We start from the raw sequence: 144,179 nt of genomic DNA on the forward strand, positions 1-144,179 counted from the left end.
GGTGTATGCAAGAGATGCTGGGGGCTTCCTTGGGATCCCCACAGGATGGTCCCCTGAGACTTGTGCTTCATGTGCCTGGGGTTGAGTGCAGGCTGCTGGTGGGAGGTGAGAAACAAGTTCTGGCTGCTGTCAGGCCCACTTCCCATTGCAGTGCCATGGGGGATGGGGGCACCACCCACAGGCAGATAGATGGAGTGTCCTGCAACTCTTCTTGCAGGCAGTCCTACAAGTTTATTAAGCCTTAGAGATTTCTGAAATCAGTCTCAGATAGCATCTGCACTGAAATGCTAATTCTCAGTAAGTGGCTGGAAATGTTTGGAAACAAAGTATCTGAAGAGGATGTTGTATGGTTTCAGCAGGTTATGCTTAGAAGGTATGTGGGACTCCAGTACTTGAGAAGCTGACATACTTTTTGCCATCTATCATAGATAGTCCCTTTCTTTGAATACAATCCTGGGGAACTTTCTCTTACTTCCCTTTAATTCCTGGGAAGTCATCCTCACTGTTGTGCCTGCTGGAAGCATATGATAAAAATGGTTGAAGAGCAGCGTTGTAGGTAAGAGCAGAGCCGGGCTGGTGTGTAGGAGAGGGAAAACAAGTGTGTGTGGCTTGGGTTCTAGGGGAATGCTGCAGCTCTGTCCCTGTTTGATATTGGGCCTTTCAGAAAAGAGTGTTTTTGCAAGATCCCACTAAACACAATAATAGTTTATGTTCAGAAAGTTCTAGACTATCAAGGGCACTGCAAAACAGGGCTTACTGAAGCTAGGTATCTAATTTCTTTCTTGGTGTCTATAACTTTAGAGGAATGTATCTGATCTGAAAGGAATCAGATGACTCTAATTTAGCAACAAGAAACCAAGGACTATACAACCAAACATCACTTGGCCACATACTCCAAATATGGGTGTAAGCAAGCCTTGTCCACAAGGGACCAGCCTCCATGAGGTGCTCTGCACCATGGTAAGCATTGCTGTACAGTCAATAGCATCAATAGCAACCCAGTTCTTAGAGATTGCAGTTTGCAATCCTAACTGTAAGAGAAAACACATGGGTTGACTAGAATAGATGAGGGAGTGAGGCGTGGTTCCTCCCTCTCTGGGTTACAGTCTAAGGACAGCATGCACTGAATATTATCCTACCACTTTCTCCACAGGCTGTTCTTGGATGTGAAACCCACAGAAGGTACCCAGGAATTCAAAGCTAGATGGGAATACTAGTAACTGATGTTTGATCAATTTACCCTTATACTAAAGGCCCCCCAAAAATGCTAACTAATGGGATGCAATGATGATTGACCTCCCCTTGGTTGACTGTGGATTGTGCAGGTCTAGTAACATGATGAAGAAAACTCAGTACATCCATGAGATTCTAAACAACTTAACACTTGCCAGGATAGGGGATGTGGCATGTCTGTGGTCAATTTTCTGAATTTTAAGACATTTTTTTGCAATCACTTATGAACCACAACCCAGGTAGCCTCCTGAATCTTGTTCTTCCCATTGTACAACACAGGCAGGCAGCAACTGACACACCAGGTAGAAGGTGAGGCTTCCACATCAGATCCTAACTTGGAGGAGAGGGAAGAGCTCATGTACCTAAGGTTGGTGCTACTACTCATCCCGGCATCTCTGCATACTATTCCACATGTACCCAAACCCTCATACCAACAAGACAAAAGAAATAGGAACAACAGACTGCCTCAATGTACCTGGGCCTGAATGCTGCTATTACAGTGGTCCCTTTGTAAAGGAGAGTTAGCTCAGGGACATGTGCCCATCCTCCACCCCCCAAGGAGGGGGTGTTGGCAGGTTTATGAAATGCTAAGTATCCCAAAGGATTGTCAGCTAACTGTATTCAAATTTAATGTCCTTCTGCCAATCATCTTAATCCTAGGAAGAATACTTTCATGTTGTAAAAGACGTGCACACATGTTTATACATGTGCACAGGAGCACACATTGATTTGAACTAAGTGTGGCCCCGAGAGTAATACTTTATTGCTGTTTTTCAAGCTACTGAATAGATCTGGTATGCGTGGAACACAGTGGATTAAAACAGTAAGAAAACTTAAAAATCCAAATGTCTTAGTCATTACATAATGACCTGTTGATTAGATAATCTGTTTAGTGACAGAATGTAGAACTTGAAGTTGGATCTGAAGTATTTATGAAATGGACCAGAATGACAAATCTCATACCCTGTTATTGGACCTGCCTTTACTAGGAGTGAACACACAGGACAAGGCTGGAGACCCAGATATATTCTAGAGGGTGTGGACACAGACCCAGTGTGTCTGTGAGGTTGTGCTCACTGTATACCTGACCCTGCAAGAAGAAACAGCCATTAGAGCCTATTGCATCCTCCTTGCCTCCAGTCCATAGAACATCATAGATGGGCTTCAGGCAGGAGAAGTATCCTGTGCAGCTCCATCAGCCAGCAGCAGGACTAGGCCATCCCAGATCATCTAGATGGGGTGATCAAACTCTGCAGAATTCTCCTTCCAGTTCTGGCCCCTCTCTACCTCCAGGTGGAGATCCTCCGACCAGGCCTCACAACCTCTGCCTTCCCCGAGGAAGGCTCCTGGATTTTAGGCCTTGTGCCTCTGGATCCAAACTGGTTTCATGTGGTACCGGGTGACCACACAGGCACCAGGAGTTACTGAGGGCCAAAGAGCCTCTACCAAATTCGTCCTGCGAGCTGTGAACATCCCAACACATTTCCTCTCTGGTGCCCGAGAGCTCAGAATGATTTATGTGCAAGACACTAAGGTGTCTTAGTTCCTGGATGGAGGACTCTTTCTGACCAAAACAAAGGTTAGTTTCCCATCCCCAGGCCAGCTGAAGGCAGCTCCGATTTTGCCTGTTGAATGCTGGGTCCCATCACATCAGCAAGCAGATCCCTGAATCTAAGTCCACCCCATGCAACTCCTCTAACCCCGAGCCTAAGGAGCCAGGAATTACAAACCAACTCCAGTATTCCCTATGAAAACACACACACACACACACACACACACACACACACACACACACACACACACACACACACACAGTTTAGCCATCAACCTACCTCAAGCCTACCTCCAACCAATGAGGAGCTATTGGTTCAGACCCAAAATGAAAACATTCAAAGCCAATCACATCTGGAGAAGCAAGATGCTTCAGGGCCCACATAACATCCAAACTGCCAATCTTGTTCTCTATTAATTTTACCAAACAAACACCTTGGAGGAGAAGGGTTTTGTTTTTTGTTTGGTTTGGTTTTTATGTGCATGTGAGAGCACACTTTAAAAACTGAAACCACTGAAGAGCATGAGTAAGTCAGTTTCTGGGGGTTATGTATAGACAGCCATTTAAGAAAGTAATATATGAGCATGATTTCTGCAGCCTGTCATGGTGCCAAGGTGGGAGCAGTATATGTAGGAATGTTCTTTCCCTGCCAGTAATGCTTGCTGTGAAAGGTACACACTTGCTCTGTAACGCCCCCACTCCCATCCAACATACAAACGGAAGCTCTGCACAGGCTGTGAACAAGACCCCTGGGACTCCAAGAGTCCTAGAACTTACCTTGTTGAGAGTGGTGATGGCAGCGAAAATCAAATGAAAACTTCCCAGATTCCACAATCCAAACTGCTCCCCTCTTACCCAGTCCATTAAATCAAGTCATTTACACAGCCTCTGCAGGTTGTTCTTAGGATGTGTTATGTCACAGAGTCCTTTGGATTGCACCAAAATAAATGTGAACTCTCTGAATGCTAGTCACATCTGGCAGCTGAATCCTCTGTTAGTCAGAGCTCCATTACTAGCCCTTTCCTGTTATACCCTCAGGAATTGCCCTCTCCAACAAAGAGCTCCTCTCTACCAGGATGGCACTGATAGAGATGGGCAACCTTGAATGTGGAATCATTTTTTTTAAATGGCATTCCATAAGTGCCTTGAAATGTTACCTTCTGATGCTCAAACCACTGAAAAAAAGCCATTACTATTTGATGCTCACATCACTGAAGCAAACCATTACTATCCTTGGTCACATAAAGCATCATGATTCAAGGATAGGCATGGATACAGGATTGGATGTCTGCCCTAAGCTTTATTCTTTAGTGAGCAATAGTGTGGGGTCTAGGATTGGTGGCTGGTTCAGTCTGCTCAGCTATCTGGGGATACCAATCCTGGCTCTAGGAGCCAAGAAGCTAGAGCTGGACCTTCTGGGAGAGGTGGGGACCTGGAATGTCAGTCCTTTGTAGCAAACTCACATGTGTGGGTAGTTTCCAAAGTATCAACCTGCTTGGGCCAGACTTGTCTCTCCAGCATAGAGTTATGGTTATTGCTTCTATGACAGAAGGGGTCCGGAAGCCCTGATGGCTTTGGAGTCTGAGAAACAACTGGGTTGCTGGGTCTGTGGGGACATACACCTGCAGGTATAGACTGTCCCAGGTTGGCATAGCCCGTGGAAGCATTTGGAAGCATTCTGGGGCTGTGTTCTATTCTACAACGTCAGGCACGGGAGGCATGCTAGGGTTGAGAAGGGAACACAAAGGGGTCATTTCCCAAGGGCCACAGCATCACAAGCAGGGGCTGACGTGGGTGCCAGGCTTTGCCTCATTTTTGGTACAAGTGAACAGGAAGCACCTGTAACTGGTGCAGTATTTACAGAGCATCTTAAAATAAATAATTTGGAGAGAATCCTACCCAAATGGCTCTAACATTTGTACATGAATATTGTACAAGATTAAAAATAAATAAGGCAATATAATACATTTTTATCACAAATAAAAAGAAAGTCGTTTATCACCAAACCCAGTGGAACATTATGGCTGCACGTGTGGTTCCTGACCTCACAAGAAGTAGGCGGGTTTGGAATTGCTGATGATGGAGGTGTCGCCCCTGAAGAAGAGACCCAGCCAAGGCTCCTCTGTGGTCCACTTCAGAACAGTTCTGTGCCCAGAGAAGGCAATGTTATTCTATCTGACCACACGATGGGTGGTTCTGCCTGTGTGCTCTCCATTATGCACACTCTGGGTGAGTGCAGTGCTACAGGCCTTGGCTGGCTCTGCTCAAAGTCTGATAGGTCAGATCCATGTGTCACTGGGCTCTTCCCTGATGGTTCTGGTGGTCTTCCTGCTGCTTACTCAAGCTAGGGCCAATTTCAGTTCCCTGTGGTTGTGGGAGTGACATCCTGGCTTCTTTGTTGGCCGGAGCTGTGTTGTCCTCATAGGTCTCTTCAGTGGGTGCTTCACACCCCTCCCAGTCTGTCCATCCTTCTGTTGACCCCGAGAGTCCATGTGTCTGCACCAACCCCATTGGCACAGTCTAGGATCCTTTCTCATCCTTCAATGGCTAACCTAAGTCCCGTTATGGAGCTCCTTGGCTGACAGAAAAGGACACACACACACAGAGTCTGAGGTTATTCTGTGGACATCTTTGAGACCCACTCCTCTGTCCCTAACCTGGACAGCTTAGGGAGCCCAGAAGCCACTCTGAGGAAACCCAGGCTGTGCTAGTAGTTTTCTGCCATCCTTAATGACCTAGAAGGCCAGGGAAGCACTACAGAGCCAGGGCCACAATGTACTCACTTGCTCTTGGTGCTCCTGTCTGAGCTGACTGCTTCAAATCTGGCTAGACAGACAGACAGACAGACAGACAGACAGACAGACAGACAGGTGAGGAAGTCCTAGTGAAAAAGGCCCATGAGGAAAAGCCATTTGCCCCAAGGATGGGAAAATTTGGGAGTAGGCAGGAGGCAGGAGCCACAAAGAGTATCTGCATGCCCTAGCCTGCTTCTGGCTCATGATTTTGCCTGTCCTTGGAGGCCCCCCTCCCCCAACAGCCTGAAGCTTTCCTATAAATGCAATCTCGATGGAATTCTGGACCATGGAAGAAACCCAAAAGCTCTCCCTGTCCTCAGATCTACTGGAGTCAGCATTCCCCAAGCACTGCTACCAAAATACCAAGCCACAGGACATGACCCCCTGAAGAAGGTGAAGCCATTTGCTCTCCAGCCCAGGAGGCTGCAGTGGAGTGCTGAGGTCAGTCTGGCCCTGGTTCTGGGTTCAAGCCAGAGTAGGATGACAGAAAGGCAACAAGGGGGCCATTCCACACTGCCTGATAGTATCAGAAAGGCAACAAAGCAGAGTGGGCACGGGTGGGTCAGAGTACCTCTGCAAACACTGTCAGAGGCTACCTTTACCATCAACCACAAGCTGCAGCCCATACAGAATATGCGATCTTCACAGCTGCCCCACAACCACCCTAGGACACCTGCAGTGCAGTCTACAGTCTCAGGTACTTGCAGACTTCGCATGCAGCCTCTAGAACTCCCTCATTTGGCACTTGCTTCCTACCAACATGTGACCTGAGTCTAGTCTCGGCTGAGTCTCCCAGGATAGGCGCTGGATGACCTGTAAAACTACCCAAGCCCTGGCATAGCCACACACTTGAGCCAGAGCTGAGTTGGGGACTTAGGGACCCCACATATGCACCCTGCCAGGGAAGGCTGGGCTTTGCTCTGCCCTAGTAGTCTAAGAAGACAGAACCTCAGGAAGGGGGAACGCCCTTGGGGAACAGTGAGAAGATGGGCCTCACAGCCATGTTGCAAGCTGCCTGCTTTCCTATGAGTGAGGCTGAATATCTCCAGAAGCCAGGTTTCATCCAGCTATTTCCAGCCTGTTGCTTCCTAGCAGCTCTTCCAGACTCCCGTCCCCCGCACTTGTGGGTTTCATCTCAGCTGTAGTCAAGGAGAAGCGCAGATGGGAGACCCCCCCCCCAACATCAACAGGATCACTCTTTCCCTTCACTCTGGAGCAGGGACACCATACCTAAGACTCAGGAACACACACTGCCAACTCTGAAACCCCCAAGAGGAGGAACGGTTACTCCAGAGAAAAATGTCTTCCAGCAAGGAAAGTGATCATGGGTGTAGTAGGTCAATCACTCTTAGCATAAAGGAAGGCTTGATTCTTGTTACAGTGTCCAAGACACCACAGAGAAGGCAAGTCAGCACACACCCTCTTCTCTGAATGCACAGCGATGGCACAGGAAGAGGAGGGCCCACTGCCATGGGAGTCAGAAACCAACAGGCAGGTGGAGTTGGAAGAGAATGCACAGGCCAAGAGGATAGAAGTAGGGCTGTAGGGCCGCCTGAGGATTCCAGAAGACCTGCCTCTGGCTGTTAGCAAAAGCCTACTCTTGAGGAAAGCTAGCAACATCACTCTTCATGCAGTAAGAGGTGGCTTTTCAATTCATTCTGCACTGTCCTGTCCAAGACCTGACCAGCTCTAAGCTGTGCCCATGGTATGAACAGCTCAACTGTCGTGGCCCTGCCCAGCGGGGCCAACTTCCCAGTCTGGCACACGAAGCTGCTACCCAGGATTGGAGCCACCCATAAGCCAGGGCTTACCAGAGCTGGAGCCACCCATAAGCCAGGCTGACTTGGGGCTCAGTCATGGTGGGCTCCTCTGCCATCTGAACCTCCAAAGCTTTTGCTATGACCGTGGAAGATATTCCCAAGGTCCCACCACCAATGCCAACATTAGCCAGGCATGACCAGGTCACTAGGAAGAGACAGGGCTCCGTATGCCCCAAGTGGGTGGCTTGGGCACATCTCCCATCGGCCTCAGGCCACACACCTAGACGATGCTTCTTCTCCAGCTCAGCCACTTGGCAACTGCTCCTCCGGCTGATCTTGGCTGGAGCCATGATGGCCTGTGTCACCCTGAAGCACTCTTCTTTGCATGCATCTCCAGTGGCCCATGGGGTCCACTAGGCTTCCTTCCCCCCTGCTGTGGATGGCAGGTACTGGCTAGTTGGGGCTGGGGGGAGCCCCGGCCTGATCGGGGGTCCAGCTGCAGGACATAGTGGGGGACGTCGGGCCTGGCCTCCACCTCTCCCATAAGGACACATTCTCCGCTCCAATCGAAAGGACCTGCCATGGGAACTGTTTCCATCAGTCCTGCCTTCTAGAAAGTATGTTAGCATCTCTCCCTTGCCCTTGACGCTGACTTTGCCTCTGCACACAAACTGGTATGAGCACCTCTTCAGCAGCCGATGGACCTCCTCAGTTACCTGCCAGTGGAAAGAAGTCAACAGTCTTAATCATGCACAATGAGGGGTTCCCCTGGAGGGCAGGTGCTCCCCAGGTACCATCTACCCTGCACCCCACTCCCCATCCCAGCTGCCCAACTATGGAAGAACTTAGACAAAGCTACTCTGTATCTGGCCAAGTGGGGGCAACAGAGGCTAGGGACCCAGCAGGGCTTGGGTGAGCCACTGTGGTTACTTTGTGTGCCAGTGAGGGGCTATGTGGGACTAGCCCCAGTGTTAAGGATAGAGGGGCAGGGGCAGGCTCTCTGGCTAGGGGCTCCACATAACTCAGTAAAATAGAATCTGGTACTTTTATGCCACCCAGGACTGGTAGCCTTAGTTTTTGGGATTTGGGGTGCAGCTACTAAATGGGGCTGTCAGTAGGAGTCATAATCATACAGAGGGCAAAGAAAAGTGGAAGAAAATGGCCATCTCTTAGCTCCTCTTTTCTCGGGCTTCAGACCAGTGTCCCAGCTCCAAGAATCCCTGCCTCCCCAAGCCAGAGAAAAGATGAAGGATGAAATCTCCTTGATCCCTGGCATTGCTCTAAGCCAGCAGAAGAGGCCTTTCTACCTCCTCATCTCCTGCCTTTACCTCTCCTCCTATTTTATGTTCAAACAATGAAATTGTCTCAAGCTACCTTTTCACACTCTGGCAGAGCTGGGGAGGGTGGCCCTCCCCATTGAATTGAGCACTAGTGTAAGAGCTATTAAATATCAGCCTTTCCTATCCAATTCTAGAAAACACGTGTTTGGGATAAAGAATTCAATTTTTTGTCTCCTCCTTGTCGTCAGAGTTTTATCCAAACATTTTAATCTTTGAGTCCTGCAAACCATTTGTCTACACAAAGACTGGCTGCTGTATCCAGGAATTTGATGGCCTAGAGTAGTGAACTCTTTCCCTTCCTCCCTTATGTCCTGTTAACCAATTTTTCTTTTCAGACTAACTAATACAATCAGACTGTGAGGTTAGGCCCCAACCAATGGGAAAAAGACACCATTACTACCTGAGCAGAATAAAACCCAAATGCACTTCCTGTCTCTGTGTGTTTGCTCTTCTGAGTGCATTCTATTGATCAAGAGTAAAACTTGCCTTGTCCAGACACTTCAGTTGGAGTGGTGGCCTCTTTCTTTGCAACCCTGACCTTACTTCTGACTGAGGATGTCTAGAAAATGGAAGGAAGACAGAGGCATTGGGTGTAGCAGGGAGTCCTATGGAGAATGCCATGTGGGAAGCCATGCCTGGGGCAGAGCAGCTGGGCCACAGTCAAGCTCAGAGCAGATTCTAGTAACAGATGTAATGTTGGCTTCAGGCAACAGCCCAACTGGATACAGAATGGGCTCTGTGATAGTTGATATTGTTTTCAACTGGAATCAACTAAGAGGCAAGCTAGGAGGAACCCTTATACAGGATTTCAGTTCCTTGACCAGGTTATGTGGAGGGGGAAGACCTGCCCTCAATGTGGGTGACATTGTCCTATGCCAGACAGATAGAAGATGGTCTGAGGAGAAGAGCTTTGCTTTTGCTGCTTACTTTTGTGTTGCCCATGTCATCAAAAGGGTCATCTATACTGATTGCATCTTGCTGTGAGTCCATCTGCCCTATTGCTGCTGCTACTAATCTTTGCTGACATTAGGATGCAGCTTCTTTGACCTTCCAATGTGGAATGAAGGGTATTAGCTCTCTAGGAACCTTCCAGGCCACCAGCAGCAGACTAGGACTACTGAGAAATCCAGCCTCGTGGACTGAGCAGCTACCAGGCTCCTAGCTTCTCCAATGTAATGGCAGACATTATTGGACTACCAAGACCCATATAGTATTTTAAAAATTTAATAAAACATATATATATATATATATATATATATATATATTATAATTAGTTCTGTTCCTCTAGAGAACCCTGACTAATAAATTGCTTTTATCCAGATATTTTACCACAGCAGCAGGAAAAGAAACTAAGACAGAAGTCCACATTAAAAAATGGGTTGTTGCTGTGATAAATCTAACCCTGTGGTTCTTAAGCTGTTGGGATCTTACACACAGCTGGAATGTAGAAGAGTTTGAAACTCTGGGCTAGGAAAGCCATTTTCTGTTTCTGCTTCTATTGGAAGCAGAGCTTAATGGTCCATTTCATTGGAACTTGGAAAACATGAATGCTGAGAGAAATGTGGACTATGGTGGCCCAGTGCATGAGGTTTCAGAGGGTATCAAGGACTCCATCAGGCAGTGGGCTAACAGCGATCTGTGTGGTATGTTGGCCAACTATCTACCTTTATTCTGCTGCATTCTGAGAACTTGAGTGAAAAGAATTTAAAGATAATGGACTGAAATTTAAGGAGATGAAGGCAATCAGCTTGGTGTTGAGAAAGCTGTGTGATTATTAAAGAGATCAGCAGGATTGAAGAGAAGTAGTCTACAAGGCACTGGAATGAGAGCCATTATCTTGTAAAAATCCCAATTTATTTAAAGGGAAAGGAAGCCTAAGCTAGTCATTCTCTGTTCCTTGAACACAATTGCCTAAAAGAATGCTTCTTTATGGTCAGGCAAAAACAGGTATAGTTATGGTCCAAGGAGTCTGGACTCCATCTTGAGAGAGTGGCAGAGAGAGCTTGGCAGTGTCATCCATGTGGTGCTGGTTTTGAAGGCATAGGGGACATAAGACTGATGGGATCAGGAGTACAGTCAAAGTTAGTCAATATGAGGCAGGGTCAGAGTCCCTGCTTAGAGGTCCCAAGAGGCCACTGTGAACTTTGGGAAGCCGTTAAGGTGACACCTTAATTGCAATGAGGACCCACTTATTAGATATTAGACAGTAGAAAAGCCAGGATGGGACATCCAGCAAGGAGGGCTGAGGGCAAGGAGAGCTGTGGCTAACCCAGTGAACTACGTGCAAAGGTAGAGGGGGAGTTCTACCCAAGGTTTTAGGGGCCCAGCTGATTACATTACTAGCCCTAAATTCTCAATACAGAATTTAGCGCTTGCCCTGCTGGATTTCAATTTTGCTTTGGTACAATCATTTCTTGCTATGCCCTGGTTCTTCCATTTTAGAAAAGACATGTTTAGCCAGGCGGTGGTGGCACACGCATTTAATCCCAGCACTCGGGAGGCAGAGGCAGGCGGATCTCTGTGAGTTCGAGGCCAGCCTGGTCTACAAGAGCTAGTTCCAGGACAGCCTCCAAAGCCACAGAGAAACCCTGTCTTGAAAAACCAAAAAAAAAAAAAAAAAAAAAGAAAGAAAAGAAAAAAAGAAAAGAAAAGGCATGTTTAACTCCGTGTCGTATAAACTCATTTTACTCTGTATGCTGGAAGAATGTAAAAACTCTTTAAATTTGATATTTGGACTGTACAGAGAAGTTGCTATTAATGACTAGGTAGGATTTTTATTTTGGTTGGAATATACTTTAAGATGGTCTTGAGCCTATGGGACCAAAGAGTGTCTTAAAAGGGATTTGTGTATGAGCCTTGAGTTGACAAGGGATACAGGTGATGTTTAGTTAGTGTTGTCAACCGGACAGAGTCTAGAATCCCTTGGGAGGAGAGTCTCTGGAATTTCCTGGGGGGTATTTTGATGATGCCAATTGATACGGGAAGATCTATCTTAATTGTGGGTGGAGCCTGGGCCATGTAGGTAGAGAAATCGAGCCTAGCACCAGCACCCATACATCATTGCTCTTCTGACTGCAGCACATAATGCCATCAAGTTCCCACTGGCCTGACTTCTGTCACAATGGACTGTACGTAGAACAACTGTTGAGCAAAAATAAACCCTTTCTCCACTGAGTTGTTTTTGCCAGGACATTTTACTACAGTAACTAAAGGGGGAAAGCCTTTCTTGGGAATGACTGGTCCAGGGAAGGCGGTAGGGGAGTGTAAGCATATTCTCCAGGGTGACAACAGACAACATGTCATAAACAGGACAGCAGTGGTAGCTGCACCACTATGAGGATGCTTGGCACACAAGGTTATGCATGTCAATGGTGAAGACAGTGCATTCTGTATACATTTTACCACAATAAAATAAATGTCATCAGTGCAAAAACAAAGAGCTGCTAAGGAATGTTGGAACTTGGTGCTGGAACTGGAAACTGGGACACATGCTTGAACCTCAGAGTGCTGTGAGGTGATGGAGACTTCACGGTAAGTAGAAGGATCAATGCCCAGTAGGACACAACTCCATATAGTCAGAAACCCCTCCTGTAACAGTGGCCTAACCACAGCAGGGGACCTGCACGACCTCTCAAGTGCCCTGTGTTCACTGCCCTGTTTCTACATGTCCTGAAACCAGGGAGAATGCACCAGAATAATAAGGATGTCCCTCCAAAACCCTGGAAGGCTGCAGTTCTCTAGTGAGTGGCAGGAGGCCAGGGCACCCTTTATAGGCTCCATGCAACCCATAGGGCTACATCTAAATGGTAGGTCTTGCGTGATTCTAGGAGGAAATACTAAAAGCTGGACCATTCCCCAACACTGATGAGGATCAGAAGCCCACCTTTCAGTGGTTCCGAGAAGATATCCCAGCCACCGAGTCTCGTCCTGTCTGAGTGAAGCTCCTCAGAAGCAGTGGGTGTGTCCACCATCCTGCTCTTCAAACACATGAGAAACATCTTTCCCCCCATATGCTGCTATGACAGCTGAACCATGGTTTTTGTTTGGTTGGTTTTTGCTTTTAAGACAGCATCTCACTAAATAGCTCTGGCTGTCCAGGAACATCCTCTGGAGACCAGGCTGGCCTCAAACACAGAGATCCACCTGCCTCTGCCTCCCAAGTGCTGGGATTAAAGGAGTGTGCCACCAAGCCCAGCTGTGACCATGGTTTGGAAACAAGGGAGAACACTGAGAAGCCAGACTGTCAGGCTACTTAGTGATTCCTGATTCATTGTGATCCTCAAGTTTACTTCTGCTCACTCAGGAGTGGCCCCAAGGATGCATGGAAAAACCAAATAGCTAAAGCAATCTGTCAGGCTTAACAGTGTTGTCCAGGTCCCCAGCAGACGCCAAGACACTCAGCTTAATCTGCCCTGCCACTTATTGACCACAGACCCAAGGATCCCTGATGCTTCAATTTCCTCCCCAGCTGAATGGGTACCTGTGTCTTTGGGATTTCTGGGTGATTTACCTGAATTCTGCCCTGGACCCCTGTGCTGTCCATTCGACTGGCCACATTGACTGTGTTTCCCCAGATGTCGTACTGGGGCCTGCGAGCTCCGATCACTCCAGCCACCACAGGGCCAACGTTGATGCCTGGAAAACAGCCACAGAATGGCCTGTGTGCAGCTGGAAAAATGTGACTAGCAAGCCTGTGTACTAACGCTGTTACTGGTGAAAAGGCATGTCCTTCAGTCTCCATTTGAGAGCCACATAGAACCTACCATAGGTGGCAGCAATCCAAACCAGTCCAAACCAGCCCAGGCCTCCCCAGGTGGGCCAGTCGGAAGCCCACTCAGCAGCACTGGCCATCAGAGGAGTTTCTAATCCCAAGGAAAAGCCCCGGTTCCTGCTAATGCAGGAGAAACCTGAGGAGGTAAAATCTAAAAAGGCTTTACTAACAAACTTGCTTAGGTGAGTAGTGTGCAAACCGGCTTGATAGAAACTTAGGAAGGAAATGTTTATACCTCAGCTGAAGCTTAGGGTTCCTCATGTTTGTTCACCAAGATTGACCTCTAATTATGCTCCATCCCCATAACAAAAGGAGAGAAACCTAATTAGGCTCATCCCCATATCATAGAGCAAGCCTCTAAGGGCAGCTCAAGGGTACAGAGCCTGGAGTCACAACCACCATTAAGCCCTGGTCTGCCATTAAATCCTCTATGCTCTTATCAGGAAAAGCCTAATTCTGCCCCAAGTGGACAAGATAAACCAGGGTGACTATTTGAAAGAATAGAACAAAAAAAGAATTCCAGCAGTATCTTTGCTGTGTAAATCTCCCATCTGCCCAAGTGGCCAGACTTGCTATCTCCTGTTTGAATTGTTCAGTGTAACCCGGGGCCAGGATCTGGAAGAGATTGAGGGATGACAGCACATAAAGACTGCATAAGCCTAAAGTCTATAAAGTTAGGGGAAAAACTTCCATTCATCACTTGCTCTTCTTTGGGCATTAGCCAGAGCTGGACACGTGTAATCATTATTTTTCCAGAGTGTGTGGAGTGGATTCACACTAGAAGGGCATATTTCTGCATCACTGTCACTTTGTCCCTTGTGCAGAGACATGCTCTGGAGCTACCAGGAAGTCTATCTCTATAGCCTTTATGACCACAGTGCACCTTACCTCCAGGTACACCTCCTCTGCCCTCCAAAGTAGCAGTAGCTTCCTAAGATATTGCTCAGAGTGGGAGTCCTAGCTCCAAGTACAAATTTAGATGTCCAGAGAGGAGGGCATGAACCCCCTATCCTTCCACAGGGCAGGGTCTCATTGGACTCAAGGACCTGCACAGCTTCACAGCATCCCCTCCTGTCTAGGTACACTCAAGTCTGAGTTACCATTTGTGAGAACTTTGGCAAAGTACTTACCCTCTCTGGGTGGGTTTCTTTGCCTGTAAGTTCCCTGTGTCATCCATTCCTGGTCTGGCCTTAGTGGGATATCTGTTGCACTCTCATGATGGCCTACAGGTAGCTACCCCTACAAATGGGGCTGCCTGGTCTGCACAGATGCCACTTCCTGCCTGTCTGATGTATCTGGGCATGGGAAACAATGTTTCTGAACTTCCTCTGAAGTCACAGGCATTAGAAACAATTCTGGAGGCTCATGGGTGACCCAGGGAGGACACCTGAGGGCCACTTCTCAAATAGCTGATAGGATTCTAGGAGCTACCTTTGTGAATCTCTCCACCTATATCCAGGCAGGGGAACCTGGGCAGGGGCTGATCAGCTGAGAAGTAGAGCCATAAGGGACTATCTCCAATTTCACTGTGGGACCAACACAGGGGCCAGGTGCAGGGGAAGAGGGATTTCCAACATATCCAGTCTGTACCTTATCACATTAGCACTTGCATTGATCAGAGCATGGGGCCCAGAAGGAGATTGGTTACTAGGAAAGAGGTCAGGGCTGCTCTGCCCCTGTCCTCAGGGAACACCATGTTGAAACAGCTTGCTTCTAGGGACACTGACACACCACCTGCTGTGAAGCCATCACCTCCCATCACCCTTGTACCTAAGCACAAACAAGGGCCATTTTAAGGCTCCTGGACATTTGCATTGTAAGGTGGCCATAAACCTCCAGTTAACTGTATTCCAACTAAGACAGGAAGATGGGAGGTATAGGATAGGAAGAGATAGAGAGGGAAGAAGGCAAATCATCTAACTCTAACTCAACTAGATTCTAGATGAATAAGAATTTTTGGGATAGTCTACATCTCAGGTGAAAGTTAAATTTCTTCCTTTTTTCTTTTTAGTTTTTTTTTTTAAGATTTATTTTATGTATATAAGTACTCTGTCTGTATGTATGACTTTATGCCAGAAGAGGACATCAGATCTCATTACAGATGGTTGTGAGTTACCATGTGGGTTCTGGGAAGTAAACTCAGGACCTCTGGAAAAACAGCCAGTGCTCTTAATCACTGAGCCATCTCTCCAGCCCCCAAAGCGTATTTTCTAATAGGGTTTTGTAAACATAAGAAAAGGTCCTGGGCATCAACCAGCTTCCCCTCTCAAGTCACAGCCAAGGAAGGAGCTGCCTGGGCCCTGCTGCTGGCCTCCTTTCAAAACTTCTTTTCAAAGGGACCAGCATGCCTTAGCTGTCCATCAGGGTGGTGATGAAGAAGACTGTCCCCAAGTGACCAAGGATGCAGAATGAAGGACACAGACCCACACCCAGCACCCTGCTTTGTCAGCCATGATAGGCTGCAGAAAAGAACCAGCAAGACATAGGCCACTGACTCAGCAACATGTGCTGAGTCCCCTGACTTTGCCCTAATCACTAGGAAGCAACCTCCAGATATCCTCCATGTGGCCAGAAACCAATCAGAAGTTATCTGGCAGGCTCTAGATGTACTTTACTGATAATAGTGGAATGCAGGGTATAGCAATTGCCCTGGGATGGCCTCTAGGCACAGCAACCTTTCTGTAGCTGTAGCTGACCAATCAACTCAGGACAGGTTGCCCAAACCCAGAGGTGCACCAATCCTGAGACTGTATGTATGCAACCAGTGAACCCCCAGACACTCCTCTTGCTCTACCCTAATATATGCCCTGTCCCACTGCTGTGTTGGATGGATGGAGGACACAAGTTAAGTCAAGTTAACTCATAAATTAAAACGACTTTTTGCTTTTGCATCAGATCTGGTCTCTTGGTGGTTTTGGGGGTTCAGCGTCTGGGCACAACACAGAGGTGCCTCTGAACAACTGCATCAGTGAGTGAAGAGGCTCACTGTGTCCCTTGAGCTGCATAACAAATCCTTACTCCTAAGTTTCTGTCTGCAGGAGTGCACTGCCACAAGGCACCTTCAGAGTCAATGCTGTCCCCATGTGCTGCTGACAAGCAAGACCCATCTGTTGTGATACCACAGGCCTACACAGACTCTGCTCCCAGCATCTTCCATCAGTGACAGGGATGAATCCAGAGTCACCTACCAACTCGGAGAACAAAGTCGTTGTAGGATTGGTAGTTGATTTCATCCAGGACTTCAAACATATCGATGGCAAAGTCTGCTAATGTGCAAAGGTGGGAAGAGATTGACTTCTTAGCCTAGATGTGAAAAGAGAAAAGTCGTGTGTGGAGTGCCCAAACAGGAGGGGGTCAGGGACCACCTTGACAGGTCCTGGCCCTGGGATTTAACTCCTAAAAACATAGCAACCCTAGAAACAGCAGGTGTTCTTGGTGCCTGGCTGGGGACACATTAATCCTCTTACTCTACAGTTTGAAAACTTGGGGTATTTCCCAAACTATGGCTTCTGAGGGACACAGGCAGAAACCACCCAAAGCCATGCTACTCCAGACCACGCCCCTGTGGAGATAGAGGGAACAGCTCCTGGGACGGGGGAGTCAGGTGCCCAGATGCCTACTTGGACAGTGCTGTCAATACATGTTGCCAGGGACATATGTCATAGAGGCGCGACAGCTCCCTTCTTAGAGACTGAAGCTGCATCTGTGTGGATGTAACTGGGGAACAAAGTCCTTTCATTTCTAAAACAGTGATGGGCAGAAGGTTTCTAACTTGTATTTATCCAGACTTACTGTCCTCAACATCAGGGAACTAATGTTCTTAAAACAACACGGAACAGGCTTTATTTTTTGAAGAACTTTAATTTGTATGCAACAGAGCAGACGATAGAGTCTCCATGAAGTGATCTCCTCTGTGTACAACTGACTACTACTAAGTTCTTGCATCCCAGTAGCACTTTTGTTACAGTCAGCGAGCCAATACTGACATGTTATCACCAACCTCCAGCTGCAGTTAACATTGGCGCTCACCCTTGATATTGTATATTCTGCAGCTTTGATGAAGTATAATGCCATGCCTCCCCCAGTACAGCGTCACCCAATGGCTTCCTCTGTGTTCTGCTGAGCCATTCTTTACCTATTCTCTTAATGAAGGGAATTTTGTTTGCTTTCAGTTTTTTTTAGTGATTATAGGTAAAGCTGCCATGACTATGTACAGGTGTTGGTGTGGCTGTGAGCTTGCGACTCATTTTAAAAGTACCAAGGACTGTAACTGTGAGTGTGTATGGGCAGTGGTAACGGTCTAATTGGCTTTTAAGAAGCTGCCAAACTGTCTCCACAGTGGCTAGAATATTTTGCATTTCTACCAGTAAGGAACAAGAGTTCCTGCTGCCCCTCATCCTTACCAGCACTTGGCAGTATCAGTGTTCTGGATTGTGGCTGTTCTAATAGGTCAGTGTAGTTCTATGCCAGTGTTTTGACCTCCTCCCTAAGACTCAGGACATGGGCCGTCTTTACACGTGTTCCCCTGTCTCTGTGGATCTTCATTGATGAGACACCTCTCCACTTTGCCCACTTTTTAACTAGGTTGGCATTTTTATTTCTCAATCTTAGGGTTTTTATTTCAATTTTAAATATAAGTCCTTTATCAGATAGGTGCCTTGCAAATCTCCCAGCCTGCAAAGTGACTGGTCATTCTCAACAACACTGCTTACAGAGTAGGGGCTTTTCATTTAATGAAGTCCAAATTACTGATATTCTCTTCCAGGGCCATGCTTTGGCTGTTATATATAAAAAGAACCATCCCAAATTCAAGACCATCTAGATTTTCTCCCATTCTGTTGTCCAGAAATTTTTATAGATTTTTTTAAAAGGTTTTTACATTTAGGTTGACTCAAATTAATCTTATGAAAAGTAGAACATCTTTATCTTAGTTGTAGTTTTGCATGTGAATATGCAATTATTATATTAAAAGTAGAAATTAGCTGACCACAGATTGTATGTGTCTCTTTCTGGGCACTCTATCCTGTTTCACTGATCAATTTGAAATATCCCTCAGGACACTGTCATGCCTGCTGTAGCTTTCTAGTTATTTCTCCAACATTGTCTTGACTCTTCTGGGTCCTTTGTTTCTCAGTATAAAGTTCAGTTTTTCAATGTTATGAACTATCCTGATACAGTTTTGATTGAGACTGAATTAATTCCATTGATCAAATTTATAAGCACTGATATCTTGACAGCAGTCATCCTTCCCATGCAGGAAGGCAGAACAGTTTTCCTTATAAAGATCTTGTACATACCATGTTATATTTGTACCCAGTATTATATTTTAATGCTAATATAAATGGAGTCATGTTTGTAATTTCAAATACCAAATGTCCATTTCTACTACACAGGACTGATTTTTTCATATGACCCCTCCCTGTATCCTGCAACCTTCCTATGCCCATTTATGGGTTCATTAGTTACCAAGTGTCATTCATCCATCCCCTACGCCACCCAACAGGGGTTCTTTCAGGTAATCTATATATATAAAATCATGTCATTTGCAAACAAAAATAATTTTCTTTCTTCCTTCCAAGTCCATATGTGCTTTATCTCCTTTTCTTGTCTTATGACCTCATTTAGGACTTCTAGAATGCTGCTAAATATTAGTGGTGGGATAGTTGGGTATGGTGGCGCACATTAAAATCCTGGAAGTCAGAAGCTGGTGCAAAGAGGATTGGGATTCTTTGCTGACTTGGGCTACATAGTGGTTCAAGTCAGGACTAGACTAGTTAGCAAAATCTCAACTTTAATAATTAATGATAGTACTAATATCAATGCTAGGAGAAGGGATATCCTTGCAAGGCTCCTAATCTTGGGCTGGGGAGCTTTTCTCCATCCTATATAATGTTAAGCTGTAGGGTTTTATGTATGTTCTTTGTCCAGCTAGAATTTTCCTTTTTTTTTTCCCTGAGTTTAATAATTATTAAACGGATTTTTTTTGCATCAGTTTCTAAGATCATATGTTGATAGGGCAAATTTTAGACATTCACTTCTGGAATGTTAAACCAGTCTTATATACCTGGAATAAATCCATGGCCCTCATGTAGCATTCATTTTACTTACTATTTGATTCACTTTGCTAATGTTTGATAAGGAATTTATGCTTTTACATTTATGAGGAATAAATACCGATCTGTGGTTTTCCTTTCTTGTGATGTCTTTGTGTAGCTTTGGTATGAGGGTATGACCTGGGATGAGTGTTGGGAAGCCTTCCCTCTGCTTCTGTCTTCTGAAAGAGGCTAGAGGTGACTGGCATCCTTCATTTCTTAAATGTTGGGCCAAATAACCTGCTGACTCCTGATCTGGGAGACTGTTTATTACTGGATTAATCTCTTTAGTAGCTGCAGACTCATTCATTTTCACAATTCCACACAATTCCACAATTTCACAATTTTCAGCATTCCAAGGCCGGGAGCAAAAGGAGGTAGCTGGAGAGGAGGGCTAAAGATTGAGGGATTTCTTAAGGTTGGGTATCTAGAGGGAACTAGCCAATGGCAAGATAGCCAAGGATCTTCTCCTCTAATCTAACACAGAGAAACCAACCCCAGTATGGGGACCTGCCCAGGGTCCCAGAAACATCTGCAAGAGAGCCAGTCTGAGCAAGTGGCCTGGGAACTACTTACCCTGGTTCCTGCTGTGGGTGCCAGTCCCACGGCAGCCATATAGGTACTACCAATGGTCTTAATCTTCTCCAGGTCCTTGTAAAAGTCCTTGTCCATGAGCTTTGTTTAAAAAACAAAACTGTTAAACATCACAGAACACTGGAGCGATGTCATATAGCCATCACCCACTAGGCGGCAACGGAGGAGGAGGCCATTAATTGTGCACAGCAGTTCCTCTGGTCTGTTTTTGTATCTGGCTGTATGTATGAAAGAGGCACCATGGAGGTACAGCATAGGACACATCCATGTCCCTGAAGCCAAGCCCACAGTCACTGTGGAGAAGAGAATCCCCAGTGCTGGGGCAGGCACAGTGCCTGGTCTGGGAAGGGCCTAGAGGTTCCAACCTGCACACCTGGAGTGGGAGCTGCCCGGCCCTGGTCCCTACCTTAGAGTCATTATGCTCTGTCTCAACTGTCACAGCTGCCCTGGACCCTAATGGAGACACAGTGGACACAAGCAGGATTTGCTACCCTGCAAGTAGATGCTGTTGCAAGGCCTCACTCACCTCATCGAAGTCAGCAATGATCTCATTGAGGAGTCGCAGACACTCAACCCCCATGTTGTTGCCATCCAGCTCGATGTAGAAGTCATTGAAGTTGGGGATGGAGGCAAACATGACGCCCACCTGGGAGTAGGACTGGTAATAGAGGTCCTGCAAAGACAAACGGGGTCAGCTCCACCATGCCACGCCAGGTATGGCTAACCAATAGGAACAGCATTTGGAAGGGGGACGAGGCAGGCCATAGGACCCCAGTTGGTTCTAGAGAGAAGGGAGAAACACTGGGGGCTCCAGATGGTGCACTGCACTGCATGGGCAAATCCTGGGTGGTCAGTTTTATCCTTGGGCCTAATGAGGTGAGGGAATCGCAGGGAAGGGGGATCACTGAGAGCCACACATTCTATGGCTCTAAACCTCAGCTGAGTGCACAGACACACCAGCAGCTGCTTCCGGCCGGGCAGATTAAGGCTGAACCTCCAGGTTGCTCCTGCCCCTAGGACCTTAAAAGCCACCCTGGATTTCTTTACTTTTGAACTTGGCCTTTGTAAGCATCTCCCTCGTGCAGGAACTACAGCAGGCAAGGCTGTGAGGAGCTCTGACCAAACATTCCATGCAGAGGAGGGAAAGAAAATCTCCACGTGTTTCAAGCAGACGTGACAGATAGTTACACATAAGCGTGTTCTGCTTTTTCTGTTCACATTGTCCCCAAATGAGGGAAGCTATTGGAAACATCCAAATTTGAAAAAGAGGGTTTCCTCTCTAAATTTAGTTCGTTAAAGCCCACGCTCCTCCTCTTGTGTGTTATGAATATTAACACCCAGGCCATGATCAAAGCCGAAGTAAGTGAAAGAAATGCACACCTGTCAACCTAGAGTCCCCAGAGTTCCCTGGTGGCCAAGAACTTACCCATTTCTGGGAGACTGGCAGGAAGACCAGGCAGGGAGCTAAGCAACTAAATCAGGGATTTCTGAAGGTCACAGAGGCCCCCAGTTGCAGATGAAGCAGAGTGGGCCATGCTGAGCTGGCACTCCAGCTGCACACCAGGAAGTCCTGTCACCCAGCAGGAGTCCCTTACACTCACCATGTTCCGGGGATTGGACATGAGGAAGTGCTGTGCGACATGGGCTGGCAGGAGGTTGAAGAGGATCCTCTTGTTGTCCAGCTTCACTCTCTCCATGTCATCCCGCTCCTCTTCCGCCTGGAGGGCACGCGTCATGAATCACAACCATGCACGCTGCCCTCACCCTCCCACCATGACACCTTGATATAGGAAAGACTGGGGGTGATCAAATGATGTGATAATCGGCTCACCACTAAGCTTGCTTAGGAAATATTAAGTTACACAAAGTGGAGTTTAGCTGAAGGAGCACTGTCTCTAATTTACCCAGAAGATAAGCAGCACACTAAAACAGGCTTGTTAGGAACCACAGGAGAGGCTTGCTGGGAATATGCTCCTGCTAAGATCTGTTCACCAGGATTGCCACCAATTAGGCCCTATTTCCATCAAAGAACATGCCTCTATCTTGGTTCTCACCAAGAAGAACACAGTTCTGTCAGATAGGACGATCCAGGTAACAACTACTGGAAAAGAACAATGTTGATCTACATTAAAAGTAACTGTGACAATATCATTGTGTAAAAATCTCCAACTTGTCCTAACTGGCCAGACTTGAAGTTTTCTGTCTCTGTTTAGTTGCTCAAAGTGTAGCTTTCTATGTGGAATATTGAAGCCTGTGACCTATATAAACCTTATGTTAAGTTTCCGTTCATGGCTGGTTTCTCTTTGTGTGTCAGTTGAAGGGACCAGCTTCCCTTTCGGCAGCCATAACAGCCGAACATGTGCTTGCCATAACTTGCCTTGGTCACTTAGAGGTCAGAAGCTGGCCTTGTGACAAGGAGCCAATTAGAAGTTATTTAGTCACTAGAAAGTCAGATGCCTGCCTTGTGACAAGGAACCAATCAGAAGTTAGCTGGTGGCGCTATGCTTTACAACCCTGGGTGTGCTTTACGGACAAGTGCACAGCAATGATGCACAAAGCATAGCAACCACCCTGGGAGGGCCTATGGGCCATAACAACCAGTTGGCCAATCAACACAGGGCAAGCCCTCCAAGCCTGGAGGCACACCAATCGTGAGCTTGTTAGTACCCCTAGACACTCCCCTTACACTGTCCTATAAGATCTCTTGGGAGGCCCTAGGAGCTGTCTTTTGCTAGCCATCCGCCATGGTGGGTGGGTGAAAGACCCGAGCTAACATGGGATTAGCTCGTTAAATTACAATAAAGCCTCGTGCAGTTTACATCAAGCTCTCGAATCCGCCTGGTGATTGGGGTGACCGCAGTCATGGCCTGGGACCCCGGATACCTGAGTTTTCCGGGGGTCTAACATAGCCAGAAGGGGATACATGCTATTAAAGGACTTTTTCCTTGTTCCCCAAGTGTCTAGAGTAAATTCTCTTGGAAGGGGGTAGACTCCAACCTCACTAATCACCCATTCAGGGCTCTAGCTGCATGGGTGGTCCACATGAATACTCTTCATCTTTCATACCTGACACAGGACCAGAGCCTTAATGCAGGGTTGAAGGATTCTCCACCCCAAATTGTAACTTTCAGTGGTTGATAATGGCTCTCCCATTTTCAGGGTCTACTCCCCAGATCCCGTTCCTGTCCCTTGAACACCTCTTCGGAACCTATGCGCCCACTCTAGACTGCACCAGCCCCAGGTAAGCCTTATCCAGAAGACTCAGGACCAGGTGGCTGAAACCTCCCCAGGACACCACCCACTAAGAACATCTGTTGCCTCCATAAGAACCTATATCCTGCTGGCACTACAAGAATGCTATGAGAACCAGGCTGGGGTGGATCCAGCTTATCCCAGTGAATGCATATTCTCTGAACCAGAAGCAGGGAATGAAGAACTAAGGACTGCATAGGGGGCTGGCAGGAGCAGTCTCTTAGTTAGGGTTTACTATTGCTGAGAAGAGACACCATGACCACAGCAACTCTTATGAAAGAAAACATTTAATTGAGAGTGTGGCTCACTTAGAATTTCAGAGGTTCAGTCCATTATGTTATGAAAGGGAGCATGGCAGCATGCAAGTAGAGATGATATTGGAGCTGAGAATGCTACATTTTGACTCAGAGGCAAGAGGAAGTTGATTGACAGTCAGACTGAGTGAAGCTTAAGAAAAAGAGACTTCAAAGCCCACCCCCCCACACCCCCTGCATTGACACACTTCCTCCTAAGGACATACCTCCTAATAGTGCCATTCCATTTGGGGACCATTTTCCTTCAAACCACCAGAAGCACAGCCAGTCATAGCCAACTTACCATGAACTATGGCTCTACAGAGCTAAGAAGAAATGCCACCACAGGGCCTTTGATGCTTGAGGCCTACTATAGCCATCCATGGGCCAATCCCATGTGGTGGTTAGTGATGTATAGGGCAGGACAAGCACATCTCTGTGCTACAGCATCTTTTCATGCACTTTTAGAACCACTGTTCCTAGAGCTGTATTTGCTTTGGGGAAGGTTACTCTACTCTCCCTAGAGTTGACTTTACCAGTTACGTGCTGCTAGATTTTCTTGCATGATACCACCAGTCAAACCAAGAAGTATAGATTCTAAGGAGCTATGTGAGGAAGGTTCGAGCCAAAGAGTTGTGGTGAGGACACAGCCACCACAGTGTGAAAGTCCAAAGCAAGTAGAGTGGGCCCTAAGTGATGTTTTTTTCTTTTTCGTTTTGTTTTTTTTGTTTTTAAACGAGATCAATGAATTAACATAACCCAATAGAAAGGGGTAGACTGCAGTGCATGGAAACACAAGAAAGATACCCCATGGGCCCCAGACTCTAGGTCAAACCAGATCTGACACTGGCCACCACCAGCCAGACAGGTTGAAACCCACTCTGCAAACAGAAGGACATGACCACTGGCAATCTGAAGGGGGCTCAGAGTCCATGACCTCTGCTGGAAAGAAAAACAACACAAGGGGACTGGGCATGCTTTTGCCCTGAGCCACTGTCGGGGTGGCCCTCTGGCAATGAGTGTCCCATGACTGAGTCTGTGACTTGCTCTGGGTCTCTCTCAAAGGTCAATGGCCTCTGACTTCCGGCCTCTGTCTTTTCATCCCCCGTTCCTGTCAACAGAACATTGCAAACACCCTCTTCTCCATAGGAAATGTATTACTAATTATATTTAACATGCTGTGTATTAGTGAACGCCAAAGGAAAGCCTTTACAGGGTAGAACTAAGATGGAAAAATATATTTTAAAAATAAATAGCTTGCTTGTATAAATGGCATAACATTATTTATCCTCTCCAAAGCAATTATTGTTACTATCAGTAATGCTTAATTTAAAAAAATGAATTGAATATTCTTTGCTTAAAAATAAAATGCTTGAATAATCTCTAACTTCTGGAGTGAATGCCTTAAGGGAGTGGGGATGGTAAAATGCAGGTAAAATGAAAACAGCAGGGCACACTGGAGGTGGAAAGAGTCAAGCATGGAGGTGGGTAAAGAGATGGGGAAATGAAGTGTTGGCAGGGGGTTTAGCCAAAATAAATGGTGAGAGAATGAGCTATATAGAAACTTACAATCCTGCAACCCAAGGGAAAAGTTCAATTACAGGTGACAGTAGAACATGAAAGGAGATGGAGAAACACCAAGGATAGGAGATGGGAGAGAAGAGAGATACTAGTTGTTTTGTTTATGAGACAGTCTTTCTCTATAGTTCTGGCTGACCTAGAGCTCACAATGTAGACCAGGATGGCCTCGAACTCAGAGAGATCCTCCTGCCACTGACTCCCAAGAACTGGGATTAAAGGTGTACACCACTATACCCAGCCCCACACAAAAGTATAATATATGCTCTTAAAAGGAATCTAAACTTCCTTTTGTAGTTATGATTAATATATTTTATGCAAGCATATGAAACTTCCAAAGACTAAAAACAGGATTTTAAAAAAAATAGCACTAAAATGAAAATTAGTCCTGATTTAGCACACTGATTTAAAAGATTTTATTCTGGGTTCTGCTTATAGCAGTATCTAGGTTTAGGAACTGCTAGAGTCTTTGTCCTTCCTACATTCAAATGTATCTTACTCCACACACTGATCAAAAGGTTTTTGTTGCTGAGATTTGACTGATAAACGTCCAACCTACCTGAAGCAGTTATTTTTTTATGAAGCAGGCAGAATTGTTATATTTTTAATGAAATGAAAATCCACTGAAATTCTGCAAGATTTTCTAAACAGAAAACTGAGATTTTAAAAAAAATAGCTTACTGGATGACACACATTATTCTTGTCAACAAGGTCACATGAGAAACATACTGAACTGTTCCCAAAATGTGCTCTCAGCACGTCATCCAAAGGTGTTCCCTTCCTCATGTGTGTTACATTTTAGAATTCATTGACCAGGCACATCTATCAACCGTGATGAAGCATTTCCAAGGAGGTCAGAGCTGGTATGCTTGTAATTTGGAAAAAGAACAAAACGAAACATTTGACATCCTAACCTGGCACCTCCCTGGGATGCTGACGTGTATAGAGGTGACTCTCACCCATCACCCTGACAAAACATTCTCAGTCAGAGAACACCAGCAACCCCCAACACAGTGCCTGAAATAAACAGTGTGTTCCTCACAACGGACAGCCTACACAGTTGCTCCATCCTCCACTGTGATTTCTGCAAGGGTCACAGGGCACCTGCCAAGAGTATGGCCACCACTTCACTCTTTAATATCAGGATAACACATTACTTGATTTTCATATAGTCATTGGAAAGGCACTTTTGGATGTCCTCTTCCTCTGAATTATCTAGTATGTTTCTTTGGAGACACCCCTAGCTCTAGGAGCCACCTTCTGGAGTAAGCCCAGAGACGGAAATGAACTATTCATGTACAGTAGGCTAGTTTCATGTCAACATAATACAACTTAGAGTCATCTGAAAGGAAGGAACCTCAATTAGAAAATGCCTCCATAAGATCCAGCTATAGGGCATTTTCTTAATTAGTGATTGATGGAGGAGGGCCCAGCCTATGGTGGGTGGTGCCACCCCTAGGCTGGTAGTCCTGGGTTCTGTAAGAAAGCAGGTTGAGCAAGCCATGGAGAGCAAGCCAGTAAGCAGCATTCCTCCATGGCCTCTGAATCAGCTCCTGCCTTCAGCTCCAAGCCTTGCTTGAATTCCTGCATTGACTTTCCCCATTGATGGACTACAATGTAGAAGTGTAAGCCAAATAAACCTTTTCTTCCCCAAGCTGTTTTTGGTCATAGTGTTTCATCGCAGCAACTGTAACCCAAACTAGGATATTAAGGAAGCTAAAGTCAAGTATCATCAGCTTCCAGGAGAGAGGGCACAAAAAGAAACGAGGAGTTAAAAATTTAGTGGAAATGGGAGTGCGGATTGGGGAGAAGAGCAGGCAAAGGGTGGGCTAGCAAACTAAAACTTCTGAAGCACTGTGAAAATTCACTCATTTGTAAGCTAATTAAAAAGTACACACACACACACACACACACACACACACACACACACACACACACACACACACACCATAGCCTGGTTTCTGGCTCACATATGGAATAAGCTCCCATGAAGTCTAGAGACCTCCCCAAGTGGACAGAGAGTGGTGAGCCCAAGACAGGTTGCATTCACAACAGGTCCCCTTCAAGTAAGTCTTCAGGTGAGTCCTGGCCAGTATAGGCCAGAGAAGGCCCCATCCAAAAGATCATCAGAACAACCCTAACCTTCCTTTGCCACATAAGCTAGGGCACACTGTAAGACACATGCCTTCTGTCCATATAAAGACCACAGTGTAAGAACAAAGATCAGATAGTGCCTTCAACTCTCCATGGTGTCACTACCTCTTAGATCAGGGTGTCTCAGGCCAAGCAGACTGGGCTGAACAGCTGACCATATAAACCTCCCTTTTATGTAATACCAGAGGGGCCTGGGAGCAATGTGAGCCCTCCTGCCCACAAGAGACTCCAATATTCCCCATCCTCTCTGAACATTCTAAGGTGGAAGTGCCTCCCTTAAAGACAAGGGGGTTATGGTGCACTCTTGGCTGGTGTGCCCAGTCTGTTGTCTGAGGACTGTGATGGCATGGGCCATGGTTGACCTGCACAGATACTCAGTAGGAAGAAGAATCTTAGCTAGTCAATGCTACTGACATGCTAGGCATGTTAGTCACTGTGGTACAATCCAGCCTGACTATCCGAATACTGGGTCCAAAGAACTTGACCAATAATGGCCATGCTGATTTTCTTTCCAGCTATTCTGTAAAATTGGGTTTTTGTTGTTGTTGTTGCTTGTTTTGTTTTTTGTTGTTTTTGTTTTTCTTCTGGAAGCAGGGCTCTGAAATGTAGAATCAGAATCATGTTCTGATGACCTTTCATTTCTGTTCTGGAGCTGTTTCCATAAAAACTCTGACTCAATCAAGATTTATAAAACACGTTTAACAGCTACAGGAAACACATGCTGTCTGGGAGCACACAGAACATGGACAGTGCAGTGAGTCTCAAAAAAGCTAACAGGATCCAAGCCATATATATGAAAATATATATTCTCTGGCTACAGTAAAATTAATTTGAAAGGTACTAACTACAAGATCTCTGTAGACTCTTCCAGAGCAAAGAACACACTCCTCTTTAGGTGAAGAAATAAAGTGGAAGTCAGAGAATACTCTGGCGCAAATGAACATAAAGTTACACCACATGCCAGCATTCCCAGAACCATTGCAGTCACTCTTGGGACACATCTCTAACATGAGCAGAGACCCTATTTTAGGAAGAACAAGTCACCTTTAAAAGGAATTAAAATAACAATAAATTCAGCTGTGATCAGTCACAAGAAATTAAATAATACAATCAGGCACCATAAATATTAAAGGAACAGCAAGGAATGCTATAGCCAATTTTAAGGAGCAGTTGTCAGGGAAAGATCAAACTCCCAAAGCCACCGCAGAAAGCAACGGGAGGCCTAGAGGGCCACGTGTTTTTAGGAAACTTAAATTTTACTTTAGCATCTCCTCATTAGACAACAAATTCATTTCACACCACCTAACATTTATGGAAGAAACAACTCTAACTCTACCAAAGTCTCCCAGAAAACTATTACAAATGGAAGACTTCTCTGCTCTCCAGTGGATTGTTCCCAGGGTTTGTATGTCTATGTGTGTATGTGGAGGGGGTGTTGCAGACGACTCAGTCTTCGGTGTGGTATGGTGAGAGGTGCTAGGACCTATAAGGAGTGAGGCTTTGGCCTGGTGAGATGGTGCAGTGGGGAAAGGTGCTTGCTGCACATGACTGACAGAAGAACCAGGGCAAAGATGAAAGGAGAGAATCAACTCCACAGCGCTGTCCTCTCACCTCCGTATAAGTGCTGTGGCATGCTCACTGCCCCCATGCATATACATCATTTACAGCATAGTAATAAGAGTGATAAAGTTTTTAGAGGTAGAGCCTAATGCCAGCTAATCAGAAATCATCTGGCTCCATGTGCACACTCACGTCCCTGACGTTAAGTGTATGCTAACCAGAAGAAAAGGAAGACACATGCATTTTAGAGTCCCAGGAAAAGAACCTTAAGTTGCATGATGTAAAGTCCCTGTTAAGGCCATTCCTGTGCAGAAAAAGAAAGCATGGTCAAGAACCTGTGGAGAGAAGTAAGAAATGCAACAGGGTCTGATCTAATTCTACTGATGGGAAGTCAGCCCACAGGCAACCCTCCTTATAGTTAGTGATGGCTTCAGCAAGATGGGATTCACCTGAGATTAAGCATTTATTGGTAAACAAACAAGTTAAAACTATCCATACAAATGAACATAAAATTAGAATTATATTTGTCACAAGGATTCTATCTACTAATTCAATGAAAATAATGTTGGTTGCTGGGCATGACGGAGCACACCTTTAATCCCAGCACTTAGGAGGCAGAAGCAGGTCAGACTTGAGTTCAAGGCTAGCCTAGTCTACAGAGTGAGTTCCAGAACAGCTAGAGCTACACACACACACACACACACACACACACACACACCCTGCCTCAAAAAACTAAAAAAGAAATTAATGTTGAGACAGCATGATGCCAATAGTTAAAGATACAGAAGCAGAGAATTTCACCAAGGGCAAAGTAAAGCCCGTTTGTTTATGTAGGGTTGTATGGCCAACGTGGTATCCAAAAATAATTAACCCAGCTAGTGTTTGTCCGGACAATGAGGCAATAGTTTGAGGTGCTCTCATGTCTCTAACAACCTGACTAAATATCCAGAGAGCAAACAGTCAAAGTCCTGAAAGTCCCATGTTTTGCTGGGGTTACAGGAAAGCAAGGTGACATTTCTTGTTACCTATCTACGGAAAAAAAAAATGTGTCAGCATGCTCCATTAGCAACCCTTCCATCATGACACTCATGCATGAGGACCACATTCGAGGAAATGCATCTGTGCCACACACTTCCTGAAAACTTATATGTAATGGGTAGCAGTAGAAGGTGTGGATGGATGGAGAATCACATGACTTAATAACATTTAAATACTGAATTTAATAACAAATATGGTAACTTACTAATCAAAGACAAGAAAAGGCCACGTCAGTCCATAAGAGAAAAATGCCTACCCAAGGGGTGATGAGATCACCCACCCCCAAGGAATTCATAGCCAGGCCTCATTTCCACTTGCTTAGACTGTAAAACCAACTAGATACCCTCCCTAGGAAACAACCTTATAGACACCCACACACACCTCATTGTGCCAAGGCTGGTCTTCCAGCCTCATCGTGTGTGCATTTTTCTCTAGTAGATATTCACTATGAGATCAGTAACCCAAGGATCTTGCTGAAGGCAGGGTCAGTGGACCAGAGCAGGCCATAGCAGGCAGCCAGTTGGGTTACAAAGACCGCGATCGATGCCACAGCTGCCATAGAGGCTCTTCCCATTACCTGGTTTGACTAGGGCAAATTGCAACTGGCCAGGTCTCCTTTCCAGGAACTGGCGAATGCCATCACCAGGGGCACCCCCCACCTGGATGCTATGAACCAATAGGCTCCTTAGTTGCTCCTGCTTCCGGATGAGGGGGGGTCAATGGCAAGTGCTGCAAGAACTAGCCACCCAACATGATTAATGACCTGTAGCCCAGGGACGGGGGCCATCTGCATAACCAAGCCAGGAGATCACAACATGCTTCGTCATGCCAGGCCTGGGGACAGGTTGCCAAGAAGGGAAAATGCACTCCATTTTATGTGTTCTCACGCTATTTTACTGCTGGTCAGAGAATTTGGCCGGTACCAGATGCTGAAATCTGCCGCCAGGACTACTTCATGCCACGCCTTGTCATTCCTGCTGCTACCGACTGGTCTCTGTTCTTCTACTGTACAACCTGCTGTTCAACTCAGCCCCAGGAAAAGGGACAAATCAACAGGATTTCCCATTCCACCAAGTGTGTCAGAGCTGGTCTCACAACCACAGTCACCTGGCTTTACTCAAGACTCCTGTGTCCACAGGGGACCTCTGTTTCACAGTCACTCCCAATTGTCCCTACTTATCTGGCAACTGAGCCCCAGCTCTAAGCTGGGAACTTCAGCCCTGGCCGCACATTCCAGGTCCTAGGCTCAAGATGTTCCTGCTTGGCCTTAAGTACTGCCTACAAGGACTCCAAGCCTGACCAGCTATCCACAGACTGCAGTGATAGCCTGATTCCACTGCTTACCCCAGCTTGACCAGTGTCATTCACACACAGGTCCCCCTGTGAACCTTGTTTTCTCACGTGAGATTTCATTTGCTGGGCAGTGCTGATCTTATAACTGAGGAAGCTCGACCGACTGCTTTGAAGGCAAAGAGCTGTTCCGGGTGCATCCAAATCAGAAGACTGGCTGTTGCCGAGGCTCAGGCTCACTAGCTGTCACCCCTCCTTTTCAGGTAAGGAAGGCTCATGAGACAATTTGCTGCTGCAGACCAAGCCTGTGCAAGCTGCTCAAATGCTTAATTACCTCAGTTTTTCAGATACAAGTGTGTACGGGTGTGGGGGGTGATGTGCAGGGGTGCATGCACCCCAGCACCAGGCAGCCCCACTCTGCCCTGTCATGGACACTGGTAAACCTCACCACTCCCCAAAGTGGTTTTATGAGCAGCCCAGCTAGCCCTTTCCTCACACTTGAATGGAAAGCTAACTACAGACAATGTGACAGCCTGCCTGGTGCCTGTATAGTCAGGGCCCGAGACCAGCTCACATGGCTACTCTTTGATGCCTCCACAAAAGAGGCCCTCCTGCCTCTCCTGTCAGAAACACCCTGAAAATTACTAGGTCCACAATGAGCAGAGAGAGGTTTGGCATGTTCAGTTTTCTAAAGGACCCTGATGGGATCCTGACCACATCCAATCCCCACAGATACCCTAAGGTACTGCCTTACAACAGAGCCACTCCAATGGCAGTCCCCAGCCCATGCATTCTGAAGCCATCTGTACAGCCATCCCACAGGTGCCAGTCCTAGAACTCAAGCCTCAAGGACAAGTCCCTGAACAGTGCTGGCTCTTCTGCACTACTGAGCAAAGGCTTCGGCAGGCCACATGGGCAGTTAGTGTCTCTGCTACCTTCCCTATGGTCATCTCATGCCCTAGGAAACACAGCGCTCAACTTACCTGTGCTGCCCAGAGGTAGTCCAGCCGCAGTCTGACGTCCACTTGCCTGGCGTGCAGGGCCAGTGTGCATGAGAACAGCAGGATAGCCATGATTGGTTCATAGCTGTGCCCAGAGAGGGCACCACCCCTGGGGAGGTACAGAAGAAACTCCATCAGTGTCGGCTTCCAGGCAAGACATGGCCACCAAACCCTAGGTCTGGGCAGAGAGCCATCTTTGGGTAGCGAGGCCAAAACTTAGAGGTATTACTAGAATCTGGACTAAAGAATAGAAATGGAAAAACCACTAATATTGGCTTGCTAATTGGTGCACATGCACAAGCGTGTGTGTGTGTGTGTGTGTGTGTGTGTGTGTGTGTGTGTGTGTGTGTGTGTAAGAGATAGGGAGGAAGGGAGATAGTTCTAGGACTGTAGAGTTAATTGAGGTGATGATTAAGAATAATAGTGATTAATGCAAATTATTATCAGAGGAGAATGATAATTAACATCACCCTGTCTAGAGTTTTTCCTTGGGGCACCACACTTACCCAACCTTGGTATATCCACTGAGTTCCAGAACAAGGATGTAGGATGTGGTCAGCCCAGACAGCAGGATCATCTTTGGCAAGGAGGACACCCGCAGGAATATGGCTAGCGGGAGGGTGCCCACCAGGCAGCAGAGCAGGGCATGGTGTGCAGACTCACAGGGCAGGGCAGGCAGCACAGTGCGCCGGCCACCAGCTGCAAGGACCACTAGGGAGCTGTTGGACTGAGAGCTCCAGGCCCAGGGCAGGCAGCCCACCTGGGGAGCAAGGGCATGAAGGCTTAGGAAGGCCCAGGCAAAGTACAGCAACCCCTCAGAAGGCCTAAGTGTCCCAGCCTCACTGAATCACTAGCCTTCTGCAGTAGCACCCCCCCAACCCTGCCCCATGCCTCTGATACCACCAGCCAGGTCTCACACTGCCTCTGCTGCTGCAGCCTGCAAAGGCTCCTGGGTATCTACGGAAAAGGCTGGGGCAAGGAGAGTGGACCAGGTAGTACCAGCCCCTGTCTGGTCTCCAAGCTAGGCAACTCCATCCTGTGTTGCAGCTCCCTCAACTCCAACCATCCCAGCTATGTCTCCTAGTTCCTGGCTCAGCTTCTTTGGCCTGTTGTTCCTGCCCCTGCACATGCCAAAAGTTAGTGATACTCACCACACATCCTTGAGCTACTGAGTAGATTAAGATCACTATGAATACACACAAAACAGTGCGAATCTGGATCGTCAGGCACCCTGGAAAACACTGAACAAGAAAACCTCACTTTAGGGCGAGGGATGCAGCAGCTCAGCCGTAGTGTTGCCTGGAATGTGTAAGGCTCTGGGGTGTAACTCCAGTGTCCCCCACAGGGGTGGGGGGAGAAAGAAAGGAGTAGCAGAAAAGCTGTAAGAACTATGCTGTGATTAGGAAGTAACTTAGTGTTCATAGCAGGGTGTGAAGAGTTTCCTGCTTGCTCCTAGAGGCTTACTAGACCTCCATCCTCTGTGCAATGGTCTGATTATTTTTATTTATTTATTTCCCATGTGAAGAACTTGCAAAAAAACTCAAAACACAGACACACAGATAAACACACACACACACACAATGTTTAAATTGAAAGGAGAAACACCCATCTCTATCTCCCAGGCACCTTGACTAGCACTGAACTTAACTGAGCATTTTAATTATAATGTATTCTCCAGCCTCAGGCATTCCATACACCACTTCCTCCCTCCTTCTACTACTACCATCTATCTATCTATCTATCTATCTATCTATCTATCTATCTATCCATCCATCATCCCTACCTCTGTCTCTGTTTCTCTCTCTCTCTCTTTCTCATGTTCTCAAAGTTTATCATCACAGACATGTTTAATATAATCCTTCAGTTACTAGAAATTTTATTTCTAATCTATTTACTTTGAATACAGTCTAAAATATTTAACAGGTGCTTTCAAGGATAAAACATGAAGTTCTTTATGCTCACAGTCCTAAAACAAGAGTATAGATTACAATGTACATACATAGCCCCTTACAGAAAGCAACATATGAAGACAGTCTAAGCCTGCAAGAACATAGCCATTTTCACCATCCTTCCCACAAGGCTGGCAGTATTGCTCTTCTTGCTTAAAAACTGGGGGAGACTGCCACCAATAAAACAAGCCCAGCACCAAATATTCTGGGGTCAGGACAGAGTGGTGTGAGTAGCATAGGTAGCTGACATAGGTAGCTGAGTCCAGACCCTACAGTGCTGAACTCTGGTCTCGGCTGACCTCAGACAGAAGAGGCACCATTTGGTGTGAAGCCTAAGGACTCTTCTGATCTTGCCTCTCTCTGTATTTCCCTCTTGATGTGATCTCTGCCACTGGGGAAGGCACAGCTGCAAGTCCCTGATCATGAGAGAATGTTCCCCAGCTTGGCTCAGTGTGGTTGGGAATTCCTCCAGAGGCACCCACAGATCCCAATCTGTGGTCTACTGTGGTCTTGCTGCGAGGTCCTGCCATTCTATCCAGATAATGACTCCTAAGAGCAGCTCTTTACCTGCTGCCATGGATGCAGGCCAACAGAACAGAGATTTTAGTATCTTGTATGTATAATAAAGCAAACTATGTCCTCCAGCAACCTTTCAGGGGAAATCACCTATTTATCATTTATGCATAGGTGTAAAAAATTGGGAATGCATATGACTTAAATCAGATGTATTGTGGAAGGGACATACTCAGTAGGAAAAGCAAATATATGACCTAATCTATCAATCAAAGCACAAAACTGCCCACTTTACGTCCGTAGTAACCAAATTCCTCCTTCTCTCAAGCCCGTAAGGAAGCATTGATAACTCTCCCTCATGTGGCCCACTCAAGAGTGTATCACTTTTTAATTTAAACTATAAACTTGCTCCAATAAAATTAACTTGCTTCCTTTGCAAATATGTGTAAACTCTTTATTTTTAATTCTTTGGATAAGTCTAGAACCTGGAAACACCTGACCCAGACCCTGACAATGATAATACTAGGACTTGATAGAAATGGAATGTTAAACCATGGACTACTGAGCTACCACAATCCCTGAGCTGCCTACCATGAACTGGGTGTTATCTGGCAAAAGTGGCTGCACACAGCAGCAACTTGGTATCACATGGACATGGTGTACTCAACAACACTGAACTCAAGACTCAGCAACACAGACTTCCATTCACCAAGGCCAGCCTAGCTCCAGCCTCTGCACAGCCTAGGCACAACAATGGGCACCATTCACAAGCCTTATAGGAGTTTCATGATGCAGCAGACTCCACAAAACAGTTTAATGATCTGGAAACTTGCTCACAGCACTAAGGAGGTGACAGTATCTTGTAAGCCTGGACCAGATTCTGCAGGACTCTGTATATACACAAAACTAGCAACCCATTCAAGTAGTGAATTAGATCATGCTAGTCCAGGTCCAGAAGGATGGCCACATAAGCAGAAACAATGCAAAGTAACTTCAAACGGCAAGGTTAGGATTCTCTCATAACCCTTAGAAATGTTTGTTAAACTACCAAAATCTCTATTCAGGTTACAAATTACAGCAAAATAAAAACTAACTAAATGAGCATTTACTTCACATATTTGGTATGGACAATGTTCTTAATGGCCCTGGAGGTTTCTCACCCCAGTTCTTGCACCAAGGACCCTGAGTGCTTATGCCTGGAATCACATGAAATTACACCACTACAGAAGGGATTCTGTGTAACGAGTCATTCAGATGATAGTAACACCTGCATCTCAACTGGTCACATGACATCTTTAGAAGCAGAAGGATTTATTTGCTGCACCAAAGCATTTTAGGTAGAGGCAAACCTATTTACCTATTTCTCCCCACCCCCATGCTTCTGGAGCTACATCCAAAGAAACATTGCTGGGCCAGTGCCACAGAGCTTTGGCATCTATGATAACTAATAAAGACATAACTCACAGATCAAGAAACATTATTTGTAAAGCATACAGATGATGAGGATCTAAATATCCAAAATACATATGGAATACAGACAATTCAATAGCAAGTAAAGGAATGATCCAATTTTTAAGCAGGCAAAGGATTTAATATATACTTCCCAAGTGAATATAGACAAAAGTCTGATAGTGACACACGGACAACATTCATCACAAATCTGGTTGACGTACTGGAGATGTACAAACTAAACCATAATGAGATGCCCTTGGTCTAGCTGGAGTGGCTTATCAAACGACTGACAATTACAGGGTTCAGGATGTACATTAGCACATCCATTGTGGGAAACAGAATGGAGGTGGGTTGTCAGACTAAGAACAGAACTTCCATGTGATCCAGCGATCCTCCTATTGGCTCTACATCGAAAAGAAAGAAATCAACATGATGAAGAGGAGACAGGTGGTGTAGCTAGTAGGGTGCTTGCCTGGGAGACACAAATTCCTGAGTTCCACCCCCACCACTGCGTACAACAAGATACAGGACACACCTCTGTAATCCCAGCACTCGAGAGGGTAGAAGGAGGAGTTTCAGAACTTCCCTGACTACATGGCAAGTTTGAGATCCCTCTGGGATACAGGAGGTCCTCTCTCAGAAGAAAAGTGAAGAAGAGGCAGCTGCGTCCCCATGTCCCAATTCACTTCAGCACTACTTACAGTAGCCAAGATGTAGTCAGCCTAACCTAAGGTATCCTGCCTGCTGACTGACAGACAAACAGACAAAGAAGAGTGGAGTACTACTGAGCCTCATAAATTAAGGAGCAAATCCTTCGATTTACACCAAGCATTGATAAACCTGGAAGTTATGTTAAGTAAAGTAAATCAGGTGCAGAAATAGCTGCATGATCTCACTTAGGCGTGGAATCTAAGACTCGACTCCCTGAAGTGGAGTGAAGAATGGTAGATGCCAGAAGATCCTAAGAGCTTCATAGGAAAATTCGACAAAATTTCAGTGAGCTGGGAAGAAGAGGTTTGCGATGGATTGCACAGTATAGGGGCTACAGCGATGGCAATGTATTGCATGTTTCAAAACTGCTAGGAGTTGACTTTAAATGATCTCACTACAAAACAAACAAGCCACTGTGTGTGATGTAACAAATATGTTCACTTGCTTGATTTAATCATTCTACAACATAATGTGTAACATCATATTATATCTAATAAACATATTTGATTACTACTTTCTAATTAAAAGTGAAAACATAATAAAAAATAAAAGCAGAGCTTTTTCTGGACAGTGGGAGGAGGGGAAATGGAGTGAAATGCTAGAAAGGTTTGCTGTGCCACTGAGGGTTTGAGGAGGAGGGCGCAGGAGCAGCCAAGGAAAAACGATGAGTCTCACAATAGCCCAGAACTGAACTCTACCAACCATAATGGACCAGGAGTCAGTCATTTCCCGCAGCCTTTTGAGAAGCCATGGCTTGATAGCTTAGATATCAAGAGACATGCATGGACTACCACTCTCTAGAGCTGGGAGACTACAAACAGATTAGATTTTGGGTTTCTGTTGGCTGTAGCTATGTCAGGAAGCAACAGGAAACTGAGATGGTTTTGACAAGCTGTCCATCCATCAGGGATGCTTTAGATAGAGTCTATCTTGGCTACTGTCAATAGTGTGGCAGTGAACACTGTAGTCCAGCTGCCTCTTTGTGCTGATCTCCTTTCTTTGGAAAGGACCTCAGCAGTAGGAACAATTGGGAAATCTTCCAAGGAGCAGGCCAGAAAAGGTGTCTTTACTTTCTGTCTCTCCTGGGTCTGTAAACCTTAGACTCCAGAGGCTGACATGAGCCCCATCACAGTCAGGTCCTCTGCACAGGAGCCTCCCTGTGCAGATGGTGGGTACGCCCACCTTCCATGTTCTGTTCCTGAGTGCACCCACGAGAGGCCAACACTCTGAGCAGGAGGCTAATGGATCTTTTGAATGACATGGAAAGCAGAGTGCCCTGTTCTAGATGCATGCTCCTGTCTGGTAGACATAAAAGCTAGGATACTATCATATTTTGGCCACCTCAAGGATGCCAGCATTGGACTGACACTAGCACTAAGGGGCAGAGAGACCATCCAAAAGAAATAGTCATCTGGCTTGAAGCAATCCTGAATTCTCCTGTGTCAGTATTGAGTCTGTGGATGTGCTCGATGAAGTAAGTAGGAAGTAAGTTGTCTTTAGAAACTGGGGCCAATGCAACTGTCCCCATGGCTTCTGTGGAAGAAAGCATAGCTATACTGTGAATGCCATAAGCTCCTTGGAGATATACCCTGGCAGCTGTCACATCTGTGTGGCTGGCCATGCTGGATTCTCTCCTGCTTGGCTTGATTTTCCGCCTGCTGACCTGCTCACTGCACCACCACCACCCAGCCTCTATGCCACCGTCTGTTCCCACAGCCTCTGCCATAGCCTAATCAGTCCCAAAATGAAGCACAGAGCCCAACACAGTCTGGTGGACACAGTCACTATGTGCTGCTTTAGTTCATCCACCTTGTCCTGGTACACCCTTCTGGGAGCTGAGTCCCACCTGCCTCTGTTCCAGCTGAGTGCAGGTTCCTCTCTGCTTCCCACGTGTCAGCCAGCATGAAGTCAGGCACCAGAGAAGGCCAACCCCTGAAGCTGTGGCACCTGCTGCTTCCAAAACACCAATTTAGGAAATCCTCCACGCTGTTCTTTGGTGAGGCCAGGAGTGGGCAGCGAGGGACAGCTGACTTGACTGAGTCCCCACCCAGGAGGGCATCTGTGTTTTCACAGGGGGTGGTCTCAGGAAGGCCATCAAAATTTGATCTCACAGGACATACATTTACTGAGCCGGCTGGTGTTTGAGCTTGAGTATTAGTTTTACAGGCAATATGTTATGTCACAGAGAGTGGTGTGATTCTGCCCAGGGGAACTGGAGTCCCCTGATCAGATGCTGGGTGGGGCTCCAGGGTCTCTGTGCTTCCTGGGCTGTGGGCTACCCTCTCCACACACACCTCCACAACGCACACACATCTTCACACTTTTTGCATGTATTGTGCTGTTTACACACCATTAGGTAGACACACTGGCTCCCATCAATGCAGACCAAATGACAGCTTTAATAATTACCATCCCCATGTCATGCTTTTGTGGAAATTCTATGACAAAGGCAATATTATTTGAAGCTGGAAATTTCAAACTAAATGTCACTCAACCTATGGAAGTCAACTAACTATAAATGTGGTCTTAATATAGAGCATCTTTCAAATTAGAGAAAAAAAAAGTCAAGATATACCTGGAAATAATGATGGAGTTAAGTGAGTGAAACTAGACTAAATCTTCTCAAGAAGCTACAGTTTTCAATAATTATACCAAATTACCAAAAGTAATCCTAGGTCTAATATCACCAGTAGGATATGCTGGAGATCGGGCACCGGGAAATAGGCTAAGCCTATGAGAAAAGAGTGCAGGGCCAAGAACTCTAAGGGGGGTGGTGATCAGGCAGGAATGATGCTCTACCTTTGCCCCAAAAGTACAAATGTCACTTGAATATCGGGGCCATGACAGCATAGATAGCCCACCTGGACCATGCCCACCTTAGATCAGTCATATAGATATATAAGAAACAAACTACCCTGGGCTCCCCAACCAAGTAGCAAAGTCAATACTTCAAGATCCCTTTTCATCAATATTTACTACCCACTGATTGCAATATTTACTCCCAAGACATTGCATTGCATCAGGCACAGTACACTGGACTTAACCAGCAGCTGCCACATGGACAGGTATCTTCTACTTGCCACTGAGAATGAAGGATGGAACCGCTTTGCCAAGAGACTACACAGAAAATACTCAGGTACATGGTCTTGGACATAGGCTCACATACCTGGACACCTGTAGAAGACACACAAACATACCTGGACCCGCGTGATGTGCAGGTACAGGATACAGGCCACCAAGAAGCAGATAGAAAATACCAGCAGCAGCAGGACAGCCACACTCCTGGAGACAGAGGACACAGGTCATTGCTAGGCGGGAGCTAGGTACGATGTATGAGATAAGTACCTCAAAACTGTGTCTCTCTTCCCGGCCCCCATGCCCTGAATCTCAGGAGGAAGTATTGCCACTATCCATTTGTCGCAGGGGACACTTTCTGCTTTGGTGGTAGGAGCATGAGGTTATTAGCTCACATCAGGATGGGTGTAGGAGTGGAGTGTGTGTGACTTGAGGTTCACACTCCGTGACTCACTTCCTCCCATGATGCTCCATATCCTATCCTGAAGGGGACTTACTTCACCTGATTCTTTCCTAGTGAAGACATTTGGGGCTCCCAGGTGAGGTTCCCAAGACCATCCCCATCCATACTACCTCACTCCAAAGTTCAGCCTTGGCTTCAGGTCACATTACTCTCGGGAGACCTTTCCTCCTAATGGAGGAAGTGCTGGACTTCATGGAGCTGCACTACTGATATTTGTCTGGGAAAGATGTTTCTAGAAAAAACATAAACCCTAGACAAAACCATCCGGTAGACTGCCAAGTTCACAGTTGTCTGTGCAGCCCACAGCTGAAGCTTCTGTCCTTAATAGGTATAGAGAACTTCCATGTGCTTTCTGAAAACTCTGAGGAGACATCATGCCTTCAAGGTATGTCCTACTAGAAAACAAGTGCCAGAAGAAAAGGACAACTGGAGACTTCCTGGTGTCTTCCTCCAAACAAAAGCTCCAAGCTTACACTGACTCGTATGGTGGTTAAATGACATTTAAATCACTATATTTTCTTCCTACTTGGAGTCTACTTTTTATTCCATTTTAATGCTTTTTAAAGTGATATGGACCCAGAAGGCAAAAAGGCCATAGGTTCCCCTCAGAAACCCCTCTGAGGACAACGGTGCATGTCATGTGAATGGAAAAGCCGAAAATCACACAAAGTCTTGGAGTTCAGCAAATTCAAAATTAAAAAACAGTGATCATGTTGTTTGCCAAAAGACCTGTCAAAGTTCTGACTAGAGTGCACGAAGAAGAAAGGCAGGTAGCCAATGCCCTCATCAAATGCCTGGCTCAACAGAAGAGTGGTTGGGAAGTGGATCTTGAGGACATTAGGACACCTGGGTCCATCTCCAGTGTTTGGTTTCAGAGGGAAATGGATTTGAATACTTGGTCCCCGGACAGTGGCACTATTTGGGTAGATGTCAAACCTTTAGGATATGGAGCATCATGGGAGGAAGTGAGTCACGGAGTGTGAACCTCAAGTCACACACACTCCACTTCTACACCCATCCTGATGTGAGCTAATAACCTCATGCTCCTACCACCAAAGCGGAAAGTGTCTCCTGATGCTGAGTTCCCCTGCCATGATGAACTGTACCTTCAAACTGTGAGCCCAAATCAGCACTTCTTCCCTTCAATGGCTTCTTGTCAGCTATTCAGTCACAAAACAAGAAAACTAACCAGTTCCCCCTAGAGACCTGGAATTCTTGGTCACCTTCCCATATCATGGATTAGCACAGGGACAACACTTACTGTGGAATTATCAGAAGGTAGACAAGCCCAAATAAGGCAGCCAGGATGAGGGCAAGGACAACAGCGCTGGTGAAGTACTCATCCTGAAGCTGGTGGTACTGTGGGGGAGGGAGAGAAAGAACGATAGAGTGATCAACCCATCTTGAAGACACAGAGTCCTTAGGGACATGGAAAGGGATGAAGTCCCAAGTCACTTACTTTTTGCTCTCTTTCGACATGTTTGTACTTCAGGGTAAAGAAGTTCAGATCTGCCATCTCCAGCTCTGTCTGGCGGGCTTCAAGAAGACGGCTGATGTACCTGTTGACACGTGTGCCCGGAGTGGTGTAGACCACATTGGTAGAGAAAGATGAGCGGTTTCTGAGCTTCTCTGAGGCTGTTCTCAATGCCCTCCGCTGCAGCCACGATGGAAATAGAAAAAAGAGCATCAAATGTTCCACCCTTTGAACAAAAGTACCAATGTGCACTTGATAGTGGTGCAGTCTGGGCTGGGTTCAGAACTCTGAGACACTGTCATAGCGCTGCCCCCTGCTGGCCAGAGCTGGCAAAGGAGGTGGCCTAAGACCGGTACGCAGGTTCCCAGGTCTGCACTGCAAATTACAGAATGTCTATTTGACATCAGCGTGGAGAGGGCTGTGGGATTCAGTGACAAATATGCCCAAGACAGGCAGCCACCTGCACCCTAGCCCACATATGCAGGAAGGATACTTGGATGGGGTAAACACCTTCACTCACAAGCCCACATATGTAGGAAGAGGTGCCTAAAGTCTGTTACAAAGGCAGATAGTCATTGCCTTTGAGGGAGGAATGGTACTAAGTAACAGGTAGCCTGGGCTGAGAGGACTAGGGTGTGATCCCCTCTTCCGTACATCACATGACAGGTGCAGGAAGGTACCAGGTTGTGAAAAGGAAAATCCGAAGGCACCTGCTGTGGTCTCGCAGTCAAGGGTGCATAGCAAAGACTCTGGTGCTTCCCACATCTCAACAGAAGACAGACTATTAAGATACTACAGTGCAGCTGTAGAAAGCATAGAATGAACTGCCTTCTCCTCTGTGTTCCAACAAAACAGCAAAACACAGACAACACACACAAAATAAACACAAGGCTATTAAGAGTGGAAAGGGAGAGCAGGTTTTCAGAACTAAAGAGGAACTGTGTGTGACAAGAGGTCCAGTGGGGCATCTTTTGTCATATCTACCCCAGGCCAGGAGCTAGAGGAGTCCACAATTGGAAATGTCAATGGGTGCAGTAAAACTGACAGGGACCATGAGAAAAGCTATTGTCTCTTGGCCAAATGAACAAGAGCGGGAAGCCAGAAAAGCAGAAATAACCACATAATGGCAACCAAAGACCACAAAAAGTCTATTTGCCAAGAATCCCCAACTTCCTAGTTATACCAATCTTAGCCTACTACCTCAACCCACATAACAAAATGGCACCCCACTGCACTGGGTAAGGTCAGAGGACCTGAGGTACCCAAGGATACCAGAGGCAAAAGCCCCTTGGAAGATCACCTTGATCCACACTTGGAAGTATTTCCTAAATACAACATCCAGTAGTCACTTAAAAAAATGTAAACATTAACTTACCGGGACCACTTCTGAGGCTAGTATTCCTAGTTCAAAGTACCACAAGAATTGGTAAAATCCTATGCATCTTCATTGAGACTCAGAATGAGAAAGAATGCCCACCCTTATCACTATCATCCAGCTTAATTATTAGATGGGAAAGAGGAACAATAGCCCTGTTTAACGTACATATTATTACTAACCAAGAAAACCCAAGATAATTTAAAAAGTCACTGCAATCGGTTTCAATTAGTGTGGACCAAACAAGCTAAATTCATGTAGCTGATAATCATCTCCATTGTTTTTAAACAAAAAGCTCAGGAGATAGTCCAGACAAAGTGCAGACAGACTAGAAACAGGGAAGCAAACACACAATGTCCAGCACACTGGCAATACTCAAGTGATGGGGAATGTCTTCCATATATTTGTTTCTCTTATTGGCTGATGCATAAAACACTGTTGTTTTAATAATAAGGCAGGAAGATAGGCAGGACTAGGAGACAAGGAGAATTCTGGGAAAGAGAAAGCCCACCAGAAAGAGACAGGTCCAGGCACTCTCTGGTAAGCCAAGACCATGTGGAAATACATGGATAAGTAGTTATGGGTTAATAATTAAGAGAGAGCTAGAAATATCCACTAGCCAACAGTTTTACAATTAATACAGCATCCGTGTGTTTATTTGGGGTTGAGGTGGCTGGGGGACCAGGCTGGCAGGAAAGAACCTCCATAACACTCCAAGCCTTGCTAAGTACCCACACTGGAGTGTCTAGGAGCAATCAAGAACACTTGATTTCTATATCATCCACACAAGTGGCTTCCATGTTGCTTTAAATCAATAAGCTTAGATTTAAAGCTGTACACAACACAGGAGAGAGAGAGAGAGAGAGAGAGAGAGAGAGAGACAGAGACAGAGACAGAGAGACAGAGAGAGAGAAAGAGAGAGAGAGAAAGAGAGAGAGAGAGAGAGAGAGAGAGAGAGAGAGAGAGCCAGCGCAGGCAGAACAGGGGAACACACATATTTCAAAATCAGAAAACAAAAATAAAGAAGGTCCCCCTGCTGGCTGTGCCTCTCAACAGTCACTTCCAGTGATAGCATCATAATCTCCCATCATTCACACGTGCAGGGTCCATACTTGCCAGCTACAATTTACAGAATACCCAGGGATGAAACTGTACTTTCATGAAAAAAGTACCATTGCCTGCTTCCATTATAAAAGACAGAAAAGCCCCAAATACCAATGCCACATAAACCATGTCTCCTTTGATTCAAAATCTATACAAAGACTAGAAACTCCAAATGAGGGATAGTTAATGATGTAAAGACAACTGTAGGCAAGAGAAGGAGAAGCAAGCAGCTGAACCTCTACAGCATAATAAAGATCCTCAAAGAATCTCCAGGTTCCACACCTAGGACACAGAAAGGGTCAAAGTGCCAGGTCTTATCTGGGGGTGGTGGATGACAAATGCTTTTATTAGCTTTTTCTGTGCATTTTTTTATGTGGGGATGTCATCCATAACAAATACCTCTATGGGCAGGAAAGTATCCATAGGACAATTAGGAAGAGTGCAAATGTGTTTGGGGCTGGAGTACATACACCATAGGGATTCATCCCTGAGGAGCTAACAACATCAGCGGGCTAGAAACCCCAAGCATGGTGGAAGAGACACCGCCCTGTGGCTAAGGCCAAGGATGGGGGTTGGATGTCATTCAAAAGGAGTAATTTCAGTGACACTTGCTAGAACACAGTGGGGCAGGCTTCATACAAGACCTTGCAGAAGGTGCAGAGGCCATGACAATAGGCTCTTAACTTCAAATCTGAATGTAGCACAGCAGCTGGGATACCCAGTCAAAGAGAAAGGAGGGCTCTATGGACAGAAAACTACTCAGAGTAGACATCAGAGGTCACAGTATTCTGGCTGAAGTGACCAGGATCCCTGCTGAAGATTGCTCTAGGTGACTGCATGTCTCCAGAATGGGATGAGGAACCTACCACACTTTGAAGGTGATGAGAGATTAAGGACAGGGAGTCTTGCTAAGACAATTAACTCTGGATCCCCGCCGCCCACATTCAGTGTGTGTGTGTGTGCGTGTGCGTGTGCGTGTGCGTGTGCGTGTGTGTGTGTGTGTGTGTGTGTGTGTGTGTGTGTGTGTGTGTATGTGTGTTGTCTGTGTGGTCTGATTGGGGATAAAATTCCTACTATCTGTGACAGAAGCCAAACATTTAGTATACTGTAGCCTCCAGCTACCTGGCATACATAAAGTCTAATAATCCTCCCTGATTTGATCCACCATGGATGAAGTTCTTAGAACAGTTCCAGATAAAATTCCAGCAAAGAGGAAGTCACATACACAAATCCTTGTCATATGGAAACACTATAAACAAGAGGCAACAGAACCTTGCTTTGTCCCAGAAAACCTCTAACTACACCAGGAAGTTTCTTTAAAAGGTATAAAATCAGTAACAGAGAAAACAATGGTGGGAAAGGCAGCAACAGGGTGGAGCAAGCAGACACAAGGTAAAATCAGTGTAATTTCAGAGGGCTGGACAGAATGGGCAATGGGGAGCCAGGCACCTTCAGGCCCAATCACTAATAGATACAGTGGCTCTGCTCAAGAGCCATCCACAAGGGGGCATTAGAGCCCTAAGGTGCACCCCATGCCCTTTGGTATACCTTCCATAGAAAGCAATGTGGGGTCTTTCCCAGAAGGGACATCAGGTCTCTGGCCATGTGTAGTTGAAAAGAAGCCTGAGACACCACCACTACCAGCACCACATGCCCAGAAGATCTGAAGACCCACAAGTGACTGAGTGCCTGATCATCCAAGACAGGAAACCCTGGTGTCCACAGAAGGCCTGCATTGGACAGCCGTCTCTGGCTTGGCACTTGCAGCCAGTTTTGCTAGCATCTCCATCAAGAACAAAGCAGTAAAGATTCTGGGTGTCTATGGGGTTACAAATGATGACAGACAAGCTAAAAGGAAAAATAAAAACAAGCTGCTTAGAGAAAACGGATTTTTCTTGGACTAGAAATTCTTAAAAAAAAAAAAAAAACACCTCCATGAAAGGGCTGAAGAGAAGGGGCCAGTGTCTAAAGAGCCTGCCATGCAAGCAAGAGTAAGGACTGAAATGCAGCCCCCAAATCCCAAGTCAGAGCGAGGTGGGTGTGGCAGCCCACCTCTCATTCCAGAGCTAGGCATGCAGAGTCAGGGGATTCTTTGAATCAGTTGACTAGTTAGACTAGCAGTCTGGGTGAGTGCTGGATTCCAGGGGGAGACCCTGCCTCAAAGAATAAGGTGGAGAACAACTGAGGAAGATGCCCACATCAACCTTCAGTCTCCATGTGCATGTATCCACAAGTGCACCCCCCAACCCACACACATGCACCCACAACAGGCATGCATGCCACATACCGTTAAAAATAAAACAGAATAAAAATCTTGAGACAGTGAGATGGCTCAGATGGGAAAAGCATCTTCCACCAGGTCTGATAGCTGAGTTTGGGTCTTAAAACCCATATAGTGGCAGTAGAAAGCCAATTTCTGCAAGCATCCACATGCATCCCATGGAACACAGGCATGTGCACGCACACCCACCCATAAATATCATAAAAGTTAACAATAATCTCAGTGAGTGGTGGAAGCTAGGGTTGTAGTGCTTGTATGGCATACCTGTGAAGCCCTGGGCTTGATACCCTGCATGAGATAAAACCAGATGAGATGGCACACATCTGTAATCCCAGTGTTTGGGAGGTAGAAACAGGAGAATCAGAAGTTCAAGGGCATCCTTAGCAAGGATGAGCTAGCCTGGGGTTTCTGACATAGGAATACAATTTCATAAGGGAATTATTCATAAAACAAATAGTACTTGGAACTTTTAGGAATTGAAAAGCTCAGTAGAAGTGTTGGATGATGTACTGGCTGGTTTTGTGTATCAGCTTGACACAAGCTAGAGTCATCAGAGAGGCAGGAGCCTCATTTAGTGATCAACCCCATCGTGGGTGGTGCCATCCCTGGGCTGGTGGTCCTGGGTTCTATAAGAAAGCAGGATGAACAAACCAGGGGAAGCAAGCCAGTAAGCAGCTCCCCTCCATCAGCTCCTGCCTCTAGAATTCTGCCCTGTTTGAGTCCCTGCCCTGACTTCCTTCAGTGATGAACAGCAATGTGGAAGTGTAAACCAAATAAACCCTTTTCCCTCCCCAACTTGACTTTTGGTCATGTGTTTTGCCGCAGCAATAGAAACCCTAAGACAGATGATAAAGTTGAAAAACTTCCCAGAAGTGGGAAAGAGCTGGGCAGGGAGGCAGAATTCAGTCAGTTCAAGAGCTCCAACATCCAAATAATAGCCCTTCCAGGAAAAATAAAAGAAGGAAGTGGAGGAAAAGAAAGGGCAACATAATTTCTTCCCCAACAGGTCCTCTGGGGACATGGGGAACCCACCAGTCCCAAAGTGACCTAAGTGAAAGTGTCGTGTGGCCAGAACACAAGATGGAACACCAAGGATGGACAAGAGCACACAGGTGCCATATCACAGGGAATTGGAACATCTCTGAATTCAGCAGTAGCCCTGGAAGGCAGGACCCATGCTAGGAAAGAAAAAAAGCTTGGCCAACTCTGAACCCTTACATAGCCCCCAAATCCTTGGATTGAAACTCTCCTTCCATGTGACAATGGAAGAGTTGGAGACTCAGGAGGTGATTTCCTTTAGAGGAGGTCCTGATGGGAATACGCCCTTAGAAGGAGAGGAGGTGACAACAGAGCCCTATGCCTGCTACCACAAGGACACTATGACCTCGGACATCTAGCTCCCAGTGAGTGAGTGCTTATGGTTTACACCTCTCAGACCAGACTCTTTTGTTGTGGCAGCCTGGGCTGGCTAACATACCAAGCTAGACATCAAGGCTGCATCATGCTAGCTGAACCATTTACATATCCAAGTCCCACCCCCCACTTACTTCCTGTACCCTTTTTCATATTCCCTATGTAATGTGAGAAGTAAGAAGCCAACCAAGTAAGGGGCCACAGAAGCCCATGGGGATAGGAAGAGAAAGGTTCAAAGGAGGAGCAAGCTGAAGATTAGAAGGCTTCGACAACAGACCTAAATGACTAACCAGCACTCCTTGGATGACGTGGGGAATATGAGCATAGATTTGGATAAATACAAGGTAACATACAGACTTGTGCTGTGTCACAAGATCATAAGGGTATGAACGGTGAGGAGTGTTCTAGCCAAGCTGCACAAGGTAGGAGGACAGGAACAGTGCCCCATGACCCTCAGCCATCCCTACCTTGTCATCATCCTCACAGGTCATTACGTTGGAGAAAGGGATCTCAGCTTTGAACATTTTCCGGCAGTGCATGAGCTGCACCAGCAGGTAGCAGACAGTCTTGAACTTCATCCTCTTGGCTGGTTTTATATCTGAGAGAATCAAGCCCGGAAATATCTATGCAAACACAGGGTTAGGGAAAAATATTGTCAATGAAGCAGATCTTGACTCTCAGGCTGGAAACATGACCTTAATAGTGATAGGAACTCCAGGACACTGAAATTAGGTTGCTTGGTATCTCTTGCATGAAATAATCTATGTACTTGCTCTCATATGAGCCTGCACTCTCAGCTAAACCCCTGTCTTCATATGAACGGGCACGCTCACCTAACCCATAACCTGAACCAGAATCCACATCTTCAAGGGAACCATTACCCACCTAAATCCCCATGTGAGGACCTACCTACTTCTGAGCCCACACTTTCACCTGAGTCCACACCCTTATCTGAGCTCACATCCTCATCTGAGCACTCAGCCTCACCTGAACACCCCCACCTACATGGGAGCCCACACCATCACCTGGTTCTGAAGCTTCACATGAGCCCATAGCCATTGACCTGAACTAGAATCCTCACCTGAGCGCAGATCCTCACGAGGTCACACCCTCACCCACATTCACACTCTCACCTGAGCTCACACCTTCACCCACACTCACACCCTCATCTAAACACACACCCTCGCCTGAGCTCACCTAAGCCCAGTCCTCAACTGAACACACACTTCCACCTTCACCTGAGCTCACACCCTCACCAACACACCATCTTCACTGAGCTCACACCCTCACCAACACACCATCTTCACTGAGCTCACACCCTCACCTCAACAAGCAAGTTACCTGAAGCACTTGACTCACCTGAGTTCATACCCTCTTCTGAGCCCAGCTGTCATCTGAGTCAGTGCCCTCATCTCAGTCCATACCATCCAATCAGCTTGAACCATCACCTGAGCCCTGGGAGCATCTCTGTCACCCTCAATTCTAACCACATCTACTTCCCCCTGGCAGTGTGACCTGAAGCATCCAACATAGGATGGTCAGAGCTCCCTCTTACACAGCATCCATAAGTTCACAAAGATTTGTAACTCAACCTCTTGCAGGAAGTTCATGGCCACTATGCAAAGGAGTGAAGGGCCACAGAAAGAACAAAGGACCTGAAGTGGCCCAGTCACCCCCAGATTTCTGACTCCAGACTCCTATCAACTCTTGACTCTTCTCCTCTCCTATATACATGAGGCAAAGCCTTGCACCCAATATCTCTGGGGCCACTTCCAGAGGAGCTGGAGGTGAGAACCATTGTTTCTTTAAAGCTCTGTTGGGCAGGCTGCTTAATGGCTGCATAGGGGCCTGGCTGCCCACCTTTCTCCGATGGGATGGCACAATAAAGAAGGTCTCGATGTTGTGAGTTCTCAGGAAGGTGTTCCTCTCGTGGCCATGACCTGGCTCTACTTCATAGTCCCCATTCAAGCACGCGAGAGTCGTCTTTGTGATGTGAACCTTCCTGTGAGAGAAGAATACAAAGCTGAGTGTGAACTCACAAGTCTGGATGTGTGGGGTCCTGGGTAAGGAACTCACTATGGTCACAGCAGAGATTGCTCTGCTCAGGGCAAGATTCCTGAGGCATATGCACTCATGTTCCAAAGCAGGGTAATCTAGGAAGAAAGGACAGGAAGGCCCAGGCAAGCTAAATGATGAGGTATATACCCAGGAGCCAGAATACGGCTGGAGAAGGCCACAAAGGATGAAGGATCAAGAAAGACCCCAAGGAGAGAAAAAACAATCAGAAGATTATAGTAATGAAGATGAGAACAAAACAATTAGAGTGAAAAGAGAGAGGGGGAAACTTCACAGTCGGCCCAATGAGAAGCCGCAGATCATGGATGCTGGTCTTCAGAGAGCAGAGGACAGTGGGAAATGACATGGGAACCTCAACCTGCCCCTGCTTCTCTGACTCACAGAATTCTAAGCCACCTCTGCCAGGCCAGCTCTTCCTAGACTTTCTGAATTCCCTGTAGGAGAAAGCCTTGAGTTCATGTTCAAACTCTGCAGCTCACTTGAGAGATGAGACAAGTGGGCAGAGCATGACTGACAGTCACTAGGGGAGGCTCTAAAAGTCATGGTGTTTTCCATGCACAGGTATGAGAAAATGAAACAGAAGAAATAATAAGATATGAGAATACCCCATATACTGGATCCACACTCATCCAGATGTGCACTGGACCTCGGCTGGGTTCCACAGAGGGTCAAAGCAGACCCTACCCAAGTACCCTCAGGATCAAAGCCCTAAATGAGGATTCTAGCAAAGGCACTCAGTCACCTTCCATCCACACTACAACTTACCCAGGTAAGCCAGCAGCCTCCATGACATTGGCCAGGGTCACGTCATTGGACCATACATCGTACTGCCACTTTCGAAGGCCCAGGACACCACAGAGGACCCTGCCGGTGTGTAGCCCCACACGCATGTTCAGGTCTACTTCAGTAGCCTCAGCCACGGATCTGTAACACAGGTATAGGGCACGGTACTGAAGGCTGTCCACAGCTACCTCAATGGGTTGTCATGGGCTGCACTGTGAGGCCATGCATGAAAAGGAACCGTCTGCTTGGGTTTGTGATGTGACAGGGACATGGAGGTCTGATCAGAGGACAGCGGCACATCTCTTCCCACCTGTGAGCTAAAAGTCAGCCACATCAATGTGCAATGAGCTCTGAGAGCTCCCACCATAGCATCCTCCTGCCCCTCTTGCCCCTCCCCACCCAGGGAAGTCCCCAAAAGGAAAGGAGCCCAGGACCTCACTGTAGATCTCCTCTCTGAGGAGGAAACAGTTCTGGGGAAGCAGATGAAGACAGAGCATTGCAGTGTGAGTTAAAGACTGGGGAACCAGCCAATGTGACCACTTGAGGATATGCCACTCTTGGTCACTGAGACTCAGTATCTTAGCATCTGGGTCTGGCTTGGCCAACATTAGTTCTAACAATCTCTGAGATTGCTTCAGAGCTATCCTGGCACACCTCATTGCAGGAGATGCAAAGCACTTCCTGCCAGCTTTTTCTATTCCACTAATGGAGAACACCAAGGTATGCTCCATGAAGGACTCCAGGAAGAACACCATCCCCTTGTCACTGAAGGTGTGTGACCATATGGCAAACAGTGCAGCCTTCAGTGAGCCTCTGCCTGTTCCACTTCAGCTCTGCGGTGTCACCTAGGAGGACGCTGCAGGTCACATTTTCAGTAATAAAATGGCATGTATGTGTTGACCCTGCCCTGCATCTGGCTAACCTTCGCTGTTACTTGTGTTTACAAACTGCCCACCCTGCTCCCACCTGAACACCTGCATATCCCCACACCCTCTGGACTCCCCTGTCTTCCAAACAGGACAGCTGCCCCTGCCTCTGTGCTTGAGTAAGCAAGATGCCAGAGTGAGCTGCAGCCCACGAGCAGGGCTCTGAATTCCTTGTGTGACCCCAGAGGTGCATGTGGAAGCCAGACTATTACTAAGTCTTTAATTTTAACTTCATTCCCAGTTGTCTGCCAATCTCTGATAAGACACTGAAATTAAACCCTAAAGAGAAGATTAGCATCTCCAAACCCACATGAGCAAAGTTTGTGGAGCCACCTGCTCTTCATACTCTAGAGCACACTCAGTATTTCCATTTCTGCAGCCACAAAACGTAAGGCAGCCAGGGGAATGCTGGGACATACTTTAGCCCGTGTCCACAAATGCCCACAAACTCCCTTAAGCCTCTCAAACCAGTTGTTTTGGATCCCCGTGAGCTGGGATCTGCAGAAGCCCACAAGGCCCCCATGTCTGGCACCCAATACCTGCCAACACTCAGCCTTTCTGGCAGCTTCTGCCTCTGGTATATCAAGGCTGGCACGATGAAATCCATAGCACCCTGGAGAGTGTCTTCTAAAGAAACAGCACATCCGGCTGTTCCCTGTGGCTCCTCTTGGCTCCCTTAGACCTAGGCATGTTTTGTCCAAATCCAACAAAACCTTTTATTTCATTTCCAGGACACCAGGATTTCCACACCCTGTCTGCTTTATCCTATATTTCTTATTTATGGTCTCAGAGCGATTTACTTATTACAAGTATTTTCTATGAAGGAACAATGTGGTCCTGACCCTGTTTGGTTCTGAATCCCAATAGGAAGCAGCCAACCCTGAGGTACAGATCCATCCTCCCTCTCTGTGTACACAGATCCTGGCCGACATAAAATTCAAGCACAGATGAAAGGAAGAATCTGTGTTCTGTTCAACAAGAACCTACTGAATTCCCTTCGCTCAGCCATTCTTACAAGCACTATGGATACAGCTATGCACACAACAGAAAAAATAAAGAGGGAAGAATGGGCACTCTAAAAAAAGGGATTTGCTGTCATCTAGGCAGAATTTCCCAGAAGCAATGATAACACATTTGTCTGAGGCAGCCCCCAGCCTCCATCCTAGTATGATAGAAGAATACAGCAACTCCTTCTGCCCCATCTATTTAAACTTGTACCCTCAACGCATAGGCTCCTAACTTCCCCTCCAAGACCTTGGTTTCACTATCTGTAAAAATGCAAGCATTGGCTATAATATACAGGCTCAGAATCTCCAGATCCCCTAAACATTACAATAGATTTTTTTGTTGTGAGTAGAAATACAGCATCCTCTACCCCAGAGAAAACTCCAATTAAACATAATCTACTGGGATGACTCTAAAAACCAGGATCCAGTAATTAGACAAAGCAATCCTCAAGGTTAGTCTGTACTGAGAAACTGTGGCGTGTGCTGTGGCTCACACTCAGTCAGCTTAAGAAAGAAATGCCTAGGTATTTAGCCTAGAGACCATGGGCGTCCACCAGTGACTTACTGATGGCACAAGTTGTTCTCACCAACTCAGAGCTAGGTCACTGGGGGAAAACCCATGCATTTCCCAATTCAGCCTAGCAACTGAAAGACACACAGCTCCAGAGCAAGGCCATGGCTAGATAACATCTAGTTAGGAAAAAAAGCACTTTGTGCACTTGGAAGGCATGTGGAAGAATAATTAGGTCACTGTTCTCATCTCACTTGTGCCAGCAGGGGCTTCCCTGTGACGTGGACAGACTTGAACAGGACCATGGGCAGCACAGCAGAGGGAATCCTGGGGAAATCCCACAGCAGAGGCCTCCCTCTTCTTGGGATGGCTCCTTCCATCTGGAAGCTGGTGAGTCATCCCCTCCCGAGCTGAAGCTGCTGAAATCCTCCCACTCAGTCCTTACAACCACCACTTCTCCACTCACAGCCAAAGGATGAAATGCTCGAGGAATGCTTCATCACCCCAGGCTGGGGACCAGGAACCCACAAGCTCCTCTATATCCACAGCAACCTGGTGTCATTCAGGAAAAGTGGAGGTCTGGTCCACTGTGGGAGTGGAGGAGTATAAGCAGAAAAGGGAGAAGGCACAGACCATGGGTGGGGGGAGGAGAGGCTCAACTACTTCACCACTAGAAGAGTTCCAGTGACCTCTGTCCCAGAAGCCTACCCTCAAGAGCATCTGGGAACAGAGCTTAGGAGGGGTTATCCTGGAGCCTGAGAGCATAGACATTCCTGAGATGCCCATCAAAATAAGGCCAGCAGGGGTGGAGGAGGGGTGGCCTCGCCCTTAGGATAGGAGAAGGTGGCCCTAAAGCCCTTTCTTCTTGGGTTTTGCATTGCAGGGATGTAAGGTGAGGAACAAACACAAATGCCCTATACTTCAGGAGGCCTCACTGTCCCATTCTGGATCCACTCCAGAGCTGTCTGTGATTGAAGACCTCAGACAAACAATGCCCTTGACCTCTGAACCAATCAATGACAAGAAAACAGGCATGGAATGCCTGAGTTTAAAGGTTAGAAAAGAAAACTAAAGTGAATGTGTGTGTCTATTTTCCCCACAGGAATGAACAGTCTAGGAAGCAAAATAACTGGATTGTTATACAGCCATTGACAGGAAAGGGTCCTGACCCCTCCAGTCTGGGAAGAAATCGGGACCAGTGTAGCAGAGTTCTATCTGCATCCACACCTTCAGCAGCGCCCCGACTGTAGGCCTTCCTCCTCTAGTCCACGCTGCTTTCCTGCACAGGCCCATCCTATTCGAATGTGCTGAAATGAATTGCCATGCTTTCACCAGCTAGCTGGCAGTCTGGCACAGGTGCTGCCTGTAAAGCCTCGTTTATTCTTAATTGATCATTGAGCCCAACCCAGCTGGGTCAGGGGTTTGTGGCCTCCCCAGCATCTTCCACCATTGTGCCATGCATCCTAGAGATGTGCAGGAAATAGTTCCAGAATCTCCCAATAACCACACTGGTCTTCGAGTCTCAGAAAGCTCTCACCCAGTCAGAATTCTCAAACCCACAGAAGACCTGTGACCCCTAAAAATGGGCATTTCTGGCCCACAGGCTTACTGTTTACTAGTCACTGGGACACACTGTCTGCCACTCAAGGACATTTTGAAAAAGACATCATTTCAGAATCAAAGAATCCAAACCCTTGAAGCCCTCTAGCTTCCTCTAGATACTGGGAGGCACTCCTGGTCCAGATGGTTCCAGACAGAAGGAAGATGCAGCTAGGGGCATAGGCACTGCCCACCCGTCCAATTGGGGCATACAGCACATGGCTCAGCATGGCATTCTGCACATGTATGTGCTCTAGCACATAACTGGTTCTCCCAAGTTCTTCTTCAAGAATCACAGTGTTTCCAAAGCTCTCAGATGCTCAACAAAGTCAAAGAGCAAAACCACATGAATACCCTGCTTTGCCTGGACATGCCTGCCCTCTTGATAAACATGTTCTGTCTTGCGTGTTTCTGTGCACCCCTCTGAAACAGGGACACACACAGGCTGATATGGCCAGCAGGGAAGGTGCCAGTTGCCATATGGAATCTTCCTGGGAGATCCAAGCACACATGGACCATCCCTGGCTCTGTGCAGTTCCCACAGGAAGAAGGGCTGTTAACAGTCTCTTGGATGAATTCAGCTGCTTGTTCCCTTCAGTCCAGAGCCAGAAATTCAGGTCTCAGGAAGACTCTAGGCTCGTGGCATCTTGGGGCTGTAGGACTTTAAGATGGAGTGGAAAGCAGTCCAGGAAGGCTAGGACAAGGCTGCCAAGCCTCAGGGCTCTCCAGTTTCTCACGACAGAGCCAGAGACACAGAGTCAGAGAGCTCTAGCTGCAATACTGAAAGAACAGCGAGGAGACCATGAAGCACATGGCATTAAGCAGGGTGGTAAGATACCATCTCAGCCTCAGCAGGCAGACGTGGCACACCACAGAAGTGCCTTAGCATCGAAGAGCAAGCCGACCTCACAAGAGAAACTAAAAGGAAAGGAGGGCCCGAGCCCCATGTGAGAAATGAGGCTCATGACCACGGAGAGGCCAAGTGGGCAGTAAAGCTGCCAGAGAGTACAGGAGGAAGGGCATCCAGCCTGTAGGGCTCAAAGCCACTGTGAGCTGCCTGGTCACCCCAGTCAGCTGGAGCACCCACCTAGCATTCCTGGATCTGAGTAGTACATCCCCTGTCTCAGAGCTCACACCTACAAAGCCTCATTGTACCTGAATCAGGTCACACCAAATAGGACCTGGTAAAATACGTGTGCTGGCTCATTCCTGTTCCAAAGCCCCACCTGTGTGGATGATCTGTGTGCATTCTGGCATATGGCAGCCACTTTACATCTTCCTTGAATAACTTGTATGCCAGTACTTTCCTCTAAGCATGAACTTCACACCAATCCCTGAAAACATCTCATGGTGACAACCCGACACTCCATCTGAGATGTCTGGATTTGGAACTACCTTTGTCCATCAGTCCCACACTGGAATCCATCTCCATCTGTGACAAGGATAGCCCAGGCTGACCAAGAAAAGGCAGTCTGGGTCTCACAAGAGAACCAATTCCACAGGAACTCACATGCCCAGACTTCAGGGCCCTCTCCCCACGGAGCACCAGAGGCAATCAGCTGCCCGGAAGAACAATGGCTGGCTGTGCATGGGCCTGTGTCCTCAGCCTTCCTCAGTGCCTCACTGAGCTCAGTTACAAAGGTCCCTTCTGGGCACACTAGACACAGAAAGGATTTCTGTGGACAGAGAAATTCATCATAAACTGAGAGGAGGGCTCACCTAAGCATCACCTGCCAATGGATGTGGGTCACTCTGACCCAGCTCCTTCCTACTGCTGCCTTTGCCTCTGCAGACCTAGACAGACGTGGTGACAGTGCAACACTTACGTGATGGTATCGATCATGTCAAGTCCCATCTCCACACAGCAATGGGCGTGGTCGGTCTTGGGCTGGGTGAGGCCTGACACACAGTAGTAGCAGTCCCCAAGGATCTTGATGCGGCGACAGTGGTTCTCCTTTGGGAAAAGCACAGCACAAGATCATTGGCAGAGTTTCTACTTGTGAGCATGTCTGTGTATGACCTTCAGTGGCCGGGGTCAGGCTCATAAGGGTGCTGCCCTCACAGCCCCCAATAACCTCACTTCTTTCTACCGGGATCATGAATCTCTCCCACCTTCTCCATTGAGCCAACACTAACTGGGCCTTCAAGGTCCAGGAGTAAGGCCACCTATTAGGAATATACCCCCATACACTTAACTTACACAGTGCCCCCAACCCCAACTATGGTCCAGCCCTTCTGGAAGGCATGCAATCTAGAAGGATGCCATACCCATACAGATGTCCCTGCAGCTCTGAGCCTCCCACCCTGGAGCACATTTTCTCATTTATATTAAGATGTGAAGAATGCATGCTGAGTGTCCCCCATATCTGAAATGCTAAGAGCCAGCAGCACTTCAGATCTTTTTTCTTTATTGTCGGGTTTAGAAAGACTGACATAGACTTTGCTGGCTGAGCATACCCAATCTAAAAGCTTCAAATTCCTAAAGTTTTTGACTGTCACATGATGCTCAAAGTGTTGGCTTTGAAAGAATTTCACAGTTTGGATATTCAGGTTAAGACTGCCCATGCTGTCAAAGCACCTCTGAGGGGAATCACTCACATTTTTCCCTTGAACATCCATGCCGGTGGCATGGGACCTGGTGGAAGATCTGGGACAGCCCCCCAGGAAGGATGGGTGAATTTCAGTAAGGATCAAGAGTCAGTCACACACTATTTGAAACCTGACACATGCTGGCAGACCCACATATCATTATGACTGTCATTTTTTATTTCAAGGAAATCATTAGAATATTCAATTTTAGAGCCAGGAAAATGACACAGTGAGTAAAGGCATTTGCCACCAAACCTGACCACTTGAGTTTGAACACCAGGGCTCATAAGGTGAAAGGAGAGAATATTTTGGCCTCTAACACACACACACACACACACACACACACACACACACACACACACACACACACACACCACGGCACCCTTCCCACACATATGCAAAATAAAAAATTTAAAAGTATTTCAGTTAAAAGGGATAGTAGAACACAGATGTCATGAGGGGAAAACATTTGTGATTAAAGGCTTAAGTAAGAATATGGAGACTCAGGAAAGGATAGGGTTGTGGGCAGGTTAGCAAAACTAAAGATCTATGAAAAAAAGATATGAAATCGAATAGTTTCTAACTTAGTTTCTAAAAATGTACTATTTATTTTTAAATGATTTGAACAGATGTGCCCTGCATAGGTAGATGACATGCTTCCAAAAGACAGGGGTTATCAAATGAAAATCTCAGTGCCAAGCACTGGATACCTCTCTCTGAGTTAATAGTCCTAGAGGCCCCAGAGGTACCCCAAATAACACATGCCATGAGAATTGCTCTTGGTTGCTCACAATAACCAATGGTAAGACCCTATTGCTGAAGACACCACTCACTTTGAATGCAGGACGTAGAAATCAACCTCACCCAGGAAACAGTCCCAGCTGGCTAGCTTGCACAATGCCAGAAGGAGTTATGCAGACTGCTGGGGGGAAAAGCATCAATGGTCTTACCCAGTGCTGGATGCACATGCTACAATACTGACCTGCTGGCAAGATGTGCCCACTGGTGCAATAGTGGCGCAATGGTTATGCGGGTTATCAACCACTTTCTGACTAGATATGAAGCCCCCTCCACAGGAGGGAATTCATTCCTGGTGCTCTATACATAGTCAAAATCCCATGACTGGAGAGACCATAGTCCCTAGCAGGGAACTTACTGTTGCTGTTTCTTTAAATGGTCATACTATCAAACTGTACTATATTCTAAATATTTATGTTTATACAATAGATTTTGGCTTCTCTCAACTTTGGTCAAAGATGCTTCCTTTTACAGTGGGTAGTGGTTAGCACAAAGACTCATAAATGGCTAAAGGGCTGAGTACAATAACACTCAGTGTTCAGCTATGGGTAGGTCATCGCTGTCAACCTCCACCATCCAAGGCTCAGGAACTTCACAGAAGAGGAGGCAGAAAGAATGCAAGAGCCACAGGATGTGGAGGAAATCTGCAAAATGCTAACTTGTGTAGACAGTCATGTCACATCCAGATCAACTAACAGCAGCTATGGTTATCTGTATAAGATCAAGCTGGCTGAAGGCAGAGGCAGGCGGATCTCTGTGAGTTCGAGGCCAGCCTGGTCTCCAGAGCAAGTGCCAGGACAGGCTCCAAAGCTACACAGAGAAACCCTGTCTCAAAAAAACCAAAAAAAAAAAAAAAAAAAAAAAAGATCAAGCTGGTCGAATGATGGGTCAGGGGCCCCAGAGGATGTACCCCTACTGGAGGAGATGCAGGCAGTTAGTGTGTGTTGAGGGAGAAAGGGTCACTCTCCTTTGGGAACATAGCTGCTGACAGGTTGCCCATACTGCAGCTGGTGGCCTCATGCACATATGGGTAGCACTAATTAGATTTGGAGGTATTAATAGCAATGAAAAAGAGGACATGAAATTGGAATAGAGATGGTTTAGGGACCTAGGGGGAGTTGGAGGGAAGCAATGGTGGATGGATATGATCAATATCCATTATATAAATAAAATTTCAAAAAATAAAAAATAATAATTTTTAAAACTTTAAAAAACACTTCTCAAACAGCTCCATTTCAGGTCCCCTTAACGTCTGGAAATAATCAAAGCCATATCAAAAATCCTTCCCACAGGTGGGTTATAAGCTGTTGACATTTGCCCAAAAGCACCCACACTAAGAAGCTCTAAACAAATGTCTTTGAAGATAATAGTTGCGAAATAAATTATTTGCAATGCTAACCAAACTCAAGTGAGAATCTCGCCTCTGATGACCATTTCTGGATGTCTCTGATATGTATTTTTAGCAGACATCCAGAAGATTTGGTCCATGTCTGCTTCATGCTAGGACATCCAAGAAGACAATGGTCTTGCCTCCTGCAGGACACTTAGATGTGGACAGACTTCGCAGACCATAAGACGCTCTCATAGCTCCATGGAATCCACTTTGAAAACACATCTACCATTCATGTATAATTTTATGCTTGAATTTACCAACCACCTGTTCCCTGCAGCTTTCTCAAAGACTGTAAATTAACAAATGCCAGGCTAAGCAGGGGGTCAACATTGCACCTGGATAGTGAGGGGTCCCTAGGCCTCTCCATAGAAAGATGGTACCAGAGCTGAACAGATAGCTATTTCTCACTGCTGTCCAAAGCTGCCCAGGTCCTGTGCTGTGGAGACCTCGAGAAGTATCTCCAGCCACCAATAGCAATCTGAGAAGAGAGTGCCATTAGCCATGCAAATGGTTCCATGCCTGCTCCTTCCATCCCTGTGTCTCTCTCAGCACTTGATGTCTCAAAAGAAATGGAACATCTCTGAGATGACTGGCAAGTATGGAATCTGATCCCAGACAATACAAGTGTTGTATGGAGAAGACAAAAAAAAAAAAAATAGCACACTATGCAGAACAAAGGGACATCACAGGGATGATGAATGTGCCCATTACCACATGGTGCCACCAAGACATGTATGATGAGACTGCCTCAGGGACTGAGGCCCAAGTCCTTGAGCACTAAGTACCAGACATGCATACATCCACATGTGCAAGAGAGCCTTGTGTTCTCTGGGAAACTGGCCAGAACAGTCACTTTAGAACAGCTGATGCTACCTGGAACCTGATCAGCATGATCCCAGTTCATCCAGCATCACTCTGGAGCATGCCCCCACCCCACCCTTACTCTCCCCTGACCTTTCCCACCTGGTTCCTGGCATGCTGGCAGACACCGCTTACAACAGATACTCACTGGGTATACTGCTTTATTTTTTGACATCAAAGGTTCTAGGTATTGCCAGCAATCTTAAGGGCTCAAAAAGACGTTTTTAGTTGTTATTGATGATTTAGATCTTTAGAAGCTTCTCCATAAATATGCTAAATCTCTGTATGGAATCATTGCAAGAAATCCAGAGGGGGATAGAGGATGAGAGGAGAGTTTGGGGGAGGGGGAGGGGATAGGGGCATCTATGATGCTTCTGTGGCTCTGAATTCTGACTGGAAGGAAAGAATGAGGAGGGAGAGATAGTGGGAGGAGAGAATGGGAAGGGTTTGAAGACACATTCAGTTTTTGGGACCAAGGACCAGGCATCAGAGATAGCTTTTCTGTCCCAGGCTGGGAAGACACATGCCTGCCAGAAGCAGTAAGAAGCCTCATGCTTGGCTTCCCATGTGTGGCCTGGAGGGCTCCTGACAGTCTTAACCAACTATGGCCTTTCCTGGATGGATAGCATAGGACAGAATCTAGGATGTCAGCCCCCACCCCATAGCCAACAGTGGCTCTGACTCTGCCAGGTCCCAGCAGCTAATAAAGTGTGGGGAAGTCTTGAGGTCATAGTAAAGCTATAATAATTCCATGCAGAAATTTTCAAATTAAAACCTACAAATTTGCAGGTCTAGGAAGAAGCCAAGAGTTGGGAGGCAGATGCTGCTGAGTATTGAGCCCTAAGAGGCCCAATCTCTGCTAGAGTTAAGTCATAAAACAACCTACCAAAGCGGCCCAATTCTGAGATGGGCAAGCCTAGCACCACCAGCTCCCTGGTGTGGGAAAAGCAAGACTGGATTAATGTAGGTTTTTTACCCTAAAGTCCAAAGTGGGGGCTGGAGAGATGGCTCAGCAGTTAAGAGCACAGGCTGTTCTTCCAGAGAGCCAGAGTTTGATTCTCAGCACCCATCTGAATTCCAGTTCCAGGGGTCAGATACCCTCTTCTGACTTCCGTGGGCATCAGGCTCCCACCTGGCACACAAACATGCATGCAGGCAAAACAACCATACACATAAAATAAAATAAGTATCTTTTTAAACTTTAATTACTAAAACCAGACTGGCCAACACCATTTCCACACGACAGAGTACATGTGACACCACTGCAAATACTCATCCACTGCACCCACAGTTAGAGGGAAAGGTGCAGAACTATCCCAGGGGATATATTAAAATGGGTGGAAAATGAGTGGCAGAGGAGCTAAAAATCCAAAACCTCAGCAGACATCTGCCCATCAACAGGGACCAGACCAGGCAAACACAGTCCCCAGTGATCTCTCTAGTGTTAGGAAGGACAGAGGGGAACAGGTTGCACTGTAGTCAGGGGATGGTGGTGGTGGTGGTGGGGGGAGACAAGCACACAAGCCTGCACAGGAGGAGATAGCAAGATCAAACCCAGCAGAGGTGCTTAACCACTTCTGTAGGAGGAAAGAGGCAGTAGCCTCTTGCAATGAATCCCATGGGTTTTCATTGAGAAACTGGACTTTGCAGGCATATTATATATATACAAAAAACTGGACAGGAAAGAGTGATGTACAAAAATCCACACCAAAATTAATAACCTAACTGTTACTACATGGGAAAGATGGTCACCCAGGGAAGAATTATTTCAAAGCACATGAAAACACCACTTCACCATCTAGCTGGTAACCTCAGCCAAAAACAAAAGTAAGCACTAGGAAACATTATGGTGAACTCAGTAGCCTTGTTCTGACAATGCTGTTTTGTACTTACTACATAGAGAAGAATGAAACAAATAGTATTATTGCATCTCTTCATTCAATTTATGCTACTACAATAGAATACTAAAGACTGAGTAATTTATAAAGAATGGAATTTTCCTACAGTTCTGGAACCAGCTAAGAGACCAATCCACAAGGGTCTTCATGCTCCCAGGGTGGAAAGCAGGACAACAGAGTGTACGAGATACAGAGGACAAGAGGGTACCAAATCTGCTCCTTAACAACCTGCTCCAGCGATAACTAGCTCAACAGCATTAAGCCCCTGTGGTCTAATCACATAACAGGCCCCAGCATCCTTCTTTGCTGAAGGAAACAGGTCCCCAGGACATGAACCTTGGGGTGTATGTTCAAACCAAGGTACTTCATTAGAATCTGCAGCATCAAGGAAAAGACACAAATATGTAAATGAAGAGGGAAGGTTTAAATGAATTAGAAATATCAATATAACTCCTTTTTTTTTCAAGGACGAAAACATGGCACTGCCAAGAACAGCACATTGTCTCTCTTATTTTGGGGGCTGTGAGTAACAAACTTCCTTCAGTGGCACTAGCTTCTATATGTTTGCACTCAGTCACTCTATAAATGAAAATTCAGGGGACAATCAAGATCTGTGTCCATCTCATTTGCACACTGGTTTGAACAAACCAGCTGTGAAATAGCCAAATGCAGACAAGGTGTTGGGAACAGTGTGGTTGTCACCAGTTTGGCTGGGTTGGATAATGAAATGGTGTTGGTACCGGTTGAACAATCTCAGATAGCAAAGATGTGCACTGTCTACAAAGTCGGGTAATGTCCAGAGAGCAAACACGATGGTCACAATTAGTCACTGCTGACCCTACACTATGGGTGCATGGAACTCATTATATTGTCCCTCTAGCCTGATGCACATGTCAATGTATCCACAATGTTTCAAAAGTCAGGATTCCAAGGTCAGAGTTGATGCCATACCCATTCATACGGCATCCTGTAATCTAGAAAACAATGTGCAGTCCACAATTGGGATTCAGCAGCCACTTTCTGAATGAAGACATTATTAGAAACCTTTGCCTCCCCACTTCTCACTGATGGATTGTGGAGTGAATACCTCTCCACCTGTGCATGGCATCCATACCTTCCCCCACTGACTCCTCTGCTTCTCACTCTATTCTTGGCTTCCAATTCCCAGTCAGCTCCCAAACTCAAATCACAGTTTAGCAAATTCTCCCTGGTGCCCACTCTCCTATCTAACTCCCACATTCTCCTTCCAGGTGGCATTTGGTTGCTTTATCTATACACAGATCATACCCTGCAGCCACCTTGTGCAACAAACTGCCAGCCTTGCATAATTACTTACAGAAGAATAAGAATTTCTTCCCTGCTAGGCATTGGTGGCACATGCCTTAATCCCAGCACATGGGAGGCAGAGGCAGGAGGATCTCTGTGAGTTTGAGGCCAGCCTGGTCTACAGAGTGTGTGCCAGGAGAGGCTCCAAATCTACACTGGCCTCTACTGGCTATTGGCCAAACAGTGTTTTATTCATCAACCAATATGAGAAACATATATATATATATAGAAGGACATCCCCCATCATGAGTCAGTTGGTATCTGTCAATGCAGCTACTACCTGAACTCTGAATCCATCTTCTAATCAGTGCCAGGCAGCTAACAGCCTACCACACCATGATAGGCTCCTCCTGGGGGGAAAGGGCTTCAGGAACGGTTCAGACTGCTCAAAATGAGCAGCAGGTGGCCCAGGTGGTGAGAGGCCATGCTTAGATCGGTTCTCTCTGAAAATGGTTACTGTTATCAAACCATGCCACAGCCTAGCCTACAGGATCCAGCCAAAGGCGTTGTGTGCCAATTCAAACCATTTCATGTTCCCATTAAGGAAACTAACATTCAGAGACGAGTCCTAGTCATTCCACAGTGGATAGGTAGTAACAGTGGACACCAGGATACATGTTTTCCATCAAGTCAAAGAGATGTGGCCAGGTTCTTAAAGATAGAAAGGACCAGTGCACATCTAACAATATTCAATAACTAGGGGAAAGGTTAAAAAAAAATTGCTCTCTTCTGGGAGCATCAACTGTGACTAAGGAGGCAATTAAACCGTCAGCTAGCGTTGAGATGAAGGCAAACATGCCCCATGTTTGCTTAACTTCCAGCACAGACCTACAGAAACAGAAGACGTTTGGGCTGCAGTTGTGGACAATTTTTCCAAGCCTGCACTTCACAGAGCCACTTTGCATCACAGTGTCAGCGACTCAGATCCAAGACAGCCGCCTGTGAGGAAGCCCACAGGCTTCTCCAAAAGGGCTCACAGAGATCAGAGCGACCATCCACTTAAGATCACAAGGCACTTACAGGGAATGGAGGGGGAGGACCAGTTTGAACAGCAGGGGGGCATTTCAACTTAAGCCTTCTAGCTGCTGCTTCAATGGGGGAAATGATCAAAATTGAGCTTGTTAGCTAAAAACTACGACCAAGACAGGAACTATGCTGAGTGGAAAAACCATGCCAGATGCTTCAGAGGAAAACAAATACTGTTCAAAATAAAGTAGCAACAGAAAAGTCACCCCAACTGTTTTAGAAAAACCATCAGTGACTGCGGGATCCCCTTCCGAGAACCTCAGCAGGTGGAACTGATGCCACAGAAGGAGAGCATTTGAAAACGGTGACCGGACTATTTCATCATTTCTGAATTCTGTGTAACTGTTAAAGCCGCAAGTGGAAGAGGTTCTGTAAACAGCAAGTATAGGAAACAGGGAAACCGGCACTGAGACTTCAAAGCCAAACCTCTTAGAAAGGTGATAAAGAGAAAACTCTAAAAATAGATAGAAGTGGGGGACCTACTTTATACAAAGGAACAAAAAATTAACCACCAGTGTCTCATCAGAAATGTCCGAGAAGACAACAGCACAGTGCCGTTAGAATGTGTGTGTGTGGGGGGGGGAGCTGGGCAGCCTAGGATTCTACACCCAGGAGAAATACCTGGCCCAGAAGAAGAGCTCTTCAGAAACACAGGATCTGAGGGAACAAATCCCCAGAAGTCAGGCGCTGACATGCTAAAGGAGAGCCTGTAGGCAGGAAAATACAACACACAGAGATCCTGATCACATGAGAACACAGCCACAGAAATGATAAATACTTGGTGTTATTTCAGTTTCTTTAAAAGAGAATTCAGTGTATGGATAAAATATTAACAATGTAAAATGAACTTATTCTATGTAACAAGAATATATATATAATATATATATATATATATATATAGAGAGAGAGAGAGAGAGAGAGAGAGAGAGAGAGAGAGAAAGAGAGAGAGAGAGAATTGAAAGTCAAATTCATGGCAACAATTTCTTGATAACAATAAGGGCACAGCATAACTGTGCCATCCTTAGCCTCACAGCCTGTAAATCAGAAGTCACATGATGGTGGGCTGTTACCAAGTAAAAATTCTAATTAAACCCTAAAGCAATGGTGGAAAAGGTAGCTAAAACAAACACAGTAAAATGGAATCATCAAACATATTCAATAAAGTTGTAGGAAGGTAGGGCAAGGTGGGGGGGGGGGCAAAGCACAAACAGAAGTAAGCAGCAAGGGCCAGCCTTTGGCTCAAACCCAGAGAGAGTACAGCCGGCACAGAAGGGATTATTACTCAGATAAAAAGAGAAAAAGGCAAAACCAAACTCAAACCAATCTTCATAAAAATGGCATACTGGACCAAAACTTAGAGTGCAGGGAAAGGTGTCATCCTGACAGAAGAGTGTCAGAATGGTAATGCTAGGAGGCCAAGGGCTATTTCCAGGGTCAAGAGGCTCATTTCTTAATAATAGGTGCCACTTAATCAAGAGGGACTAACAATTCTATTGTGAATCAAAATTGTAGTTGAATACATTAAGAAGGGGTGGAGTGACACCTACAGAATGTGAAAGGGGAAAGGTTCTTGGAAGTCATTGTGGACACTTTTATACGCTGCTCCAATGATGGAAAGAACACACGGCCAAGACAGCCATCCAGACACAGAAGATAAGGCAGGATCCATCCCATCAGACCCAGACCTGGTGTATTTCCAGAGCACACTGTTGACAGGAAAATTCTACAAGAGCCGAGCACACCTTATGTCCAAGTGTGCACAAGTCACTTGCCAAATAAACCATATCCTGAGCCATTTTTTTAAATCTGAGTCATAAAACATGTGTTCTCTGACCTAAAGTGTATCTGAGGGGAGCTCAAAATCAGAAAGACTGGGCTGGAGGTTTAGTTAGTGTGTAGCTTTGGGTTCAACGCCAGCCTGGAACGAACAAAAACTGAAAAGAAGATAGAGTCTAAAAAGAGTCAAAAGGGAAATTTAAAAGTAGTTTGAACTGAATAAAAATAAGCACACAGCAGGCCAGTCGTGGTAGCACACACTTTTAATCCCAGTACTCAGGAGTCAGAAGCTGGAGGATCTATGTGTGTTCAAGCTAGGACTACATAGAGAGACCCTGTCTCAATAAACAAAGAAACAAGCAAAATGCCAGGATATTTGGGATGATGATTAAACAGGGGCAATTTATAGCATGAAAAGCTTACTATTATATTAAATTATTATTATATTAAAGCCCCCAAATTCCCAAATAATTATCTCAATTGCATCTTAAAAGGCTACAAAAACAGGTAAATTCAACCCAAAATGAGAAGAAACACAATAGTTAAGTCTAGAAGAAAACTAAGGAAATTAAGAGATCAATAAAATTAAAAGCACATCTTTTAAGAAAATCAACAAAACTGATCAACCAGAATAATTAGGAGGGAGGAGGGCTGCAGGAAAGGCAGGAAGGGGACAGAAGAGAGAGAGGGGAAGGGAAGGAGGAAGGGGACTTAGAGAGAGAGAGGATATACAAATTACCCAAATCAGGAATACAAGTGCTGGGGGCTGCAGAGGTGGCCACTGAGGAAGATTGTGGGAATATGACAAAAACCTTACTCAGTAATTGTTAAAATCTGGAGCAAGTTGACAAATCCCTTAAAAGAAATACAAATCATTAAAGTCATTTGAGAAATGTAACCTAATTTGCCCTTTCTGAATTCACAGATTTCCCATCCTACCACACACTCCCAGAAGGAAGAGGCACCAATTTTGCACAGGCTTCAAGAGAGCTGAACAAGAGGAAGCATTTACAAACTATACTTAGAGATCACACTTGATAGCATGGAGATATAGAACAAGAAACTCCACAGATTAAGATCTTAACACAGATGGGGAAAGTTGTAGAGAAAATGTCGACAAATCAAAGCCAGAAACACATAAGGAAGAGGATGCAACAGGTGTACAAAGTCCCAGGAACCAGTGCTTTTACAAGCCAACATAAAGCATGCAATTCCTCAGGTAGTGATAAACACAGGAACCAGGACCGTCCCTATAGATACGTAAGGTGGTGGTGGTAGGGGACGGGACAAGAAAACACAACTGGCATTTCAGATTTTAAAAAAGTCAGAGACAACTAGGAATAAAGGGAAACTTGTTCAGTTCAACAAAAAGCCCTACAGAAACCCCACTGCTAATATGATCCTAATGATGAAAGAATGCAGAACGCCTCCCCAGAAAGAACAAGACAAGAATGCTGCTCTTGCAGTTTCTTCTGACATTATACTGGAGGCTCTAGCCAGTAAAATGAAAATAAGAGGCCTCCCGATGGAAAATAAATCAAGCTGCATTCATGTACAAACAGGATCGTTTATGTGCAAAGTCCAGTGGAAATTTCAAAACTGTACTAAAAAGTACAGCTTATTCCATTTTCAGAACAATAAATCAATACAGAAACGTAATCTGTATTTGCTGTTAATAATAAAAACAATTATTAGTTAATATTTGAAAGTCAACATGAATTTTTCTATCAAAAGTAGCATCTACTTAGGGACATATCTGAAGAAATATATGAAACACACACAAAAAAAGGAAAAAGATAGGAAACATTTGAACATTGAAAAGTCACATATTTCTGAAGGAAAATTTAACAAGATGTATCAATGGAGAGACGAACTATATTCACAAATCAGAGGTTTCTACATTGTAGGTAATTGTTCTTACCAGATTCACAGTATAGTTTTAACAAGCAATGTCTGTGGTAAAACCAGAGAGAGAATTCTAGAAATTTGTATTAAAAAGTACAGGGCCTAAAGTAGCCAAAGTCACCTTGAAAAAGATCATCACAGTTTGTTGGACACTATATTCACAGACTGCCATGAAGCTACAGGACCATGTATAGTTTGGGTGTCAAGGCAGACATGTGGAAAATGGAACAGAATAGAAAGTCTAGAAAGATTCCCACCCAGCTATATATGGAAAAGTGAGTTCCCTAAAAATTTGATAAGGTAATTTAGTGGAGTAAAGGCTAGTCTTCTCAGCAAGTGTCGAGATCCTACAGGCAAAAGAAAAGGCTTTGATCTATACTTCTCATCATACATAAAAGTCAACTCAAAATGTATTTAAATACTATCAGGGAGTCTGTGGGACCTTGGTTAAGTAGTTTTATTAAATTTGTTTAGGCCTACTGGACAGGCAGCTGGCAAACAAAACAAGGGATCAAGATTAGTTGCCCTTCTCTGTCACATGTGTTTCCCCAAGAACAATGTCTTTGTAAAGTTAGGGAAAACATATTCACACAAAGACTGTATAGGCAATATATTGGATTTGATGGTGAATCTGCTTGGGCTTCTGAGGATGGTTGTTTTCAAGTTTGGATGCAGGCCTTACAAAATAAAGAATAATCCATATACTTTGCTATCCATGACACAGTCCAAGCCTTACAAAGCAAGGGCTTAATGAACACTTGCTCATCTCTCTCTCTCTCTCTCTCTCTCTCTCTCTCTCTCTCTCTGTCTCTCTGTCTCTCTGTCTCTGTCTGTCTCTGTCTCTGTCTCTGTCTCTGTCTCTCTGTCTCTCTCTCTGTCTCTCTCTCTCTCTCTTCTCTCTCTCTCTCTCTCTCTCTCTCTGTGTGTGTGTGTGTGTGTGTGTGTGTGTGTGTGTGTGTGTGTTGGGGGTGATGAAATCACAGCTGGTGAGGAGCAGAGAGAGTGAACCTCTGCAGAGTTGGAACCTGATCTAATCATCGTGGTACTAAGATAGCAGTTAATTGACAGTTCTCTAAAACAGACCCAGCTAGTAAATGGACATTTTCTGCAGTAAACGTTATCTAGTTATGAATTAAGAACTTGATGGGATTAAAGAAAAATGAGCTAATATCTTGGGAGAGAATACCCTAATTTTTTTCACACTAAATTTCCAGATATCTGTGCTGTTCTAACAGATGGCCTCATTTGTGCATGGTTCCCTGGCAGGAGGAGTAATTATTATTATTATCTTCATTGCATGTCAACCCTGGGCTAGGCACCAGGCTAGATATTTCAGACTTTATATTATGGGACCTCTGTTATTTAGCTTCTTGCTACACTAATCCCTTGAAATAGTCAGAGCCAGTTTCATTTCTTTCAGCAAAAGACCAAAACCCAGAGAGAGGAGTTCAGTGTGTGGTGTGCAATATATATATATATATATATATATATATATATATATATATATATATATTGCAATTTGAGGGATATATATATCCCTCAAAATATCAGTGATATCACCTTAACTAGGCAATAAAAAAGATGAACCTCCATAGATGTGATTTAGTTAAAGATTTGAAATAGGAAAACCCTCCAAGATGGAGGTGGGGTGGAGGGTAGGTGTGCATGGAGGGAGGGGAGGAGGGAGAGAAGGAAAGAAACCACTTGAGGTAGAAGGAGAGTGGGGTGACCTGGCAGGAGCCAGCAGAGGGTGTTCAAGGCAGAAGATATTCTCTCTGGAGCCCCTGGAGGGAGTACAGCTCTGCCAAGCAGTACTGATTCAGATCGCAGGCTCCAAACCTGCAAAAACAAATTCCTATTGCCTCAACCTTTCAGATTTACATGGGACTTTGCCACCATGGCCTTAAGAAACCAGTATAATGACAGACACAGGACAAGGACAGTTCAGACACGACATAAAATGGCAATCCATAAAAGAAACAAGATGATAGACAATTTAAAATTTTCTGCTCTTAAAGCAATACTATTAGAAGAAACAAACTTCACGAGGAAAAAAAATGCAGGCCATGTATCTGAAGAAGGGCTGGCTTGTAGATCATTACAAATTCTTAGGTGGGGCACAGTGGCACTCAGGGCTAAGATGGGGTGATGTGAGTTTGAGGACAGCTCAGATAACAGTGTAACCCCAACTAAAACAATTATAAATAAAAATATACACATTCTCAAGACTCCACAGTAAGAAAACAATCAACCCAATTTTAAAAAGAAGGATAGTTAAAAACAAAAACAAAACAAAAAACCCAAAAACCCTGAATGGATACTTCTCCAAAGATAACAAGCAATTAAAAGATACTCCCTGTTTGTTACTAGGGAGCCCACACACCCATTTACAAGTCTAGCCACAGAAGCAGACAAAGATGCAAAGAAACTAGCTCCCACATGCTGTTGTTGGGAACATGAGATGGTAATAGGCAATCTGCAAAGTACTGGATTCATTTCTTAAAATGTTAAACACAAATTCAGTATATTTTGTGGTCAGCCCACCCCTACGTATTTACACAAGAAAATGGAAAGCACTCATGGGCACAAAGTTTTATACACAAATACTCTCAGCAGCTTTATTTGGAATAACCTAGGCCAGAAATAACCCAAATGCCCATCGGGCTGTGAAGAGACAACAAGCTTTGATTCAGCCAGACAATGGGATGCTTCCAGGCAGTGAGGAGGAATAAAAGTACTTTCTCTGAAGGGCCCTTCATGACACTAGAACAGCAGGACACGAGAAGCCAAAGACAGAAGAGAGAGAAAGGCTTGTTCTTGAGAAGGCATGCCCCCAAGAGAAAGCTGCTGCAGGAATGTGTGGGGTGTAGGCAGCACTCATAAGTTAACACAGCCTGACACTTGGCACCCCTTATGGTGGCATCAGTCAAGGGCAGGCACTTAGGAGCCACAGCCACACTTTGGTCCCTGTTTGCTGAAAGAGTGAAGCACACAGGCCGAGGAAGACACACATTGTTTAAACCTTTCCTTTGTTCACAAAGTCTTCCACAATGACAGACTTTTCTCAACAAATACCTTCCCCCAAAACACCCAGACTCAGCTCATGCCTCCCTTGGGTGGGAATGGAGGGGCTCTCATATCTTCTTGTCCAGGGAGGGCTTGACAGAACTACCCCATGAGCAGGCAGGAAAGGCAGCAAGGCCAGGAACTGTGCAGGGTCCCTGGAGACTGTGGCTAGTATGTGACCAGGAAGGGTACAAGAAACCAGAGACTTGGGGCGGGGAAGGTGAGTCTCAGCTGGGTGGGAGGAAGACCCAGGGGGTCAAGGTGGGGGAAATAGAGGTCCCACTCCCAGGCCAGTGTTCTTCACATACGGGAGGTCCCACCCCCCAGGTCCAGGGTTCTGCACAGGAGCATGTGCTCCAGTAAGTAGCTCTCTCAGATGCTGGCCACAAAATCCAGTTCATAAAATGAAGATTTCCAGGTATTTGGGACTCTGGTGAGTGCTTCTGGATCAGGCCCTTCATCTCCCCAGCAAAGAAACAACAAAGAATCCCCTCGTGGAATGACATGAGCAGGGACTTCAGCAATGACTGGGGTAGGGGTAGAAGACATTTTCCAGCTCAGAAGGGTGGCAAGCCCAGAGCAAGGCCAGCCCCAGAAGAGACACAGTCAAGGCTACTTCAGGTAGAAACAGTGCTGTGGCTGTCCTAGGTGCACAGTGCTAGGCTGGCCAGTACCCAGTGCAGCCTGCAGGATGTGGCTCCATCTAAACATTTCTTAGAAGGAGCCAGTGGAGGTTGTGAAGTGCAACTGCCAGGCTCGGGCCTGATGCAGAATCATTGACCAGTGAGGCTCCTATACTGCAGACACAGAGGCTGGCCTGACAGAGCACCACTCCAGAAGCGGTCTGGCTTTAACAGAACAAAAGCAAACACTGTACTTACCGTGGCTAACTCGTCAAACTTGCCAAAAAGTTCGTTGAGCAGTTTCACCAGCTCCTGGGCCGTGCACTGGGATGCCAGACCCGTGAAACCCACAATGTCTGCAAACAGGATGCTGCAAGAGGAAGGGGATCCAGGTCACCTCTTCTTGGGCACTCAAGAAATCATGACCTAAGAGTTGCATAGCCTTTTCCATTTATACCCTCACTTACTGCTCAAAGCTGATGGAGACACTTCCCCTTTCTCTCACAGGCAAGAAGACCTAGGCTGCAAGACACACCTCTTGGTCTCGGGGATTAGCTAGCTATTGGGCCACTTAGGGTTGCCATCCCCCATGCTGCATCCTGCTAGCTTCCCAGCAGCCCTGCTCCCTTCCCAGGGAGTTCACATGGGCATCTACACTGAAGCCAGGAGCAGAAGTAGAGTGGCCAGCTTTTAAGAAAGAAATGCCTCCCACCAACCTTCTTCTTCCCCTTCTGCTACCTGGCTGCATGTACCCATCAGAGTGTCAGCACCAAAACTCTAAACCACTATGTAGAACAGTGACTTTCAACCCGAATCTCCACCCTTTGGGGGGTGTCGAATGACCCTTTCACAGGGGTCACCTAAGACCATCAGAAAACACAGATATTTACATTATGATTCATAACAGTTATGAAGTAGCAAAGAAAATAATTTTATGGTTGAGGTCAACACACAGGAGGAACTGTATTAAAGGGTCTCAGCATTAGAAAGGTTGAGAACCACTGGTGTAGAAAGTCCACAGTCCCATATGATGTCTTCCAAGTACTATATGTCTATTGCAGAACTAGGGTCAGCCTCTAGAACATGGTGCCTGCTCAATCTTCTACAGAAGACAAGACTCTAAAAGGTATCTCCTATTGTTCTCTCTTTCAAAACTAAAACATATCCTGCAAAAATCTGGGAGGTGAAAATCATATAGTGTTTCTCTTTAAACATTTTTTAGCTTTAAGGTCTGTCTTAAAATATGCTGCTTTGGGCTGGAGAGATGGCTCAGATGTTAAGAGCACTACTAGTTGCTCATCCAGAGGTCCTGAGTTCAATTCCCAGCACCCACATGGCAGCTCACAACCATCTGTAATGAGATCCAGTGCTCTCTTCTAGCCTGCAGACAGACATGCAGGTAGAACACTTTGTATATAATAAATAAATCTTTAAAAAAAATTATGCTGCTCAAACATTCAGAGCTTTCCCGTAATTTCAGGATTTCCAGATGCTAGATGCCCTACCTCCCTCCTGTGTGGGAGCTACAAGTATCAGATAAAAAGAAATGAGCCTCTCGTGAACAACAGATGGTGTCCCCAAAGCCAGGCTGGGCAGCAAAGAGGGCAGCAGGGGTTAGCGCTGGATTCTGGCAGAACTGCCCTGCCCCACTCCACTAGCCACAGTGAGGAGACAACCAGTCCTTCCTTGTGCCTATTTCTCATCTGTGACGTGGAAATGAGAGCTCCCTTCACACAAGCACACACAATCATTTTTATTTTATTCTTTGTTTTTAACTTTTTTCATACAGTATATTTTAATCACATTCTTTCCCCTCTCCAAGCTCCTCCCCCCACCCAACCACCTAACATTCATGTTCCTTCTTGCTCTTAAAAAAGAAAAAACAAAATACACAAACTAAAACCAAACCAAGATTTTTTTAAAAATGCAAGCACACACAGACATAAATATTTACACACACACACACACACACACACACACACACACACACACACACACACACACAAAATGGAGTCCATCTTGTGTTGGCCATCTACTTCTAAGAATGAGTCTGGACACTCCACTGAAGAAAACTGATTTTCCGTCTCCCAGCATCTTTTAGACTTTGTGTCCATTCCCCCTGCCCCTGCTGGGATTTTGTCTGGCTTGAACCTGTGCAGATGTTGCTGTGGTGTCATAGTCTCTCTGAGTTCAAAGAAGCATCAGTCCTGTTGTGCCTAGAAAATTATTGTTTCCTCGTGGTCATCCGTTCACAATCACTTGAAGTGCTAATTTATTTACTTGCAGGTTGCTCGCTGAGGACTAGCTATGCTGGACAGGTGCTCGGGATGGACCATAGACAGGAGATTCCAGCCAACATCTCTGCCCGAAGGATTCTCTCTGGCCAAGGGAAAGGGACATTTGAAGTATGCCAAGGCATGTCATTTAACTGTGGTGAAAACAGATGGGTGAGGAGCCTGTACTGCCAGCTGTGACTGGACTAGCTTTGCCTGCCAAGAAGGCAGGGTGGCAAGGAGACACCAAGGGACCCAGGCTCCGGTGGAAAGGCCCGTGCTGCTGCTCCCGTGTCCTGCAGGACACAGAATGCTTACCTTCTTACTTCAGCCTTTGATGTACCTTCCTGCTGACTTCTGGCTCTCACCCTGTCCATAAACCAGGCATTTTCTCACTCAAGATCACTTCTAGATGGTCCTTTCTCTCCTGTTGCTTTCCGATTCTGCCTGCATCTCTGGCTGTCATCACTTTGACTAGAATATGCCTTGGTGTGGGTCTCTGAGTTTACCCACTTTGAAACACATGGTACTTCTTGGATATATAGATTAATATGGTGGGGTTTTGTTATTGTTTTAAGGAATAGTTTTGGTCACTGTTTCTTCCTGTCTTCTCCTTCTCTTGTCTAGGGCATCTCATCATGTGTGTGCAGATAAACTTGGTGTACCTCACAGAGTTCTAAATGCTTCCCATTTCTCCATTTCCCCCACCCTTCTGCAGCCTGGAGACACTCATGGCACTGCCCCTAAGCTCACTTAGTCTTATGCTGTCTGCTCAAGTCAGCCACTGAAGCCCCCTAAAAATGTTTCACTTCACTTGTATGTCTTAAATTTAGAAGTTCTGTTTGATTTGGTTATTTTTAAAAAGTCTACTCTGCTGGTATTCTCTGTTTGGTGAGAAAACATCACCATGGTTTCCTTTAATTACACAGACACAGTTTGTTCTTTGAACACATTTAAAATCGCTGACTTTAAATGTTTGTCTAAGAATCCCAATGTCTAGGCTTCCTTGGGGACGGTTTCTGCTGACTGCTTGTTTTGCCCATGTAAGAGCCATACATACTTTTTGCAGCATATTCAGTATATTTCTGTTGAGAGCACAAGACAGCAACTCTAGAAATCAGTCACCCCCATCCCCATCTGAGGGCTCTGGTTACGACTGTCTGGTTTTGACGCTATGTGGTGATCTGTGAGCTAATTCTGCTTAGGCTTCATCTTCTGAAATTCCCACAGCTGTGCCTAGACCTTTACAAAGCACCCCATGTTCATTCAGTGCCCGGTTTTCCCTTTCATTCTTTCCAATCACCTTGCTGCTGGCCTCCATTGTCACCACTGCCGGAAGCAGCTGCAATGCTGAAGGTGCAATGCTGAAGGATTGATCACCTTGGAGTGTTTAACAGAGGTGCTGAGCGGCTGCAGCTCACACGAGGTTGAGTCAGGGTTGATGGAGAAGACCAATGAGAGGGCTTCCTAGGGAATTCCTGGGCTGTCAAACCCTGCTGATGGTGACAGCAGAGCTTTGAAGGGGGCACATTCTCAGCTTCCAGGGGCGGTGGAGCTAAGGAGGAAGAGCAGGGGCCAGGTGCAGAAGCCACAGAGACCTAGTCTTGATACCTAGCTGTTTCTCTTGAGGACACATTCCTGGGTAGATTGCAGTTGTTTGGTGAATCACCAAGCTGGATCTAATTCCAGTTATTCCTGCTATGAATCATTGCCGAAAACAATGTCCTAGAACTTAGCCCATTTTTCTTTCTAGGATTTTATACATTTCAGGTTATAATCAATTTTAATTGATTCTGTATGTGGTATAAATAAGGGTCCAATTTCATTGTTCCATGTGTGGATTTTCAGTTTTTCTGGCACTATCTATTGAAGACAACCCTTTCCTTATTCCACTCTGTCAGTCTTGGGGATGCATTGGGTATGTGCAGGTAGGTTCAAATCTGGGCTCCTTATTCTATTCCATCCTATCTCAATTTCTGCTTTCATGCCATACTGTTTCAATCATGACAGCTTTGCAATATAATTTGTAGTCAAGAAGTATATGGCGTTAGATCAGAAAAATATAGTATGATTTACTCCTCTCAAATTAGTTAGGACTTTTTGATGGCCTTATGTGATCTGGGCTAGGTAAAGAGCCACAGGCACTTGAGAAGAATATATATTCTACTGTTGAGTGGTACTGTCTGTTTTGTCTACTAGCGTAACATCTACAGTGTTATCACAGTTCTCCTCTCTCTCTCTCTCTCTCTCTCTCTCTCTCTCTCTCTCTCTCTCTCTCTCTCTCTCTCTCTCTCTGTGTGTGTGTGTGTGTGCCCTTCTGTCTGCCCACCATCAGAGAAAGTGAGTTACTACTGATTTGATGGACATTTCCCCTTTCAGCTCTAGGGATGCTTTCTGTGCATATTTCAGTGTTTTGTGCTGGTATTTTTATGACTGTTATTGTAAGCTGGCTCTCCAACCATGATGAAATGTCATCTCTTCTGACCATTTTGACATGAGTGTACTTGAGCTGATGATGGCAAGGCCACCCTTGCTGTCCCCTGGATCTCATTCACATGGATGCTCTTCTCCATCTCTACCCCTCCAGCTAGAGGTGTATCCTCAAATCTAAAGCAGGCTTCTTGTACACAAGATATAGTCTGGCTGCTTGGTTAGTGTGGTTTGCTTTGTATCTGTTTGACCTATCTTCCCATTCAGTCATTCTGTCTTTTAATGGAAGGGGATTTTGCCCCATTTACATGTAGAGTATTGATGGTAAGTCTCACATTGCCTTTGTGTTACGTGTGTTTCCTCTTTGTGTTCTCTTCCGTGTTCTGCCACTGTTTGTTGGTTTTCTGGATTGAAATGCTATGATTATTTTCTCTTTTTTCTTTTGGTTAACTTCTTGAATTAGTTACCATATTGCTGTTCAGTTCCATAGAAAAAAATGTACATTTTAACACCTTTTCCATAATTTACTCACCATAATTTACATGTATTTATATATTAAATTATTTTCTCATTACAGTTATTTAAAAATCTTTGACTTTTAACTTTTTTACATTTGTTGTGTGCATGTTGCTATAGGCCTCTGTGTGTGTGTGTGTGTGTGTGTGTGTGTGTGTGTGTGTGTGTGTAGTGTGTGTATGTGGTATGGTGTGGTGTGTCTAATGTGTGTATGGTGTGTGGTAGGTGTGTGTGTGGTGTGTGGTAGGTGTGTGTGTGGTGTGTTGTGTATGTGGTGTGTGTGTGGTGTGTTGGTGCACACATATGCTACAATGTATGTGGTGTGGTAGTCAGTGGAGAGCATGCAAGAATTGGTTCTCTTCTGCCACCATGTGGGTTCTGGGGATGAGTCGCAGGCCAGCAGCTTGGCGGCAAGCTTCTCCACCCGGTGAGCCTCTCTCCAGACAGGTTTTTGATCATTTTTATGCAACCACAATTAGAAAACTATTGCCTTTATACACACACATACAACATACCATTATTAATATGTTAATCTTTACCTGTAAGTTTCAGTTTCTCATGCCACTGAGTTGCTGTACAGGAGTCTTTCATTTCTCCCTGAGAATCCCTTTTAGCACTTTTTCATAATGCAGGTCAGAAGGCCACAAATTCCCGAAAGTTTCAACTATCTGTCAGAGTCTTTGCCTTGCCTTTATTTCTGAAGAAGAAATGTACCAGACACAGCACCTTTGGTCTATGGGCTTTTTGTTGTTTGCTTTAAACATTTGGAACATGTGCCATACGTTCTCTGGCCTGTATGGTTTCTACCTGACGACCCGCTGAAAACTTAACAAGGATTCTGTTGTTTACAGGAAAGCACCTTCTGCTGCTGCTTTCAAAACCCCCACTTTGTCTCTACCTTTACAGAATTTCATCATGTCAGTTTCTTTAAGTTGGTGTCATATATGTTTCCTATCACTGGATGCCCATTTCCACCTCCATGTGTCTATCTGAAAAGCTCTTTAAAAGCTTTATAGTCTGGGCAGTGGTGGCACTCACCTTTAATCCCAGCACTCAGGAGACAGAGGCAGGAGGAGCTCTGTAAGTTCAAGGCCAGCCTGGTCTACATAGTGAGTTCCAGGACAGCCAGAGCTACACAGAGAAGCCCTGTCTTGGAAAAGAAAGAAAAAGAAAGGAAGAAAGAAAGAATGGAGAAAGAAAGAGAGAGGGGGGGAGGGAGGGAGGAAGGGAAGGGGGAAGGGAGGGAGAAAAGAAGGAAGGAAGGAAGGAAGGAAGGAAGGAAGGAAGGAAGGAAGGGAGGGAGGTAAGGAAAGAGGAAGGAAGGAAGGAAGGAAGGAAGGAAGGAAGGAAGGAAGGAAGGAACGACAACAAAAGCTTTTTTATGGTCCCTTTCCCACCCTTCTCCTTCAGCAAATCCTATACTGTATGTTCTGGTCCAACACTGACTTCTCATAGTCTCTTAAGCTTTCCTCATTTCTTTTGATTCTTTTCTCTTCTTGACCCTCTGCCTGGGACCTTTCAGGGACCTGTCTTCCAGTTCACTGATCTTTTCTTCTGTTTGAATCTCTATTCTCCTCTAAGGAACTTTATATTCGGTTGCTACAGTCTTAAGCTTTCTGACTTGGTACTCCTATATGCTTTTATTTCCTTGTGGAAATTCTCATTTTCCGTGTGCATAACTCTTTTCTATCTTCATGAGAGTTATTTTAAGTAAACTGTGTAAGTGCATTTTCTTGGGTCTGTGTCTGCAGGTCTAGCTTCCTCCTTGGCCTGGCTCTTCATTCCCAACCTTTAGAGACCAGCCTCACATAAGAGAGTGACCACATCACTTATTCCAGCCAAGATGCTCAGGCCCTTTATCAACTCTTTGTGTCCCAATTGGCAGCTATGGGTTCCATCCATTCACTCTGTCCTGAGCAGAGGATATATGTGTGGCAGCTGTGGTATCTTCCAGGGTTAGACCCACCTCTATTTTAGAAGCAAACCAGGACTGAGTCAGACCTTTCAGAAATCGGGGACTGAACTACAGATGCTGGTTGTCTAGGCAGCCCCAGGCAGCTGGGGAACTGGTCATCCTGATCAATTCTCTCCTTCCTGGAGTGTGCTGGATAGTTGTGTGTCAACTTGACACAAAATAAAGTCATCTGAGAGGAAGGAACCTCAACCAGGAAAGTGTCTCCATAAGATAGGGTTATAGGCATACCTGTAGGGCATTTTCTTAATTAGTGATTGATGGGGGAGGATCCAGCTCTTTGTGGATGGAACCACCCCTTGGGCTGATGGCCCTGGGTTCTATAAGAAAGCAGGCTGAGCAAGTCATGGGGAGCCCGCCAGTAAGCAGCACCCCCACCATGGCCTCTGCATCAGGTCCCTGCCCTGACTTCCTTCAATGATGGATTACAATGTGGAGGTGTAAGCCAAATAAACCTTTTCCTCCACAACTAGCTTTTGGGCATGGTATTTATCACAGCAATAGAAGACTAACTAAGACACAGCGGGAAGGAGCAGAGTTCGTTTGTGTATTTGTTTGTCTTTTTGCTTTGTTGAGCAAGCAGAAGACCAACGATGCCTACTCACTCAAGTTACCAGAAGGCCCTCAACTGTGCCGCCCTCCTACAGTATGCCCTCCAGGTTCTCGTTGAAACATTCTGGTAGCTGGTGCTCCTCCTTGGCAAGCAGCTGGGGTACTGAATTATGTCCTTTCCAACTAACAAGGAGCAGCAGGTGCGATAAGGGAAGTAAAGAAAAGGCGAACGTCAGCTAATCCTGCATCCAGCCCTCCGCCCACTGCCCAGGGCATCCTGTACATTTGTTTCACATGGCTGAATCTCAATTTCCTGATTTCCACAATGCAGGCTGTAATGCCAGCTGCTCACGGGAGTGAGGGGAGAGCAAACAACCAGGAACTCAGCAAGGAGCTTCTGAGTCCTAATTCTGGAGCCATCTAAGTTCAAATGCTGGCTCTGTGGCTACTTTCCAAACAGCTGGGCCCTCATCCCACACCACTTCAGCATCGTCCTCTGTGGAGGGAGGACCGTACTGGTTCCTATCAAACTGCATGGCAGCTGGGAGTGAAAGAATTCACAGATATGCACAGAGCAAGATCTGTGAGCTGATTAGCCACACAGGCTCTGTCTATAGGCTTGTACCTTGACAGTTCACAGTCCTTAACTAATTTGGGATGAGCCAGCCAATGCTACCCAACATAAGAGAGTTTTTCACATTCTTTTGTGTCTTCAGGTGCCAAAGGCTGGGATTCCCGATGCCAAAACCCAGAAGAGCCAACAAAGAACAACTGAACAGAAAGTGCTTTGTCACCCCATCTCCTGAGTGCCACTTAGATGGTGGCAATCCCAAAAGGTGACAACTCAACTATTCTAAGTGCACTAAACTATAATAAAAAGCATTTTTAAGGACTACACAATACATTAAGACAAATAGTTTCAACAAAATCTTTCTAAGCAGACAAGCAAACTTCAGCCAACCTATCCACACATTGGTTCATATGGAAGGCTTGGGTTCCTTGCCTGTAAAATAGGAGCAATAGCTGCAACCTCTTAGGAGTGATGAAATGGAGAAAGTGAGGTGGAAGAGCCCATCTCAAGCAACAACACTCTGCCGTTATTATGAAAGGGAGAATCCCCAGTCCACTACAAAACCCACTGCCTAGCACCCAGAGCCCCAAGGACTGACACTCAAATGTAGACTCAAAAATCCAGTCTTTGGAACAAAGTTCTGTCTCCTTATCTATGTAGGAAGTGCAAGTGCTGATGGAAAAATGTGAAAGAGAATTGGCATGTGACATCTAAGAAGCCACAGCCTCCTCCACACGGGACCAGCTTCCTTGCTGGGCTCCCACCCACCTGAGCTTCTTGACCATATCTCCTCTCTCCCCATAAACTACAGAGATATTCTAGTTCCTAGTCCTCCTCCCCCATCTCTCCCTCCCCACCTCTTCATCCACTTCCCAGATCCTCTTCCCACCCTCCCCAACACACCTCACCACCTCTGCCCTGAAACCCCCAGTACACAGTCGAGCTGGGTTGGTGCCATCCCTACCTCACGTTGTCATGCCTCTGGATGTAAATCTTGTGGAAAATCCTCTCAGGGGGCTTCAGGAAGTCTTCCTTCATCTCCATGGCTACATTCCGGGGCAAGAGGCTCATGAGCAACCTCTCCTGAAGAGGAGAAACATCATTTGTTAGACAGCAAGGACTTCCCAATTCCTGCTAGTCAGGAGACAAGCTGTCTTCAGTGGGGGTCTACAGACCCTGCTGAGGCAAGCCAGCACATACATGCCCAGGAGCCCCAAATGTGGACTACCACTGAGCAAGCAGTTGACTCCAGAAGTCTAACCTAGCATAGGTGGGACTGACCTTATAGACATGCTTACAGCCCTTGCATGCTATTCTTCTGGCCCACTGTGCACCCTGAGCTTCCGCCTAGCAAATTCCACTGACTCCAACCAAGGCCCCACTAGGCCTCTCTCCCTTCCCTCTACTGTTCCAATGGAATCCAGAAATAGTCCTCAAGATTGGTCTATATTATTAAGTCTGACTCCCCATTACAGGAAGATACAGCCTCGGGGACAGGCTGATCCCTTCTCTTGGTCAATGTCTTCTTGTGTCTCCCTGATCTGTGTAAGGTAAGAGATTTCTTTCTCTCCCCAAGAGGAAAGAATAAGTGTATGGCTTTTTTTTTCCGAAGGGAGTAAGTACCCTGGAGAACCCATCCCTGCACCTTCCCAGGCTTTGGTTTCCTGTCTGTGAGTTGGACTCTGTCTCTCATCTTCCAGATGTGGCTTTCCCTGATCTCATCTCTGGCTTGTTTTGACCTGCCTGCCTGTTGCTGTGATCTGGATCTGAAGTGTAAGGGCCACCATTTTCCCTCAGGCCTCTCATGTCCTATGTTGCCTTGCAAAGGAAGACCAAAAAATGGTCTTTAAATCACAAGAACGGGGAAGAACAACCTACTGACAGTAGAGGACAAGGTTAAAGAGGTGGCTCAATCCCTGCTCTGATGTCACTGGGTACAAATCAAATGAAAGACCAAGGAAAGACCCAGAGCAGGGCAGTTGTCAAGAGAAAACTTGGATAATAAGTGCGCTACTCTAGGCCAAAGGCTCTGTCTGAAAAGTCTATGCTCTGATCCACCCACTCCAGCAAAAGTCAACCACCAACACCTGTCCCTTAATATGAGGTGATGTCAGGGAAGCAACAGAGGGATCTCTTGCCTCACTGGACAGTATCAATACAATTCCCTTTCCCTTGACAGTATGTCACAGAAAACCAGCCTAACACAAGACCACAAATAAGACAGAGCTCCACCCAGTATAACCTAGATGTCTAGATTTCAGAAGGACATTATTTATAATGCCCAAAACTAGGAAAGATGCAATCAATGTTCAGTGAACAAAGACAACCAATGCAAGCTGACACCAAGAGGACAGGTGCTGGAATAACTACAAACACCTTAAAGCAACCATCACAAGGATGACTAGAGAGAGGCTGGAAGATGGCTCAGTAGGTAAAGGGCTTGCTACACAAGCATGAAAATCAGAGTTCAGATCCCAGCACCCACAGAAAAGACAGGCGTGATGACATGGGGAGGAAGAGGAAACCAATGTATCCCATTGTGGGAATGTCATCTGGCCATCCAGAGCTTCAGGTTCAGTGAGTAAGGGGAAACTGATTTTAGAGAAAAAGGCCAAAAATACACATTATAGGGAAGAGAGCATCTTCATCAAATGGTGCTCATCAAACTGAATATCCACATGTACAGGAATGACACTAGATCCTTATCTCCAGGCCTGTTCAATATTCAACTCCAGATGGACCAAGGGCCCCACAGCATAAGACCTGATACCCTGAATCTGACAGAGAAAAGAGCAGGTAGTACACCTCAACTTACAAGCACAGGAAAGGACTTTCTGAACAGGACCTCACTAGTGCAGGCAATAAAACCAACAACTGACAAATGGAACCTCATGAAACTAAAAGCTTCTGCACAGCAAAGGACATGATTAAAGTGAAGAGGCCGCTACAGAATGGGAAAGGTTTTTTAACAGCTCCACATCTAACAGAAGGTTATTATTTATAATATTCAAAGAATTTAAAAAGTATATACCAAGAAAAAAAACAATTTTAAGCAAGGAATGAAACAGAGTCCTCAAAAGAAAAATGAAAACAGCTAAGAAATATTTTTTAACTTGTTCAACATAAGGGAAATGCAAATTAAAACTGCTTTGAGATATCATCTTACCTAAGTTAGAATGACTAAGATCAAAAAACCAAATTATAATGAATTCTAACATCAACAAGGAAAAAAGAACACAAACTGGTGGAACAGAAACTAATGCAGCCACTATGGAAGTCAGTGTGGCTATCACTCAAAATGCTAAAAATCCATCTACCATATGATCTAGCTATACAACTCCTGGGCGTATTCTCAAAGACACCAATATCCTATTACAAAGACACTTGCCCACCCATGTTCATTGCTGCTGTATTCACAATAGCCAGGAAATGGAAACAGCCCAGATTTCCATCAACCAGTGAGTGGATAATGAAAATGTGGCACATACTCAGAATGGAATGCTATTCAATTATAAAGAAAAATAATATCATGAGACTCTCAGACAAATTGATGGAGCTGGAAATACTCACTCTGAGTGAGGTAACAGAGATCCACAAAGACAAATGCCTTGCATTCGCTCTCATATGTAGATGCTAGCTTTAAATCTTCAGAAACATTTATTTAAATCAGAATACTTGCAGAAGAAAAAAACTGGTAAGGGCCACTGTGGTAGATTTCAAGGGAGAGGGATAGAACACAGGAGGCAAAAAGGAGGCAGAAGAATAATGGAGCAGGAAGGATTAAATAGTGGGGGAGAGGCAGAGTAGAAGAAGGAGTAAGGGAGGTATAACTAACACTAAAACCCTTTGAAAAGGTCATAGAGAAACCCACTACTGTAGAAGTGTCCTAAAACATGTACACATATAAGAATAGTTTAAAGGGAGTTACCCTGTAATAGGTAGAGAATTCCTCTCATAGACATCACAGGCTACCAGATAAAAAGCACAGTGCCACCTCTTTTCAAGTTTCGAGGACAATGGGGTTCCATAGATGCCCCCAAACATTATAGACTAACATTCTTTTCCTTGGCTAACCTCCAGAACTTGATGGTAATACCCCATTGCTGAAGATAGCACACACTTGGAGACATTAGTGAGTTTCTAAATTGAAAGCTTCACCCTCCATGCTACCAGGGGAGAAAGGCAATCAACAGTCTTACCCAGCTTGGAATCCTGACAGATACAATAATGACTGGCCTGGCAAGATATGCCCACTGCCACAATAGTGGCATAAATGTTATGGGAGTAACCAACCATTTTCTGCTTGGATTTAAGTCCTGCTTCACAAGACAAAACTCATATCTGGTACCATTAACTAGGCCAAGAACCTGTGGCTAGTAGCAGATCCTAGTCCCTAGGGTTATACTTACTGCTATTTGCTAAATGAACATAGTATTAAACTGCCCCCTAAGTACTTATCTTTATACTCTTAGATTAGTGCATCTCTCAACCTTCATCAAAGAATCCTATCTTTGCAGCACATGGTTTTTATTACAGATATCCATAACTAGTCAGCATTCAAGGCTAAGAGACTGCACAGTTCTCAGCCCTAAATGAGACATCTCTATTACACCCCTCATCTCAAGACAGAGCAGTCATCGAGAGGAAGCAGAAAGGCAGTGGAACCAGAGGGAATAGAAGACTGCAGAGAAAAAATGTTTTCTGGACATGAGAAGGTGTTACACATATGAACTCACAGGGGCTATGACCGTATTCACAAGACCTACACAGATCCCAGCAACCAAATCCCCAGCACAAATGCAAGAGGGGCTTATGATGTCCCACCCTTAGCTGAGGAGCTATTGGCAACTGATGACTGCTGGGGGAACAAGAGTCCATTTTCTTCAGTAATGTGGACTGAAGACTACTCATGCTCCAGAAGACAGCCCTACCCCCATGCACATACCAGCTGCATGGACTCTGTGCATTTAAAACAAAACAATACTCCGCCCCCAAAGGATGGTGGTGAGAGAGATAGGGGATGATGAAGACAAAGGAATTAGATTCATAATTTACTTTTTTAAAATATAAAAATTAAAAGCGGAGAGCAATAGAGGAAATACACATTGATCTCTGACCACCTCACGCAGAGATACAGGTATGTGCAATGCACATGCACACATACGCCACAAGCACTCCAAGTATGAAAAGAGGTGGCAAGAATCCTTAATTAGCAATTTCCAACACATAAATAAATTACATATCCTACCATATGAGCTTTAATCCAAGGATGCAATGCTAGTTCAGTCCTGAAATATCAATGATATATTCCACAACAAGGGATAAGGAATAAAATAACAGCAATTGGTACTGATAAAAAAAAAAACAGCAAAATGCAGCTTTTATCTATGGTGGAAATGTTTATAAAGAAGAAACCAAGAACTTCCTCATATTGATAAAGGACAGCCCCAGAAAGCCACACCTAATGGCTTCCACTGGAACAAGAGATGGACAGTGACTCTCATTACTTGCATTTGATACCACACCTGGCAATCTAGTCAGTGTGGTGAGGTAAGAAAAGAGCTACAGAATAGAAAGAAGAAGTACGAACGTGGTGGTCTCTATGTAAAACACAAAGGATCTACAGACACAAAACAAATACACCTGGAACAATTAACCAGCTTCAAAGAGCCACATAGACAAACCTACCAAGAACCTACCACATGTCCACACATTAGCAATGAACACATGAACACACACTAACTACTACACTGTTCACAATCGTTCAAAAGAAAAATCCTAAGATGTAAAGCTAATTTTAAAAGTGTAAAGTTTGTATTCTGAAAATCAAGGCACTGAGTAAAGAATCAAGAAAGAGCTAAGTAAATGAAGCCACAATCTTCATTCACGAAGGGAAGAGTCAACCTGTGAGGATGCAAATTCTCTCTAGATGACACTATACACACTACCAAAGGCCAAGCAACATTTACAGTAGATAAAAGCAAGACCATTCCAAAACTGATGCAGATAATAAAAGGAAAAGTATCAGCAAACATTTGAAAAAGGACCAACAGGTGGAAGCAGTTAGTCTGTGCAATCCCAAGACTTACTACAAAGTAACAATACCCAAGATAATGTCCAAGAGAGGATGAATCCTGAGGCTGAGACCCAGAAGTGGACCTATATACCTAGACTTTTTTTTTTTTTACAAAAATTTAATAAAGATGATGTTTTCAATAAACCAAAAAGAAGCCATCCCATAACCAAAAAAGAAACCTCAACATCACCTTCATAACTTGTTTAAATGTCTTAAAATACATGTCACAGATTTATCTAATAACTCTAAAATTGCAAATCTGTTGGAAAAACAAAAACAACCTTCTGGAATTAATGCTAAGCTCAGCATTCTTAGACTAGACTTAGAGCAATAAAAGAAACTTTGAGTCAGACATAGTGGCACATGCCTTTAGTCCCAGCACTGAGGAGGCAGAGACAGGAGGATCTCTGTGAGTTCGAGGGTAGCCTGGTCTACAGAGTGAGTTCTAGGACAATCAAAGATACACAGAGAAAGCCTATCTCAAAAAACAAAACAAAACAAAACAAAAAACCTTGAATGGGCCATAAAACAGAAAAAAATGATAAATTGAATCTCATCAAAATGTAGAATGTTTGCTCACTAGCAAAACAAAACAAAAATCTCTTAAGACAATGAGATGACAAGCCATAGGCTGAGAGAAAATATTTGCAAGTCACTCATCTATTGAAGGACCAGCATCTAGCACATGTAGGGTTACCCCAGAGTCCATCAGTTTAAAACCCTTCCAGGCCCATGGTTCAACCACTTTGGAAAACAGCTTTGCTATATCTCAATATTTTTGCTTTATACACATGCCTCAGCACTGTTTCTGGGCATTCAGGCTAGAGAAATTAATATTTATACTCATATGAAAACTTATACATGGTGTTCAAAACAGCTTTATTCATGATCATCATAAATTGGAAGCTACCAGAATGTCCTTCACAGACAGAATGGTTACATACACTGTGATAACAACCACACTGTGGATACCACTTAACAATAAACAGGAATAAACTACGGATATAATCACCAACCTGTATGAATCTCCAGAGAATTATGATCAGTATTAAAAAATCCATAAACCAGATGCTTCCATTTTTATGATATTACAAATTTATAGAAATAGAGAATAGGTTCATTGCACCAGCTTAAGAAAAGAGGTGCTGTGGATCAGAGGAAGGGGCAATGAGAGGGGTCCCCATGCCTATGGGTTCATGTTTTCATTGTAACACTGCACCAGTTGAGTAAGACAGTACCATTGTTCCACGTAAGATCTCTGTCTTCTGTCTTGACTACACATGGATCTACAAGTAGCTTTAAAATGACAAAAAAAAGCAATAAACCAAAACAAGGCTGGAGAGATGGTTCAGTGGCAAAGAGCTCTTGTAGTTCTTGCAAAACAGCTGAGTTTTGTACCCACATGGTGATCACAATCATTTGTAACTACAATTCCAGGGGATCTAACGTCCTCTTGTGACCTCTCCAGGCACTGGGAACACATAAGGTGCACACACGAAATGCAGGCAAAACACTCATAATAATAAAATAAGGTAAATCAGATTCTAGTTTGGAGGAAGTGGTGCATTTACACATTTCTGGTGGGAAGAGGAAATGGCCAGGCACTCCTAAAACAGTTCGGCAGTCCCTCATAACACTAGTTACCCCACGGCCAGAAATTCCTCTCCTAGAAGAGAAATAACAAGGTGTCTCTACACAAAGATCTAAACAATTTTCATCGCACTATTATTTACAATAAGACCAAAGTGTGGAAACAACCCAACTGTCTGTCAAATGTGAACAGACAAACAAAACGGCCAGGCACAGTGGTACACATCTCTAATGCAAGCATTCAGGAGGTTGTGGCAGGAGGATCAGGAGTTCAAGGCCAGTCTCAGTTACATAATGAGTCCAAGGTCAGCCAGAGCTATGTGAGACCCTATCTCAATGTTTTAAATTAAATAAAAAATGTGGTTAATCCTTCCATTGCCTCCCCACTAAAACATGGTTCATCCATACAATTGAACAGAACTTGGCCCATGAAAAAGAATGTAGTACTAGTAAGATGTAACCAACTATTGGAACCAACCTTGAAAACCTCATAACAGGGGAAGTAGTCATTTAGAAAGAATCATACACCATATGGCCCCATTTGTTTGAAATATCCAGGTATTAAATCCACAGAGACAGAAAGTAGATTCACGTGTATCTACGTCTGGTGGAGGGACAGACAGGTAGACCATAAAGGCATGGCTGCTAATGGACAGAAAGTTGCTATGAGAAGTAAGAAAAAAATTACAAAATTAAATTGTATAATAATTCTATACTAATACTATTGAGGTTAATTTAATTCATATTTAATGCACATGTCAAATAAAGTTAATATATAAGATTAAGGCTATACATAAACATATCAAATAAAATTAATGTATAGCATTAAGACATAATTCTATGTAACAAAAAAATTGTGTAAATACTGAAGAAACCATTTAATTGTTTTAAACTTTCAGTTAATCTTTTATAGTTCACCAAATAACAACTGTAGTGATTTGAGAAGTACACTGATAATAAGCGAGCCATTTAAAACTCTGCCCAATGCCAGACAGTGGTGGCGCATGCCTTTAATCCCAGCACTTAGGAGGCAGAGGCAGGTGGATCTCTGTGAGTTCGAGACCAGCCTGATCTACAAGAGCTAGTTCCAGGACAGCCTCCAAAGCCACAGAGAAACCCTGTCTCGAACCTCCCTCGCCCCACAAAAAAAAGAGAAAAAAAAAAGTGCTTGCCTAGTAGTCACGAAGGGGCCTGGGTTCCATCCTCAGGACCACATGAAACTGGATGTGGCAGTGCACGCCTATAATCCCAGCTCTCAAGAAGTAGAAGCAGGAGGATCACAAATTCAAGGTTATCCTCAGCCACATACCAAGTTTAAGGTTAGCTGCGTATGCACTAGATCCCATCTCAAGAAAGAGAAACTAACCAAATTAAACAAAAATCCAGACTATATTATTTAAAAGAAAGTATCCTTTTTTATGATAAATTTTTCTCACACACCAAGAACTCAATTGTTCCATTTACCTTGTTAAAATAATAAATTGAGTGTGCTTTAAATAGCTACACATTTCTGGAGGGTCTGATTGAGTAGTGACATCTGAGGAGCAAGTAGGGCCCTTGGGAACCAGCCACTACATCTCAGAAGGGACGCTGGACTCGAGTGCCTTCCTGGGTGGGTAGGGGCGCCAGCAAAGAAGACCTGGGAGACGATAATACCTTCAGATGCCACTTGTCCTGTGTTCCCCAGCTAGGACCTGTAGAAACTCCAGGGTTGTGGTCCAGGGGAAGACTGTAAGCTCGAAGCTCACCCGAAGCTGGAGGGAAGGTGATGCTGGAGGCAAGAGCCAGATGTAGAGAAAGAAGGGGCACCGGCTCAGGACACAGATTCTCTGTCATCACAGCTAGGCAGTACAACAAGGTCTACCTTCCCTTCCAAAGATCTCCTGTGCTGGGCACTTGGTCCTCTGTCCACTACACTAACAGGGAGTCCCTAGAGCTGATTGGCCATCTATGTGCCTGCCCACACCACACACACATCGAACAAATGGTTGACTTTTCTCCTCCCTGGTAGAGCCTTTCTGAGCTTTACAACTGGTCATTTACAGAAGTTTCTTTATATCTATAGCGCCAGACGGTGCCTTCCACACTCCCCAGGCCTGGAGAGCACCTTCAGCAGCTATGCTCCACCCACCCCAGTAGCTGAAACCACACCCATCCTTTCTCTTTGCATTAACCCCAAGTTAGACTGCCATGTTTGCAAACCAAAGTCTGTCTCCCACTGTCCTCACCCTGATCATCTCACTGCTAAGGTCATCAGCTTGCACATGGAATCTGAAGCAGAGAGGACATAGGACACAAAGGAGACCAGATGAAGGACCCTCCCCGTCATCATGTCTGTTCACAGCCCACTTCTTAGTGAGGATCAGAGAAACTGCCTCTGCCAGTTACTGTGTGCGGTAGTAGAATCCATACTAAGGAAATCCTGAGGAAACTGGAAACATCATAGACTAGTTTTTCTGAAGTCATGGGAGCTCTGAGAAAGACTGGTTCCCCTGGTGGGGATGGTTCACCCATAGAATGACCCCTAAGGGTATGCTATACCTGGCTAAGAGGAGGACCCACTACACCTGATCCACAATTATCCTGAAGAGAAACCCACCCCAGGTGTGGTGCATGCCAAGCCAGAGAGAGCTAATGAACTGTCCACAGCCTCTACAATGGGCTCTATTCCTAGGCTGCTGCAACACTGGTCAGGACCAGAAGGATAGGCAAGAACCAACAGGTAGAAAGAGACCAATCTCCATCCCAGGCTGCTTCTCTACCAGCTCCATGGCAGCCTAGGCTTGCTTCTTCTTTGTGCCTGGCCTTATGGAAGGGAAAGATGGGTACCTTACACCCAATACATACCCACCCAGGCTCCCAGCCAGCCTTTCCCCATTCTTGGATCATGCACTTGATGAAGTCTTGGTGCACAGTACAGATGGAACTGTGTCTCCCACAACATTCATAGATAAAATCCTGACCCCTAATGGGACTGTGCTGGATAAGGCTCTAGAAAGCTGAGAGGCTCTGTCCTCTATATGGGACCAGGAAGCTGCACCTATGAAATCTCAACATTATGGCAGCCTAGGCAAGAGCTGAACAAAATACCAGTTAGCACGCCAACATGGATGAGGCGGATCTCACAAGGCCCTACTCCTAGATGAAGAACCACATCAATTAATGACTGCTGAGAGAAGGAGAATCAATATTTATTTCCCAGGGATGAGCTCCCGAAGTGATTACCCAATACCAAGTGGTCAGCCACATATATGCTAAGTGGACTCAGAAGGTTATATTTGTATATTTATACATATGTATATATGTAACAATAGTGACTAAAGAAAAAGAAATGATGATACATGAAAGTAGGAGTGCTTGGAGACAGAGAAAGAGAAACACTAGGGTATTGGGGAGGGACATTGATAATAGGAACTAAAGATGATCAAAATATATATGTAAGAGATATCATAATGAAATCCATTATTTTGCACAATTAATAAATGCTAACAAAAATGAAAAACCAAAAAGCTCTATTTTTTTTTAAAGAGTAATGAAGTTAAAACAAAGTCACTGGAATGGGTTCCACTCTACTCATAAGACACCAGAGTTGTATACACAGATGGACACCCATAGCAGGACACAACTGGAAGACAGCACCTCCTCAGGCCTGGAGAGAACCCTCAGGGCCTCGGTCTTGGATTTTCTAGCCTCCAAAAATAACAGAATGGAGTTCCCACCCATGGTAGTCTGCCATTATGTCAGGGCCCACCTTCATCCTGTGGATGCTTCAATCCACATCCTCCAGTTATTTCCTAATTCCTATTCCTGTTTCTCCAGCTCTTTCCTGATCCTGGTGGAACTGCAGACATTCCCAGAAGCTGGGTTACCTCATTCTTACCCACCAGAAATCTCTAGGTCCCATGCCCCTGCCACACGTCACTTCACACAACTATATGAACACAGTTGGGGCTGGTTGTCATATCTCTGCAAGTCATGCAGCAGACATTAATTAGGCTTGTAGCCGCAGTCCTGACCACTCCATCTAGATCACTGGCTACCCACAGAACAACAGATCACTTTCTTGCCTGGCAGAAGGCCCCAGTGGGATCCAGAGTGCCTCCTCAGCAGACACACTAGGGTTCTACAACATGGTGTCAGTGTTTCCCGTGCATAGGTACTATCATCTGGAGAGCTAAGGGGACTAGCCTACCCAGGGACAGTACATTGACCAACATCACCAACTGTCATGCAGACTTCAGGAAAATGAGGAACAAAAGAGCTGAGTCAGGAGTCTAAGGTTCACATAAACCTCCTGCAGTCCCTGAGCTATCCTGTGAAGCCTCCTGCCCCAAAGAGCACCTAGCACTGAGCCCATCCTGCCAATGCTGAGACCCACCACAGAAAAACAGGCAGGTGACATTGGACCCTGAGGCTTCTGCTGCCCAAATGCTGGAGCACTTGGGGACAAGCAGCATAGATAGACTTGATCACAGAGATAGTAGTGCTAGAGGTCTGACAGAGCCCCATATAACATGACTGCCACAATGTACATAAACAGGCAGCATCCAGGCTGGAGCAGGTATCACCATACCCCTGCTGACTAGCCCAGCATCTGACCATAAGCAAGGAGGAACTGAAGCTGACCCAAGCCAGGGTGACCAATGGGGGAGTCTCTGTACAATTTACAAGGTGCCCTGGCTACTATTAAACAAACTACACTTTAAGAGTCAGGTCACTCCAACAATAAGCATTCTAGCCTCTTACCTAGTACTCAATGTATTAACAGAGACACCACCTTCCCAGTGGAGGGTACCAGAATCTGTAGTGGTAAGGTACCAGAATCACAAAGGCCCCAAAAGAGTCGCTAATGAAAACTAGACAGGGAAATGGGCTTCCAAAGTCACCCTTAACTCACCTGTCCTAGCTGAGCCTCCTAGCTTGGCCCAGTGTAATCACCAAGAAGGCCATGCTGACCTCAAAGAACTCATTCTTGACAGTGCCAGGTCTAGCTGGACAGCTTCCCAGATGATGGATAGAACTCATTTGAAAACCTCTGCACTTGCAGACACTCTGGGGTAGGCTTGTAAATAACAGAGTTGGGGATTAGGGTACAGCTCAGTGGGAGAGCGCTTAACCAGCATGTGCAGTCCTGGGTTCAATCCCCAGGCTTGCAAGAGGTAAGAAAACAATAAATAAATCAATTTCGATCAGTATTTTTAATAGTTGTAGGGGTTTTGGCTTTCTTTCTAGGATCACCTTTGGTTACTGATGCTTTTCTAGGAATCGGCCTGTTTTATCTATTGAAGTTTTCAAGTTCCCACAGGCATCAAATGATCCCTGCGTGCCCCAAGTCTCTATTTTGGTTGGCTGCTTTGTCTGTAACTACCCTTTCCAGGCCTCACACCTCATGGGTGTCTTTCTTCTTGCTCCATCTCTCTCAGGCTTTTCTACTTCAAAGAATGAACTTTGACGCCTCTGTTCCAGCCTCGGAGCAATTCAACACTGTTCAGTGTGAACGTGTGAACAAGCCAGAAGTGACACAAAGAAGGGAGTGGCCACAGCTCCGTCTCTAAGAGGTGCTCTGTTTGGCCAGGGTTCTGCCCTCACTACTGCACCACTCTTTCACTATCATCCCCAAGTTGTTTAAAATCTCCCAGCCCCAGGTCTCAGGTTAATCAAACAGAGCCATTGTGACAGGCTGATGCACAGCAGAGGCCATTCTACAGCTAACTCTGAATTTTAAAGGGATTTAACTACCTGTCTTAACTACGGGATGAACAAATGTGTAGCAGACTTTCGGTTCCTCACAGAGCCTTTAGGACAAGACTCCCCTTTGTTCTGGCCCCTGTTTGTTTAGTTGGAAGTTAGGTCGTTTACATACTACATTCAAAATCCTCCCCAAAGGGTAACCCTCAGGCATACTTCTCTCTCTCTCTCTCTCTCTCTCTCTCTCTCTCTCTCTCTCTCTCTCTCTCTCTCTCTGTCTCTCACACACACACATACACACACCTGCACACACACTCACACATACACATACATTCTGTCTCTCGTGCTCTCTCACTTACACACACGTACACACAACATACACACATGCTTTTTCTCTCTCTCACACACACACACCCTCTCCCAAGCATATTCCCACACACACTCATATATACACACTCACACACATATGCACATGCTCTCCCCCCTCACAGTTACATAGACACACACACACACACACACACACACACACACACACACACACACACACACACAAATGCACATACATGCCCCAAAGAGGATTCAAAGAAGACAAGAATAGCTCCTAACACATTCTTCCATGAGGGGCTGAAGCTTTCTAAAGATGCTGCTTCTCTGTGAAAGACTAGAGAGCGTTGTGACTAGGGAGTTGGAATGTTGCAGAATGAGAGCCAAAACTACTCTTGACTATCAGGTCCTTTAGAAAAACAACAGCTTACCTTTAACCTTCGTTTATGGCCTAACATGTTCATGATTGTTAGGTAAACCTCTTAGAAGGTACTGCTAAGTTTAACAGCTTAAATTCTACCAACCCTAAAGCTAAGAGTGCTCTAGGAACATCTGAAACCTACAGAAAGACTTCCCTATTTGACTGTTGTCTACCTACCTGACAGTCCACAATCGAATTTGTTGAATTCATTGATTTGTGACTGTTGTCCTATGGCTATACAGGTACATGTAACCTCTTTATGATGGAGTATGTCATTCCATATGGAATCCTATCTTGACCCTGGCTACTTGTTTTTGCTCAAAATAAACTATGTTCTTACTTCCTTGAAAGCAGAGTGAAATACATTCTGCTGATTCAGTTGACAGACGCCTCACCCCCTAAAATAATGTGAAGAGTCAAGCTGGGTGGCATCAGCAGGAGCATAACTACAGCCCAGTACAGTCTGCCACAGAGGGCACGTGTTTCCTATGGCTGCATTTAATACTCTTACTTCATGAGGTTGGAACCAAAACACATTGTAAGCAAGCATGGAATACCTCAGTGGTCTCAAAATTCTCACATGGTACTATCACCAAGGACACACACAGCTTTCGAAAGATGCAGGAGCAGCACACACTGCCAGCACAATAAAACGTAACTGAAGTTGGACAAGAAAAGCTACAACAGGGTCAAGGCAACCAACTGAAAACAGTGTAAAAGGAAAGAGGCACTACAGCCCCGAGCAATTGTGCTGGGGTGTGGTCACTAACGTCTCTATGATTCCTGTCTGTTCCATGAGTCCCTAGGACAAAATGGAGCTGGGATGGTGAGGGTGGTACAGTCACGTAGAGGTCTGTGTCTTAGAGCAGCCAGTGTTCTGCCCTTTACAGACCCAGGCAGTCAGGATGGGCCACAGACACACAGCACATCTGACAGCCACACACTGGGTCTCTTGAGTGCATCACCTGCTTTGAGAATGGAGCTGGATCTTTCCTTGCCAGGCAGGCATCCTCAGTTACAAACTCTTCCACAGGGAAGAGAGAAACTGAGATCTCCAAACCCCCGGTAGTTCACCCCACTGCATCCAGAACTTGTTAGACACTGCCCCCCTTACCCAACCCATGTCTCCCACTCACATCAGAGTCCTTGGCTGCCTGGTCCTCATGCTTGCCATAGCTTAAGACCCTCCCAAGCAGTCATGCAGGAAGAGCTTGGTCTCTTGATCTACTCCGGTCTGAGAACACAGGAGGTCTTGAAATACTGCGCATGCTGCAATGCCCCACTTATGTCTTTGCCTATGCTCTTTCCCTGAGGATCCACCAGCTCGGACCTTCTGAACAATCTTCTACCATTTGCTACAGATGATACCAAACCCCACCAGGATTCCCTACCAGAGCCAAGGTGCAAGCCTGGATCCCCTCACAGTCAAGATGAGTCCCAAGTCTCAAGGATTGGTGGGGCACAGTCCCCAGGGTGGTTGATGCTGTGGCCCTCGAACATCCAGGACACTAGTAGCGCTTTGGGAGTGGACTATAATTGGGCATTACTTAAAGAAATAAAAGTGTGCTCCACTGAGGAAAACACTCCAGGAAATGTCAAGTTCACACCCCTGAAAACGCAAGGGAATACTTTAAATCTAGATGAATACTTGAAGAAAAAGCTTCTTAAAGCACAGTGTCTAACTACAGGTGGGAGAGACTGCTGGAGCAATGCACAAAGAGCTATTCACTCCAGGTACAACATGTGTGGTTTCACCCATGCAAAATGTCAAGCCACAGCACAGAAAATGAAGGTATCCGGATTAAACAACTGTGCAGTTAAATAATGCACATAAAGATAAACCCTTAAAAGTGAATGGCATTCAGCTGGGTTAATGAGGTTGATGACATTACCAGATAGAAACTTCCTTCTTAAGAACACAAACTCTATAGGTACTAGACCTCCCCTCATCTGCCTACCTTATCCAAAGAACTGCAAATGGCCTTGATCCTGGTGCTGCTACGAAACCAAGAGAGGCGACACACTCAAGCAGCACCAGTCATAAGAGCTAAGATAGGAAAGCAGCCATGGTGATTGCCAGAGGCTGGAGGGATAAGGAATATGAATATTATTCAGCCATGGAGCAGGACACAATCATGCCATCTACAAAATGAATAGAACCAGAGTACATCAGGTCATTTAAATAGACTGGCACCAGACATCAGAAGGCTATATGCTGTATGTTCTCTCTTATGTGTAGAAGCTAAAACAAGCCAACATAAATATACAATAGAGATGGCCACAGGGTAGGAGGTGGGTTATAGATGAAGGTTGGGTAATGGGCACTGAAGCACAGTAAGGTGAAAGGTGTATATTCTGGTGTTCCCAGCACAGTGGAGTTACTATATCACAACCTACTGCATATTTTATGAAAAACTAGCAGAAAAGAGTACAAGGGCTATGAGATAAAAATAATGGCCAGGAAGGAGATGCTAATTGTCCTGACTTGATCAGGGCATCCTGCATGTACATGCTGAAATATCACACTGAACCAATTAAATCAGCATATCTGATTAATACATATTTATCAAAATAAAATTGAATTATAGATAAATAAAAATAAAATTTCCTCCATACCCACGAGGAAAAAATAGGAAAGGAAAAATGCTATAAGCAAGGTGATCGATGAAAAGGCAGCAAAGATAAGAGAGAAATGAAATCAGACAAAAGCTGAGGATGCAGGAAAAGACTGAACAGAAGAACCATGGTCTCCTTCAGAAACACACACAAGCATGGCCCACAGAGAGGCCTGCTGCTCCAGCCCTGCAGGGTAACTTTAGCTCTGAGATGAGAAGATTTCCTGAAGATTCACTTCTTGACCTTGTGAAGGCAATAAAGCCAAGGGCAAGCTAGGTGCAGTGGTGCATGACTTCTAGCATTTGGGAGGCTGAGGCTGGAGGATCAAGAGCTCAAGGCTAGCTTGGGCTCCATAGCAGGATCCTGTATCCCCGCCAACCCCACCAAAAAAGAAGAAGCACATTCAAGAATATCTTAGAAAGTACGATGGAAATATCAATACCAGCATGACAACTCTGGAGGCTAAGGAGAAAGCCTCTGAATTTCTCTGACTGACATTCATACATATGGTATATGACACATATAATGTGTACACAAACATGCACACATGCATGCACAAATGCCTATATATGGATATACACACAAACACGCTTACACATACAGACATTCCCACAGCTCCATGTGTACCCATGTGAACAAATGCAAATGTATAAATATGCACATATGAATTCCTACAGGTACGAGCACACACAAGCACATAAACACATACCGCCCTCCAGTTTCCTACCCACATGTCCACACGCTCATTAGCACATGCACAGCCTAAAAATATTTATGTGATTTATTTTTCAATTAGATCCAAACTTTGCTATAAATACTATATTGCATTACAGTGTCTAGGCATTGGAAGAAATGTTTTAAAATTAACAGTGGATTAATATCTTTTATTGATAAGGAAGGTAAAAAACAATTGAGAAATGGACACCTTGTCCTATAGCCTGAATAACCATTATGAGACTTTCAGCAAGAGGTACCCAGAGGGCCTGTGAGCCCCAAGCTGAAAGAAGATTCTGGATTCTTCTAACAAAGACACCCATGAGTACCAAGTCTCACTCTTAGGCTGCCTTGAATCACTCTTAGCTCACCCAATAGGCTCAGTTTCCTCTCAACACCAGACAAGGACACACAGGTGACAGGCCACAGGGGGACAAAAGGGCTGATGTGGGGTACCCTTCTGTCCTATTTCATCTGCAGAATTGGAGCTCAAAGGAGGGTTCACAGGCCAGGGAAGATGAATGCCTAAGACCAGAGGGTCAGGATGAGCTGCACATTTACCTCAGCTGAGGTGTGCCCAGTCCCCACCTCACTAACCGTCCCAAGCCTGGGCTAACCCACTACAAGTGCATCAGAAAGATGAGACACTCCCACATGCCACCCCATGGTCATACACATCTTAAAAGCATCTCAGCAGCTTCAGAGACGAAAGCCCAGGCTGTGTGCCCATCAGATTCCTCTCTTTTCCCCAGATACCACCACAGAATACTGAGCATTGCAGCCTTGTCATTAAAGGGTACACAGAGGCTCAAGATGAGAAGAGGTAAGCACACCACAACTGCCATTTATTAAATAATGCAAATGAACATCAAAATCCAGCACAGCTGGGAGAGAGGCAGAGCTGACCAAAGGGTCACCTCATACTGAACACACTGACCTGCTTCTCGTTCTCATCCTCCAGCCGCAGCCGGTCCTCAATGCAGCTTCGAGCTTGCAGGAAGGCCTTCCTTTGTGAGCGCTCTGTCAAGATCCGCACAAAGACTCCATACATATTCACACCCACGAAGAGCAGGGCATTGGCACCGAGCTGTAAGGAGAGAACAAGTGCAGAGTGTAGCATTCCGGCTAGTCAGATACAGGAGGGCCTGGGTCACCATGGAAGCCACTAAGAGGTTCTCCATCAACCCCTCAGCCAGCTCCAAACTCATAACCACCCAGAAATATTGACGCACTTCTCAGACCCACAGTGAAACACAGCAGGAGCCACACGTCTCAGAAACACACCTTTGTCCACCCAACAGACAGCAATGCCACAGCATGTCATGGGATTGAGGGGTAGCTACATCTAGTGCTCTGGGCTGAATTTTACTCCCTCCCAATTTTATATGTTAAAACCTTGAGCCTAGAAGACCTCAGAATGTAATTGTATTTAGAGACAGGTTCTTAAAAGTGGTGATTAAAGTACAATGAGATCTTAGGGTGAGCTCCAATCCAACCTTACAGATAAGAGACCAGGACACAGGACTGTGAGAGGCTCCTGAGGAGCCAGCCAGGCCCCTACCTTGATTGCAGACCCCAGCCTCCAGCACTTCGAGAAAAGACACTTCTGTTATATAAACCACCACCCCCACTCTGTGGCACTCTGTTATGACAGTCACACAAAAACAACACACCTACAACATAAGACTATTAAATGGCTGCTTTCAACACCCTAGAAAGATTCAGAGGAGGTAAGTTGACAAAAATAAAACCCGAGTAATTGATTCGGGCACAAAGTAAACTGAAGCACAGGAAGACTAGGCCCTGTTCTGTAAACAGCCCCTTCTGCCATGACTGTCAGGCCGAGGAGGGTCTGTGGGGAGCACAGATGCTTAGGCCTTCTTTGAAGGTCAGGGGGATGCTACCTGTTTCGTTAGATAGGATCGAAGGAACATAGCTCATAACTCAGCTCTAGTCAAGACCCCACAGAACCAGAAGACTTCACAGAGATTGACAATGGCCAAAGAACTCAGCTCGGACCCCACACATCAGCCCTGACTACTGTTCCCTGAAGGCCTCTTCCCCTGTCCTGTCCCAGTGCCTAGCATACCACAGGACCAGGGTGGGACAGAGACATTTGTCATGAGTCTCAGAGCATGGCATCCCCAGAGCAGGGGACACCTATCCAACCCAGGGAAATGTGGATCTGTCAGCTGCCAAGGTGTGAAATTTCTATCTGATTAAATGAGGTATTTCTATTTCTACATTAGGATGAGGAAGATGCAGACTTCAAATGCTACCATTCGCCACAGACTATCCCCAAGGAGTCCAGACACGGCTGTGTCACATTCTATACAAAGAGATCAAGGTCGGTAAGCACAGCAAAGGATGGATCAAGCATCTCCTGGCAGCTTCTGAGAGAGGCTGTGGAGATGTCCTAACCAGGAGTAGACCTGAGACAGCCTTGTGACAAGCACGGCCAGTCCCTGTCATTCCCGAATGCTGACCTGGGAATAGGTGGGAGATCCAGCCTGGGACCCAGATAGAGGACAGATTTGGGAATCAGACAAGGGTCTGGGTATGTGTTGTGTGAGATGACCTCTTTCAATGTAATTAAAATGAGGAGCAGAACTGGGGACTCTCTTAACAAAGCATGCAGGTCTCATGAGTGACCTCAATCTTGACTTGATGTGCAAGCAGGGACAAGCCTGAAGGTGAGTTGTTTCTTGCAAAGGCCTTTACTGATGGAAATTAGAGCATGCGCTCAAGCAATGGAAGCAGTTGTTAGTTTAGAGCTATATTTCGGGGACATTCCAGTGGGTTGCATCAAATAAGGTAAAAGTGGGATTGTAACCAGACAAGCTCTTTAATTTGCTTTTACAAGCATCCTATAACTACTTACACCCCATGCTGTCATTGAACACTAAATCCCTTTTGGTACCTACCTCTAACTTTATGAATTCCATCTGTCACAAATAAAAATTTGCATCTCAAAGATGTAAACCAGTAGTGGTCATCTGTAGTCGAGAAACATATCAGAGAGAGCATTCACTGTGACCCTGAGCTCACCATGTGACCCCAAGAATCTCACTGTGACCCTGGCATCAATGAACTCACTAAGCATGAGAACAAGTGTGTCTCTCTGTGTCCTCAGTAGCTAAACTCAACCCCACACCACTGTGTGTTCTTCCTCCTGGCACCTATGCATCCAATGATGTGGACCATGTGCTGCACTCTACAGGACATTCCAATATCATCACTGTGACTCTTCAACTCACAAGAAGTCAGCTAAGTAACTCAACCATAGGAAGACACATTAAATACACTGGGCGGTAGGGCTCAAGGTGTGGCAGGGTATAGGCCACAGACAAGGAACAAAATATGTCCAGAGCATGTGAAGTCACATGACACAAACAGCAAAGACAACCAGCACCACCACCTCCCTGACAGGGCAGTAGAGTTCTCTGGAAAATACATAATGTGGGAACTGATGGTACAGGACTCACAGTTACTTCAGCCCCGGGGCCAGGCCTGCTGCTGCTAGGGCTTAAAGAACCCTGAGCAAGGCCTGTCACTGTCTATGAAAGCTTCTAAAGCCACTGGACACTGAGTCCCAAAAGCAAAACTGGAAACCCAGGCTCAAGGCTACAGCAGCATCTCTAGATCTGAACACTGGGTGGACAGAACATCTGAGTTGGATATCATAGTCATTACGAAGGTGACCCTGTACAATATGCTCAGGGTCACATGGAGATAGTGGTTGGTACAGCCTCACCTTCTCCTTGCCCTCAACACAAGACAAAAGCCAAGGCTGAGGGTTGAGAGACCAGGCAGGTGGGCATGTAGAGTAACGGCACCTTTCAGGACAATGTGGCACACTGGGAATTAATGGGAGATCTTACCAGCCCCTGAACAGCATGAGGTCTGCAACTGGCTCAGGCCAAAGGAATGAGCCATGCTATCAGCTGTGCAGGTGATTCCCAGAGAAGGGCCTGCACAAGAGGCTACCTCCACCTTCTAAAGGAAGTGAAAGTAGGGCAGACACACTCCTTAAATCGAAAACTACAATTAAAGCCTCCCTTCTGAGATCTGCCCACATCCTATCTTCTTTTCTCCCATGACATCCACCAAGAACGTGTGGCCCCAGATTGAAGGTGTGTGAATGAGAGTGGATGAAGAAGCAAGGATTGGTGCATTCCCTTGTCAGTCAGTGTGCTAGGCCTCATGGACCACCCCTTCCTCCCTAAACACACAATAGTTCTTATATGTGGAGTGGAAAGGCTGTGGGGCTGAGAGATAGGCTGGCTGCCCATCTCCACACAGCACAGGGGTAGCCCTGGGAGTCCCCTGGCTTCTCAGAATCCCTGATCAGACGTGAGAATGTCCCTTCTCCATGTCCACTAGCTAAAAATCTGCCTGCTCTAGAAGAGAAGTTTATCCAACGACCCTTAGAACATCGGAAGGGCTGCATCAATGAGGTCAAAATTCTACATGCTGTCCTCCAGTGAGCCACTCCAAGGGAAAGAGATCAGCAGATCAAACAGTCTGTCCCCCACAGAGAGCATTATGGACAAGGGTTTTGTGGGGGCGGGGGAAATGACACCCCAGGAAGACTAAGGGACATCTGCTAAATACCTCTCACCTGCCCAGGCCTGGCCACCTAGCTAGCCCTGGAGCCCCACCTCTTATTGGCCAGTGCTACAAATGCAGACACAAACTCACCACCCTTGTTATCCATGGGAATAGTGATTCTCAGTTCTCCCCATGAAGCTTTCTCAACTTCTGGCCAAAGGGGCATTTGAAGCCAACACATTCCCCAGTATAAGAAACTGGCAATATAGCTGAGTGTCTGCTCATAATGGTAAGAGGGAGGTGGTTTAGGGTCATCATAAGCTTATCAGAGACCAAAGAGCCACAGGCTACACAGGGAAGAGGCCAGGCTCCCATCCTACCTCTATACTCCCTGACGGCACCCTGGCCTACCACTGCCACTGCCCACTGGCCTTGTGGCAGCATGTGGTCAAGGCTTCTGGACTTTGTGTGTTCTCTCTGGCCTTCCACCCAGTCACATGATACCCTCTTATTTTTATTTATTTATTTATTTGTTTGTTTGTTTGTTTGTTTGTTTATTGGTTTTTTGAGACAGGGTTTCTCTGTAGCTTTGGAGGTTGTCTACTAGCTCAGTAGACCAGGCTGGCCTCAAACTCAGAGCAATACACCTGTCACTGCTGGGATTAAAGGCGTGCGCCACCACCGAACATACTACCCTTTTAAATTATCCCTTTTCTCCTCTTCAGCTGTAATTTTTTCCCTTCTGATCCTTTCCAGGATTCTGAGTCTTTGACGGTGGGCTCCACACCTCCCTCAGGAATGGGTGTGGCAAGGGTGGGTGCTGTGCTCAAGGCCTCTCAACTATTCTCCTGTTTCCAAAAGCACCAACCTCACCACACACACATATGCACACTCCATACTAATCTCACAGAACGTCATGGATATTTCTCGTGAGCCCCACCCTGTCAGGCAGACGTCAGAGCATGGCACAGCAGAGCTAACAGGGTCTGTGGGAACAGGGCCAGCACTAATAACTACTCCACATTGTCCTTGCATTCCCAGCTCACTCTGTGCCACTGACCCCATTCCTCAGACAGACACAATAAGGGCAAGGAAGAAAACAGGGCTTCCCAGGGACTACAACCCATGCACAATCCCTTGCAGTAGCCCCTATCTGAATGATGCCCCAGTAATGGGACAGACCCTGCATCCAAACCAGTGTCCACCTCACAGAAATCCGAAGCAAATTAGCAACAAGGAACCATTCACCTCCCCATCAAGATGCAGGGCTAGCTGGCATTAGACCCAGAAGGCCAGCTACAAACAAGTTCAGAAGCCTTCATGGCCTCTGCTTGGCCAGGCAGAGCCCAGAGAAAAGGGTCTCCCAGGGACCCAGAATTCCTCAAAGCCACACATGCAGCAGGTTCCAGGCAAGAAAAGGACCAGGAGCAGCATCTCCAGATGCTTGCCCAGCATGCTGAAAACATCATCAGAGCCAGCTCCTCAGTACAGGAGGGTTCTGTCTTGGCAAAAGAGCTGGGGCTGTCCATGGGGAAACACACTAGAGTCAGAGGTATCAGGACGAACGTGTGTTCATCTTAACTCAGAAGCAGATGGACTCGAATACAATATTTACAGGAATGTGCATACTTGTGAATCTGCTAGCACTGCTGACAGAAGTAACGTTGTCCCAGGAACAACAAGGGTAACCAGAGCCCAGACGGCGGTTTCTAATGAAAACCTCTGAGAAAAGCCAGGCTCGGCCAGGTGTGGTGGTATACACCTGTAATCCCAGCATTCAGGAGACTGAGGCAGGACGACAGCAATTCAAGGCCAGCCCAAGCTATAGTGACATCCTATGTCAAACAACAAGAAAGGACCCCTGGACAGAAGGGCTGATTCTCAGCTTGGGCCAGAACATATATGAATGAGTCTGGAGCATCCTATTTGTCTCAGAGTAAGAAAGAGGTATGCTAAAGGTCAGAGACAGACAGACACAGACACAGGCAGGATATGTCAGATCACACAAGAGCACACGAAAAGGCTCCAAGTAGCCATACCAGGACCACATGAGCATCAAAACCAAGTGGTATTGAGTTACAAGCCAAGTGTAAAAAGAGTCACACTGACAGAAATCAATAGCTAAGTAAACCAGGATGGGAGAAGGCAGACACTGGCAACATTCCCAGCCATTCAGGGTTACCCTGGGCTTTGGAGGTAAATTCCCCACTCCCCAGATAAGGGAGGAAGCACCTCCCCCTGGAGAGGACAAAAGGACAAAGAAGACAGAAAAGAGTAACTCAATAAGGAGAATGAGGAGGGCACTCAGCAGTACCCCTCAGCCAATGACAGCAGCTTGGCAGTGACAGGCCACACCCCCAGAGGTAAAGCGCTTGCTGTTGAAAACCCAGTACCCCAAAGAGATGAGAAAAATCATCAGACCTGGATGGGCACAGAATAGGTACCAGGAGGTCACTATAGTTACACCTGGGAAAGCCCTGGCCTTGGCCACCCCCTCATCCCACTATCCCGAAGAAAGGAGCTATCCCAACCTGACCTCATTATCCCACATTCCCGGGCACCTGCCTCTTCTCTGTGCCACATACAGGGACCGGTGGTCCTGCCAAGGCCAGAAGCTGTCAGTCCCCTCTCTTGCCCCCAACCCCATCAATCCCTGTCCTTTGGGGATCTGGGTCTCCCAGCCTTATCCAGCCTCACTGCTGACATCCTATCTCTACAAAAGACCCTCCTGCCATCTTCTGCTGTGGAAAGAGCCATTCAGCATGCTGGAAGCTGACCCAGCCCAGGCCCACCTCCCAGTGTCCTGCCCTCTGTACAGCGTGCACCAAATACAGGATGCATGTGCAGCATGTGGCTCTAGGCAGCTCACATTGTCAGGACTGCTTCCCTAGCTGCAGCCATGACCTGGAGGCTTTTCTGACCCCTAGATGGGGCTGAGTGGCCCTCTATCATCCTGTGGTTCCCATATTTATCCTCATTCCTATTTAGTATGCAAACCTGTCCATTGAATTTGCCCCAGCTGTCAACCTGTGGTGTTCTGGGCTGCCCCTGCAGCAAGTACCAAGCCTGGGCATCATTCAAACTGTCTGTGAGGGCAGAAGAGGACTACAGGCTGTCCTCAGGCAGCCCAGGCTACAAGGACTTGTGAGGCGTGAGCACAAGGCCTGCTCTGAGTTTTCTGTCACATCAGTTTCTGGCATTTCTGACATTCCAGAGAAGAAACTGAACCCCACACTGATTCCCACACAGCCCAAGGCACAGTTAGTGGCAAATCCACAGGCAGCTGTCACCTTATAAGGCCCCTATAGGTCAGGATGTGGTGAGGGGTCAGCCTCTAGGCACCCTCTGGGACTCCTTAGCTAGACACCATTCTGTCCTTGCCTATGGGTGTCCAGCAGGGCCTGGGTGAGGAATTGCATGCCACTTTCTTCCCACCACCGCTGCTTTTTCAACACCACACACAAGTGTGTTTTTAAATTAATGTAATTGCTTGTTCACTCTCTGGTTCTGAATTAGTAAACGCTTTAGAATTAGCATCATTTGAAAGGAAACCAGCAGAATGTTGATCTTTGCTGGAGGCGATGATGGCAATCTAGGAACCATGGCACTGGTCTCTTTACTTCTAGGCATGTCTGAATTTTCCATGATTAAAATAAAAACAAGTTTAAAAACAAGAACATGGTGACTCCCCACAAGCTCCATTCACCTAGTTTCCAACTAATGAACCTGTAGTTACCAGGCCAGGAAACAACTCTCACTGAGCCCTCAGAAACACAGTCCTTGGTGTCTCCTATTTGACTCTTGGCCCCTCAGTGCCAAAAGGCTCCCAGGTCTTAGGGCCCCACATAGAAGCTGCACTCACCCACCCTCACAGTCCCCGTCTCCTCCCAGATCACATATACCATGCGATGACAAGGAAAGAATGACTGATACAGGGACACCAACATGAATGCTATGAATGAAAGGTAGGATGTAAGGAGCCAGATATGATGTCCTAGGTGCTTGGCACCCCAGGCACAGTTCTCACCACAGATAGCAGCTTCCCACACAGCCACACACACCCTGCCCAGAGGATCGGTGAACAACAACACAGTGGCCATCTAAGCCTCCCAGAGGGGAGGCTCAAGTTCAACTACTGGAGCTTCAGACAGCCCCACTTCAGGCTTGCCCATTCCCCGCCCCTTGGACCTGTGATGTCTCTGCACCCCCCACCTCTTCAGACACCTGGACATCAGCAGAAGCCATTCATAGATAAGATGGCTGGCTAAGTGTCCAGCCCTGATCTTTGGATGAGACCCTGCCTGGCACTCACTCTGCAGTACTCAGAAAAGATTTTGAAGTGTTTACTAATGATTTTTTTTTTTTACTCAACCAATGATCCCTAACACATGATCACTTAATTAACCCTCACACCACAGGGAATATAGTGCTGGAGAAGACAGCTGCCATGGTTCAAGGGGTGAGTTTCCCAACCCTTTTGGGGATGCATTGCTTCCAATGGCAACAAGCCATCTTCCCAGGGAGACATACCTCCCTCTGTGAGGAGGGCATGGGTTAAGACACAATGCAAAGCATACTAAGCATACCTGGAATGACATATCACATGTGACCTCAATGCACCATCCTCATGCTGGCAGGTGCCCAGTGCACCTCCACCGTGACCAATCAGAATGCTCATGGCATATTCTTTCCCTGCAGGCATAGAATGTTCTAGAGTGGGATAGCCCTGCTTCTGGTTCTCTCCCACCTGCCTCTCTCCAGAGGTTCTTGAATTTGCTCCTACCCTCTTGAGGCGACTCAGCCAGATGCACAGCTAGCATGACAAAGCTTCTTTTTAGGGCTGCACGGTCACTGGGAGAATCCCACAGATGCCCCCACCCCGGGCTATGACGACCCTCAGCTACACAGGCAGGTGGACAGGGCAGTATCTTACAGTAACAATTCTTATGGAAGAGCTGGCTGCCAGCCATAGGCTAAGAGCTCTAGATTTAGCTCTGTATCATTCACATGGGCAGGGAAGGGGAGACATCCTCCAAAGAATAAAAAATTATATAGGTTTATGAAGAGCTCACAGGTCCTGTTGCCGGGGAGCAGCTCTAAAAGGACTCTGTGCCAGGTCAAGTGGCCCATGGGGACTGATAGTCTAGTAGTCTAGTGCTGGCCTAGGACCATGTTAAGGTTCAGACAGCAGGAGGTGACCAGGTGCTATGAACTGGCTATGTTCCTTGTTCGAGATGTATATGTCACACCTCCTCACTTGGAGACTACTGTGTGAGCAAAACTGTCCTTCCTATCTATCAGAAGCACCATCAGTGCTGCAAGAAAGCAGAGAAAAAAACAGCAGGTGAGTGAGCACCACACGCAGCATGTGCCATGAGTGCAATCAAATGAGCCACAATGCTGAGAAAAGGGCACTCCAGTGGGGAGCAGTGGGGAGCCAGGCCAGCTACGCACTGTGTATGTGCACTGCCCCAGGCTGAGGCCACTTCTGAAGGCTGGAGCATCTCTTTCAGAACACTATACTATGTTCATGAGCTGTTCTGTGTTCTTGGAGTAAAGGTAAGCTTTGTATTCAGATCCACAACATGTTGCTAAAGCAGAATTCCTCTGTGAGGCTCAGAGGCTGAAGCAGGGACACTAAGGGGCACTGTCACACTACATATATGTGGCCTCCTGTTCACCTGACTCATCTTACAGATGCTGCCAATGCTTCTGCACACACATGCACATCCAAGCATGAATACATGAACAGACATGTGTGTGCACGCCTGTGTGGAACCTATATGCATACACACAAATACACACGTGAGTGTGCATACACGTGAAGATGGCCACATTGGACTGACGCCCACAGTGCTGCAGCCAGGGATTCAAGCAGCATGATTCCAAGCTTTCTTCTTATTCCAAACTAAAGGCAGCAAATACCCCACTTGGACATCAAAGCAGGCCCTGCCTTTCTCCCAGTCTGAGCAGAGATCATTCACGTTCTATTCTGTCTTCAGTCCTGGCCTGGATTCCCACCCTCCTCCTGAGGCTGGTGTCTCAGCACAGCGCTTGGAAGGAGGGTGTGGCCCCTTAGCATAAGAACTCAGTAAGTCCCAGCACAACTGAGAAGAGGTCAAGGGAAAGTGGATGGTTTTTTTTGGTTTTTTGGTTTTTTTTTGTTGTTGTTGTTGTTTTTGGGTTTTCGAGACAGGGTTTCTCTGTGTAGTTTTGGAACCTATCCTGGCTCTCGCTCTGGAGACCAGGCTGGCCTTGAACTCACAGAGATCCGCCTGCCTCTGCCTCCCGGGGCTGGGATTAAAGGCATGTGCCCAGCGAAAGTGGATGGTTAAAAAGAATAGAGGAAGAGTCCCAGGGAGGGAAGACAGCAGGAGGAACTTAATGAAAGGGTACTGCTATGAGTGGGGAACATGGGACACAACATGGCCTGGGTTAAGTGGTGGGAGGTCTCACTCACTTCCTCATTGAGTGCTCGGCAATCCTAGGCATTGTCCTTGTGGCACTCTGGCCCCATATGGACACACACAATCTCACTGATCCTGTCGAGGTATGAGCTTGGACTCCTCATTCTACAATCCAGACCCTGAAGTAATGCAAAGTCATGGAAATAGGGGTTCAGGACTCTGCCCTGGCTACCCTCCTCAGGGCTACATCTTCCCCCTGCTGATGCATCTACCCCAAAGACAATAAACTGGAATATTCCAGTGGCCCGAGTGTCCATGTGCACTCGCAATTGTGCAGATAGACATGTTTGAGTGTTCATGTGTGTGCGTGCAAGAGTAGTATATCCATTCCTAAATGTGTGTCCATCTGCTTTGTGTGTGCACGAATGGACATGAGGCTCTAAGTGCAGGCGAACATGTATGTGCTAATGTGTGAGCATAGGTACACAAGTATGAAAATGAGTGTAAAAACATATATGGGTGAATGTGTATTGTATCAAATGTCTTGAGTGTGTGAGTGTGCACTGATTTGTGTTTGTGTTGCCATGTGCATAAGCATGGATGTAAACATAACAGTGAGCTTGAGCGTGCATGTGGATGTATTTGTGTGGATATGTGAGTGGGTATCTAGGACTGTGGGTGTGTCTACATGCAAACACAAGTGTGTCCATGGGAGGATGTGGCAGTGTGCTCGTGAAGCATAGGTGTGGGTGCTTGCACGGGAGTGGGTGAGTGTGCACTGGGGGAATGTGTGCTTGCATGTGAGGGGGAACAGAGGAAGGGCAGGTATGACTCATGTCCCCAGACACAGGACAACAGTGTCCTATAGAGCCGAGGTTCTCTCCTTGTCTCATTCAGCCCCTGAGATGGAGACAGCTGTGAGAACAGTCTCCCTGCCCCACACCCGGCTCTTCGTGTCCATGCTGAGTCCTGGCTTCATAGGGGCTTGCCAGGCAAGACGAAGGCACAAAGCCCCAGACCACAGGGACACCACTCCCACCACAGCCACAGGGCCCTTCTGGCCGCGTTCAGTCTGTGCCATTGCATAGTATCCTGTCATCCACATCCTAGGAGTTCCTTTCCATGTGTGATCTCAACACATCGAAAGCATCTCACTCCAAAGAAACAGCTCTGGTTCACAAAGCTAGAGACAAGCTAGCAGATCACTGGCTTTAAGCAGCTGACTTCAGCAGCAACATCCATGCCACTGATTCCAGATGGCTGACAGGATAGGGAACGCCTGCCAGACAGAGTCCACACATGGTACCCAGAAAACACAGCTGTCCTGTGACACCATAGAAAGAATTGCTGCTCCCATTGACAGAGGGGGAAACTGAGGCACAGAGCTCATTCTCCACACCCCCCCTCGGCCACAGGATTATACAAGCACACCCCTGCAAATGCTTGGAGACCACTCACTCACAAGCCCACCTGCACCCAACTAAGTCAACACCTGAGCCACCCTGCTCCATGCCCACAGCCACCTGTGCACCAAGGAGTGCAGCAGCCCTCACTCCTGAGACGTCAGAGATGTTACAGGAAATAGGGTGCATCTGAAGCCATCAGAGCCCCAGAGGGTGGTGCCCACAGCTTGGTAATATACAGAAATAAGGCAACCTAGGGTTAAGAACCAACAGAAACTGAAGTCCATTTCCCCTACCCTGATAGGCAGCCTAGTTGAGACACATGATGTACACAAGTTCAATAGACCTGGGCTACTTCAAATAGAAAAAATAATAACAGTAATACAGACTCATCTGGGACAAATGAGCTTCACACGGCAGCTATGAAGAACACCAAGTGAAGCTCAGAGCCAGTGGACACAACCTGTCTGCCTCCTCTACCCCAGCCTCAGGAAAGGCAGGGCAGGAGGCCACGGTGGGTAGAGGCCCACCTAGACCAGCCCAGGACCACTTTTCCCAAGAACCCCCTCCCCTCAATAGCATTCCAAGCTCTCCTACCTTACTTCCCCAAGGTTCTCGGAACCTCCCTGAAGATGGGCAGTGGTTCCGGAAGGGACTTGTTCCCCTGCATAGGATAGGGTCTGGAGCCCAAACCTCCATGCAAAGTATAGGTCTGCTTTGGGACTCTACCCTTGACAGGAAGCTAATCCTGTAAGTCTGAGATGGGGGTGCACACCTGACTCTGGAGCTTTCACAGGACTCAGACCCCAAAGACTCCCATGGAGACCTAACATCCTAAATCAGCATCCCCTGTGTGCCAGCAAGGGCTGCCCTGCAGGGTTTCCTCGGTGACTCATTCTCCCAGATCCTTCTGCATACCTGCCCCTTGCCTCTTCTCCCTTACTGCCTGCCCAGAATTAGGAGGCAAGCGGCATCAGCAGAAGGCTGTGCAGCAGTGGTGACAGGCTCTGAAGGGAGGTGGCAGTAAGGCAACAAGGTACACCAGCATTCCCTAAAGCAAGTGCCACCTTCTTCAGGCATCTCAAACACTAAGTGGCAGAGTTCACTGACAGACTGCAGGGTGCCTGGAATTTTGTAATGGGAAGACATCTGAAATCCTTGGGGACTGACTACCAGCTTCCCTTCATTCACTACAGGTTTCCCTACCTTGATCTCCATTTAGGTGTCAATATAGGACTTGAATACAAATATTGTAGAGGATAAAGGCTTTAGAAATGGCAGAATATTTTCAACACATGCTTTCCTTATGGACTTTTTAACGTTCACTGTCTGTGAGAAGCATCATCTTCCCCTGAGGGTGGGAGCATGGCTGAGTTTCAGTGAGGGAGGGATTTACATCAAATTGGAGGCTAGTCACTGGGAAACCTGGGTATCAGCCTCCTAAGAATCCTTGTTTCTACTCCCCGACTGGAGTAACAAGGGCTCCTCTACCCAGAGGGAGGGGCACTGGCACCTTTGCAGACTCCTCCCTCTCTCCTTTTAAATCTTTTCTCTAAAAGGAATGCCTAGAGGCTGTGTAGGGGGAAAAAATAACCAGTTTAAAAAGATAACAACACAGCCTTTTAAGGCACCTAGAGAACCCACCACGGACCTGAGCCCATGTCTCTCACTAGTCCGACAATGCATGCTCAGCATTAGACCTGTCATCATGGCCCCTGTAACATGTACTGCTGCTCCCTGAAATCAGATTCTGGGTGTGAGTGGTGAGTGTTCATCCTATAGTCAGTAGGTACACCTCTCTCTCTCTCTCTCTCTCCCTCTCTCTCTCTCTCTCTCTCTCTCTCTCTCTCTCTCAGACACAACACACACACACACACACACACACACACACACACACACACACACACACGTTACCCTCCCCCAATTTGGATTCTAGGCCCAGCCCAGCCCCCCACAACTTCCCATGTGCTCCCAAGACTACCTTCTTTCCTTATATGGGTTCCCCCACCTATCTGTCTCTCATCTTCCTCTTGCTGTTCTGTAGCAAGACCTAGAAACAAAACCCTCCCTCAGCTGCCAAGCCTGGGCAGGACCAGTGCAGGACAAGGTCCCAAACTCTTGGGAACAGTCTCCTGGTCCACCCCACACCTGCTTGGATTCGGTGGCCTGGGAGAACAGGTACCTCCAGAGTCCAAGAGGAGTCTCAAGAGGAGTTAAGTCCTCTGCCCTTGTCCCAGCAGCCACCTCACCCGCCCAAGTTGAAAGAGACAAAGTCCCACCCAGGCTTTGTGGAGCCAGGGTCAGGGCTTCTGGGAGCAGAGGCTGTGAAGCCTGGATTGTGAGTGACCTTGGCAAACTTCTCTCCTTCAGGGCAGCAGTCGGGTTCACAGCAGGGTAGTTATCGATATTGGAGGAATTCAAAGTCCATTTCTCTCCCACTAACTGCTCCCTTGGGTCCGTGGAATTGAGAAGCAAGCCCCAGATGCGCTCCAGGCAAGCTGGAGAGAAGCCTAGGGGCTACGCGCTCCGCCAGACTAGAAGCCTGGCCTCGAGACCAAGCATCCTCCCACTTTTCATCTCTCTACGGAGATGGGTGCAACCCAAAGCAGTGGATACGGCTTGGGCCCCCCACTTGACCACACAACTACTGCCTGACCTTGGGCCTGTCACTACCATCACCCCCCACAAACACACACACACACACACTCACACCCGGGTCTCGCGTCTCCACCCTAAAGACGCTGTGGATTCTTTTCTCTAAAGAAACCCCGGGTGGTAGGTGCTAACACTGACTACATTCCCAGCTTGCTGAGTGACCTTGAACACCCGTACCTCTCTTCAGAGCCTCAGTTTCCCCACCCTCCCCATAGGAAGAAGAACGTTAAACTCCTGGCACCACCAGTCCCGCTGGCAGGTGTGTCTCCAACCCAATGGGGGGGCGCGTGATGGCACTTACCGTCCTCCAGAGACGTGGGCGCTTGGCAGGGACCAAGGCGGCTGTGACCAGCAAGTGAGAGGCAGCCACCACCAGCCCGAAGCCGATGGCCAGTAGGCTGCGCACGGGCAGCAAGGCATAGGACACGAAGGTGACCAAAAGGAGTTGCCAAACCCCCTGCTCAGCAACCGCGGATCCCACTGCGCCTCCAGCAGAGCCCCTCGCCGGGCCACCCAGCGCAAAGGGGCAGCAGAGTAGCGCGAAGGTGAGGCTGAAGAACAGTGCCAGCTGACCGACCTGCTGCAGCTGGGGCACCTGCAGGGATCGGACATTGGTGACCACGAACAGCGCCAGGAAGAGGATGCAGTGCACCGGGTGAGACCCCTTGGCGATGCCAGGCGCGGGTCCCGGCGCGCCCAGCAGTTCGGCCAGCGCCAGGGCACCCGCCAACAAGCTAAGCACCGCCAGCGCCTTCAGCGTGGCCGCTTGCTCCAGCCGCAGCGTGTAGCCGCGGAACAGCGCCTCCAGCTCGGGGCAAGCGAACTCCTCGCCACACGCCCGGAGCCCGCGCCGACCGCCCGGCCCGGCCGCCCGCTCTGCGCCCCCGGGCTCGCCCGCGCCTCCGCCGCCGCCTTGGCCGCGAGGCGCCCCGCCATCTCAGCGCCATGCAGCGGCCGCGGCCACGGGCGCGCCCCTCGCCGGCCCGGGGCCGGGCGCGGCGGCGGCGCCGGGGCGGGCGGCGGCGGGCGGCGAGGCGCCGGGGCGCGGGGCGGGCGGAGTTGGGGCGCCGGCTGCCCAGCGCGCGCGCGCCCGAGCGCGTCCCCTCCCGCCCGCCGCGCCTGCGCACTGGCTCCCGCCGCGCCCCGGCAGTGGTCCTTCGCGGCGACCGCGCTGCGACAGGCGAGCCCCACGAACCCCTGTCCCGGGCGGGCGGAGTCCGCGCCCAACTCTGCGCCCCACGCCTCACACGCCCGACTGGCCACGTGACCTTGGGTACGGTTCTTGCCTCTCCGAGCCTCGATTTCCCCACCTATGCACAGCGGAGCCCAACCTCCCAACCCCAGGAGTCTGTTGAGGCGTTTAAAAAGCCGAAATTCCCAGTAGACGGAGGAACAGCTCTGCCAGATGTGTGTCCCCTCCCCAAACAGAACCAGGTCGCCCTAGAGGAGCCCTCACTCCGCTTTAGACTCAGTGCCCACCGAGAAGCCCCAAGGATCCCTGGTCACACATTCAGGATGCTCTAAGTGGATGGTTTGCCCACCACCTGGGTGAGTGGTGAAAGCTTCTGCCTGTTGACCTGAACAAGAATAGAGCCCTGCAATGTCCAGGGAAGCTGTGAGGTGCAGGGATGGGTGAGAGCTGAAAGGAGAGATAAAACAGCGCGGCAGTCTCCCTAAATAGGAGCTGGCCATGCAAATAATGGCAAGACGTTTTCTTCCAGCGGAACAAGTGGCAGGGACAGATCCGCTGCCGATGCCTGATGTTTGCACCTAGTGATGTCCATTCACTAATGAAGGGACCATACAGATTTCATTTGGTGTTCAGGATGGCCCCCTGAGGTCTCTGCCTCTGTTCCCCTTTAGAGAGGGTTCCAGACGACCCAGAGAGTAGAAACAATGCAGAGCCCTTGCCACCTCTGGATCCCATGGGTGCACCAGGAGCTAAGTCTCTCACAAAATTTTGCAGCTCTTGCACCCACAGGAGGCCCTACTTCCAAATGTCCAATTTCAATCTATCCTGCCCAAACTCTACTCTGGTTCAAAAGACCCCGGGGATTCTGGGGATAAGAGCCACTGCTCTCCTATTATATAGGTGCAAGGATTAAAATTTGAGCTGTTCCGGTTTTCTTTGGAATTAGTATTAGTTTGAGCCACATGAACTTGTCATTTTTACATGTCCCCACCCAACATCTCCAATAGTTCACAATCAAGGTCTTCTTGATAACCAGCTAACCCCTCTTCTTGGAGCAGAATTGCCAGCAAGACACCCTCGGTGCAGAGCCTGCCTGGCACCAGCCTTCACCCAGGCTAATTGTTTTCACCCCAGTCCTTGCTCCTCCCATGAAGGTTCACACCTACTGTTCTGCAGCCTCATTTTCTGGTCATTTTTCTCTCTGTGTTCTTTTGGCTGAAACCCATGGAGAGCATCAGCTGATGCTGAGAAGATGGTTTGGCTCCATCCTTAGGTCACTGCCTTGTAAAGCACCATTGTTACCACCTGATTCCCAATTGTCTCTAAATACTAGCAAAGCCTGCATGATTTCTCAGCATCAGGGAGAATCTCTTGTGACTTAGTGTTGCATGGTTTTATATCCTAATTATTTTATTAAGGCAAACCTGAGCAATATCCAAAAGTGTTCCTACTACATGAAAATGAGACACATATGGAGTCATTGCAAAGTAAAAACTGCACCTACTTGCTTCTGTGTTGAGCTGCAATTCTTCCTGCAGTGAAAAAATTTTGGTAGAGCCAGTATTAACTGCTTTTAAGAAAACCTGGAGGAACCTATATTTGAGTTTGGAAGAAAGGTGAGTCATGGCATGACCTTTTTGCTCACTGCCACATCTGTCCATCTTCTTATGTTTGTCATACCTTATTTAGCATCTTGGAAAACAGCCTTTGTCACCTTTGTTTTGTTGGATAACCAGACTCAGAAATGCCCAGCTGTTGGCTGAGTCTCACAGTCTAGAGGGAGCATGGGTTTCCTCACTTCAAGCACTTCTAAGGTTGCAAAACCTTAGAGCGTACAAGAGTCCATAATTGCTACTGTCAGTATGGGCTTGTCCACTGATGTGCTAATGCTCTCACACTATGTGCCAGGCTGGAACAGTGTACAGCCACAGACAAACAGGGAAGTTACATGTAATACAGTGGGAGGAGGGGTAGTGTATACCTCCCATATGACTGCTGTCCTTATCAAAGGGCAAAATCTGGACAAATTCATACACAGAGAAAGCACCATGAATGACACTGTCACAAAGCCAAGGATCTATTAGAGTGTACAGAGAAAGACCTAGAACAAATCTTCCCTGACAGAGTCACAAAGTGAAATTCTAACTCTCCTATGGAGTATCTGCCACTCCTAAAGATGTCAATACCTAGAGGGACAGTATGGCTAGCCACAGGTTTGTATATATGTCGGAGAGGCCAGAATCTTGGTCACTTCCCAGTCACTACAGCATCTCTCTTCTCCGTCACCCACCCTATTCTCTCTAATAAAGAACTAAATTTAATTTAAAAACTCACAGTGCACCTTGGGCACTTTTGTCCAATGGGTAAGTTTCAGCCCCAGAGTCTTCTCTTCCATCCATATGGAAGAATGTCACTGGCCACCCTCCACTGGTCACTCTTACAGAAACTTCCTATGTGTTTTTGTATCGATGCTTTGAGACCGCGTAGGATGGAACCATTCAGGTGAGGCAGCGTGGTCCCGGCCCGAAGCCTCAGCCAATCTGACCCAGTTCCTGCTCATGTCTACCCTAGAAGGCCATGAGACATAATGGCTAAAAGAGTGTGAATGCCTGAGTCACAGGACTGAGCTAACATCTCAGGGCCACCCGTGCCAGTTGTGGGACTTAAAGCAAGCTACTCCTCCTGTCTGGATTCTGACTGTGAATTGTGGATTTAATCCTAACAAAATGTGGGCAGAGGGAGCCACGGACACAACAGCTACCCTCCCTATGCATAAAACAAAGGAGACTTTGCTCTACCAATTCAGTGCTCTATATACACACAAGTAGGGAGGGTCACTCAAGCTCTTGATTTCAGTCATCAAGACAGTGGCCCTAGTAGCTAAAGAACTCATATGGTCCTGCTTTAGCTTACTGATTTCCACTAATTGCAGCTAGAGATCTGAATTTAGAAGAATGTGTACCATAGTTTATTCCCATTCCATATTTGGAGACCAAGTTTCCCTGTGAACCTGTAGGGAGATTAGTGTCTACTTTAATTGTCTTTGATCCACTGCCAACATGAGAGAAGTTGCCAGCTCTGTGACTATAGGATGCTCAGTAAAGTTAATGTTGCCATGCTAATTTTTAAGTGAGCAAATGCACACATGAAGGTCTCGGAATAGTGGAGCAATCAAAGCATTTGACATGCTAGGCTCAGCCTTGAGCAAGCTGATCCCTGCTGTGGGTCCAATATGGTTTGTCTTCACCTAAAATCATGTTGGGACTTAATTAAGTTCATGTAGCAGCATTCAGAGGTGGGCTGTAGTAGGAGGTGTATGGGTCATGGGTGAAGCCTTCATAAGTAGAATGCAGAGATTTTTTTCTGTCGCCTTTCCTAACCTCCTGAGCCCCTACCCACTCCTCTTCCACTTTATGCCATGTGTAAATTAGCATGAAACCTCCAGAAGCTTAACAGGGTCTGGCATTGTGTTCTTAGACTCCCAGCTTTCAGAACTGTGGGCCAAACAACCCCCCTTTCTTTATAATGTCACCATCCTTGGACATTCTGTTATAGCAACAGAAAATGGACTAGAACAGGTCCTGACTTTCTGCCTCCATTTCCCCCGGCTTCATCTGATGCACTCACCCTATCTCTGCCCTTCTCAGTGTTTCCTGTGTGCTTCCTTGGAGCATCAGGGCACAGGAAGGGGATTTCTACTTCTCTCGACAACCATCAGAAACCATCTCATGCATCTGCTTAGGACTCTTCCTTTCAAAAGGACAAAAAGCCTTGGGCGGCCTTAATCCAAAGCAGAAAAGAGCTGACTCTTATGGCTAAAGGTCTGGGGTGGTCACAGCTGTGTCCATTCCAGGGCTCTGGAGCCTAGAAATGCTACAGATGGGACTCCCACTGCCACCTGCCAGGCTTGGACATGATGACCACATGAGCAGGTGGGAGGTAAGGGCTCTTATTTCTTTGCTCCTGAGGCTGGGGACAGTGCCCAGATAGCTGGAACTGAAAATGAAGTGTTCCAGCACTCCAGGCAGGGCAGCAGCTGCACAAGGAGGCATGGGTAACAAGCAGCAGACGCCATGGAGCACAGCAGGCAAAATCTGGGCTCATTGACTTGGCCACTTCAAGTATCAGTGTCTTGTGAGGTTCCCTGTGGCACAGAAAGAGGATAAAGCAGCTGTTAGACAGTCAGGTTTATGTTGTGTCTTTAGCATATCCCTAGAACCTGGCATCTATTTCATAAACCTTCCATGGGAGACACGAACACCTATTCACTGTGATAGGGCACCAATTTCAGATCAAAGAAACAACAGTCCCACACAAACTCCAGTTGGTAAGCCAGTGAATGCATTGGGCTTATATGGGAGCGTGGGTGATCCCACGCTGCAAAGTCTCACCTAGCACAGACGATGATTTTCCCATGGTTGCAAGGAAAGGAGTCCTCCACCCTCTCTGTACTCAAGTTCCAGACAGCTACAGCTAGGACAGAACTGCATACAGCTGGGAAGGAAGTGTAGAAGGAGTGGTGAAAGCTCAGGCAAGGGTCTAATGACCCTCCCCATCCCTTCCTTCTAGACGGAAACACTGACAGACCCTTATTTTAGCATCTTTTTCAGGTAATTGGAGGGTTGTGATGCTCAGAGGACCAAGCTCCACACTAGCCTAGGATCCACTGGTCATGCCATCCCTCCACAGACTTATCATTCTTTGCCTAAGAAGTTTAAAATCATCATATCTTGATCACGTCCTTAGATTTTAGTTTAGTGAGCGTCCCTATGTACATAAAGACTTCTCAAATGTACATTGGTTTTCATTGTTCTTAAATACAATCAAGGAGTGAGTCCAGGAGAGAGCTAAAGGGGATGAAGGCAGTCTCCATCATAAAGACTTCACTTGCCATGACTCCCTAGGCCCCACTGTGAAATCTCCCACAAACACCTCTGTGACTCTTTCTCTCTTTCACCTCCTTTTCAGAGCGACTGATGTCCCAGCTTCTCGGCCATGCAGCAAGAACTTCCACCTTCAACATTATCTGTACAGTTTGTGGCCTGTCTGTCCCATCCTGCTCATGCTCTCAGATAGAGACAGTGAGTCATTCCACACACCTACACACACTAACTCAGATTTTCCTAAGGAAGAGCCATCTTTCTGAATGTACATCACACACTCCGAAAGGCCCAAAGTTAGTGCATCTAAATCCTGCATCTTCATTGCAATGCGTTTTCTATGAATTCAAAGGCAATTAGAGTCATCGAAGTATACAGGGAACCTTAGATTGTCACTCCCTGTTTTTTTGATAGCAAAGGCCAGCTCCTGTGTGGTAGGCATGGTGTATAGTACATGCTCCATCTTTGTCAGTCCCTCTGGAGCTCTTTGGCATATCCTGGGGATGATGGGTATGGTTCTCTCAGAGGTTTTGCTGGAAACTGTTGTCCAGGTCTGTCCTGTGTGTACCCCCTGCAGCTTACCATCAGGATCCATGGCTTTCTGTTCTTGATCCATATTACTTTTACTTCATAAAAGATGCCTAGATTTTGCAACATGTCCTCATGGAATATGTTTTCGTAGGTCAACAGTGCAAGAAGGTACCAGTCTATAGAATCTGGAGAACAAAAGCAGCTGTATCCAGGATCCTACCCTGTTGAATGCAGCCTGGAACATTTACATCCAAACTGCACCTGCCCTGCTTCCTTCCATTACTGCCTGCCCTCTACATTGTTCTCTTAAGAAAGCCAATATGTGACAGTATCTGAAGTTTGCTGGAAGGAGGAGTATATGAGTCAGGGCTTTCCAGAAAAACAGAAGCAACAGGATATGTGTACTGCCTGCACACACACACACACACACACACACACACACACACACACACACACACGAAGAAAGGTATATTTTGCTCATGCAATGAAGGAAGCTGTTAAGTTCAGGATCTTCAGAGCTGGTGGGCAGCTAGAGACCCAGAGAAGAGCTCATGTTGTAGTACAAGTTCAATAGCCATCAGTTAGAGAGGTCTTTATGCCTGGATGGAGGTCAGTCTTTTTTGTCTTTTCTATCCAGGCTTAACTAATTGAAGAGGCTTAACTAATTGAATAAGGCCTAGCCACATTATAGAGAATGATCTGTTTGACTCAGAATCTACTGGGTGGATGTAAATTTCACTCCCAAATCACCTTTGTAGAATCAAAATAATATCAGGCTATCTTTTCCAGGCACTGTGATTCAGCCAAGATGACATATGATATTAACATCACAGAGAAGCTGGCCCAAGTCACCAGGAAGGAAGGATAGAGTGTGTTTATTTGTGGGAATCAGTGTCAGGCCATATGTTCTCCAAGTGGGCAAACTAGAACCCAGGACCCAAAACATGGAAGGCACATTTGATACTGGGTCAGGTTTCTTTCTTTTAGGTGTTCTGCCAGTGCAAGAAGAAAAACAGAACCTTCTAGAATAGATTCTCATTGTGGGGAAGGAATATATTGCCTTACAAAGATGGACAAAGAACCTGGACAGGAGGCATCAAACCCTAGGAAGCCCCACTCTGCCCTCTGTCAACATCCTTGCTTTGAAGGAAAGGGAACTGGTATTTACTAGTCACAGATTGCCACGTGATTGCAAAGAACAGGGAGACAAGCTGGGCGGCCACAGCACACTGGCTCTACCTTCAGGCAGCAACTTCCTTGGTCCTTTTCCCAGATGAAATGGGATGTGTATTCTTCAAACAATGGTAGGGTCAAGTTCTTCCCAGCAGAAGCCCCTGTAAGAAATGTCTTTGTACTCCCCTGAGGCATCCTGTGTGTTTTCTGGGGTTACAAAAGTAGAGAGCCCCACCCTGCCCCCAGGAGATCACAGTCCTGCACTTGATCTAGGGACAGGAGGGCAGGAGAGCAGGCAGCCTCTGAGGTTACTAGGCCCTTGTGGATCCAAAACAGAAAAAAAAGGGTCTCTCCCACCAGGAGACATCTAGAGAGTGGAGGGCAGGGCAGGAACATTCTAAGACCAGCTAGGTCCCCTGGCTGAATGAGGACAGCAGGAAAGGATTCTCTAAATCCTCCTATTGACTGTTGGGGTCAGCATGTGCCCCTGCCTGCATGTCCCCAGGTGATTCATCTTCGCCAGAGCCCAGGTACTTCCCCAAAGCCGCCAGGACCCGATTATTTATAGTGACACTGGAGACCTAAGCTGATGAGCACTAAATGGATTTGTGTAAACCATCCTGGAGCTGCAGATGGGGAGGAGGCCAGAGGGCTGGGTGGGCAGGCTTGCCCTGAAGTGAGTAGGGAAAATATCGAAAATCAGGTCTAGCTCTGGAGAGCAGAGTGTGGTGAGAGTCGGCGCTGACAGCTGCGCTTGAAAGGCCCAAGGAGCTTCAGCCTGAGGATTTGTGCTAAAAATAGCATCACTGGCTTGTGGGTAGAGAATTTGACCCAATTAGAGATTACCAGTTTCAGGAATTACTGGAAAAGAAATCTCATTAAATAGGTTAAATATAGGAGCCAGAAGCTTAAAAGGCCATTTGGGACTAAAAGGAAACCCAAAACTCCAGAAAGATTTAAAAATAAATTTTGTTTCTCCTTTAAGAGCAAGGGTCTCAGTGGGCTACTATACACAGCCTCTGTCTGGAAGGTCCTGAGATGAGCTCCCAGGGCTTGGATTCATAGACAGGGCCAGAGGCTCCTTTGGAGCCACCCTGCAGCCCTGGACCTGAGCCCAGAGCCATCCCCACTAGCCCCTGTTGGAGTGCTAGCATTAAATGGCCACACTCAAGAGCCAGGAGTGGAGCAGCGGCTCTGATCACACTTGACACGCGTACACGACAACACTGTCAGCATACAGTGGATACGTGCCAGAGCCCACCCATCCCGGATTCTCCCTATCGCCACGAACCACCTCACCCCAGCCAGGAACCCAGCAGCATGCTCCTCACCTCGCTCTCCTCCCCACGGCCAATCTGTCACCATGTCCTATGGATCCTGTCCCCAAAATAGCTTCCTCCTGTGCATCTCCACACCAGACCTGTCACTGTCTGAATTCAGGTCCTCAAAGACTGCTGCCAGGACCCTTAGAGCTACCACCCTCTGTTCTCTTCCTACAGCCCCCCCACACGCACCTGCTCAGGCCCCAGCACAGTGTTTTCTCTGAAATGTGAAGAGGATCTTGCCATTTTCCGGCTCTGAAAAACTCAGCAGCTTCCTAGTGCCTCAAAGCATCCTGTACAGTGAGCTTTTACAGTGCTATGTCCCAAGGGAAACAATAAATAAATAAATAAATAAATAAAATTTAAAATTTAAAAAAGAAAAAAATGCCATCTTTGAACACACTCGGAGAAGATGAGCCAGAGTAGGCACACCTTCCCTGAAGGCAGACTCTGCCTTTCCTCACCAGAGAATACCCACAGCAGCCCAAGGATACGCCAGGCCAGCACACTAGCCCTGCTCTTCTAGCTGTAGTTTCCCTCCTCTCAGCACATCTTTCTGTCAGTCCCCTTCACTGCTCTCGGGAATCTTGACCTATTCCTGTGTTCTGCTTCAGTAGCTTGCCACCATCCTTTTAGATCCGACCCCAATCTTGGTTCCTCCTTGTGGAGAACATGGGGAAGGCCAACTGTCTTTCCAGTTTACTCTCCACACAGTACATGTCCAGTCGCCCAATGGTGAAGGGTTTCCCACACTAATAGAAACTGATAGCTGGATGTCCTACAGTGTCACTCAGTTCTGACACTGCTACCAAAGGTTTATTGTCAGACCCTGCAGCTTTGGGCTTAGACCCTCAGCTGCCTCTGCTTCAGATGCCAGCTGCAGGCAGGAAGTCCCCAGGTCATCTAAAATTTCTGCTAGACACAGCTACAAATCAGAAGTTCTTGTAACCTTGGTCTAAGGTTCCACCATTGTTAAGAACACCTCAGACACTTCCAGAAAGTTGCCTTACTGGGCTAGTAGTTCATTACAAAGAACATTAAAGGACACAGTTGAACAGCCACAGAAAGAGATGCACAGAGTTTAGAAAGGCCCCAAAGCACAGGCACTTCCAACCTTATGAAGTTTTGGGGTTTACATCATTCCAGCAGCTGGATGTGTATTGTTTACTAATATAATCTTAAGTTCCACCTTCTGAGGTACTTAAATCATTGATTATTGGTGATCAGTTAAAGCATCATCTCATTTTTCCTTTCCACGTGTCCACAGGTAAGGCTGAAGTTTCAACCTTAACCATCTCAAAATTGGTTCCCTCATCCTGAAGCTTGGCTCTCACAATAGCAATCAGTAAACTCACTGATGTAGGAAAACACTCCACTTTGGAGATGCTAAGGTTTTAGGGACCGTGTGCTAAGGGCAGTGATCACGTATCCACATCAACCTGGCCTGTTCTGTCCACCAGGCAGGGAACAACCTGGAAGTCCACAGCTTCATCTTCATTCTTAGGGTTGAAAAGGAGAAAGTCTCTTCCAGCATGTGTTTCCAATCTGCAAGGGTCCCCCTGGTCCTGCTCTAGTCACATGCCTTCCGGGAGAGCACTATACAGGAATCAACATCCTCCCTCAGGCAAGGAGGTGCTGAAAGACATATGGGAACTCTAGTCCCTGAGAGCATATTGGTTGGGGAAGACCAGGATGCTGCTACAGTAAGCTAGGGCCAATACTCACCAACTGAGAAGCAACCCAACTGCCTTTACACTGAAGGACAGTCCCTCATTTCTCACACAGACCCTCTGCCTTTACCCTCCCTTTGGCCTTACTCCTTGTGCTGGTTAGTTTTACTTCAACTTGACAAAAGCTGGAGTCATTTGGGAAGAGGGACTCTCAACTGAGAAAATGCCCCGATCAAATTTGGCTGTAGGCAAGTCTGTAGGGCATTTTGTGATGGATGATTAATGTGAGAAAGCCCAGCTCATTGACTGTGGGTGAGGGATGGCAGTCCAATCCCTGGTTCTGGGTGGTATAAGGAAGCAGGCTGACCAAGCCAGAATGGGTAAGTCAGTAAGTAGTGTTCCTCCATGGCCTCTACTTCATTGCCTGTTCTGACTTCCCTCAATGATTAACTGTTACCTAGAAGTGTAAGCTAAAATAAACCCTTTCTCCCTAATTCCTGCCAAGCTGCTTTTAGTCATGGCATTTCATCACAGCAACAGAAACCTAACACAGAATTTGGTGCCAGTTTAATGGGTTTTGCTATGACAGACCTGACCATGTTGTTTGGAGGAAGATTTTGGACATAATTGGACCTCTGGTTGGAAGAAGCCATTGGTGCTCAAAGTTCAAGGGGCTGCCATGGAACTTATTTAAGACAAGGCTGGGAGCAATGCAGATGATGAAGTTCTGGCTTCTAAAATTTCAGAGGGAAGTTTAAGAGTCTCTGAAAGATTAGACCAGGGCCATGTGTATGATATTTTGAATTAAATACCACAAAAGTGAAACATTTGCTTTTCTGAAATAGCCAATACTGGCCAGCTAGGGCTGAAGAGTAAAAGCTGTGATTAAAAGATACCAGCATTGGTGAGGCAAAATCTTCTTTGAAGTGTTTCCTCAGGGTCAGCACAGACAACCTGTGGAGGAGGGGGCAAGGATGTATCTTGTGCTAGAAACTGAACGTGGTGATGTGTACGAGTCTCCCAGTACTTGCTCTGAAAGCACAAAGAGGTCATGGAGAGCAGCTGAAGCTTGGCACTGTGAAAGGAGAGCAGAAACCATTAGTGAAGGTACAACCTCAGTTGCTGTAGGAACTCCAGGATTGAAGGGGTCATAGAGAGAAATTGAGGGTTAGCACCATGTGGCAGATCTAGAGTCCCCAAAGGGATGCCAGGAAGGAGGATATTGGAGAAGATACAGCCCAGGTGCAGTGCAGATCACAGTATACTGGAGGTGCCAAGCAGCAACTGTGAGGCCTGGATGACCTGCACCCACAACAAGCTGTGGGTGCTGTAGATGGCAAAGTAGAAGAAACGGAGAGCTTTGGAGGAGCCCAGAGGGTTCTAAGTGAACTCCAGATGTCCGACACTGAACTTTTAACACTGCTAGACTTTGGTTTTGCTTTAATCTGGTTGGGAAAAGAGAACTGTCATGGCTGTTCCTTTTTGCAATAAGAAGTATGTAACTTATTTTTATTTTACATGAGTCTACAGTTAATAGACTGGAATTTTAGAGATACTTTGGATATAAGAAAAAAAACTCTGAGCTTTGAAAGAGACTTTGGATATTTTAGGAAACTGAACCTTCAAAGTATTTGAGTTTTTAAAGACTGGGGCTTTTAAAGATTAGAATGTTTTATATTGTGATATTAATATTAACATGCTATCTTGGGTGGGCTGGAGAGATGGCTCAGCCGTTAAGAGCACTGGCAGCTTTTCCAGGGGACCTGGGTTCAATTCCCAGCACCCACATGACGGGTCACAACTGTCTGTAACTACTGTTCTAGGGAATCTGACACCCTCACCCAGACAAACATGCAGGCAAAACTCCAACATACATAAAATACAAATAAATAAATTATTTAAAAATATGCTGTCTTATGACATACTACTTCCAGCAGCTGATGGAAGCAGAAGCAGAGATCCGAGGCTAAGCACTGAGCTAAACTCCTGGAATCCAGTTGTAGAGAGGGAAGAGTGACAAACAAAGGGGTCAAGACCATGCCGGGGAAACCCACAGAAACAGCTGACCTGAGCAAGTGGGAACTCATGGACACCAGTCTGACAGCTGTGGAACCAACATAGGACCAAACCAGGCCCCCTGAACGTGGGTGTCAGCTGGAGGCCTGGGAAGTCTATGGGGCCTCTGGTAGTGGAACCAGGATATATCTCTAGTGCATGAATGGATTTCAGGAGCCCATTCCCCATGGAGGGATACTCTCTTAGCCTAGATACATGGGAGAGGGTCTAGGCCCTGCCCCAAATGACTTGACAGACTTTGAAGGTTCCTCATGGAAGGCCTCACCTTCCCTGGGGAGTGGATGGGGGATGGGATGGGGGGTCAGTGGGAAGCATGGGAGGGTGGGAGGGAGAGGGAACTGGGATTGATATGTAAAAGAGGATTGTTTCTAATTTAAATAAAATTTATAAAAATATGCTATCTTGGGGATAACCAAGAAAGAAAATGTTATGGGTTAATAAATAATGTATTTGTGTATCAGATAGACAAGGGATCAATTGTTCTGGTAAGTTTTATTTCAACTTGTTACTTAGGAAGATGTACTCTCAATAAAGAAAATGTCTTCATAACATTTACCTATAGGCAAGTCTGTAATGCATTTTCTTGATTAATGTTGATTAATGTTACCACCCAGCTCACTGAGGGTGGTCACATCCCTGGGCAAGTGGTCCCAGTAGGTATGAGAAAAGAAAAAAAAAAGGTTGAGCAAGCCAGAGAAAACAAAGCAGTAAATGTCGGGCCCCATAGAATTGGCTCCATTCCTTCTTGACTTAAGGTCAGAGATTTCAAGCCTATTTTTGCTTCTTCAAGGTTAAAATCCATAGTATGTTTGGCCTAAAGTGTGGTTATTGTATGTCTTGCCTGGACAAGAGGATATTTGGCTTAGAGTATAGCCAATGGATGTCTTACCTTGACAACAGGGTATTTGGTTTAGGGTGTGGTTCCAGATGTTTTGAGTATTGAGAAGGTAATTACACTTGCTTGTCCTTTGTATCTTGGTAAGGAAGTCTTCTGCCTCCCTGCCCCCATTTTGATTGGAGTATATAAGAGCTTTGAGTAATAAACTTGGGGCTGATCCCAGTATTTACTGGCTGTTCTGCTGACTCTATCTCTTGTCTTTTGTCTATTTCTTCCCTCAATCCACACTCCTCCTTCCAAGCATGAACCAGATAAATCTGTTGGACCAGACAAATAAACAGTATACCTCATGGTTTCTGCTTCAGTTATAATCTCCAGGTTCCTGCCTTGAGTTCCTATCCTGACTTCCTTCAAAATGGAGTGTGTGACCTGAGGGTTGTAATCTGAAGTAAACTCTTTCCTTCCCAAGCTGTTTTTGGTTGTGGTGTTTGTCTTATCACAGCAATAGAAACCTAATTAAGACACTACTCTTCAGTATCTTATTCTTACTTGAATGGGCCCACCAAAATGGGCCCACTTATCTGAAATGTCAGAAAATAGTCTTAGGAAATAGAGTGTTTGCCGATGTAATTTGTCATGAGCAAATGATGCCATCAGCACAGACCAATACATCTGTGCCTTTCCACAATTCCCAGAACTTACTGTATGTCAATAGACTATAGATGGCACTTGTTCCACTGGCCTTTTATTTCACTGGGTATTCCTCACTGTACTGAGTCATGACCATGGCAATCCAATTATTAGTAGCAGAAGTATCTATAACAGTCAAATCACACACTGTACTGCCCACAATAATGTATAGATTCAAGGAATCTGGACAGGAGTAAAGAAACTATGATGGTTAAAAAGGCAATGGAAAGAGTCAGTACAGCTGGTCAGATTTGGATACAATAAATAGATCACAGAGATGTTGAGATGAGATTTGTGTGTTGCATAAAATTGTGTTGTCAATATGAGGTTTGATCATGTAAAGCTGTGTCTGAGGATAGCTAGGAGCTCATCACCTGACAATTTCTTGATCAGACTGGGATGAGCATTAAAAACTGGTCCATTGGGGCTGGAGGACACCTCATCATATAAGAGCACTTACTGTTCTTTTAGAGGATTACATTCAGTTGCCAGCACCCATATGGAATGGATCATCCATCATTCCAGTTCCAGGAGATCTGACACCCTCTTATGACCTCCATGCTCACCAGACACACACATAGTACACAGGCATATATGCCTGCAAAACATTCATACAAGTGAAGTAAAAATAAATAAACCTTTAAAACAATAATCAGTAATAAAGTCAGTATTAAAGTGCCTAGTTGATGCCTAGCAACCTATGCTTTGCTACAGGTTGGTGAGTCTCTGCTTGTATGTGTTTGTGTCTCTGGTCTAATCTGATAATCCTGGTATGTTTGGTGCATTAAATATTTGGTGGTTGTTTTCTTGCTGTTTGCTGAAGTGCTGAGAGTCTCAAAGAACCAAAAATGTCCACATGTGTCTGCTTCCTCCAAATATCTGATGACTATTAAAGTGCTAGATCATCTCAGCTTAATTGTGGTTCCCCAATGGAGTAATTGGCAAGGCATAACTACTACAATTGGTTAGTACTCTTGTGATGCTGTCAATTTAGATTTAGTGTGGACACAGGAAGGAAGTCATGGGAAAGACCAAGGCAGAGCTCTGGTATGACATTAGCACAAGCTAAGGAACCTCGAAGATTGCCTGACATCAAATGTGATGGAGAAAGCCTCCCATACACACACTCCCTTAGAGCCTATGTGAGCACTTTGAGGGGATCAATGAACCAAATTAACATGAAGCCAGTTAACAAGAGAAAAAGAAACATGTTTTATTGATTTTTCACATACGTGGGGCTCTCCACAGGAGTATGAAGTCCAAAGAAATAATTGAAATGTCACCTTTGACAGTTATTCTACAAATGATGACAATGTTTTGAAGGAATGGCAAAGCAAGTATCTCTAGACTAAGGCAATAAATTCCAGAACATGAATGGGAGATACATGCCTGCATGAAGATGCTAGAAGATGAAGGTCACGCCAGTGAGTTTATTCATTCACTTGCATTGCAACCCCAACTTCCAGTTCTGATGATTAAAGCTATTTTCTTGCCTTTTGGGGAGGAGGCCACCCCTAAAGCAATCTTCATGACTTGATGCACATGGGAAAAGACAGCCTAAGCGATCCTTTCTGAAGATAATAGCCAGTGACTTCAGTTTGAAATAGTCAATATACCAGTGAGAGTTAATGATGACATGTCCTTTAAAGCTTGTGGCGTAGTGCTCAATTTTTCTAAATGTGGCAGATGTACCTGGAGGAATATGAATTTTCCATTTATAGGCAGCTCAGCTCCCCACACACAACAAGTTTGTTGAGGACATTCAAAGTTGTTCTTTACTAGTGCCTTGTTGCTTTAACTGAAAGAGGTTGACTGAAGTTGGTTGAAGTCTTCCAATCAATAAGAAGCTCTCAGTGTCTCTTCATAATTCTAACAATTTTTAATTTGTGTTTTTGGAGTCTATGCATTGATTCCTTAGCAATGATAACTTTCTGGTGAACAGGAGCACTACTCTTTATGGTAGGATAGTCTCTTTCTTAACATTGAGTTTGGTGTTTAAGTTGGCTTGCTTCATTTTAATATTACCAGTCATCCATCTGTCTAGCATTGACCTAGTTGGGCTGTTCTTGACTAGCTCCCATCCTATGCCATTATCTATGTAGCTCTGGTGAGTGATGCATTAATTAGTGTTGTTGGTGGGTGCTGCATTTGTCATGGAGTCAACCCTTCCAGTTCATATCATCTCTCTGGATCCATGTCATTCCTTCCTAGAACACTCCAGAAGCTTCTCTGAGTAGTTATTTGAGAGCTGTAATACCTATTGGTGTTTGGCTTTCTTGAAATGTCTTCATTTTGTCCTCTTTCACAACATATATTCTAGGTTGTACAATCCTAGGATAAAAACTGGTCTTATCTCAGTCCTTTGAAATTAGAATTCACATTTGCTTTTTCTCTTTCTGGCTGTAGGAAGTCTGTTCTCAGATGCCCTATTCTGTGAAGGACAGCTTTTCCCCATCCTCCAACTGCTCTTACCATCTTCCCTGACTGTAGTCTGGTGCTCACTCTCTTTTTAGCTACCCCATTATTTCCTTTAAAGCACTACCATGTCTTTAAGTCTCATCTGTTGGTTTTTCTATTGAGCATCGTTCTGTCTCTTGTGTGTCTTTGATCATCTATAAGTGTGAATCCCTGGCTTACTTTTTCCTAATCTGTGAAGAGGTAGAGGCCTAAACTTCAAATGTTCTCCTCCAGAGAGTTCGTAAGTTCCTATGGCTCTCAAGGACACTTGTGCTTAGAATCCCAGGTGGTTCTCTCCTTTTCCCTCCCTCTTATTTTCCTAACATTGATATTAAAACTTTCAAGTATAAAGAAAATGGATATTATCTTTGATTCAGTTGAAAAACAGTTACAGACACTGTAAAACTTCATCCATTCCCTAAGAATGAAAGCTCTAGTTTTTTTGTTGTAGCTCTTAAGAAAATCAAGCCATCGGCCAATTAGTTATTTTCCTCGTATCATGACAGCCCCAACCATTTTACATTTCCTTCACTGTCCCCAAAGACCCTCTTCGGTATTCATTCTATAAAGTAAAATCTAACCAAGATTCACATGTTGCAACCAATCAGTATTTTTTTTATTCTAGAACAGCCCTCCTACTTTTGGTACATAAAACATTATTTTCTTTTTATTACATATAATCACCCAAAGGGTCTGAGTGCACTAGAATCAGCTCTTCCACCAGATTGTCCACATTCTATCTCAGGTGGCCTCTCGAGTTACTGCTTCTTTGGACCTTCATGTGGAAGGCTGTCTTTACTCCTAAGTACATATCCTCTCATCCTCCCCCTGCCTCTCTCTCTCTCTCTCTCTTTGGGTGTGGCAGACAGACCTTCTCCTTCTCTTCAACCTGGCTCCTTCTGCAGAGAAATCTCTGCACCTCCATAAAGGCAATCATTTTATTTTTTAGAATCATCTGTTCTATACAGGTGAACATGTGGAGGCCTGGAGGCTGGCACCCTTGCAGGAGATCCTACCTACATAGCTGGAGCCAAGATAGGTCAAGGGCAAACAAAAACCCTAAAGAGTATGTCCAGCAAGATACTGAGCTTGGCAAAATTTTGCAAAGTGAACACTGACACCATATCGTATGGCTTATTCTACAGAGACATGAACAAAGTTTATTTATCCAGATATGGGACCTGGGCAAGAAGATCTGACGGTTGGAAAGCCTCTTCTCAGAAATTACTACTGTTGCATCATCTGGGGGAGGAGCCTTGTGAATCCTGCTAGCTTCAGGAACTTATAGAGACTTGTGAGGTTTCTTTACTTCCCAGATATTGGCAAACCTCTTTCCATTATGGGACATTTCAGTTTGGAAGGAATAGCTACATAAAACTCCATCCATTTCTCCAGTTCTTCCTGACACTTCTGTAATGTTTCCTGAGGCTGCTGGTGGAGGCTGCTATGGATGTGTGACACAAGACAAGTCATTTAGTCTCAGGAGCTGTATTAGTTATGAGTCTTTACAGTCTACCTCTCACTGCAAAAAAAAAAAAAAAAAAAAAAAAGTTCCCTTCCATAATCAATTGAGCAGCAGTGATTTATGGGCTTAAACAGAAGTGGCCAGAAGGCATTATGACAGGTACATCACCTCCATTTAACAAAACAATAGTATTAGCCTCCATATTAAAGCCTAAAGGCTTTTGAATTGGATTACAGTACCATATATAAGGTCCTTCCTGTTGCACAAGTTGTATCTGTAACAGTCATGCCACTATTGTACCCATGGGCACATCTTACCTGGCATGTAGGTACTCTAACATTCAGGTTCTACACTTGAACAGTACTGTTAGTAACAACTTCACCACAGAAGCTCATATAATGCCTTCTAAGCGTTGTGAAAACCAGCCAGTATGGAAGGAATTTTCATTTCAATCCCAGTATGGATTTCCCATGTCCTGTAGCCAATGCAGTCAATGTCTTCAAAAAATAGGGGCTTACCATCTAGTTCTGATGTTCAACTGACAGCAGTGGCAATGGCTTCTATGATTTGAGGGGCTTGAGGACCTTACTGGTCAATAACTCATAACTAATTAATATGCCCTGGTACTGGAATTTTCATTCAACAACCATATGGCTCCTGGTGAACTTCTTCCACTCATGATGGTGTCTTTATTCAGACAACTTACCTGTTATCTTCATTGTTTTCAAATGCTTTTCCATGTCTGTAAAACACTCGAGGGTTAACATTATATAACAATACTTTTTAACAGATGGTGGGTAGAATCAGTGTTCACTGCCAACCAAGCCCAAGTGCCAGTTTGGTTTTGGACAATCAAAACAAGAAAAAAAAAACAGCCTGTTTTCAAGGTCTAATACACTGTAGAAAGATCTCATAACTGCTAGTAATTCCTTCATTAGAAGATCAGCATTTGTAACAGCGGCATCTATGAGGAGCACCATCTTATTTGTTGGACATGATCCACAGACATTGTCCATAATTTCTAGCCTTCTCCTGCTGGGGTAATGCTGTCTCCACAGGACCACTGTGTATCTCCTACCCTGATGGTCTCAATGGAGCTGACTTGTGCCCAGCTCAGATCCAAGGTCTATACTCTAGCCTTCCGTGCCTGCCACTAGAGCCAGCTCTTCATTTCCGTCTGGCTCCAGGCTGGTTGACTGGCACTAGAGGACTTTTGACAGGGCTCTGGGATGGTGGGACAATACTTATCCTAGAATACTTCATATAATGTCCATCTCTTGGTGAAACCTAATCTTTTATCACTGTTCTTTTATTATGTGCGTCTTCTGTGAACTGCTGCTCAGATTTGAAAGCTTTCCAGGAGCTCACTAGTACAGTATCTGGTTTTTCACCAGTTCTTTCCTGGGTACTCCAGCTAGATTAATCCAATTCTTGTCACATTTGCCTTTGACAGCCTCTGTTGTCTTCTTTGCCCATCTTCATCCCCTTTGGATTGCTTTTGCACTGGTTTGTATCCCAGTCGATTAGACTGACCAGAGTCTCTCCTACTCATAAAGATGATGAGCTGCCATGGGCTCAGCCAATCCATAAAAGCCCCTCTTCCAGACCTGAGGTCCCTGCTGAACCAACCTCTCCTTTGGCTCTCCTGTGGATCCAGTCCTACCTGCCCAAGGGAGCTGGACATCAAACACTGCCTGTCTTAAGGCCAATCCCCTTCAAAGTGCACCTCCTTCAACTGCTGTCCTCCAATCCCTGATAGTCACAGGCACATTAGTCAGCAATAACCAAGTGGCCCTTATTGATATCCTGGCTTCTCCCTCTCCCCAGGGTCTGGGACAACCTGGCCCTGTTCTTGCTCCCACTCTTTTCCTTCTCCCACCCCAGTGGTTTCTCCTCAGCACCTGCCTGTCACTCCACTTGGTGCCAGCCCTCTCCTTGGCCTGGGCCTTCTCCTTAGGGAACCTTTCCTGGTCTGAGGGTCTCTCTAATCCTCAGGCTCTCTCCCTGCCCCAGAATCACTCTTCTCCAGGCTACCTTCCTTCACCTGGGATCCCTCTTTGACAGCTCCTCACTGATAGCTGTCAAAGATTGCGTGGCTGTGTTGTGCATGGTTAGGTGGCTGTGAAGGGACTCTGAGTGCTGAAACCATGCAGAACTGGGGGCACTACGGCTCCATGACTCCAGCTTCAACAGCCCCAACTGCTGAGACTCATTCTAAACCGCTCCAGTTCCCTACTATATAAGCAAGTGCCTCCTGCCTGTTCTCTCTTTTTTTCCATTTCTCCTCCTGAAAGGTTAACAGCTACCCTTCCCTTTGCTCCCTTTCCCAATAAAGTCCATGTGGGTTTTTTGAGTTTGGTGGATCCTGTTTCATTGCCCGAAGCTGCAGCAAAGAACAACAGCCCTAATGGCTTTTTAAAGTCAGTCCATAAGGGACTGACTTCTCTCAGATTGCCCCAGGTCATTCAGCCTTTGCCTCAAGAAGGGATGGGTGGTTTTATTCATCAGTTTCTCCACTTTCACAGCACTCAGAGAGTTCCCACCCCATCTGCCATGTCCACAGCCTCATGAGCCAGGCTATGAGTTCTTCCACATCTTGCTTTAAAGTTCTTCTCAACTCAAGCAGTTTAGAGACTGAATACTTCCTATGTTGGGTCATTATTTTAGACTTTCTTTTAATTTATTCTTTGTGTCTTTCACATCATTTATCTCAATCCCAGTCATTTCCCAGTCCCTTAATATCTGTCCTCTGCCCTTAAACACCCCCCAAATAAATAAATAAATAAATAAATAAATAAATAAGATAAATAAAATTTAATAGAAAAAAAGTAAAGAAAAAAAAGGAAAAATCTCATCATGGAAGCTGTAGTGTGACACAGGGAGTAATGCAGTAAACCCTTTTGTCCATGTATCTTTACTTGCAAGTGTTCATTGCAAAGTGTTATTGGTCTGGTTCGAGGCCTTTGGTTTCTGCTATGTTATCAATGCTGAGCCCTCACTGACTCCTGTTGACTATCCTGTTATTGTACTGTGGAGATCTTGAAGTTTTGTGTCTGCAGGACCAGTCCCTTCCTGTGCTCCCACAGGTTATGGATGGAGTGGATGATGGGGTGGGCCAACTCATAACCCTGCTTCTGGGCCTGGGTAGTTGCAGTGTTGGTTAGCCCACCAGCTCTCCCTGTCCTCACCCCAGGGTGGGCTCTCCAGCATTGCCCTGGCTAGTTTACCCCTTGCAGCAATGAGCAAGGCAGGGTCAGTTCTCCTGCTTTCATGTCCTCAGTGTTGGTTCTCCCACACCTACACCATTAGGACCAGCTCTACTGTGTTGCTCAGGCAAGGTATAGGGACCACTTTCTGGAGTGCTGCAACTGATGAAGGGCAGGGACAGCTCTCCCACAGGCCACAGGCAGCAAGGGGCAGGCAGGGGGTGGTGGAGGGCATCTATACCCTGCAGGTTGGGCCCAGATAGTACATCTTCTATTCCATCAGTAGTTCAGGGCATCCCCATGCTCATGGAACAATGCCATTCATCAAGAAAACACAGCACACCATACCAAATAGATGAATATGGCCACCCTAGGATTCTCCCCAAGGATGCTCTGTGCTTAGCTCATCCTTGCTTACAGATCCTATAACCTATCTTAGGAAGCATGCGGCCATCACTACAGCAAGAAGCCATGACATCCCATGCCACATAGGGAAAGGTAGCCATATTAGAACTTGCCTACACAGGCATTCCATCCTCATACAGATCAGCCTCAGTTACATAACTCAACACCCATTGCAGGAGCCATGCAACAACTCCTTCCAAGTCATCTTTGATCCTATCGGTCCTTGTTCAGGTGCCAAATGATCTGTGTGATATTTTTTCTGGGGAGACATGAACAAGTGTCTATTCATCCCAGTTAGAGCACCAGTAACAGACCACAGAAACTATCCTACTCACTGAGGGAACTAGTGAGTTTATCAGGGTTACTTGTAGTAACTTGAGAGGTTACTTACAAAAGCATGGATGACTCAAAGGCCAAGAGGCCCATCACAGTATGGGTGATGAGTCACCAAAACTGTTTCCCTGGAACACCTCCAACAAGGTGACTCAGCTGGCTGAAGAGTCTTCTTCCCCAGCAATTGCTACCTGCATATGACATTGGGGGAGTGGCCTTGTGGATCTTGTTAGTTTCAACAACTTCCAGAGACTTGTAAATTTCTGAGCCTAGTTCAGTTTCATTTACTTCCTTCATCTCTTAATAGTCTTTCCCCCTCAAGAAGTTCCACTGAGAGGAGATCGCTGAGCCAATGTCGATCACACTGAGTATCTCTTTCCAAGTATCCTGAAGCATCCCAAGGCCTGCAGAGCAGAGGTGGGTTGGGCTTGGAGTCCGGAACAAAGTGCAGCAGGGTGTGAGTTGATTTGAGGCACTCTCTTAGATACACAGCCTCATCTCCTTGGAGTTTTAATCCTCTCTTCCATGATGACTTCAGGAGCATTTTAACTCTGTTTCTCCCAGTGACGGATAATTAGTGAGTAATAACTAAGCATTTACTCTACACCTGTGTAAAGCTCCAGATGCTAGCTGGGGCAGGGGATAAAAGACAAAGGTTTCCTGGAGAAAGATCTTTCTTGAAACATTCCCATTTTCTCTTCTTAAAGGAGCATCTAAAAAAAAGAATTGTGCGTGGCCAGACCCACTAGGAAGGGAGCTGAAGGCCCTGGTTTACAGAAATATCTGGCTAGATATTTCTGTATCTAGCCAGGGCTGGATCCTAGACGATTAATAATTGCATCTTCCTCCAGCGGGTTAGCAGCAGGGAGGGACTTAGTGATTGTGAGCTGAGTAAATTACCTGGCTGGCTTTTCTCTGTGGGTTTATAATTCATCCCACCCTGTAAGAGAAACAGCTCATAGTTCTATTATAGATGTCTCACACTGTACATCCAACACAGCTCCTTCTTACAGAGTAACCTGTCAGGTGTCAGATTTCAAACCTTACCATATTAGGTTTCTTTCATTTTTCTGATTATAAAATTAGGTTCTAGAGAATTTGTAAGTCATGGAAACTTGTGTTGAAAAGGATAAGTATCTGTATTCTCACACCCAACACTTCCATGGCCAAATGGCTGGATTCTTTTGTTTGTTTGTTTGTTTGTTTGTTTGTTTCCGAGACCAGGTTTCTCTATGGCTTTGGAGGCTGACCTGGAACTAGCTCTTGTAGACCAGGCTGGTCTCGAACTCACAGAGATCCTCCTGCCTCTGCCTCCCGAGTGCTGGGATTAAAGGCATGCACCACCAACGGCCAACATGGCTCGATTCTTTACCATTCTGTTGCTGGTGTCCTTGGCACCTGGGTACAGGTGATGCTCTTGTGCCTCCTGATTCACAGACAAGATGAGCTTGAGGAAGTACAACAGAAACACATTCTCTTGTAGTCTAGAAGCCAGAGCTTCAAACTCGAGTTTCAGCAAGACCAGGTTCTCCCTGGAGCATGTGGAAGGGATGCTCCCTGCCTGTCTGTAGAACCCATGGAAGGGCATCCCTTGCCTCTCTGTAGAACCTGTGGAAGGGCATCCGCTGCCCCTCTGTAGAACCTGTGGAAGGGCATCCCCTGCCTCTCTGTTGAACCTGTGGAAGGGCATCCCCTGTCTCTCTGTTGAACCTGTGGAAAAGCATCCGCTGCCTCTCTGTAGAACCTGTGGAAGGGCATCCTTCTTGCCTCTTGCAGCTGTGGGTATGAGATTGGTACATATTGTCTCAAATTATGCCCATTCAGGGCCTGGGGGTGGTTCAATTGATAAAATGTCTTCTGAGCAAAGATTCCAACCTGAATTTACATCCTCAACACCCTTGTAAAAGCCTGATGCAGCAATACCTGTCTTAGTTAGGATTTCTATTGCTATGAAAAGACACCATGACCATGGCAACTCTTATGAAAGAAAACATTTAATTGGGTCTGGCTTACAGTTCAGAGATTCAGTCCATTATCATCATGGTGAGACCCTATCTCAAGAGAGTACCATTGTTAACGACAGTTACCCAGTGTACATCAGGACACTATTATTCATCTACAGAATTGCAAATTCTCTCTTAAACTGGAAACAGACGGAATTCTCCACAGCTTTTCTTATGAGCTGGTTTGCTTTGTAAGCATTAGAAAAACCTGTAAATATCTTTTTGCAAATTAACAGATTAATGAGGGGGAAACCACATTTCAAATGATGCAATAAAATTGTTTGATGACACATTCATGGTAAGTCTTCTAATTAAATGCAGATGGAAGAACACTTGGTAAACTGATAACATTTATCTGTCAGACCTTTGAGAAACCAATGATGGTGGCACATGCCTCTAATCTCAGAACTGGAGAGGCTCCAGACAGAAAAATCATGAGTTAAAAGGTCAGTCTGGACTACAGTAATACTGAGGGATGCTATGCTTGGGGAACGGGGACAAAAGAATTCATGGGCAGTCAGCTCCTTCTTCTAGGGCTTCTATATGTGACCTTCCCGTGGTTCAAATTGCATGATCTATGGCCAGTATCTTTTCTGAGGTGCACAGCAGTCTCTCCTTTATTGGTGTCCCCTTTGAGGTCATATGAAGAGAGCATTCTGATATCCCTAGACACAAATGGGGTGGTCAGTGGTCAATAACACCCTTTAGGAACAGTTTGGCAGTAGCTGGTAACCCCCTATTGCTTCCCTGGCTGAGCCAAGGCCTGAGATCTCCTGCTGTAAGCAGACAATCCTGTCTGGACACCTAAAGACCAGTCTGAAGCCAGAGGTGACAAGACATATACAAGAAAATGGGAATAGGGTCTTTGCCCTTAAGAACACCACAGACCTCCAAAGCCCCTCGCTCCAGGCAGAGGCTTACAGACTCACTGCCTAGCATGCCTGCTTTCTGAGTTCTAAACTTTTCTCTTTGCCCCTCTTTCCACATCCCTGTCTGGACCCCAGCCAAACTCCCAAGCTGCTTGTCCTGACAGTCACTCTGCAGACACCTCACCCCAGTGGCTGACAGACTCCCACCGCTCAGCCGGCTTCTTGCTTCAGGCACAGTGTAACTGTCAGTTTCTTCTTTTCTGGCTCCTTCTGCAGCTGCTGAGATCTCCTGATAGTCTACTCTGTTGTTTTTCTTCAAATTCCACTAAAGTTGTCCTGGAGTTCCACTCTGTTTCCAAAGATTTTTGTCAATGAGATCAAGAACATGAAAAAAATGGGACTTTGTGATATTGTCAAACACTATAGATGTCAAAAACTACAGATTGCTGGATGGATGGATAGATGGATGGAGAGATAAAGTTCATAGTTCTTTAAAAAATCAGGAATATGACAAGGAGGCCTACTTTCACATTCAGAATCACTGAAGATCCTCTTATAGTTTAAAACAGGATTTACAATATTAAAAATTGAGTACTATATTGCTTTATTTATAGAAAATACAACAAAATCGCCAGACATCAGGTTACTGCACTTTCAACAATATAAGTAGATAAGGTCAATATCACAACCTAATGCTCCTGAAAAATTATGACATAAAAATTTCTAAGAGATTTCACTTATAATAAAAGTATATGGTAGAAAATATCTAAGAATAAACCTAACCAAAGGTTAGGGGTTCGTGTCATTTAGAGATAAAAAATTATGAAGTTTTCTATATGTAACTGAAGAAAATCCAAATAAGTAAAAAGATTTTCTATGAGTAAAAGAAAAATCTAATGGATAGATAGATAGAAAGATAGATAGATAGATAGATAGATAGATAGATAGATATTATACACAGATGTTAGATAGATGATAGAAAGATAGATGATAGATTGATAGCTGATAGAAAGATAGAAGATAGAAAGATAGATAATAGAAAGATAGAAGATAGATAGGTAGATGATAGAAAGACAGAGGATGGATGGATGGATGGATGGATGGATGGATGGATGGATGGATGAATGGATGGATGTTTCTCTCTGCAACATGACATAATTTCATCAAAACTGCTGCAGATTTCCCAGGGAACTTTCTAAAAAGAAGTCTACAAGATGATTCTAAAACTTCTGTGTGAAAACAGAGATCTGAGGAGGGGTAAGAGATCCCAGGAACTCCAGCCAGGGAGGCAGATGTGCCTTGTTCAGCCTTCATCAGAGACGCTTCCTCCTGAAGCAGATGGGAACAAATGCAGAGACTCACAGCCAGATAGTATGTAGAGTGAGAGACCTTGGAACAAACAGCTCTAAATGAAATGTAACCATCAAATCCCTCCTCTCAGGCTCAGAGAAAGCAAGCAGAAAAAGTGTAAGAGCCAGAGGGGAGTCACCAAGAAAACAAGGCCCTCTAAATAAACAGGATCAAAGCTCATTTGAACTCACAGAGACGAAGGCAGCATGAACAGGGCCTCCATGGGCCTGCACCAGGTGTGGTCCTAGAGCTAAAAGGAGAAGTGGATACCTGCCCCCATCCCTAACCCAGAAGCTACCTCCAATTGATGACCACCTGCAAATGAAAATTTACTTTCCTCCAAGTTTGTTACCCTGTGGCAAACAAACTACTCTTCAGGGTAGTCTGCAAGCCCAGCAGTACATGGTCAACAGAAAATGAACTCAACAGCATCTTTGAAAGGTCCTCATCTCATAAGGTCATGTAAGAGCTCTTCCTTTTTTAAAAAATAATTGCCTTTTTATTTATAATTTTGCCTTCTCTCTTTCTTCCCCTACAGATCCTTTGGTTATATATATATTATAAAATCAGGTTTAGTGATTTTATGGGATTTTTGAGTGTGTCCCCATTGCTGGTGCCTCCTCTTGGAGTCTTTTCCTCCTCTTTGTTTTGTGCAATTTTAATGTGTTAGTTATGTTTTATTTATTATGTTTTCAATTATGATCTAATAGAAGCCTTTTGTTTTCTAATGAGACACAGAAAGGGGGTAAATCTGGGTGGGAGGGGAGGTAGAGGAGCTGCGAGGAGTGGAGAGAAGAATGACAGTGATAAGGATACATTGTGTAAGAAAAATCTATTTTCAATAAAAGGAAAAAGAAAGATTTAATAGGAGAGGGAGGGGGTAAGAGAAAGAGAGGGGAAGGGAGGGGTCAGGAGGAAGAGAAGAAGGATAAATTAAACAATGGGACAAAAGAATCTAGAAATAGATCCGCATGTATATGAGATTTGACAGAGATGGCATTACTGATTCCTGAGAAAATGACAGATGGCCAATAGAAAACAATTCTACAAAACAAGGAACTGGAGTCTGATTTGATACCAGAGCCCAGTTAAAGGTGATGTTGACTCATATATATGGGAGAGGAGACCCTTCTGGACAACAAGGAAAGAAAGATTGCCTCCATAAAACACCGAAGACACCAGACAGTGGTGGTGCATGCCTTTAATCCCAGCACTTGGGAGGCAGAGGCAGGTGGATCTCTGAGTTCAAGGCCAACTTGGTCTACAAAGAAAGTTCTAAGACAGCCAGGGATATTGGATGAAACCCTGCAGCTGACCTGAACAAGGGGGAGTGCATGGACCCCAGACTGATGTCTGGGAGGCCAGCACGGGACTGATCCAGACTCCTGAAAGTGGATATCAATGAGGAGGCCTTGGCACTCTATGGGGCCCCTGGTAGTGAATCAGTATTTACCCCTGGCATAAGAAGGGACTTTGGGAGCCCATCCCACAGGGAGGAATGCTCTCTCAGCCTGGACACATGGGGGAGGGCCTAGGCCCTTCCCAGGATGGTATGACAGACTTTGGGGAACCCCCATGGAGGACCTTACCCTCCCTGGGGAGCAGAGGAGGGATGAGGTGGGGGGCTGGTGGGGGGTTGGGGGAGGGGAGGGAGAGGAAGAAGGGATTGACATGTGAAGCAGCCTTGTTTCTAATTTGAACTAATAAAAAATAATCTCTTGGGGGAAAAATAAAATAAAATAAAACAACCAAAGATACTGAAGGCAAGACATTCCCAGGATAGACAGAGAAAAAAAGAAAAAGAAAAGATTCTAAAGTCTAATTGGGAAATCATCTAGCTTTGCATTTCCTGCTAGGTCAACAGGAAGAGATTAACAGTGCTGTTTGAGCAGGGTGGTGGTGGTGCACACCTTTAATCCCAGCACTGGGGAGGCAGGGGCAGGTGGATCTCTGTGAATTAGAGGCCAGCCTGGTCTACAGAATGAGATCCAGGACAGCCAAGGGTACAGAGAAACCCTGGCTCAAAACAAACAAACAAAAATGCTAACCTAAGTGCGTGCGCACTCCCTTCCAGAGAAGGCCAAAATGGTTCATCACCATTTTGATCACATCTTCACACAGCCACCAGTAAATAGAAAGCTCAGGGGTTGTGACAAAACCAGCTTGAAAGCTAGAGCAATGGCTTTCGAGTTTATTTAAGTGCTCAGGGAACGTTAAAGAGCCTGTTGATGGCTCAAGTGTTTCCTCCGAAGAGCTACAGGATGAGCACAGTCCCAAGGGTAAAGAACCAGTCACTGCACATTTTACCTCAGCTTTCGGTGTCAGGAGCCTTAAAACCAGTGAGGGATCCAACAGGTTTTACAAACTGATGCTAAAGGGAAAAATCAAACATCAAGGTTGCAGTCAGCTAGACTTTGAGCGTTTAAGAGATACAGCACAGAGAGGGCCCCATTTCCTCTATGTGGGTCCATGGTTCCCACAGAACACACATCAATAGTGGTCCCTGGGGGTACCCCCCACACACACACACAGCCACCCCACCCAGTGCACCGTGTGTATTCTTGTTCAAGTCAGGTGGGGACACTGAGACATAGCACTGCAAGCGGCTCTTTCTAACTTAGGAGATTGTTTTAAAGTAAGTAAAGTATAAGAGCCCCACCATTGCCTGGGTGAGAAAGGTCATATTGTTCGTCTGTGTTTATGCCTCTGGCTGGAAAAGACCTGTGTTTGAGGCAGATTTCAGAGTCAAGAAAGGCCCTTCAAGCTCTTCAGTTCAATGACAGGGGATCTTTCACAGAGAGAGATCTGCTGAATATCTACACTCATAAGGGCTCGAAATGGTATACCAGCCCACCTTCATCAGTACCCCACAGGAGTGCATGAACACACAAGCAAGCACACACACACACATACACACACACACACACACACACACACAGAGAGAGAGAGAGAGAGAGAGAGAGAGAGAGAGAGAGAGAGACAGACAGACAGACAGACAGACAGACAGACAGACAGACAGACAGACAGAGCGCCCAGGTTGCAACCATACACTTTCCTGAGGTGTCTCCCCTCTCAAATTTAGCCTCCACTCTTTCCCACCCTCCCTGCACCCAGGCAGAATCCCACATGTCACATCTTTGCTTGAAACATTTTCTGTTGCCATGTTTTTCTGCTCCCAGCTGAAATTGGTGGGCCTGTCCTCCCTTTGTTCTCTGAGCGGACCCTGTTGTTCCTGCCCTATCCTTGACTCTCCTACCCTTACAGGGCACATGGGAGGGCATATATCAGCATAGATATGGACAGAACCTACATTCCACCACAGTGGCTGGCTGGTCTTCACCCTCCCTGAAGTCACGTTTGGGCTTCACCTGAGCCTTCTCCTAGCAGCCTCTGTACCTGCCTGGCCTTGGCTGAGGGGCTTCTACAATGGCTTGGTTCAGGGCATGGCTGCTGGCAATAGGAATTCTGTCTGGAGCAGGGGGTCCTGGTGCTTCCAGAGATAGAGTTTGAGGGCCTGGTTGCAGGGCTTTCATGTTATTTCCCAGGTGTTGGCCATGTGGCTTCTTGGTGAGCTACATCAAGAGCTGGGCCTCAACTTCTTCTCCTCTGTTGTAAGATTGTAGGGAGCTTCTGCTTAAGTGCCTGCCAGTATGTGTGCAGTCAGGGGCATCAGAAACTCAAAGCTCCCACCTACTGAGGCATAAGCTTCCAGACTATTCTCTAAGAGCTTAGTTATTAAATACATATTAGTCATTAAACGTATATATATAATCTATCATGTACTTTAGCATCATATTGTTTGTTGGCTTATAATTTTTTTCAGATTTCATACATATATGAAATGTATTTTCATCAAATCTACCCAAGACTCCTCCTGTTCCAACTCATTCCATATCCCTGCTTCCAACCTCAGGTTCTGCTTGAAACCCACTGAGTCTACTTTGTGTTGCTAGTGTCTACATGGTTGTGTGGCCATCCACAGGAGATAGGGCAGCCCATCAGGGGTAGCATCTTTTTGGCATAAGGTTTTATCCTAAAAATAGAAGATGAATACATGATAAAATATTAAAAGCACAAAGAATCGTAAGTCTGTAACCACTAGCGCCCTTTGAATTTGAGCTCATTTAGTAGTTAGATAGATGAAAGTCTGTTTCTTTGCCCCTTTTTGTTTCCTTTCATCTTACTTAGGCAGTTCTGTGTGGCCATGTCACTTGATGATATTTCCATGGGTATTTTTAAGATGGATTTCATCAGTTCTGAATACACTTAAGAATGCTAGCTTTTTGTTTGTTGTGGGTGTCGCAAATAACTTTCTGTTTATTTGCCTGTTAATTTTACTTTGCCCTCATTTCCTTAAAATACACAATTCACATGTAAAATTTGCTATTTTAAGGGACACAATTCAGGGTGTTAGCCCATTCATAAGACTGAATGTACAGTCACCACTCACACCGTATTTGTGTGTCTCCAGCCAGTGCACAACCAGCCTTCTTTGTCTATTCTCTCCACCCTGGGCCCCTAATGACCACTGATGTATTTTTTGTCTCTTTGGACATTTCCTAGAAATTAAATAATTATTTTGAAGTCAGGTTTCTTTCATTAAGATTTTCAAACTTCATCCAGACTGTCTCGTGTATCATTGAAACATTTGTTTGTACATCAGGATAATGATCTATCATAAGGA

General features: G+C 45.9%; 1 protein-coding gene across 1 annotated transcript; it reads right to left on the minus strand.

Annotated features, from left to right (window-relative positions):
• Positions 1-7,753: 7,753 nt before the first annotated feature.
• Adcy1 (adenylate cyclase 1) lies at positions 7,754-113,960 on the minus strand. The gene is made up of 20 exons (XM_027388141.2): positions 113,337-113,960; positions 98,957-99,106; positions 81,555-81,673; positions 72,535-72,646; positions 56,842-56,969; positions 50,955-51,113; positions 49,974-50,115; positions 48,581-48,736; positions 41,926-42,120; positions 41,728-41,825; positions 40,126-40,210; positions 33,455-33,544; positions 32,810-33,063; positions 32,286-32,412; positions 21,739-21,855; positions 20,664-20,810; positions 20,120-20,218; positions 16,640-16,754; positions 13,191-13,315; positions 7,754-8,056 (listed from the first exon to the last, which is right to left on the minus strand). Exons 2-20 carry the CDS (start codon positions 99,068-99,070, stop codon positions 7,754-7,756), a joined length of 2,685 nt encoding a protein of 894 aa, XP_027243942.1. The 5' UTR covers positions 99,071-99,106; positions 113,337-113,960.
• Positions 113,961-144,179: the final 30,219 nt, after the last annotated feature.

Source organism: Cricetulus griseus, assembly GCF_003668045.3.
Source record: "Cricetulus griseus strain 17A/GY chromosome 1 unlocalized genomic scaffold, alternate assembly CriGri-PICRH-1.0 chr1_1, whole genome shotgun sequence".
Classification (NCBI taxonomy): domain Eukaryota; kingdom Metazoa; phylum Chordata; class Mammalia; order Rodentia; family Cricetidae; genus Cricetulus; species Cricetulus griseus.

Coding starts and splice junctions, on each gene's coding strand:
- Adcy1 (XM_027388141.2), bottom strand. CDS start 99,070: ATGTATGGAGTCTTTGTGCGGATCTTGACAGAGCGCTCACAAAGGAAG. Junction 50,116..50,954: donor GAGGCTGCTGGCTTACCTGG/GTAAGTTGTAGT, acceptor CTTCTCTCACAG/GAAGGTTCACATCACAAAGA. Junction 8,057..13,190: donor GGGTCCAGGGCAGAATTCAG/GTAAATCACCCA, acceptor TTCCACTGGCAG/GTAACTGAGGAGGTCCATCG.